The sequence below is a fragment of the Cucurbita pepo genome, chromosome 19, assembly GCF_057944985.1.
Source record: "Cucurbita pepo subsp. pepo isolate OVF chromosome 19, ASM5794498v1, whole genome shotgun sequence".
Lineage (NCBI taxonomy): Eukaryota > Viridiplantae > Streptophyta > Magnoliopsida > Cucurbitales > Cucurbitaceae > Cucurbita > Cucurbita pepo.
In genome coordinates this window covers 8,221,773-8,341,995 of record NC_141816.1, presented here as the reverse complement: position 1 = coordinate 8,341,995, position 120,223 = coordinate 8,221,773, and the positions used below count along the sequence as shown (strand labels likewise).

The 120,223-nt window shown below is 36.1% G+C and overlaps 20 protein-coding genes and 5 non-coding genes across 44 annotated transcripts; 10 read left to right on the top strand and 15 right to left on the bottom strand.

Moving 5' to 3' along the window:
• Positions 1-7,069: 7,069 nt before the first annotated feature.
• Positions 7,070-10,064, top strand: LOC111781055 (serine/threonine-protein kinase-like protein CCR1). The gene has a single exon (XM_023661458.2). It carries the CDS (start codon positions 7,537-7,539, stop codon positions 9,841-9,843), a length of 2,307 nt encoding a protein of 768 aa, XP_023517226.2. The 5' UTR covers positions 7,070-7,536; the 3' UTR covers positions 9,844-10,064.
• Positions 10,065-12,710: 2,646 nt separating this feature from the next.
• On the bottom strand, positions 12,711-14,753 carry LOC111781056 (putative serine/threonine-protein kinase). Of its 2 annotated transcripts, none has more exons than XM_023661461.2 (6): positions 14,385-14,753; positions 14,178-14,293; positions 13,866-14,062; positions 13,513-13,750; positions 13,280-13,430; positions 12,711-13,189 (listed from the first exon to the last, which is right to left on the bottom strand). In XM_023661461.2, the coding sequence occupies exons 1-6, from the start codon at positions 14,406-14,408 to the stop codon at positions 12,890-12,892; spliced, it is 1,026 nt and encodes a 341-aa protein (XP_023517229.2). In that variant the 5' UTR covers positions 14,409-14,753; the 3' UTR covers positions 12,711-12,889. The 2 variants fall into 2 exon arrangements, with proteins under 2 accessions (XP_023517229.2, XP_023517228.2); XM_023661460.2 differs by having other exon boundaries at positions 13,866-14,082; positions 14,385-14,752.
• A 3,596-nt stretch (positions 14,754-18,349) lies between these two features.
• Positions 18,350-18,817, top strand: LOC111781058 (fasciclin-like arabinogalactan protein 11). The gene has a single exon (XM_023661463.2). The coding sequence runs from the start codon at positions 18,350-18,352 to the stop codon at positions 18,815-18,817; it is 468 nt and encodes a 155-aa protein (XP_023517231.2).
• A 53-nt stretch (positions 18,818-18,870) lies between these two features.
• On the bottom strand, positions 18,871-25,808 carry LOC111781057 (dnaJ protein P58IPK homolog). Its single transcript, XM_023661462.2, has 9 exons — positions 25,620-25,808; positions 24,534-24,699; positions 21,981-22,182; positions 21,732-21,892; positions 21,558-21,651; positions 20,539-20,751; positions 20,093-20,173; positions 19,458-19,676; positions 18,871-19,296 (listed from the first exon to the last, which is right to left on the bottom strand). Exons 1-9 carry the CDS (start codon positions 25,750-25,752, stop codon positions 19,108-19,110), a joined length of 1,458 nt encoding a protein of 485 aa, XP_023517230.2. The 5' UTR covers positions 25,753-25,808; the 3' UTR covers positions 18,871-19,107.
• Positions 25,809-27,210: 1,402 nt separating this feature from the next.
• Positions 27,211-30,152, bottom strand: LOC111781889 (protein indeterminate-domain 7). Its single transcript, XM_023662618.2, has 3 exons — positions 29,887-30,152; positions 29,073-29,469; positions 27,211-27,940 (listed from the first exon to the last, which is right to left on the bottom strand). The coding sequence occupies exons 1-3, from the start codon at positions 29,984-29,986 to the stop codon at positions 27,295-27,297; spliced, it is 1,143 nt and encodes a 380-aa protein (XP_023518386.2). The 5' UTR covers positions 29,987-30,152; the 3' UTR covers positions 27,211-27,294.
• Positions 30,153-33,859: 3,707 nt separating this feature from the next.
• On the bottom strand, positions 33,860-33,931 carry TRNAP-AGG (transfer RNA proline (anticodon AGG)). The gene has a single exon. It is a non-coding gene; the product is annotated as a tRNA-Pro (tRNA).
• Positions 33,932-33,998: 67 nt separating this feature from the next.
• TRNAP-AGG (transfer RNA proline (anticodon AGG)) lies at positions 33,999-34,070 on the bottom strand. Its single transcript has one exon. It is a non-coding gene; the product is annotated as a tRNA-Pro (tRNA).
• A 1,463-nt stretch (positions 34,071-35,533) lies between these two features.
• LOC111781095 (DNA-binding protein S1FA) lies at positions 35,534-37,171 on the top strand. Of its 2 annotated transcripts, XM_087119926.1 has the most exons (3): positions 35,534-35,714; positions 36,624-36,816; positions 36,949-37,171. In XM_087119926.1, the coding sequence occupies exons 1-3, from the start codon at positions 35,661-35,663 to the stop codon at positions 37,086-37,088; spliced, it is 387 nt and encodes a 128-aa protein (XP_086976052.1). In that variant the 5' UTR covers positions 35,534-35,660; the 3' UTR covers positions 37,089-37,171. The 2 variants fall into 2 exon arrangements, with proteins under 2 accessions (XP_086976052.1, XP_023517292.1); XM_023661524.2 differs by having other exon boundaries at positions 35,555-35,714; positions 36,624-37,064.
• A 1,364-nt stretch (positions 37,172-38,535) lies between these two features.
• LOC111782263 (cell number regulator 8) lies at positions 38,536-41,395 on the bottom strand. Its single transcript, XM_023663102.2, has 3 exons — positions 40,950-41,395; positions 39,141-39,343; positions 38,536-39,042 (listed from the first exon to the last, which is right to left on the bottom strand). The coding sequence occupies exons 1-3, from the start codon at positions 41,257-41,259 to the stop codon at positions 38,803-38,805; spliced, it is 753 nt and encodes a 250-aa protein (XP_023518870.2). The 5' UTR covers positions 41,260-41,395; the 3' UTR covers positions 38,536-38,802.
• Positions 41,396-48,044: 6,649 nt separating this feature from the next.
• LOC111781646 (protein IQ-DOMAIN 2-like) lies at positions 48,045-51,769 on the top strand. The gene is made up of 6 exons (XM_087120327.1): positions 48,045-48,243; positions 48,580-48,681; positions 48,753-49,109; positions 49,190-49,411; positions 49,838-49,957; positions 50,757-51,769. The coding sequence occupies exons 2-6, from the start codon at positions 48,607-48,609 to the stop codon at positions 51,447-51,449; spliced, it is 1,467 nt and encodes a 488-aa protein (XP_086976453.1). The 5' UTR covers positions 48,045-48,243; positions 48,580-48,606; the 3' UTR covers positions 51,450-51,769.
• A 1,565-nt stretch (positions 51,770-53,334) lies between these two features.
• On the top strand, positions 53,335-57,129 carry LOC111781074 (interactor of constitutive active ROPs 2, chloroplastic). 5 transcript variants are annotated; one of them, XM_023661492.2, is made up of 4 exons: positions 53,335-53,790; positions 54,423-54,510; positions 54,612-54,777; positions 55,511-57,129. In XM_023661492.2, exons 2-4 carry the CDS (start codon positions 54,491-54,493, stop codon positions 56,954-56,956), a joined length of 1,632 nt encoding a protein of 543 aa, XP_023517260.1. In that variant the 5' UTR covers positions 53,335-53,790; positions 54,423-54,490; the 3' UTR covers positions 56,957-57,129. The 5 variants fall into 5 exon arrangements, with proteins under 5 accessions (XP_023517260.1, XP_023517254.1, XP_023517257.1 ...); XM_023661486.2 differs by having other exon boundaries at positions 53,336-53,790; positions 54,409-54,510; XM_023661489.2 differs by having other exon boundaries at positions 53,336-53,790; positions 54,406-54,510.
• Positions 57,130-59,698: 2,569 nt separating this feature from the next.
• Positions 59,699-62,412, bottom strand: LOC111782035 (APETALA2-like protein 1). Its single transcript, XM_023662801.2, has 6 exons — positions 61,948-62,412; positions 61,820-61,845; positions 61,618-61,736; positions 61,352-61,497; positions 60,323-60,367; positions 59,699-60,223 (listed from the first exon to the last, which is right to left on the bottom strand). Exons 1-6 carry the CDS (start codon positions 62,292-62,294, stop codon positions 59,857-59,859), a joined length of 1,050 nt encoding a protein of 349 aa, XP_023518569.1. The 5' UTR covers positions 62,295-62,412; the 3' UTR covers positions 59,699-59,856.
• A 4,310-nt stretch (positions 62,413-66,722) lies between these two features.
• LOC111781562 (Ribosomal protein L4/L1 family) lies at positions 66,723-68,979 on the bottom strand. Its single transcript, XM_023662229.2, has 2 exons — positions 67,813-68,979; positions 66,723-67,147 (listed from the first exon to the last, which is right to left on the bottom strand). Exons 1-2 carry the CDS (start codon positions 68,917-68,919, stop codon positions 67,034-67,036), a joined length of 1,221 nt encoding a protein of 406 aa, XP_023517997.1. The 5' UTR covers positions 68,920-68,979; the 3' UTR covers positions 66,723-67,033.
• Positions 68,980-69,390: 411 nt separating this feature from the next.
• On the bottom strand, positions 69,391-71,183 carry LOC111782004 (hydroxyproline-rich glycoprotein family protein). The gene has a single exon (XM_023662760.2). The coding sequence runs from the start codon at positions 71,014-71,016 to the stop codon at positions 69,793-69,795; it is 1,224 nt and encodes a 407-aa protein (XP_023518528.2). The 5' UTR covers positions 71,017-71,183; the 3' UTR covers positions 69,391-69,792.
• Positions 71,184-71,807: 624 nt separating this feature from the next.
• Positions 71,808-77,538, top strand: LOC111780928 (Tetratricopeptide repeat (TPR)-like superfamily protein). Of its 2 annotated transcripts, none has more exons than XM_023661288.2 (12): positions 71,808-72,419; positions 72,749-72,836; positions 73,110-73,317; positions 73,682-73,789; positions 73,986-74,150; positions 74,255-74,842; positions 75,195-75,260; positions 75,403-75,483; positions 75,645-75,742; positions 76,397-76,610; positions 76,748-76,808; positions 77,094-77,538. In XM_023661288.2, exons 1-12 carry the CDS (start codon positions 71,840-71,842, stop codon positions 77,423-77,425), a joined length of 2,589 nt encoding a protein of 862 aa, XP_023517056.1. In that variant the 5' UTR covers positions 71,808-71,839; the 3' UTR covers positions 77,426-77,538. The 2 variants fall into 2 exon arrangements, with proteins under 2 accessions (XP_023517056.1, XP_086976260.1); XM_087120134.1 differs by having other exon boundaries at positions 72,212-72,409.
• A 260-nt stretch (positions 77,539-77,798) lies between these two features.
• TRNAM-CAU (transfer RNA methionine (anticodon CAU)) lies at positions 77,799-77,882 on the bottom strand. The gene is given in 2 exon segments: positions 77,799-77,834; positions 77,845-77,882. It is a non-coding gene; the product is annotated as a tRNA-Met (tRNA).
• Positions 77,883-78,017: 135 nt separating this feature from the next.
• Positions 78,018-78,101, bottom strand: TRNAM-CAU (transfer RNA methionine (anticodon CAU)). Its single transcript is given in 2 exon segments — positions 78,018-78,053; positions 78,064-78,101. It is a non-coding gene; the product is annotated as a tRNA-Met (tRNA).
• Positions 78,102-78,235: 134 nt separating this feature from the next.
• On the bottom strand, positions 78,236-78,319 carry TRNAM-CAU (transfer RNA methionine (anticodon CAU)). Its single transcript is given in 2 exon segments — positions 78,236-78,271; positions 78,282-78,319. It is a non-coding gene; the product is annotated as a tRNA-Met (tRNA).
• A 1,180-nt stretch (positions 78,320-79,499) lies between these two features.
• Positions 79,500-81,755, top strand: LOC111782121 (adenylate kinase 1, chloroplastic). Its single transcript, XM_023662919.2, has 4 exons — positions 79,500-79,873; positions 80,139-80,279; positions 80,871-81,143; positions 81,291-81,755. The coding sequence occupies exons 1-4, from the start codon at positions 79,553-79,555 to the stop codon at positions 81,432-81,434; spliced, it is 879 nt and encodes a 292-aa protein (XP_023518687.1). The 5' UTR covers positions 79,500-79,552; the 3' UTR covers positions 81,435-81,755.
• Positions 81,756-85,611: 3,856 nt separating this feature from the next.
• PRR7 (pseudo-response regulator 7) lies at positions 85,612-93,557 on the top strand. 5 transcript variants are annotated; one of them, XM_087119892.1, is made up of 9 exons: positions 85,612-85,864; positions 86,322-86,824; positions 89,232-89,393; positions 89,504-89,637; positions 89,928-90,092; positions 90,678-90,864; positions 90,947-91,391; positions 91,489-92,284; positions 93,163-93,557. In XM_087119892.1, exons 2-9 carry the CDS (start codon positions 86,476-86,478, stop codon positions 93,268-93,270), a joined length of 2,346 nt encoding a protein of 781 aa, XP_086976018.1. In that variant the 5' UTR covers positions 85,612-85,864; positions 86,322-86,475; the 3' UTR covers positions 93,271-93,557. The 5 variants fall into 5 exon arrangements, with proteins under 5 accessions (XP_086976018.1, XP_086976017.1, XP_086976016.1 ...); XM_087119891.1 differs by having other exon boundaries at positions 85,612-85,878; XM_087119890.1 differs by having other exon boundaries at positions 85,612-85,878; positions 86,258-86,824.
• A 1,760-nt stretch (positions 93,558-95,317) lies between these two features.
• PDE149 (integral membrane TerC family protein) lies at positions 95,318-100,278 on the bottom strand. 2 transcript variants are annotated; one of them, XM_023661930.2, is made up of 15 exons: positions 100,049-100,275; positions 99,888-99,971; positions 99,681-99,742; positions 99,514-99,590; positions 98,594-98,681; positions 98,385-98,465; positions 98,257-98,313; positions 98,093-98,177; positions 97,584-97,633; positions 97,317-97,373; positions 97,128-97,206; positions 96,782-96,840; positions 96,403-96,460; positions 96,200-96,312; positions 95,318-95,640 (listed from the first exon to the last, which is right to left on the bottom strand). In XM_023661930.2, the coding sequence occupies exons 1-14, from the start codon at positions 100,185-100,187 to the stop codon at positions 96,221-96,223; spliced, it is 1,068 nt and encodes a 355-aa protein (XP_023517698.1). In that variant the 5' UTR covers positions 100,188-100,275; the 3' UTR covers positions 95,318-95,640; positions 96,200-96,220. The 2 variants fall into 2 exon arrangements, with proteins under 2 accessions (XP_023517698.1, XP_086976019.1); XM_087119893.1 differs by lacking the exons at positions 95,318-95,640; positions 96,782-96,840 and having other exon boundaries at positions 96,194-96,312; positions 100,049-100,278.
• Positions 100,279-100,956: 678 nt separating this feature from the next.
• On the top strand, positions 100,957-104,429 carry LOC111781377 (uncharacterized). Its single transcript, XM_023661931.2, has 5 exons — positions 100,957-101,380; positions 102,302-102,382; positions 102,500-102,622; positions 102,786-102,846; positions 103,141-104,429. Exons 1-5 carry the CDS (start codon positions 101,073-101,075, stop codon positions 103,144-103,146), a joined length of 579 nt encoding a protein of 192 aa, XP_023517699.1. The 5' UTR covers positions 100,957-101,072; the 3' UTR covers positions 103,147-104,429.
• A 1,057-nt stretch (positions 104,430-105,486) lies between these two features.
• Positions 105,487-106,926, bottom strand: LOC111782021 (uncharacterized). 2 transcript variants are annotated; one of them, XM_023662782.2, is made up of 5 exons: positions 106,801-106,926; positions 106,614-106,672; positions 106,374-106,494; positions 105,908-106,287; positions 105,487-105,803 (listed from the first exon to the last, which is right to left on the bottom strand). In XM_023662782.2, the coding sequence occupies exons 2-5, from the start codon at positions 106,649-106,651 to the stop codon at positions 105,578-105,580; spliced, it is 765 nt and encodes a 254-aa protein (XP_023518550.1). In that variant the 5' UTR covers positions 106,652-106,672; positions 106,801-106,926; the 3' UTR covers positions 105,487-105,577. The 2 variants fall into 2 exon arrangements, with proteins under 2 accessions (XP_023518550.1, XP_023518551.1); XM_023662783.2 differs by having other exon boundaries at positions 106,614-106,675; positions 106,801-106,917.
• Positions 106,927-107,819: 893 nt separating this feature from the next.
• LOC111782020 (dirigent protein 17) lies at positions 107,820-110,991 on the top strand. Of its 7 annotated transcripts, none has more exons than XM_087120316.1 (4): positions 107,820-107,975; positions 108,671-108,735; positions 109,680-110,110; positions 110,317-110,991. In XM_087120316.1, exon 4 carries the CDS (start codon positions 110,360-110,362, stop codon positions 110,879-110,881), a length of 522 nt encoding a protein of 173 aa, XP_086976442.1. In that variant the 5' UTR covers positions 107,820-107,975; positions 108,671-108,735; positions 109,680-110,110; positions 110,317-110,359; the 3' UTR covers positions 110,882-110,991. The 7 variants fall into 7 exon arrangements, with proteins under 7 accessions (XP_086976442.1, XP_086976444.1, XP_023518547.1 ...); XM_087120318.1 differs by having other exon boundaries at positions 109,671-110,110; XM_023662779.2 differs by lacking the exon at positions 109,680-110,110 and having other exon boundaries at positions 108,671-108,745.
• Positions 110,992-112,146: 1,155 nt separating this feature from the next.
• Positions 112,147-115,511, bottom strand: LOC111781730 (uncharacterized). The gene is made up of 6 exons (XM_087119860.1): positions 115,209-115,511; positions 114,800-114,935; positions 113,824-113,908; positions 113,676-113,723; positions 112,627-112,727; positions 112,147-112,535 (listed from the first exon to the last, which is right to left on the bottom strand). The coding sequence occupies exons 1-6, from the start codon at positions 115,387-115,389 to the stop codon at positions 112,403-112,405; spliced, it is 684 nt and encodes a 227-aa protein (XP_086975986.1). The 5' UTR covers positions 115,390-115,511; the 3' UTR covers positions 112,147-112,402.
• Positions 115,512-120,223: the final 4,712 nt, after the last annotated feature.

The window sequence follows — 120,223 nt, the reverse complement described above, 5'->3', positions numbered from 1 at the left end:
CTTCACTTACTCTGCAACTGCACTGCTACTCCTCCAACCTTCAGCTCACGTCTAAGCATGTTGAAGCCGGAGGCGGTTGCGGGTTTCCCGCCGGAGACTACCTCCGACGAGTTTTTGCGGCGGTCTTTTCATAGGGCTGACGAACAATGCGGCGTTTACGGTGTCGTTTGGATGTTCAGTAGCACCAATAGCAACAACCTAATCCTTAATTAATTGAATTACAACCATTTTTACATTAATGTAGAAATTCTAATTTTTAAAAGTATAGGTATGGTGTACACACGTTGGGTTAAGTAAATCTTTTTTACCAACATAAAAAGTTTGATTGGGTTGTCGGGTTGTCATTTTTTTTTAGAAAAACTCTACTTGTTCACGTTACATTACCGACTAAATTTCGCACAACTCATAATGCGTTATTAACATCGGTTACAAATGTCAAATATTCTTAATTTTCATAATAATCATAAAAGAAAGGTAAGGTAGAGTTGACTGTGAATTTTTTTTGGGATCAGGTTGGTGGAGTTGACTAAATAAAGTTTGACTTAATAAAATGTCAAACTTGGGGACGAAATTTTCGATTTTCTAAAAATTCAATTCAATCAAACAAAAAAAAATATCTAACCTAACTTTTATAGTCTAAAATGATTGATCTCTCCAGCCCGAAAATAAAATTTTAAAGAAAAAAAAAAAGGCAAAAACGAAAAATATTTGGAAAATGACATTAGAAAAAGCGAAATATTATTTGGACTTTGGTTCCACCGAAGAGATATATTTGGATGTGACAATTGATGAACTATATAAATATCTATTTTCAAACAAAATCATATTTTAATTTTGGACCCCCTACCGCAGCGGCGCCGTTTTGGCGGTTTCTCCATCAGCAACTTGCGCGACAGGAGCCGCTTGCTGGCGCTGCCCATATTATCATATTCCACGCATCTCTACAAGACTCCAAACCATATAATAAAAATATAACATATGGTATGGTTGGAATTTATTATTTCATTTTTTCCTTATTATATGCCCCTAACATTAAATAATTTGGATTCTATTAAGCTACTAATAGCATACTCCACAATTAATATTATATTCCCAAGTTGTTATAATTAATGCGGGTTTAGGGTGCTTTTACCCAAAAATAAATAAACTTTGCTTATAAGCTAAATAAATCTTAATAACTATTTTGCTATTTTATATTTTTATTTATGAAATAGAGTCGTTTAGATCCCGGTTCAATAACTTTCTTTCATAGATTCCCTTCTTGAAGTCATAGTCAGCAATCCGCTCTTATATGTACAATTAAGGTTGTTGTACACGAACAAAATAAAAAACCAAGTTTTCAGCTTTTGATCTTTGACATTTGAGAATTTACTCCTAGCTAGTTGAACTAGCACTCTTGCGGCAGTGGGGACAACGATTGTGCGACACTTGTTCTAGCCCAGCAAACAAGCCAATGGTGAGAAATTTAGATTTCGCAGACAACGTTGGCGTATGCTCAAGCCTCAAGTGAGCAGGCAACAAACAACGATTTTGATAGCATATAACCCAGTCAGGAAAAAGTGATAGCTAGTCATATCCCCTATAGTACATTTTTTTTTTGGCATTTTAGCCCTGACGGGTGTAGACATGATTTTGGTGAACGGTCATACACTCTTGTATTGAGATCTGTCTAAGATGGAAGCATGTAAAAGGGGTTTGGAACAGACATGCATCCATGGACAATACGTCATGAACAAGCATGACTGGGACATCCGACATACGACCATAGACAACACTCCTTGAACAAGTATGGCTGTGACACATAGCAGCTCCTCGGGCGACAAATTGTCCTAAAATTGTTGGACAATGTATGAATTTGATTATCATTTATGCCCTAAAGATTAGAGGCAGTGTTCATATATGAGATTTGATGTCAGGTGACAAATCTCCAACTTGAAAGTTTAGAGCTAATATCATGTGTTATGGGAATTAATTAGGATATTTAATGAGTTTGACTTGTATATTTAAATTAATTCTTAGGGACATGGAATATATATTTCATAAAATAACTTTATTATTAATTAAACTATATCATGTGCTTAAGAGACCAAAGTTTGAGTAATGTGTATTATTAAAATTAAGAATATATTAAAAACATGAGGGATATGCTCGGAAATAATAGGAATAAAATCAACTCTTAATTTTAAAATATATTAATATATAGATAAAAATGGTTAGTATTATATTTCAAAAATATATTTAAACTTTCAAAATTACATTATTATCCTTAACCTTTAAAAGGTAAAATAAAATAAATAAATAATATCATTAAAAAAATTCGTTTGTAACGTGTGAATCTATATTGACTGGGGAGAGAGAATAAAACATTTCTTACCGGGCGAGAGAAAAACTCTAAATATGACAATATTTACTAGCAGTGGGTTTGAGTCGTATCAGACACTGGACGGTGTGTCAGGGAGGACACTGGCTCCCAAAAAGGTGAACCCCGTGAACTTCAAATATTAGAATTTCGAATAATTCGAAGAAAAGGAAATCTTCTCCCATCAAACCAACTATTTTAAAAATGATATCAATTTGTAAATTAGGTATCTTAGATAGATACTCCATGACAGAGATCACATGGAAAAGCTTTGGATTGGCCCTTAGATATGTAGGTGTGTGGGTTAATAAGACGATATCATTTGTCTACGAAATCTTAATTATATGATCTATGTTTCCTTCGAACCCTAATTATATGAACTTCTTATTTTTCAAACCCTAATTATATAGTCCTCTTTCTTCGTATGAGATCCCACGCTCGTTGAAGAGAGAAACAAAACATTTCTTATAAGAGTGTGAAAACATTTCTGCACTAAACGCGTTTTAAAACTGTAAGATTGACGATGATACGCAACGAGCCAAAACGGACAATATCTACTAGGGGTGAGTTTGGACTGTAACACTTCCAAACCCTAATTGTACGAACCTCTTTTCTTCCAGGCTCGGATTATGCGAACCTTTTGTCTTCCAAATCCTAATCATATGAACTGCTTATTTTTCAAATCCTAATTATATAATCCTCTTTCTTCGTATGAGATCCCACATTGGTGAAAGAAAAAAAACAAAACATTTCTTATAAGGGTGTGGAAACCTCTCTCCAGTAGACGCGTTTTAAAACGACGATGATACGTAATGAACCAAAGTGGACAATATTTACTAGCGGTGAGCTTGGGTTGTAACACTTTCCAACCCTAATTGATATGAACCACGACCAAGGAATTTCCATACCTCAAGGTCCAATTACAAGGACGAGAGCCAAGAAGCTACAACAAACCTTATATAGTTATATTCAAGCTATGGTGAGCTTATCAAAAGAAATTCTAGAAGACGTTGGAGACCTCCCTTATATGTTATGCAAAGCTGAGCTTCAAGAAAGAGATGAATTAAATGCACTTTAAGTTGCATTTAATGAACTCCGCTGAATTTATGAAACTAGTCCAAGGATGACTAATATGCACATTTTATTAATTACATTATTTAATTATAGTTTAACTATTTGTTTGTCATATTTAAGCTAGTTTTAAATATAGAAGTTAAGGTTATATTGTAACCCACATAGGTTACTATATTCCACCATTAACTAGCCATTTTAATACGGAGGTTATGAGTATTTCTCATTTACTAGCCTATTTAATTTGGAAGTTATATATCACATAGGTTAAGGGCCTTCTTTTCTTTGATTAGACATCAAATTTTGGAATTAAGAATAGAATTTCTATTTTAGCTTTGTTGAGGGCTAAATTATTTTTGCAAATTTTTGTGTTTAGAACTTGCATGTTAGAGTCATTCAAGTGGTATTGATCAAACTTCTTGTGGAGTGATTCGAATCACGAGTTTCAAAACGAGTTTTCTTTACTTTTGATCTTGATCATCAAGGTAATCCGTTCTAACTTTCCCTTGGGTTGATTTCCATATCACTAATGGTACGAATTGAACGGAATTATGTGAACCTTTTTATTTTGTTTCTAATAACTCTAGTATGATCTTTAACAATGGTGGGTTAGCCATGGTGGGCTGCCTTTACAACCACAAGCCAAAATGTCATTCCATGTTTGGTTGGGTGGTGACACACCCATGATTCCTTCAACACACCCAATAGTTGGGGGTCCCATTTGTGAAAAATACATATATTTCTTCATTGGAACAAAATCCTCCTTAAAAGATATCGTTTGATTAAACAAAATCTTTCCAATTTAATATGATTTCCCCTTTTTTTTCTTCTTATTTTTAATTTGATTTGTTGATTGGTGAACTAACTACTCGATTGGATTTGTTTTTGTTTAAAAATTCATCATTTTGTTTTTTTCTCTCGTAAAATGCTAATGATCGATTTTTGACGACTGTTATTCAATAATATACACTTTCTCTGTTCATTCAATATGTCGAATCCCTTGTATTACTATCTCGAAAACGTCTCTTAATGTATTAATAACATTTTTGGAAGTTGTGACATTCAAAACATCATAAATGAAGGGACATAAGATGAATATGGATGAAGTTTAAGTATTTATACAATGAATTAAGAAGAGCAAATGTATAAATAAAGTCATTGTACTTACAAAATAAAGGAAACCCATGTGAAAATAAAGGGTTTTAGAAAGAATACGTGAAATCCCACATCGATTGTAGAAGGGAACGAGTGTCAGTGACGACGATCCCATATCGATTGGAGAGATGTGGAAATCTCTCTCTAGCAGACACATTTTAAAACCTGAAGAGATAGTTCAGAAGGAAAAACTCAAATAAGACAATATCTGTTAGTAAGGGTCTTGTTCGGTTACAGAACCCATTTCGAAAAGTTAGATTTTGGGTCGAATTCAACTCATTAGATGAAAGACGAGCATCGTTAGAGCTCGAGATTGGTGACTTCAATTTGGTATACAAAACAGGTTCATTGGATGAAGGGGTGGGTGACCCTACAATTGGACAAGATTTGACCAATAAGATATGTGTTGTATAAGAAATGGGATCTTAAAGAAGAGGCAATTGGGTTTTGGGTTTGACTGACATCCAATTTGGAGTAAAATTTGACTTAGAGTGAGTGGGCAGGCAGCCATTTGATTCCAACCAAACAAGCCATACACTTCTGACCATGCACCCATGTGATCCAATTTGGCATTTTTGCTTCAATCATACTAAATCTCTCTCTCTCGCTCTCTCTTCATATTCGGGAGAATAAAACTGTTAGATCCCGCATCAATTGGAGAAGGGAACGACATTGATTAAAGAGGAACGAGTGTCAGCAAGGACGCTGACTCCAAATGGAGGTGGATTGTGAGATCCCACATCGATTAGAGAGAAGAACGAGTGGGAACCTCTCCCTAACGGACACATTTTAAAATCTTTAAGGGGAAACCCGAGAAGGAAAGCTCAAAAGAGGACAATATCTACTAGTAGTGAGCCTGGACTGTTACAAAAACATTTCTTACCAGGGTAACGCCGATACGTAACTGACCAAAGCGGACAATATCTACTAGCGATGGGCTTGGACTGTTACATAGTTTCGGATCGAGTTAAGTTACAAGTTTAGTTTTTAGTTTTTTTTTTATGGTTATGACTAATAAGTTTTTTCCAATTTTATGTCTAATAAGTCGTTGATTTATTCAATATTTTTTAAATTTTTTAAAATGCACGATTTTATTTCTTCAAATAGGACAAAAGAAAAAATATAATATATATGGCCAACTATAATCATATATTATGCTTGTCGTGTTGTGAGCTAAATTAATTTTTTTTAATTATTCCGAACAAAATCATTAAAAAATAAAATAATTCTCTATCATTATTATTATTATTATTTTCATTTTCCTTTGACATGTTTTTTTTAATGAAAAATAAAGTTTTATTTCTTTCTTTTAAAAAAACAATGATTTTAATTTGTACATTAATTTATTAATTATGATTAGGCATCCAATTGCTATTAGTTAAACAAAAAATGGTTGAAAATAAAAAGAAATCTATTTTGCAAATATTTTTCAAATTAAAAATAAATTAAAAAAACCCAAATTTGTTTTTATCTTAATTGTGTCACTTGGATGGTGATTAAAAAAAACATGTATTAAATAATTTATATTAAAGAAAAATGTATAAATAATTAAAATAATTTATATTAGAAAAATGTATAAACATCTAATTTTATATTAAATAATTTATATATATAAATTATGATTAAAGAAAAATGTATTAAAATTCAGAAAAAAAAAAGAATTATAATTCCATCAGAAATTATTTTATTAAACATAATTGATATTACGAGCAATAAAATTCTAATTTCATGTAAATTAAACATAAACTTAAACCAAAAAAAATTATTTAAAATTAAAGTTGAAATTAAAATGTATATTTTGAAGCTTAGTAGTATTTTATAAATGAATTTAATTAAGTAATATATATGTTCTCGGGATATAAATCTATCACTTAGTAGTTGAGGGTATATACACTAACTACATTAACTACTTAAGATAGACTCGATTAGACAAAAACATGTTTTTTTTTAAGGTTAAATAGAGATGTTCATTTAACTTGAAAGGGACCTACCCTGAATAGGGGAGGAGCACTGAATCATTTCCCTCGTCCTCATCCGTCCCCACCCAACTCACCATCATATAAGTGTGGAACACTATGTTATATAAAAATTTAAGTTTTTAGAAATCATCTGGATTTTAATAAGATATTTTACATTTTTTTTAATAGAAAGTGAATTTTTCAGGGGTGGTAAATGAAATAGGAGGCGGTGACAGGTTTCTTCGTTATCGCTTGCTCGGTAAGCATCTCTATTAGGAACTACGACCCTCCACAATAATATGATATTGTCTACTTTGAATACAAACTCCAGTGACCTATAAATCCATGATCGGGACTCCCTCCCAACAATCCTTAACATCTATAACACTCGGTCAAATTAATTATATCTATTAAGATATCATACGTTGGAAGCTCGAATTCTCAAACATATAAAAAACAAGTAAAATTGAGTAGATAGATTAAAAATTTATGAGAAAAAGGAAATGAAGATTGAAGATATTAAAAAAAAAAAGGGATTAGGTTGCCATGAAACTTTTGTCTGGTTGGCTGTTGCTCTGCCTTTTTGCCTCACCAGAGCTTGTTCTTATCGATGGAAACACACACAGACACACACACTAGACACTCAAAATTTATGTAAATACCTAAGTTTCAAACGTCGACAACCACTTCATCTTCTTTTATTTTCACCCTTTTCTCCTCTGTAAATTTGGTCGGATCATCTCCCTGCCGCCACTCTTACAGTAACTATGTCCAGTAGCCCAATGGGTCTAATCTAATTCCCTGCCGTAAAAAAATGGCGAAATCCACGTTCTCTCATTTCCTTTTTACCATTTCATTGTCTTCTTATTCTTCTTACTTGAGCAGCAAACCAATATATCTTCACACAACCCACTCACATACTCTGTTTTCAGTCCATGACACCGTTGAATCCATTCCAGAGCAACCCACCAGCGTGAGTAGCTTCGCTAAATCATGGGAATCGATCATACCCTTTTCAAATCTTGTAAATATCTTCCAACCCTTTGTGTTTTTTTGCAAGTTTTCTTCGTTTTCGCATCTGGGTTTGGATCAATGGCGCCTATTTCAGCCGCATTTGGTCCAGATGGATTCTTCTGCGCCATTGATGCCAGTGGTAAACAGGAAGTTATTTGTTGGGGCAAAAATAGCTCGTCTCTTTCACCTTCTTCCTCATCTTCCACCTCCATCTTCTCCGTCGCTATCCCCCCAATGGCGGCTCTCTCCGGCGGCGAGGGGTTTCTTTGCGGCATTTTAGCAAACACTTCGCGTGCGTATTGTTGGGGTTCGATAAATCCAGGTATAGATCTCGTCCCATTGGATTTTCGAAACACGGCTTATTCGCATATTGCCGCGGGAAAAAGCCATGTTTGTGCAATTAGAGGATCCTATTATTCTGATAGCGATTCAGGTCCTATAGATTGTTGGGATGTTTCAAGAGCTTCAAATAAGAATACCCTGATCTCTAAACAGAGTTCTCTGTTTTATAATCAATCGATTGCCAGCCTTGTCTTCAAAAGGGTTGTTTCCGGTGAAGGATTTAGCTGCGCCGAGCTTCGTGATGGAGGGATTCTTTGCTGGGGACCAAATTCCAACACTCTCGATGTTTCTAATGTTTCTGAAAACTACATCGTACTAGCCGCCGGAAAAGATGCTGTTTGTGGAATCTCAGAGGTTTCCGGTCGAGTTAAATGTTGGGGCAACGCCGATTCATTCATTGGCCTTCCGACAGCCACTGGATACGTAACGTTGACCGCTGGAGAGCAACATTTCTGCGGCATCCGATGGGATACTCACGAAGTGGACTGTTGGGGTAGCTTGAATTCATCTTCGATTCCTAAAAACACAGGATTTATGGCAATTGCTTCCTCTGATCGATCAATCTGTGGCATTAGAGAAGATAATCTTGTTCTTGATTGTTGGTTTTCTCATTCTTCTGAGGCTCCTCCTGGCAATGATCCTCCATTGGAGCTTTGTAGCCCAGGGCTATGCGCTCCAGGGCCTTGCCGTGAAGGGGAATTCTCTTTCAATGCCAGTATTCTAAATGAACCAGATTTGAAAAGCTTGTGTGTAAGGAAGGATCTGAACATTTGTTCACGTTGTGGAGTGAATTGCTCAAATGGGTTCTTCTTATCTAGCCCTTGTACTCAAAATTCTGATAGGATTTGCTCTGCTTGTTCTCTATGCCAGAACAGTTCTTGTTGGGATATCTGTGGAGTTCAGTCATCTCCTGAATCCAAGCAGAAGAATTGGCATCAATGGCGTAGTATATTGCTGATAATCGGCGGTTCGGTAGCTGGATTAGTCCTTATTCTTCTCGGTTGGTGTCTTCATCCTCGCGTTATCGCTTCGAAGGACGAGAGCAAGAAACAACACAAGTCGGAGCTGGAGACTGGTACTGAAACTGATTCTTGTGCTCCATTGGCTCCGCCTTGTCCCGGGATTGCTCAGATTTTTCGACTTTCGGAGTTGAAGGATGCAACCAATGGGTTCAAGGAGTTTAATGAGCTTGGTAGGGGAAGATATGGCTTTGTTTACAAGGCTGTGTTAGCTGATGGGCAGCAGGTTGCAGTGAAGAGGGCTAATGCTGCTACCATCATTCATACCAATAGTAGGGACTTTGAAATGGAGTTGGATATCCTTTGTAAGATCAGGCATTGTAATATTGTGAATCTGTTGGGGTACTGTTCTGAGATGGGAGAAAGGCTTCTTGTTTATGAATACATGCCGCACGGGACGCTTTACGATCATCTCCATGGCGGGCTTTCTCCTTTGAATTGGACGCTTAGGTTGAAGATAGCGATGCAGGCAGCGAGGGGTTTGGAGTATCTGCATAAGGAACTCGTGCCTCCTGTCGTGCATCGAAATGTCAAAACTTCGAACATTCTTTTGGATTCCCATTGGGGTGCTAGAATTGCAGACTTTGGGCTTATTACATCGAACGACGACGACATTAGCGGAGATTTAACGAGCGATGTTTATGACTTTGGAATTGTACTGCTAGAGATCATCAGTGGAAGGAAGGCTTATGACAGAGATTATACACCTTCAAGCATAGTTGAATGGGCAGTGCTTTTGATCAAGCAGGGTAAGGCTGCAGCCATTATAGATCGATACACCGCGCTACCGAGAAACGTTGAGCCTCTACTTAAACTTGTTGATATAGCGGAATTGGCTGTAAGAGGCAAGGCCAGTGAGCGACCGACGATCTCTGATATCGCATCTTGGTTAGAGCAAATTGTTAAAGATGGGTTGATCTTGTAATCGTAGTTAGTACCCTAACACGGGTGCTCGGGTTCGAAACATACGTTTTGATCGATGGAACGGAACATATTCTTTTACAGCTTATGTGAGTGCTGCTCTCTCTTCAACTGTAAATTAGTTTTTGAGCTTCAGCTTGTACATGAACACATACTTCATTGTTACACTATTTCTTTCAATAAAGGACTTGCCATTTCTGAGCATGTCTGCTGTAAGTTTCTAATGATTTCATTTCCATTTCGAGTATTCTTTAAATCTATATGGATAAGTAAACGATCAAATACGAAATGATATGATGAAGATATGATTTTCTCTTCTTGCCTTATATGTTAGACACGAGAGACTGATGCCATATTATCGTTCAATTTTATGGTTTATTCATACTTTTCTCAAAGTTATTCAGAACAGCCACGAGGTGGTGTGCCAACACGGACGTTGGGTATCACGGTCATGCTTGTTCAAGGCATGTTGCCCATGGCCGCGTGCCCGTGACACACCGAAACTTTTGCCTTGTACTACTTTATTGCTTTCTTTTACCCCTTTCATATTGTATTATTTCTTTCTTGTTTTCTTTAAGAGTGATGTTTCGGTGATGTCATGGCTACGCCTGGTAGACATGAAATGTCTCAAGATGTGATGTCATGGCTACGCCTGGTAGACATGAAATGCCTCAAGATGTGATGTCATGGCTACGCCTGGTAGACATGAAATGCCTCAAGATGTGATGTCATGGCTACGCCTGGTAGACATGAAATGCCTCAAGATGTGATGTCATGGCTACGCCTGGTAGACATGAAATGCCTCAAGATGTGATGTCATGGCTACGCCTGGTAGACATGAAATGCCTCAAGATGTACTGTAGGGGATATGACTAGTTGTCAACTTCTCCCTATCCGATAGTTATATGCCGTGAGTAGTTGTTGTTGACTTTTGTTTACATTCACATATAACACCAATTTCAATTTCTCTCTCTTGCTTTCAAAACTTTCTTTCCAAATCCCCTTTCACCCGCTTTCTAAAATCTTCTCTTGAAATCGAGACTCGAGGTTTGTATTCATGTTGCCCGACCACAAGCAATGTAATTCGAAGCAGGCTTGACCCACTCAGTGCTGAGAGTGGGTGTCGCACAATCGCCAAATCCGATGCCTAGAAACTGCGATTGTGACACTGGGCCAGGGTGGATTGGGGGGTCCCACCTTGATTGAGAAGAGAATAAGTGTCAACGAGGATACTAGGTCCCGGAGGGGGTGGATTGTGAGATCCCACATCGATTGGGGAGGGGAATGAGCATCAGTGAGGACATTGGCCCCAAAAGGGGGTGGATTGTGAGATCTCACATTAGTTGTAGAGAGGAACGAAACATTCTTTATAAAGATGTGAAAACCTCTCCCTAACAGACAAGTTTTAAAAACTTTGAGGGGAAAACGCGAAAGGAAAAGCCCAAAAAAAGACAATATCTATTAGCGGTGGGCTTGAAATGTTACAATGTCCGCAGATACGAGTTACCATATCTAAACATCAATGGCTGCTGGTGAAGTTAACATGGAAAAGACGCATAGCCTGAGAGATTAAGATAGAGAGCAACTTCTTTTGCTTTTTGAATTAGAAAGACCAATCTCTGTCTCTTACTTTCATGGTTGACAGCTCAAAAGCTTGAATTTTTGTTTCTAAAAAGGTCAATGCACAAAGAGTACTCCATGGAGGGCTGACTCAAACCTCTATAACATACAAACTCTCTACAAATACTGCTATGCTAAATCTTTTCTTCCCATCTTCGAAATAAATACTGTTGTTGGAGAGTCACTGTTGTTGGAGAGTCAGTTGGACAGAGGAACATAGCATTCCTAAAAGAGTGTAAAAACTTCTCTCTAATAGACGTGTTTTAAAATTATGAGACTAATAACGATACGTAACGGACCAAAGCGGACAATATCTGTTAGCAGTGGGCTTGAGATGTTACAAATGGTATTAGAGACAGGTTATCGGACGGTGCGAGACACTGTTCGGAGTAGGGGTTAGACCCTCTCCTTAGTAGACGTGTTTTAAAACTTTGAAGGGAAACCCGGAAGGAAAAGTCCAAAGAGGACAATATCTGTTAGCAGTAGGCTAGGACTGTTATAAATGGTATTAGAGTCAAACACCAGGTAGTGACGTTGGGCCCCCAAGGAGGGTGGATTGTGAGATTCCAGATCAATTGGAGAGGGGAACAAAACATTCTCTATAAGAGTGTGGAAACCTCTCCCTAACAAATGCGTTTTAAAACCATGAGGCTAACGGCGATACGCAACGAGCCAAAACGGATAATATCTGTTAGCAGTGGGCTTGGACTGATACAAATGGTATCAGAGCCAGGTTACCGGATGGTGAGAGACACTGGTTGAAGTAAAGATAGACCATCTTCATAGTAGACGCGACATAAAACCTTGAGGGAAAGCCTAGAAGGAAAAGTCCAAAGAAGACAATATTAGTTAGCTGTGGGCTTGGGCTCTTACAAATGGTACCAAAGTCAAACACTAGTGAGTGTGCCAACAAATACACTAGCCCCCAAGGAGGGTGGATTGTGAGATCCCGCGTCGGTTGGAGAAGGGGAACAAAACATTCTTTATAATACCAGACGCGTTTTAAAACCATGAGGCTAACAACAATACGTAACGGACCAAAGTAGACAATATCTGTTAGCAGTGGACTTAGGGTGTTACAGAGCTTTCTACGATTCACATCTGTTACTTAGAAGTTTTTGTACTAAACAAAGATCATAATTGACTGTCAGTATGATTTTGCTCTTCAAATTGTCAATCTATGAAGCTACAGATTTTGGGTGACAGAGACCAAAAGAATGGAATTCAGCAATTCAAATGAACAAAAAGGAAGAAAGAAACAAAACTCTGCACATATCTCTGTTATTCACCCATGCTATGATACCAACCCTCAATGAACTTTTGGGTGGAAAAACAATGTAAGAGCTTCTACCAAATTTTCTATGTACACACACTAAATTCAAAAGACTCCAACTGGGATCAGAATCATTTACCCTGAGATGAGCAATGCTTTACATGCTATTTGGTGTTGAAACCTTTGAGAAAATACTGGTTGATGAAGTTCCTTTATCCATCTTAATGTCCATGAAGTCGATAATATGTCCTGGTTGCGAAATCTTATGATCTTTAACGTCGGTCTCCCTCATCAACATACTTACAGCAACAGACATTCGCGGTCGTTTCGTCGTGTTTTCTTGCACACACAGTAGGCCAATTTTCATAAACTGAACAGCCTCTTCTTCCCGGATGTTCGTGTCAAGTGTCGGGTCTATCAATTTTACTAGCTCGTTCGTGTTGTAATGATCCCATACCTGAAAATCACAAAATACCATGAAATCGGACCAAGCAACCTCCTAACACAATATTGATTCCTCAAATGCAACTTTGTTTCTTTATCTTACCTTCTGAACCAAGTGGTGTTCGCCACGTTCCATATCGAAATCGACAGTTGCTCTCCCACTGACAATCTCCAACAACAACACTCCGAAGCTATAGACATCTGATTTTCGTGTCAAATGCCCGCTAACAGCATATTCAGGAGCAAGATATCCGCTGTTTTTCGATTATCAGATCAGCAGTTGTTTCCTGAAAGTAATTAACATATTCAAACGTATTGATAGAAACATCGACTTACATTGTGCCAGCAACACGAGTACTAACATGAGAAAGGTTCTCTCCAAACAACTTCGCCAATCCAAAATCCGCAACTTTAGGCATAAAATTACGGTCGAGAAGAATATTGCTAGCTTTTATATCTCTATGAACTATATGCGGGTTGACTTCCTCATGAAGATAGGCAAGCCCACGAGCTACTCCAATCAAAATATCCTTTCTGGCTTGCCAACTAAGTCTCATTCTATTTTCCCCCACACCTATTGATCAAGATTTTAGAAGCATAATCTAAGTTCAGAACCATTGTGTTTTCTAATCACAGCTCAAATCAAGTTACAAATGCATATAAATCATTAAGAAAATGCGTTTAGTTACCCTGAAGAGCATGAGCAAGGCTGTTGTTTTCCATGTAATCATAGACCAAGTATCTTTGACATCCATCAACATGAAACCCTTTAAGCACAACAAGGTTTTCATGTCTGATATTAGAAAGTGAAGTCAATTCAGCAATGAATTCCCTTTCACCTCTCATAGATTCAACCTCAACAGAGAGCACCTTCACAGCAATCTTCCTGCCATCACGAAGGCGACCCTTTTCAAAGTCAACCCCATTCAGGCATTTTATCAGACACCTTACGGACATTCAAAACAAAAACAAAAAAGCCTAATACAGGGGCATGGCAATACCTTGTAAACGGAGCCGAATCCGCCCTCTCCCACCTTATTTGCCGAACTAAATCCATTGGTGGCCGATTTAAGCTCGTTGTAAGAGTACACACGAAACCCCTCATTATCTTGTCTATCTGCTTTGATTCGAGCAAACCAGTCAAATGGGGGGTTTGATTTGATAACAAACTCCGCAAAAACTCAACAAATAACAGAAGAAAAGCTCACCGTGCCAGCTATTTTCCATAGCATTAAGCGATCGAGAAGAACAACAAGTAGAAAGAAGAGATCGAAACTTCATTTGGCTAAACAGAATCCAAAGAGAATCACAGAATAATCCCAAGTGGGTCAAGTGGGGATTGGGGGAAGGGTGCGGGGTTAAGAAGGCCGCGGGTTTGAAACGTTCATGGGCAAATTAGGAGTATTAAATTGCAGCCTGTTGACGACCGATCGATGAGCCACCATTGAGACAAGAAATTGGTCCAGGCGTGGGAAAAGGGAAAGTCCTCCCTACTCGGTTATGATTCATTTGGAAATGATCAAAAAAGGACTCGGCGGAATTTGGTCAATGCTTAGTAGCGTTCAAAATTACACCATAAAATATATACAACGAATTGGAGACTTGGTTGAAGACTGTTGCAGGACCTTCAAATCAAGTGGAAAACTATGAACATTTTTTTTTTTTTTTTTTTTTTTAATGTAAAAATTTTCATAAAAAAATATAAGGGAATTAATGAAAAATTAAAAGTTAAAAGAATATGTTCGAAACAAAATATTAATTTTTTTTATATTTAAAATTAATGATAAATGTATCTTTTAAACTTTTTGTACAGTTTACTATTAATATTACAATTTTTAAGTTTAGAGATATTTTCTAGATAATTTATCGGTATTTTTATTAATTTAATCAAAAAAAAATTATTAAACTTGTGAATATAAAATTTAAATATCAACATGAGTATAGTTCAACTAATATAAAATATATGTTATCGACTAGAAGGTCAAATATTAGAATCTCATATCATACGTATTGAAGGTTAATATTTGATTTATTGATAGATCGTTAAAATACGACAAAGTTACAAAAATTTGACTTAGACCAAAATGATATAATGATTTCTTGACTTAAAACATTAATTACATTTTATTAAATAAAAGCAATAAATTAGTTGTTTAATTATAAAATAATGATCATCGTACAAACAACTATTAATATTTATTCATGTAACCCACAAAAAAAAAATATATATTGTTTTATTCTATAAAATCTATCATTTCATTTAATTTAAAAAACTAAAAATTAATGGTTATATATATATATATATATATATATATATATATATATATATATATATATATATATATATATATATATATAGTTTTCAGAATTTTGAATTTTTTTAAAAAAAACAAATAAACTCACTCATAAAAGGAGTATTGGTTACTTGATTTTAAAAAGTCAAATAATTATCCAATTAATTTATAAAATAATTCATTTAATGCTCTCTTGATGAAAAAAGTCAATAATTATTTTAATAACAATTCAAACTTTTGAAGATAAGGAGAGGGGTCAATAGTCAAATAAAAAATATAAAAAAATAAATAACATCGGCCAAATTAAAAATGTGTCGATCGGAGTGTAGTAACGTTCTCCGCTCTCAAGGATGAAATTTTTTACGATAAAAAAATTCTCATTTCTTACATTATTTTTCAGCTCCAAGATGAGATCGGAGTCGGTGATGAACAAATAGTCCAACAAACACGTAACTAGGGCGCAAGTAAAAAAATCCATTAGTTCTCTTTTCCTTTTACAATTGAAAATCAAGACATATCAAGCACTACAGTGAGACGTGAAAATACCCGATCCCATTTTCGACCTCGATATGTAGAGTCGTCTTGCATCATATGTACGAGATTGTTCGGGAGTCATGGTCCAAGTGCAATGAAAATTCAAAAAAGCTCGTAAATTTCTTAGTATTTTTCCTTTAATGGACCATTCTAGCATTGTTTGAGACGAGGTCGGAATGAGGTGAGATATTTCTGTTTTCGGATAGTATTTGACTATCTAAATTTTCATGCAATTTTTAGTTCCTAAAAAAAATTGCATGAAAAAAAAAAACAAAAAAACAATAATTTTGTTATTTGGAATTCAAAGTTTTTAAAAGAGCGTAAAAGTCTGCCACGTGTGAATTAGAGAATGATTTGAATGAATATGCACACGTGTGAATTAGAGAATGATTTGAATGAATATGCACGTGTGATCCTTTTTTAATTTTTCTTTAAATTTTAAATTTTATTGCCTTTGACTTTCCACAAAGAAAAATTCAAACTTTTTTTTTTTTTTTTTTTTTTTTTTACATTCTTTTATCTTTTCTTCTAGAAATATTATTTTCTTTGCGAATGGTTATTTTTTTTATAATACCTCAAAATTTAAACTTTGAATTTACAAAAATTTAGCCGATTAAAATTAAATAATTGTCGTAGATTTAACTTTTAAGATAATAATTAATATTGAAAGAATTGAAAGAATTAATAATTTAGATAATGTGTTTAGTATAGTTTATTATTAAAATATATTTCTTTAAAAAAAATGTAACAAAATTCTTAATTAAGAAGTTCGAAAATGAATATCCTTCCTATAAATACCGCTTTTACTTGATATGTTATATTTTCTTAAGAATTTTATTGCAGAGAATAATGAGAAAATAAATATAATTTAAATACTCGATTTTCTGGTGAACTTTGGGAGAAAGGAGGGGTTTTTTTGTAAATTTGGTAGGGGTTTTAGAGTAAAAAGAAGAGAATAGAAGGGTTTGTTTGAAAATTTGAAAGTTGATAAGGTGTGGGGTAGGCAAATGTATTTGATATTTTGGGTGTGACCCAATCAACTTTTGGAAAAGAGTACTTTGGGCTTTGACTTCTTACATATTTGGTCACTTTTGGATGGCTATATGCAATCTTAGCTCCATCACTACCCAAAATTTTTAAAATAATAATAATTAATACTAAATGGATTAAGTCGGGAATGAATAATATTTAGATATATCGACGTTTAATTCAACATTCTCATTCTCTGAGTTTTTATACTCAGTTTTGAAACATTTATCAAAAGTCAATGACAATATTGCAACGATGGAAAGAACAGAGGTATTTCTTGTGACTTCCCGTTTACGTGGATGAACTTCATCTAACTTTTCTTTTTTTTTTTTTTTTCATTTTGATTCCAATATTCTTGCTCGTCTTTGAACATGGCGAATAGAATAACGTATTTAACGTTCATGTGACAATAACGATAGAATAAGAAAATTTTGCACATTGTTGTGTGTTTGCTATACCAACTCCAATGCTTAATTTAGCACAATTTAGAGGACTTGCACTCTCCCAATTGAAAAGGAATATATAATATAATAAAATAACAAGGTTTTATAAACCTTTTTTTGAGGTGGAATAATCTGATTTGAAGGGTTTTATCAACAAAATATTCACTTTAATTTTAACAAATGAAAAAAAATAAAAAGTTGGCTTAATTTTGTTGTCGATTAATATTTTCAACTTCAAACATATGTTTTACCGAATTCATTGTAATGATTCAAATTAAGCTAAAATCCTTAATCATAATATAACACTCTGATCTTTAAAGTGAGTGACACAAAATGAATCTTAAGCTTCCTAAAAAAATTGTCCCTTTTAAGAAGGGAGATCGAAACTGATCCTACTCTCGTTGACTATTATCAGGTTCGCATAATGATAGATATGGTCGAAGTTCATCCACCACTTTGAGAAAAGAGATGAAACGCTCTACCCATCTTTACACATAAAGAGAAATCACTCAAGACAAGAGGTGTCGACAACGGCAACTTAATGTCTAATGTCTTGACTTTTTCTGTTTATAGAACATCTAGAATTGTCAAATCTCTCTTCTGCGCTCGAAAGAGAACCCGAAAATAGACTGGTTCGTTCACTACAAAAAAGAAAAAAAAAGGGACAATCCTCCATCCTTATACTCTGTTTTTCTGCTTCCTCAAGCAAAGCCCCATCTCTTTCCTCTCACAAAACAACCCATTACTTTCCATTTTGGAATCCCCATTTCACCAAACCAATTTCCCTTTCTTATAAATCCCATCTCCAATGCCTCAAAAAACAGAACAATCCCAAACAAAAACACCTCTGTTTTTTCCCTCCCCACATTCACTATGAACAACCTCTTTCTCATCATCTCCTTCTTCTTCCTCACCTTCCTCTTCTTCTGCAAGTCCATTTCAGCTCAATCCTCTCAGCCACCAGCCCCCTCCGGTCCGACTAACATCACCGCCGTCCTAGAAAAGGCTGGCCAATTCACAACATTGATTAAGCTCCTAAAAAGCACCCAACATAGTGATCAAATCAACAATCAGCTCAACAACTTCAACCAAGGCCTCACTGTTTTTGCTCCCCCTGACAATGCCTTCTCAAATCTCAAGCTCGCCACTCTCAATTCCCTCGCCGATCAGCAAAAAGTTCAGTTGCTTCAGTTCCATGCCCTCCCTACTTTCATTTCCATATCCCAATTTCAAACGGTCAACAACCCACTTCGTACTCAGGCCGGAAACAGCAACACTGGTCAGTTTCCGTTGAATGTTCCAAAAAAAGCTAGACCAGAAAAGAGATCTTATCTTAACTGACTTCTCAAAAGCTTTCTAGAGTAACATGAATATCAGAAAAGGCCATAATAGTGTTTCTCTGAGATAATCTCAACATTTTCTTCCTTAATTTATAAAGTTCCGCATAGCAAAATCTTGCTCAATGAGCAATTCTGTAAACTAAAAAGGCTCTATTATGTAACTCTAACCCCTAAGGTATTTCTACTTTTCAGAAAATAAATATTTCGACCCCCCCCCTCCCTTTTATAGCCAATGTTTTCTAATCATCATAAAAATATCAGAGAAAAGAGGAATCGATGTTTTTGCTGAAATCAGAAATGGAATTCAAACCCACCAGGATAGCCACCTCCTGCTCCACCACCAAATCCACCGTCAAAAGTAAAGGTAAACTGCTGTCCGCCACCACCAAAAGGGTTGAAACCACCTCCGCCACCCATGCCCATGTCTTCAATGTCTTCCCCTCTATCAAATCTTGAACGCTTTTCATCATTGCCGAGGACCTGCAAGACATAACTTAACCACTCAACCATATGTGTTATCCATACCACATCGTGTCCAACTTTTCACAGCACAAGAAATCATTATACGTTCGAGTAGTTAAAACCAGAAAGATGTAAAAGGAATGCCAACAAATAGTAAGTAGATATTTTTCAAGTCAGACCTCATAAGCAGCAGCGACATCTCGGAACATGGCTTCTGCTTCTTCTCTATTTTCAACATTTTTGTCAGGGTGCCATTGCAAAGCCAGCTTCTTATAGGCACGTTTAATCTCAGCGACAGAAGCAGTTTTTGAGACCCCCAAAACTTTATACCAGTCCTTTCGTTTGCTCATCTTTAAAGCCTTTTCAGCCCTCATCAGTGACTGTCTAATATTCATATCCTGCAATCATCATTGATCCCATTAATTGATGATGACCGATAACAGTGCAAAACCTGCGAAAAATGTCCTAATTTTATTCCATCTTACAATGATTTTTTTATATGAATCAATTGGTATAAATTAACTCTTAAAACCTTTCCTTTAAAAAATATAGTAATTAATTATCTGTACTTGTAACATAAATTAACATCGCAATTACACTAATCGATAACTAAGACGGTCACCCGAATAACCATACTTAGAGGATGTTTCTTCAATAAAATTACAACACTTAGAGGATATACAACAGGCATGAGCCAAAAAAAAAAAAAAAAAAAAAAAAAAAAAAAAAAAAAAGAGCCTAAAAACATGCAGAGCCAAACCAAAGAAGCAAAGGAAAGGGGCTCCAAGTATATAACAAAAAAACTGAAACTAACCTGTGGTGAACTTTGAGCCGCAGTCTTAAGATCTTCAACAGCACCCTCCCAGTCCTCTGTTAAAAGCTTTGCTTCACCTCTCTGGAAAAGACAATTCCCAGCATTAAGGACTTGAGACCATTAACAAAATTTCGACACTCTCATTATGTTAGGTTGATTAAGGCGATTGCCAGGACATTCACAAGAAAATGAATTGAAAGGAAGTTAGGATGAGACATAGGTTGCAGTTTGGATTTCTAAAAATGCACAAAAATTATAGATCTTGGATGCAAGGAAGAAGATGGTAATCATAGCCCAACATAACAGCTCAGCATGCCAAAGGAGAATCAGAGGAGCTATCGCATTAAGATAAAATGGCTCCAGATATGGAAAAGCAGTGATAAGCAGAAAGGATCCAATACTAAATGGAAGAGCCAGAGAGATGAGGGCCAAAAACTACAGCAAACCTGAACCAAAGCTTCAATAAGGTTTCCATCAATGTTTAGTGCTTCATTGCAACTCGTAAGAGCATCCTTTCCACGACTGAGCTTCACCAGTACCTTGCATAAGCCAAGATGAAGATGTGCATTGTGTGCGAGATGATTGGGGTCTAATGCAAGGGCAGCTTTGTATTCCTCCACTGCTAACCGCAGCTTACCCTTGCTGACATTATCTTCTGCCTGTCAACGAAGTATAAAAACTAAAATGAAGCACAAGATAAATAGCACTATCAAATTCAAGAATCTTCATTCCATAACTGTACGTGAGATTCTCATCTCATACCGCTCCTCCTTTGTGTGATGCACATAATGAGACAAGAATAGTGCATCAAATAAAAAAAGATTGAAATACTCTCGTTATGAATGGATGAGACTAGTGCTTTTACAAAAAAATCTCTAGCCAACTTTTCTGTAAAAGATCTTTTCTAAACATCAATCATGTTGTTATTGGATAAGAAATGGCAACTCTTAACAATTTTTTTTTGTTCTCAATGCCTCTAAGGTTCCTGGAATTAGTCACTTCAATAGTCTTTGATGGTTATACAAGTATCCAAATACAAACGAGATGGATATTTGTTGTCCCAACCATTTTTCTAACTTCCAATCCCGATAAAGAAAATGGATAATTTATAACAAAGTTTTTGTGTTGTTGATCCCTAGGTGTAGTGCTTCTTTTGCTACCTATTTTTTCTAGTGAAATAGGCTTGACTTAATCCATAGGTTACACCTTACGCTCAGTACTAGAATCGACAACTAAAGCATCTAAGGTTACATTAATCACAAATACACGACAAAAGGAATTATTTATTTTAAAATTGCACATCCAAGAAGAGTAGATTTATTTCAATTAATTATTTTTTTATTTCTATCCTGAATAATGTGTCTTTCTACTGTACGGTGACCAAATAAAGGGGTCTAAAGAAATTTCAAATAGAACACCCAAGAAAATAGGAATTAAAAGATTTCATCATTTTGCTTGGGCTTACACTCTTGGACTTCTTGAGCAGATTCTTCAATCCAAAATATGCTTTCTTCAGTTCACCATGTTCTGGATCTAGGCGAAGACCCTTCTGAAAATGCCTGGAAAAATTGTTCAAGTATAAAAGTTTGTTCATGTTATAAGAAGTAAAGTTTTCAACAATATGTACTGTCAAATCAACCTCAAGGCAACATCATGATCTGCCAAATAGTAGTAGGCACGGCCACGAAGTAATAATGCATCTAGATTGCTTTCATCTTCTTTAAGAATATATACAGTCTCAGAGATGGCAGCAGAATAGTCCTTGGTTGCCAACAATAATTTTATTTTCAGGATTTTGGCCTACATCAAATTAAAGTGCACGATAAGAAGAAATTCAAGAGAATATTAAAACAGGTAAGAAGTCTAATTGGATAAAAGATGATATCACCTCAGAGCATGCTGGAGAGAAAACAAGTACAACTTTATCCAAGAATTCCAATGATTTTGTGTGATCTCCTGTATCAAAAAGCTTAAGAGCCGTTTCTAAAGCACTCTGAGCCTGAAGCAATTGAGAAAGCTCCGTTTCACCAGCTGAATTTCCAGGTTTTAACTCCAAATACTTTTTGTAGTTCTTCTTGGATTCATCATATCTACATCAGCCAAAAAGTTCCTGAATCATATAATTATCCAATCAGAATGGAAGGTAGAGAGTGAGAGCAAGGTTTTCTACATGCCACAATAGTTTAAACGTCCTTTACAATATTCTCCATCTCAAATGTGATTTTTGTTTTTAGTACGTTTAACCTTCTCTAGGAAGATGTACTCTATGTTTTCTTAGGATATCATGAGCCAAGGTTAAGAAAAGAAAATGATGTTTTGGAGTCGTGAAGCTTCAACTCTGTAGCTGGATGTTGGTTGGAAAGAGGTCAACTAATTTTCAGAACCAAAAGTGAGATTGCTGAAGATACTTAGGATTGATTTGTTTTTTTAGCGAGTAGTCTGAAAAGTAAACTCTAAATTTTGATATTTCCTTTCCTTTCGGTCCATTGTATTTAAGTGTTAAAAAAATCCTTTGGTGTAATTTATTTTTATTTTCCCTCAAGAAGATGCGCCTCCTTATTCTCTGTATTATTTGTTAGTATTATTTGTAACAGTTTTTTACCTTAGCACATGTAAATATTAATTTATGTTCGCTAAATTAAAAGTTTAGCTAAACTTTTAATTTTGCATTTATTTGGTCCCTGAACTTAATAAGTGTTGAATAAGTCCTTAAACTTTTAATTGTGTCTAACAAAAAGGTTCTTAAACTTTAAAATGTCTAATAAGTATCTATACTTTCAATTGTGTCTAATAGATCCTAAAATATTCAACTTTTTAAAAAATTAATAAGGCTATTAGATTTAAATGAATTTTGTCTAATAAAACCCTAAACTTTTAATTTTGTGTCTAATAAGCTCATTAGTTTTATAAAAAAAAAATCAAATAAGTCAATGACCTACTAGACACAAAATTGAAAATTGAAAAAAATTGAAAACTTATTGGACACAAATTTGAAAACCTATTAGAGACCAGATTGAAAGTTTAAGGACCCCTATTCGACATTTTTAAGAGTTTAGGAATCAAATACACACAACCCTAAAAGTTTAGTTACTAAACTTATAATTTAACCATTTATTTTCTAAAAAGTATAAAAAATAGTGTAACTAAAAACACATACACAAACTATATCTCATTGCTCTCTGTGAGATCTCACATCAATGGGTGGGGGAAATAAAGCATTCCTTAGAAGAGTGTAAAAATCTCTCTCTAATAGACTTATTTTTAAACCGTGAGGGTGACAGCAATACGTAACGGGCTAAAGTAGACAATATTTGCTAGTGGTGTCCTTGGGATATTACAGTTGGTATCAAAGCGAGACATCGAGCAATGTGTCAACAAGGATGCTAGGCCCCAAGGGGAGTAGACTGTGAGATCTCATATCAGTTGGAGAGGGGAACGAAACATTTTTTATAAGAGTGTGGAAACCTCTCCCTAACAGATGCGTTTTTAAACAATGAGGCTGACAACGATACATAACAGGCTAAAGCGAATAATATCTGCTAGCACTGGCCTTGGGCTATTACACTTTCACTACTAGTCCTTCCAATTCTCAGTCATAATATTTTCCATTCTAGTATATGTTTATGTGTATATATATTGTTAGGAATCACGGATCTTCACAACGGTATGATATTGTCCACTTTGAGCAAAAGCTCTCATGGCATTGCTTTGGGCTTCCCCAAAAAGCCTCATACCAATGGAGATTTATTCCTTACTTATAAACCCATGATCATTCCCTAAGTTAGCCAATGTGGGACTCCCTCCCAACAATCCTCCCCTCGAACAAAGTACACCATAGAGCCTCCCCTTAATCGAGGCTCGACTCCTTTCTCTGGAGCTCTCGAACAAAGTACACCCTTTGTTTGACACATAAGTCACTTTTGACTACACCTTTGCTAGCAATTTCTTTCTTCGATACTTGAGGATTTTATTGACATGGCTAAATTAAGGGCATGGCTCTAATACCATATTAGGAATCACGGATCTCCACAATGGTATGATATTGTCCACTTCGAGCATAAGCTCTCATGGCTTTGCTTTGGGCTTCCCCAAAAGGCCTCAAACCAACTCCAAAAGGCCTCATGCCAATGGAGATGTATTCCTTACTTGATAGATATATATATATATATATATATGAGGAAGTTTTTACCACAACCAAGGTTTATAACCAAATAGGAAGAAGAGATGGAAGAAAATAAGGGAGGCAGTCATCTCCCTCAGCATAAACAGGCAACATGAAGATGTCAAATCAAAGCCTATTTCCAGATCAGAGGCAATTCCAAATTTCTAATCCTAAAAATTCTGACAGATAATAATTTGCAATGCCAAAATTTTACTGTTTCTCTCAATTTGATGCTATAATTTGCAATGAATTTCAATAAATTAGCAAGAGGGGGAAAACCTGCATAATTGACGAAGAATTGAACCACGATGGAAGTACGCTTCTGAAAGTTTGGGGTCTGCCTCGATAGCAGCATTAAGATCATCAAGTGCCTCACTGTAACGCTTCACCTTTACATTTCGGGAAACTTTCTCAAACAACTCAGCGGAGTCACCCAACTTTCCATCTGGAGATATAAGCCAATCAACTACATGATGCAACTGATAATAAAAACAAGAAATGCAAACCCCAGATGGAAGAAAAAAAGAGGAGAGGGGAAAACAGAAGAATAAGAAAACAGAGAAGAGGGCAGGTTCAAATTTCTTGGGGAAAGCCTTGCATCTGCAGGCTTATGCAGGTGCCAAATTCTGCACCCTTAGGGAGCACTCTTATGCTTTCTTAGAAAAGTTTCACATGCACAGGTTAAAGATGAGTTCTGGCGATCTGTATACTTATTAACCAAGAGAGAATTTTTTTTTTTTTTTTTTTTTTTTTTTTTTTTTTTTTTTTTTAATTTGACAAGAGACAATTCCATTGATGATTGATGATTGAAATTTACAAAAAGGATGTAATATCCATGGTGTTTACCTTCACATGGCTAACCATCGGTTCTCCTCAGGTTCCAAATCCATAATTTACACCATGAAAAGACGGTGTGTATTTAAATTTCGTTCCAAATATTTTAAAATTTATGAAAGTGCTGGAATAAACAACCAAATTGAAAAAAGCAGTAGAACAATTAAATAGCGGCATAAAGAGACCTACAACAATAAATACCAAAAATCAATACTGATCCTGGTCGGACCAACAAATGTGGGAACAGAAAATACGTAAGCCAACGGAAACTATAAGCCAAATCACATTTTCAATAAATAAAACTTGCTTCAATAATCGTAAGAGCTCCAAAATTTGGCATCAGACTCATCAACATAGTAAATTCTTAACACGTGAACAAATAGAAAATCAAATGAAATATCGCACATTACAAAACTAGATCTAGGTATCTAATCGTAGATAAACAAACCGAACTGCAAAATTAGAAACTCATTCTAGTTAAATTTTTCCAGCGAAGATAGGACGAATAGATCAGAGAGTAAACTAACGGACCTGAAGCCGAAACCAAAGGCTGAAGGAGAAGAAGCTGACAGACAAGAACAAAGTTGAGAAGAAACGCTGCAAACGCTAATCCTCTCCAAGCTGAAGCATCCATGGCGGACAGCGGAATCGAAAATCTTAGCATTGTTTCTTCACGTTCAAAGTTTCACGAACAGAATAAATGTGTAAAATAAAAAGTTCGAAATTAGATTTAGATGAATTAAATTTTAAATAAAATTGTTATTAAACGAGTCGTTCCACGTAGTATATCCAATAGATGGATTACACGTGGATAATAATTTTAACAACCAGTCGAGTAGGACATTCCATCATTTTATGCTTCGTGGAAAGCCCAACAGAAAAGCGAGCCTATTGGAATCCGCCACGTCATGATGAGTTTCTAGCCACGTGTGATTGCTGCCCGTTTTTTTCTATTGGCCCAATACATGGGCTTGAACCAATCTTGGTTGGGCTCTTTATAACCAATCTTGGGTCGGATTTGTCTCTAGGTCGAGTTATTCAGCTTGACCTTGCTTCTACTCTAGGCCGAAGTCTCTCATGTGTAACGTTGCATCTCAATCATCATCTTGGTTTCTAAGAATACAACTCATGCATCATGATGTCATTCCATATCTCAAGACAGTTCGACCATTTTAGCCTGCTCGAACATGTCTAGTGGAACTGACCCATGTGTCTTTCATTTCATTAGGACATTCTAAACATTCATCCATCTAGATTCTCATCCGGACAAGAACCCTTTCGTATCCATGCTATGTCATTTATGGACTTCGTACCGGATAGCAAATGCGTATACCAACCTTTGACACATGAGTTGAAGCAAAATATTGGCACACACGTGTCGTCCGATATTGTCTTTCGAGACGCTCATTCCATAATGCTCACCCATACCATGACATACGTATGTACCATGAGGTAGCTCACTTCAGCTACAGGATCCATGGATGGTGGAGAGTTGACACCATAGCTCATCCTATCGTACATTTTGAGACATTTCAAATCTTTTTAGACTAGATGTCATTTTGTCGAGTGGTCATATGGCCTCGTGGAGCATCCATCGAATATTTGGTTAACACCAAATTTGATGATCTTTCATCTTTCATATAGACAGACTTAACTTAAAGCATCAGAGTTTATGGCCACGGCCTACCTAGCCCTCTCCAAGCTTGTCTTCGACACTCATGTTGTCTCTTTCTCTCCAACCTTGTTTATGCCTCAACTTAGCTTTAACGCACACTCTTTTTAGTGTGTTGGACAATGTACTGTCTCCTGAGTCGCATCATGACACTTATCTGTCTTGGATCTCACATAGCCAGATGGACGCCACTTGAAGGTCGTCGCCTTGTTTGTCAACATGTGAAGGTCACAACCTATTGTCTTCTTACTGAAATGATGACATGTACTACCTTGTTTTCTATAAGTACATCATTTTCATTTCTATATGGAGGCAAACCGTTCCGAGACATTAACTTAGCACTTGCTTTCGAGAACTAGAGGAGACCATTGGAGCAAAGGAAATGAATGGTTCAATTTTGGATCGTGACATCACGTTGAAGACGAACAATTGACGTAAGCATTCCCAATGAACTTTATTATATATTATTATATATTAACATTTGACCGTTCTTCTCGACCACATCATGACAAATGAACATCTCACACTTTTTCCTCATCCCCGAGCATTCCCAATGAACTCGCTCAACCCCATCTCCGAGCTCATAGAGCTCCCAAATTTCGACATCTCCATTAACGAAACCAACTCCACATTCCCATTCCCTTCTCTCTCCCTCGTACCCAAAAAATCCCTCAACCCGCTCCCACTTCCACCATGGGAGCCTATTCTCTGCAACTCCCCTTTGCTCTGATCAAACGAACTCGAAGACGAACTCATAACTCCCACATTATTCCCGGAGAACGACGGATTACTTTTCGTAGACCCGAAATGTGCTGCCTTCAGCAGCAATGCCGTAGCCGACATCGGCATAATTGACTTCCCTCCACCGCCGCTACCGCCCGAGCAAAACGACGAGAGGTTCACAGCTGTTTTTGAAGAGTTTTTATTCAAACCCAGAATTGGGTTGGAGATTTGGAAGAGATTAGAGGGTGGAATTTGGGGGAAAGGGAAGGTGTTGTTGATGGGGAAGTTATTATGGTGTGATTGGACAAAGATTCCGCCTTGGGAATTGAAGAGAGATTCGTTGAGTGAATTGGCAATGAAATTTGGGGTTGAATTTGCTGCTACCGATGAGATTAGCCTGCCGCTTTCGTCTGCTAGAGCATCGCAGAATGCTCTGTGGGTTATGAAGCTGTCTTTCCTATCAAAAGAGAGAGAGAGTAAGACAATGTTCATTGCTTATTTCTAGTAAATTAGTAGGACATCATAAATTTTGAACTAAAAGATCAATAAATGCCTTTAAAAATGGCATTAAATTAACAAAAATTTGGGTTGCATGTGTTAAAAGAAAATGCATGCCAAAGGGTTTCACGAAAGACGATGTGAGATCCCACATTTCGAGAGGAGAACAAAGTATTTCTTACAAGTGTTTGGAAATCTCTCCCTAACAGATGTGTTTTAAAATCGTGAGGCTGATGACAATAGGTAACGAGCAAAACGGACAATATTTGTTAGCGGTGGGCTTGAGCTGTTACAAATGGTATCAGAGATAGACACCGAGCAGTGTGACAACAAAGACACTGGGCTCCAAAGGGGTGGATTGTGAGATCTGACACCGGTTGGATAGTGGAATAAAACATTCTTTATAAGGGTGTGGAAACTTCTCCCTAACAAACGCGTTTTAAACCCGTGAGATTGACGGCAATAGGCAATGGGCTAAAGCCGACAATATTTGCTAGAGGTGGGCTTGGGCTGTAACAAATGGTATCAGAGTTAGATACTGGGTGGTGTGCCAGTAAGGACTCTGGGCCTCCAAGTGGGTGGATGGTGAGATTCCACATTGATTGGAGAGAGGAACAAAACATTCCTTAAAAGGATGTGAAAACCTGACGCGTTTTAAAGTCATGAGGCTGATGGTGAACAAATCATTCCTTATAAGGGTATGGAAACCTCTCCCCAACAAATGCGTTTTAAAATTGTGAGACTGACGACGATAGATAATGGGCTAAAGCAGACAATATCTACTAATAGTGGATCTGGGATGTTACATAGAAATGTTAATGTAGATATAGGTATAAGTATTTGAACATCCAACTAATTATGGAGCCGAGAAAGATTTCTCGGAACAAAGAATCCAACCTGTGACACTTAAGTAAAAGAGTGACACATGATTGAATCGATACCACATCCGAATGAGAGCGATTCAAATTATAGTATAACTAAGAAAAGCTTAAAGAAAACGAAACATACTACTTATACTAACAAAGTACGTCCCGATTAGTTCTAAAAACGAAGAGTAAGTAACATGATCATGCTAAGAACGAACGCCAAACCTGGAAAAGAGTGTTCCACAGTCACATTTGTACTCTCGAGTTCCACAAGTTTTAGAATGAGCCTTCCAATCAGATTGAACAGCATATTTCTTAGAACATTTCTCACATTTCCATTTCTTCTCACCATGTTTTCTACTAAAATGCTTCTTGATTCCAGTCAGGTCTCCAAGTGCTCTAGCTGGATCATGATGAACACAAGACCTCTCTGGGCAAATATAAACCTTCTTCTTCACCTCTTTGTTGCTTCTCTGCCTAAGCTTCCATGGCAGATTGTGCCCTCTTCTATGAAGCTGCAAGTTCTGATCCCTTTGAAACCCTTTGTTGCATATCTCACATATGAATCGGTTCGTCGCCATTAGAGCGTTCGGCGATAAAGCAATCACCTCGGCATCTGGATCTGTATAATCAAACACACCCATTTGTCAAAATCCCATCTTTTTTTAAAAGAAAAACAAACTTTTTGAAATGGGTATTGAGAATCAAACACACCCATTTGTCAAAATCTCATCTTTTTTTCAAAAAAACAAATTTTTGAAATGGGTTTTGAGAATCAAACACACCCATTTGTTAAAATCTCATCTTTTTTTCAAAAAAACAATTTTTTGAAGTGGGTATTGAGAATCAAGCACACCCATTTGTCAAAATCTCATATTTTTTTCAAAAAAAAACAAATTTTTTGAAGTGGGTATTGAGAATCAAACACACCCATTTGTCCAAATCCCATCTTTTTTAAAAAAAAAAAAACATTTTTTTTGAAATGGGTATTGAAAATTTTGAAGTAAATCAGCTGAAAATGTTAAGATCAAGAACAAACCTGGTTTTCCTGGCAAATTTCTCTTCTTTTTAGGGTTAGGGTTAGGGTTAGGGTTAGGGTTATGAGGAAGATGATAAAGTTGAGAGCTTTGTTCAGACATGATCAGCAAAGCTCACAAACAAAAAGAGGAAAACCAAAGGGGGTTTGGTTTTGTTTGGTTTTGATGAAGCTGAAAATGAAGAGAAAAAGATGAAAAAGTTTGAACAATTATGGGTATGGACCAGGACAAGAACAAGAACAAGAACAAGAACAATGGATTTAGCTGCGGTCTGTTTGTTTGGCTTAAAAAGAAATCTCCAAGAACCATGATGAGTAAAGGGAATATTTTTCATGTTTAATTAATTCATTATTATTATTACTATTTTGATTCTGAAAAAGTTGGTTCCCTTTCTGATACTGTTGCGGCCATAGTCTTACGTGCAGTCCCTTCAAGATGCCTCAGCTTTATCCATAGATTTAGCTGCCCCATCTCTGATTTTCTTGAGATGGGTCAATATTTTAAGGCAAAAGGAGTAAAAACAAGAATTTTGGTTAAAATACATGTATCGAATCAAAAGTTTGAGAGTAGAGATGTGTATGTTTAAGTTCGGCAAGGATGAGGAATCTCTGTTTAAACGGAGAATGAAATAGAAGTGGAAAAACGTATATCCCTAGTAGCTAAATGGTGCCATGAATCTTGATTATTTTCCCCATCAACCTTTTCCAAATCCCGGCTCATCACACCCAATAATTGAAATTGTGAGATCCCACCTCGGTGGAAAGGAGAACGAAGCATTACTTATAAGGGTGTGGATACCTCTCCATAGTAGACGCGTTTTAAAAACCGTGAGGCTGACGACAATAAGTAATGGGTGGGATTAGAGCTAGACACTGAGCAATGTGTCAGTGAGAACGTTGGACCTCAAGGGGTGGATTGTGAGATCTTACATTGGTTGGGACAGGGAAACAAAACACTCCTTACAAGAGTGTGAAATATCTCCCTAATAGACGCGTTAGGCCCTCAAGGGGGTGGATTGTGAGATCCTATATCGGTTGAAGAGTGAAACAAAGCATCCCTTATAAGGGTATGAAATCTCTCCCTGATAGATCTGTTGGGCCCTTAAGGGGGTGGATTGTGAGATCCCACGTCAATTGGATAGGGAAACAAACCACTCCGTATAAGGGTGCGAAATATCTCCCTAATAGACGCGTTGGGCCTTGAAGGGGTGAATTGTGAGATCGTACATCAGTTCAGTTGGAGAGTGAAACAAAGCACCCCTTATAAGGGTGTGAAATCTCTCTCTAATAGACCCGTTAGGCCCTCAAGGGGGTGGATTGTGAGATCCCACCTTGGTTGGAGAGGGAAACAGAGCACTCGGGTGTAAAATCTCTCCCAACCAAACTCATTAGGCCCTTAAAGGGTGGATTGTGAGATCCTACATTGGTTGTAGAGGGAAGCATAGCACTCCTTAGACGAGTGTGAAATCTCTCCCTAACAAACGCATTGGGCCTTCAAGGGGGTGGATTGTGAGATCCCACATCGATTGGATAAAGAAACAAAACACTTCTTATAAGGGTGTGAAATCTCTTCCTAATAAATACGTTTTAGCCAAATCTGACGGGTAGTATAAGAATAAGAGTCGGAAAGGAAGATGATTGGGTGAAGAGAGTGTGTTGACTAATAGAGAGAGAGAGAGAGAGAGAGAGAGAGAGAATCTTTGGAAAGTTAGATGCCTTTATGGAATGATTAACCCATAATCAAAAGCTATGCTAAAACTATTCAAATATAGACATAAACAGAGGGCGTTGGGGTTAGGGTTTCCCAATGCAAAAGTGATAGGACAGTCCGTGATACCTCTGTGACTGTCACTGTGACACTCACCCAACGCCTCTGCTTCCTCATTTCTACTGTTCTTTCTCTCCAAACTTCCATCATTTCATTTTCCCTTAACCCTAAAATTCCATAACTATCTTAATCACGGTAAAATCCCACAATTTCACGTTGGTTCTCGAAACATTCTTAGTTGTGAAAACATTTTCCTGACAAATGCGTTTTAAAGCTTTTAGGGAAAAGTCAAAGAAGACAATATCCGCTAGTGTGGCCCCGAGTCATTACAATTACGTTTAGTAAGTCACGAGCTTGTTTATTTTGATATTGTATTTAGATTAACATGTTAGAGTCGTTTAAGTAGTCTTAGTTAAGCTATCAAAGTTTAAAAACGAGTTTTCTTTATGATTGATCTTGATCATCAAAGTAATCTATTCCAAAATTTTCATTTGGGTTGATTGTTTTTTTTTGTTGATCAGATCAAATTTTTATCATTTTTTTTCTTTCAATTTTATGTTTAGGAAACTTTTTCGAGTTGACTTTTTTAATTAAGGATTAAATTTTGAGGTTTATTAGAAATTTTTAAAGTTTAGAGATCTATTAGACACAAATATAGAAATCTCATACATTAGTATAAACTTTTCGAAGTTCAAACACAAACCTAAATTTGGTTTTGATTTCGGAATTAATTCAAGAATATGGGTTGACCGATACATCAATTGTGACGAAGGAGTAAATGAAGCATAAATGAATGAACCGATGCCACATTCGAATTAGAACGATCCTAAAGATATGATGACTAATTTTTTTTTTAAAAGAATTGAAAATTACTTCCTATACCGATAAGATGTGTCTTCCTTTTTCAGCGACTCAATCATAAGACTATAACATTAAACATGGTGGAGACTCGTGTTGGTTTGAATAAGAAAATTAAGTAGAATTTGGATTAGGGTTTAATCCATAATTTTGAAATTAAGGTCACTAATTATTAAAGGGAAATAATTAGGGATAAAAGAGAGAAATTAATTAAAAAATAAAGTAAAATAATAATGAAAAGAATAATAAGTTTTTTTTTGGCAACATGCAATTGGATTTTCATCAAACATTAACATATGCCATTACAAATATATAAAAACAAGACATCCTTAAATTCATGCATTTGGTCCCATTATATCATATCTTATTCTCTTTTATTTTTCTTTTTTAATAATTTTATATAGGGAAGAGTTTTTTTTTTTTTTTTTTTTACTAGCTCGGTGTCGAGCTGGGACCGAGAAACCTTTTCCATTCACGCTTCTTATTTATTCTCTCTGAAATTCTTCATTTATTTTCACTTAGATTGGGACGGTGTTTCTATGCAGCAAATTGTGGGAACTGGGTTTGTGCAAAGACTTTTTTTTTTAATTTTTTAATAAAAGTATTCATTAAGCATAATTTTTAAGATTTAAGGTATAATTTCCAATTTTTTTTTTTAATATATATTGCGTAAGAAAAATATAATATAACGTTGAAACTAATTTCTAAAATATCAAATTTCAATATTACAGCATAGTTTTTAACACTTATGGTGATTGGGACAGGAATATAATTCGACTCCGTTTAGTTAATAAGGAGAAATTTCTTCCCTCTCCTTCCTCTCATTTCTTAACGGATCATTATAAGGTCCCGACCCTAGGTTAAATAGACATTTCTACCTGCAAAATATAAAACAATTTAAAATGGGTCGATTTCTTTTTTTTATTTCAAGTTATTAAAGTATTTGAAAAATTGAGACATTCTTTTATTTAAAAAAAAAAATTAACGGGAAATTGAGAGGTAGTAGAGAGATTTTTTTCTTATTACCTAAATAAAGTCGTGGACGGAGATTATACTTCTCGCCCTACCCATTCTTAGAATTAAAGTGAGTATAGATCGATAGTATTCTCGATCAAGTTTAACCAAACGAAATGTTCGAATACTCCTAAAAAAATTTGTTGAGCTAAAATTTAAAAAAAAAAAAAAAAAAAAAAAGGACTTTTATTTTGGTAGTTTCTGTTTCAATAATGGGCCTTTAGGTGGCTCGTGCAAGAAAGATCTCAAATGCAGATCGAGGATAGAGCCCATTTTTTACTATCATTATTTAAAATATGAAACTGTAAAGAAATTGAATTAAAAAAGTAACTTTTTGGGGCATTCCGAGAATTGAACTCGGGACCTCTCGCACCCTAAGCGAGAATCATACCACTAGACCAAATGCCCAATTTTAATAAAGTTCTTTTTTTAACTAACAAGAAATATAAATAAAATTGCATAAAAGATAATTCTTGGGGCATTCCGAGAATTGAACTCGGGACCTCTCGCACCCTAAGCGAGAATCATACCACTAGACCAAATGCCCTTTTGTCTTAAATTTAGCTTATTAAAATTTATAAAAAAATATATAAATTTATTCTCCGAACTTACTTTTTTTTAAAAAAATTAATTTTTTATTTTTTAATTTTGACTATTTTAAAGAATAAACAATGACATTAGAAATAATTTTGCATTTTAAAAATTTTTAAAATTTTTAAAATTCTAAAATTAAAAAAAAAAAAAAAAAAGAAACACTTCACTTGCTTTTAAGAAGAAAAATAAAAAATAATTGAATATTTGACAAATTAGGGAAGAGTTTTACTTTTTAAATAAATAAAAAATACACGTAAATAATTTATCATATATATTTATTATCTTTTTAAAATAAAACAAAATTGATATTTAAAAACAACACATAAAAATCAATTTGGAGTCCTTTAGAGCCACTTTTTCACATGTTTTAAAAATACTTTTAATTAAAAAAAAAAACTATTTAAAAAATGAACTTGAGAATTCAATGACCATAAAACTATAAAATTAAATTATTTGCAATTTTCACAAAACTCCACCCATCTAGTTTTATGTCTTCCTCGGACAGTTGGCAAAGTTTGTTTTCGTCAACCGAACATCAGTGGTATGGAATCCAAATTTATTCGGGCACACACGCTCTTCGTGCATGCACGTTCAATCATTGTGACACAACAACGTCGCATCTTATTGTCATCTCAGTTCGCAATAACACGACCCATGCATTGTGTTGTCGTCCCGTGTCTCGGGACACATCGCCATCTAGGTTTGCTCGAACACATTCGTTAGGAACTGACCCATGTGTCGATCATCTCATCAATACATCCCGAACATCCATCGATTTGGGTTCTTATGAGCATTGAACTCTCACGTGTCTATGCTAAATCATTTACGATATACATTCTAAATAATGGGTGCATAATCCAACATCCAACACATAGGTTGGGACGCAATACTAGCACACTCGTACTGTCCGATATTGTTCTTAAAAAAACTCATTCAAAAGAAGTTGTCCGACACACTTCTCTTTGCCCACATTGTGATAGGTTAACTCATTTAGGTCACAAACCCATTTAAAGAGCCAAATAAACATAAACAATTTAACCTTTGGGTTAATATATATACATAAATAAACATATGTATATGTATATCAAAAAAAAAAAAAAATATATATATATATATATACATACAATACATATATACACATACATATATACACACACATATATACATATACATATATATATCTATACACACACATATATACATATACATATATATATCTATACATATACATATACATATATATATATACATATATATATACTATATACATATCTATAATATATATATGTATGTATATATATATATATTTATTTATTGCAGATTTGAGAAAGTTAAAAACATTTGGGGTAAAGAAAATGCAAAATTTGAGTACGGCGTCGTTTCGAAGTCCGTGGGCGGAATAGCCTAAATCCACTGTTCGTCATTTTCATGTAATCCGCTCCTTTTTTTGTATTTTTCTGGACTTCTGCGGTTCATCTTTGTAGCACAGAACCATTACAGGAGCTCCTACTCAAGCCCATCTCTAAGCTTCTGAATTTCAGCCATGGAAGACGACTTTGATTTCGGTGACAAGGTTCCGCCGGCAGTCAATCGCATGGTACTACTATCCCGATGTCATTTCTTTTCTTCTCTCTACTTTGCCGCCTAATCTAAGATCTCTGTTAATGCAGCAGCTCCTCCTTTCGAGATTTTGATTTGCAGATGCTTCTTTGTGTTTACTTTGATACTTTACCTATATTCACCGAGGTTTTTTGTTCGGATTTGATCTCATTCTTTGAAATTCGTTCCTGAGGTCTGATCGTCTTTGTAAATAATGTCGTTGATTTTTTTGAGGGATCTTCTCCGAGTATCCTTATAGATTTGTTCGCAAACGTGGAATTTCTTTTGCAGTTTTGTTCATGCAACTGAATCGTGGAAGATGAGAATGCATGATTTCAAAAACTACACTTCTTTTTGCAATTTCTTTGAAATTTCAGGATGCTACATGAATTTGTTAATTTGGTCCTACTTCTATGACCGAACTTAAAATTGGAGGATTGTGGAATTGTTCCTTTTCGGTTGACAAGAATAATTGTCGTGACCTGTTTGATATTGTTAAATTAGAGAATGTTCCATGCATCTCTGATTCTGATGTGGTATCCTCAGCATCTTTCATTGCAAATAATCAGATTAAAGAGTACTATACTACAATAGATCTCCTCTTCGTGCTTTTGATCTATCTAACTCGAGTTTTGAAGCCAATTTACCTGTAACCTATGAGTATATAGTGGACATTCTTCGTATTTAAGTGGAACAATCATGGAAAAGATTCTCTTAATCTGATACATTCAGAAGTCAGAAATGGGACATTATCCATCATAACTGGGCTGGAACACTTTTTGTTAATGGCCTTTTTGATGAACATTTTGTTTTTGCTTTCCTGATTTTGAAAATTATGCTTGGTGTTACTGTTCACCCATTTCAGAACACAGATGAATTCTAAGCTAAAATTGGCCATGGTGCACAGGGGAACGTGATTAGAGAGGCAGATGCAAGAGGATTCAATCCAGGGCTGATTGTGCTGCTTGTAGTGGGGGGACTGTTATTGGCTTTCCTTGCTGGGAATTACGCTCTGTACGTGTATGCACAGAAAACCCTCCCTCCAAAAAGGAAGAAACCAGTTTCAAAGAAGAAGATGAAGAGGGAGAGATTGAAGCAAGGTATTTCGGCTCCTGGAGAGTAATAGCCTAGTAGTAGTTGTTGTTGTTGTTGTAGTAGTAGACGTTGTGTTCCTGTTTTTTATTTTGTTTCTTTTCTTGTTTGAACTAACAAGTTCTTCCCGTGAATTTCAGTGTTTGAAGAGTTGTTTTGTTTATGCTGTTCAAATCTAAACATCCCAACTAGAAGTTTATCGTCCCTTGCATCCGTAGAAATGAGAAATATGAATAAGAACATAGTTTATATGATATGTTATGCTGTTCTATCTTTCTAAATTAGGAGGATTGAGAGAGATCCATTGGATAATAAAATAATTAGGAGGATTGAGAGCGATCCATTAGATATTTGGCTCTTGTCTATTCTATTCTAGGGTTGATTTTATATTCTTTTGTATTCCGTGTTCATTTTTCTTCGTTCGTAAATAACTTCGAATGTCTTTCTTTTCGTTTGTAAATAACTTGAAATGTCTTTCTTTTCGTTTGTAAATAACTTGAAATGTCTTTCTTTTCGTTTGTAAATAATTTGGAATGTCTTTCTTTTCGTTTGTAAATAATTTGGAATGTCTTTCTTTTCGTTTGTAAATAACTTGGAATGTCTTTTGTCCCGTTTGTAAATAACTTGGAATGTCTTTTGTCCCGTTTGTAAATAACTTGGAATGTCTTTTGTCCCGTTTGTAAATAACTTGGAATGTCTTTTGTCCCGTTTGTAAATAACTTGGAATATCTTTTGTCCCGTTTGTAAATAACTTGGAATATCTTTTTTCCGGTTTGTAAATAACTTGGAATATCTTTTTTCCGGTTTGTAAATAACTTGGAATGTCTTTTTTCCCGTTTGTAATAACTTAGAATGTCTCTTTCCGTTTGCAATAACTTGGAATGTCTCTTTTCCGTTTGTAAATAATTTGGAATGTCTTTTTTCCGTTTGTAAATAACATGGAATGTCTGATACATGTGTCCGTTTGTAAATAACATGGAATGTCTGATACATGTGTTGCATGTCGCATCGCATATCTTTTTTTCTCTGTTGCATGTCTAATATCTTTTTTTCTCTGTTGCATGTCGCATATCTTTTTTTCTCTGTTGCAGGTCGCATATCTTTTTTTATCTTTTTTTCTCTGTTGCATGTCGCATATTTTTTTTTCTGTGTTGTTTTCTGTGTTATCTTTTTTTCTCTGTTGCATGTCGCATATTTTTTTTTCTGTGTTGTTTTCTGTGTTGCATGGCGCATTTTTTTTCTGTGGCGCATTTTTTTTTCTGTGTTGCATGTTGCATGTCGCACATCTTTTTTTCGTTTGTAAATAACTTGGAATGTCTGATACTGGTGTTGCATGTCGCATGTCTTTTAAACCGAGCGAAAATTTACCAATATTTTTGTCATTTTATCGTGGTCTGAAATTAAATACTCTCTTCTATATGCTCTCAACGAATAATAAGAGGCTCAAAACCCTGAAAATCATAAAACAAGGTAATTGATACCGATCTTTTCATTATGTATCTTCTAGAATTTTCTTTTTAATTCTAAGACTAACTTTTCATTATGTATCTTCTAGAATTTTCTTTTTAATTCTAAGACAGTTATTAATAAACCAGTTCGGTTTAAGAAAAAAAACAATATTTCGAACCTCAATAGTTAATATTTTCTTCTATCTTCACCAAAGTAATCTCCCTTCATCTTCATCTTCACCTCTGATAAAGCCTCCATTACTAAAAAAGAATGAAACATTTGGCCATAAAGTATAGTTTTAAATTTATGAGTTCAAATGATAAAAGAAACATACAAATCGAAACATTCATCCTCACCAATCTTTTCAACATACATATTCTATGCATAAAAGAACAGTATATTATCCACAAATATGACATGCCGTCTCATTCATACAAAACCTCGTCACTGTATATTTTCTTTTCACTTATATAGTTTCATGCAGATTCAGCCGAAAGGCACCAACCACTGTAACAGAACATGAGAGACGAAGCACGATGAGGATCTCAGACTCCACGCCCCATGTTCTGTTCGGTAGGTGGGATCATGACTAACACGGGACGAGCATTGAACCCGGGGTGAGGTATCCTTCGACGGAGTTCACGACCTTCCTGGCAAAGTGCACACGTGTGGAACAAGACGTGAGTTGCAAAGTCGCAGACAGATTCACAGTGCTCACGCTGAACTTCATCTTCGACACAGAGTCCGCAACAGCCACATGACCTATGAAACGCCTCGCAGTTACCCTGTTCATCAACAGATCGAATCAAAGTGGTTTCAAATCAGAAGCCAAGATTTAATGTTAAGAATGGATACAGATATCAAAGAAGTAGGTTTAACTTGCCTCTAGATTGAACGTTCGGCGGATACGGATACGGCTGGGAAACGTAAACCATGGAGCAAGGCAGTTCCAGCCAAAGAAAGAGGTTCCAATTAAGTAGAGACCAGAATATGACATGCAATGATTTGCAAATGTCCCAGGAGTAGTCCCAAGTCTCTCTGCATTGCTTCCATACAGCAGACAAGGAGCCACACTTCCAAGAAGACCTACAAATAGTCATTGTTAGTTGCTTTCCCTTATTCTCTCTAATTTCATTTCAGTTTCTTCCCATTTTCATCACTTCCTATACAAAAAAATGAGCTACTAATTTTATTGTCGTGGGTTTCTTTTGTAACAGCGCAAGTCCACCGCTAGCAGGTATTGTCCTCTTTGCATTTTTCCCGTCCGGGCTTCCCTCCAATGTTTTAAAACACGTCTGCTAGGGAGAGGTTTGTACACCTTTATAAAGAATGTTTCATTTCCATCTCCTAGGGAGAGGTTTCCACCCCATTATAAAGAATGTTTCGTTTCCATCTCCAACTGACGTGGAATCTCACATCTTTTTTCTTATTGATTGCAAGGATGGTTTTGCTTTGGCCTCTTCCTTCTCCCACCCCCTCCACTCACCCACCCCTTTCTTTTTGGTGGGATGCAGCAATTTCTTGCAAGAACATTGTATGCCTTCAAGGAATGTTTCTCTCTTTTTCCTTCCCTCTTCTCACAATGTTCTCAAACTTACCTTAGATGTCAAATGTGATTCTAACAACGGGGACCCTTGGACTCATTATGCTATTCGACTAAACTCGTTGTTGAAAGCAAATGTGATTCTAACAACGGGGACCCTTGGACTCATTATGCTATTCGACTAAACTCGTTGTTGAAAGGTTCATAGCCCTTTCATTTTATAGGGCCGAATAAGCCAAAGTTCTATTCCCAACTCGAATGAGAGGGGTGGGTGCTAGTTCACCAATAGGATGACTATCAATTACCTCGCGTAAATGTCTTTTTTTATTTGAAGTCCACATCCACCCCACATTGGAGACATGAAGGATTTCCTTATTACCTCACTTGAAGATAGGTGTTATATAGAGACCACAAGTCTTAGCCATAGGGTCAGCCCCTTCTTCTCCCCCATGAAGAAAGAGATCAGTCAAACATTCCAACCAAGAAAATGCTGGCATTTATTTAAATGCAATTCGAGTCATTGATGGCACCAAGAATTAGACTTGGGTATTTAATGGAAACTTAAGAACTAGGTGGAAGACTTTTGAACTTTATGAACAACATTAAAGACTTGTTTATTTCAACTGGTATGAAACAGCTGGTTATGGACAGAAAATTCAGCTAAACATCCTTTACTGCCTATAGCTGCCCATAGAAATGGTAGCATGGTATTAGAGAACCAAGCAATTATGCATAGCCCAGATCTTTTCTGAAACTCTATTTCAAGAAATACACAATACTACCTAGGATGAGCTAAGAGTTCAATGATCAAGGTAAATCCCCTAAGAGTTCAATGATCATCATGAGGATGAGCTACGGTTCATATGATTTCATAATCAGGCATCCTTATCATCTGATTAATCTCTATAAGATCATTAATCAAGAAATAAAACTACAAAAATAGGGGAACCGATTGAAAATTGTTGGAATTAGAGGACGATCGGATTCAAATTGGTGAGAATCGTCATATTAAATCGTCGAGGATAAAGAAATTTCCTCTCGGATGCAATCAGAAACCCCAAAAATCAAAGAAAAAGAATCACCGAATCAAAAAACCTAAACTCACAGAAAAAACTCAATTCCAATAACAATCAGAAGAAGGAAGCTTACAAACTTCAAGATCGCTGCTGCAGAACTCATCGTGGCGACCGAGACAAGCGCAGAGACCAGTTTCCCATTGAGGCCGACCAACCGGCTCGCCGACAACACTGCCATCAACGGGCAGCCCATCGGCGGTCCATCCATAATCGCCACCGGTGCCCTTATTCTCCTCCGCGGCATCTTTCCGAACAGGAGAGGGCGGAGGCACCGCATCGGGCTTAGCCGCGGTGGAGGTGCGATGGGTATCCTTCTCATCCGCATTTTCAACGACCTTGCCGAGAAGGGGGCTGGATTCCTCAAGGTTTTCGGCGCTGGCCATGATGAATTAGGAGAAGAACGATACAAAATTCAGAACCCAATGCGAAGAAATGGGGGAGACGAGGTCAGAAACTTAATGGAAGGGTGATTCTTTCCAAATTTTGCTCTCCTACCAGACGAACGGACGGAGGGAAGCGGAAGAACTAAGATTTCGCGGCTCCGCACCGTTTTATTTGGGTTCGGATTACGCCCATACCTGTAATTAGCAAAAATTTAAAAATCATTTTCTTATTATTTAAAATAAAAAAAAAAATATGATTATCTAAAAAAAAAAAAAAAAAAAAACTCTTAAACTCTCCTACTATTCTCAAAAATATTTTTAAACTTTAAAAAAATTAAAAAATACTCTTATATTAGTTCTTTTTAAAAAATATTATCAATATATTTTAAAACTTGTAAAATTAAAATATTTATAGATAATCTATGATCTATTGATAGATGATTTTCGTGATATATTAAAATACCTAAAATTAGCAAAAACAAAAAATCATTTTCAAATTATTTAAAATAAAAAAGATTTGATTATCTAAAAAAAATACTATTCTCAAAAATAACTTTAAATTTTAAAATATTAAAAAAAAATTTTAAAAAAAATACTCTTTATATTAATTCACATAAAAATAGTTAATATTTTGTTTAAAAAATATTCGCTTTTCAAAATTTTATTATACATTTGTCTGGGAAGTGTTAAAAGAGGCATTCCCCTTCTCAAATAATTAAAAAATAATCGAAGCGCTCAACATATCTCTCGCTGACACAGCTAACTCCTAGTAAGGTTCCGACACGTGTTAGAGAGGACTATTAGAAGTACGAGAGCTCACTTCCCATTTTAAATATGTAAACTAACTTACATTCAACTCGACTAAGTTGCCCCAATACAAATAATGTTTTTAAAGTGTAATTACAACCCATTTCATTATAAACTTTCTTATTACCGGGAGTCATCGACCAATCACATTTTTAAGATATTTATTTTTATTTACTTCCAGAAAATGCATCATTCTCCTTAACCCCTTGTTCCGTGATTGTGAGTTATTCAAACACTCTTTTACTCGACTGTCAGTCGAGCTGCTTCTTCGCCCCTCTCCTTTCCTTTCCAGTCGAGCTTCTTCGCCCCTTCCCCTAAAGCTGTGAGACCGAGTTTACGAGGCGAACGAGCGAAAGCTGCTCGAACCATAGCGAGAGGAGCGAAAGCAACTCGACCAAGAGGGAGAAAGTGTAGGAGAAAGAATCTTGTCTCCCAGATTCTTGGTCTCCCAGGCCCTACCAGAATAGAGTAAGTCAGGGCTTTTTGCAAAGAATTAGTAAAGCTCCTGGTGAGAACTGAAATCCTGGTCAAACTGAGATCTTGTTCTGTCTCATTCATCATTCTTCGAATAACTCACTATTATTGATTATGAATACAATTATATATTATAAATAAAATACAAAACAAATTGAATCACATTGGGCCTGGAATAATTACAGTGCCCGGCCCAACCCAATTCGATACATCTGGGCCCAATTCGTTTTATAAATTTTCAATTAAAATATAAAAATCTCTTCAAACTCATTAATTAAAATAAAATCTTAAATTTATAAATTTTAATAATTTTTTTTTTTTAAATCTTATCAATTTTCATCCATATATATATTTTATAATTAATTGAAGGCATATAAAAGTATTTTCTAAATTTTATGCATATTAATATATATATATATATTATAATCCATTGAAGGTATATAAAAATATTTTCTAAATTTTATGCTTATTAAAATATTACGTGAAAAAAATTGAATTAGGGTCAATATTTTTTTATGATACTATGAGAAAGTTTCTCTCTTCATTTTTATAAAGGTACGATTGACGTTTTTTTTTTAAATTTCTTATTATATTTATTAGAGGTTGTACTATGACTAAAAATATTGACCGTAACTCAGATTTTTCATGTAATGCTTTAAATGACTCGATTAAAATCTTCTCGAGAGAATTTGATTTGTCAGGTCTTATACTGGTTGCACGTTTTTTCTTCTTCTCCATTTTAATCTTTGTACCATGTCTAGTTAATATAGTAAGAGACTACAACGAAAAAAAAAATTATGAACGTCCCGTCAGTAGCTTAATAAAAAAATGATTCAAAATAACCTGAAAACGAAACTATTTTAGAGTGGTTTAAGACTTATAAATCACGATTAGAATATTAATTGTAGAACCCGAAATGGGCCATTTTAATAAATGAAAAGACGAGAATTTCTTCGACCTATGTTGAATAATAACGCTCTTTTTATAGATATATAAAATAATTGGAATTATGCATAAATTTATGAAACTACAAAATTAATTATAGAGTAATTGGTATGGTTTTATTTCTTAAAATAATTATTTGTTAATTATTGTCACATATGACACAACAACAACTCTTCAATTATTATATGGCAACTTCATTGGTGGTTAGAAATCAAGAAAAACATTACATAATATGCTCATATAATATGATGTTACATACCAATTATTCTAATTATATATATATGCATTCAATCAACCATCCTCCACCTACCAACCACGTACTATTGATGACGAGATTGTGTTCGGCGAAGAAGGATGAAATTAATTTAAATAATTATATAAATAAAGTCAACTTGAGTATAGTTCAATTGATCAGAGTATATATCTTTGTTCAAGAGGGGTGAGATTCCATATTGGTTGGAGAGGGGAACGAAACATTTCTTATACATGTGTGAAAACCTCTCCCTAATAGACGCATTTTAAAACTATAACTGGTAAAAGTGGATAATATCTACTAGTTGTTGACTGGGTGTTACAAATGGTATCAAAGCCAGATATGGGGCGATGTGACATTTTGAAACCGTGAGGTTGAGGGCCAAAGCGGACAATATCTGCTAGCGTTGGCCTTTCGGCTATTACAAATAATATCGGAGCCAGATGTCGAGCGGTGTGTCAGTGAATACGTTGGGCTCCCAAGAGGGTGGATTGTGAGATCCTACATCGTTTGGAAAGGGGGAAACGAATAAAGGTGTGGAAACCTCTCTCTAATAAATGCGTTTTAATATTATGAGGTTGACGGTAGACACCGAATGGTGTGTCAGCAAGGACGCTGAGTTTCGAGGTAGATTGTAAGATATGGAAATCTCTCCCCTAATAGACGCGTTTTAAGACCGTAACAGGTCAAAGCGGACAATATCTACTAGTAGTGAATTTGGGTGTTACAAATGGTATCAAAGCCAGACACTAGGCGATATGACATTTTGAAACCGTGAGGTTGAGGGCCAAAACGGACAATATTTGCTAGCAGTGGCCTTTGGACTGTTACAAATGGTATTAGAGCCAAACACCGAGTAGTGCATTAGCAAGGACGCTTTTTAATACTATGAGGCTGACGGCAAACATCGAATAGTGTATCAATTAGGATGCTGGCCCCAAAGGGGTGGATTGTGAGATCCGAAAATCTCTCCCTAATAGATGGTTTTTAAAATTGTGAGGCTGACAGCGATACATAACCGGTCAAATGCTAACGCCGAGCTTAAACTCTTATACGATGTTAAAAATTCGAATTTTTTCACTTTTATTGACTCAAAAAATGTAAGAGATTATTGTTCCGTGCCTATTTGAATTAAATATATTTAAAAATATATTAATTTTTAAAAAAAAAATTAATGCATCATTTTAATTTTCAATATAATATTTTTAAAAGTACTAAAATGAACCCAATTTTTAAATACTTAAATTTCAATATTACGACCGACCTAGTATTTCCTCCCCTACAATATATGATGAAAGAGGTAAGGTGAGATGGAGATTTGACGGGGTTGGGAACAACCTCGTTTAGCTAACGAAAAAAATCTATTCTTATCTCCTCCCTCATTTTTCATTTAAACGAGAATTTTTCATTCCATTCATGGTGGTTCTTCTCTAAACTCTGACCTCACAAATTAAACGAGAATTTACTCTTTTTATTTATTTTTTAATTGTTATAAATTAGGGTAAAATATTTAATTCAAGTATATACATCTTATCTTGGTTAAATGACACGTAGATTGCAGGCAAAGGAATCCGACGTGGATTGAAAGTAGTGGATTAATGGGGGACATGTTTGGTGGGTGACAAAATTAATACCCCTAAGGCATCCAATGCCTAAGTTTTAATATCTCAATTTTCCCTTAAATTATGCCACTATTCTATTCTCAATTATTCAACCTATAATAATACTTTCTTATTCTTATATATATATATATTTTTTAACTAAAAAAAAAAAAAAAAAAAACTACCTTAATTCAATATTTGTTATACGGAGTAATTTAAAATTATTATTAAACCTATGCATTTAATTATTTAAAATCAATTTTTATTGGTAGAAAATCATGTTTAAAGACGTTTTTTAATACGACAAGAATGATTTTTGCCTATTTTCGTACCTACTCGAGGTAGACATCTAATTATTTATTTGAAAGTATAACGTCATTTAGTCAATAAATAAAATTGCAACTATTCAATTATATAATTTTTCTCAAATTTTTTAATTTTCATATAGTTATTAATCTCACCGACCATGTTTCGTAATGTTTAAAGAATTATTTCCATCACATAAATTTCTCTCAACGAGCTTCCCGACTTAAAGAATTGTGTCTCGTGAACAAATGGTGAAGGGCAAAATAGGAATTTAATAAAATTATACTGATAAAATAGGTTTGTAAAGATTCGCCCTCGTGCCTCCTTTTATAATAGTAAATTAAACTATGTATTATGAATATGGGGCTTCAGAATTTCATAAAGCTTCAACTTCGGACCTACCCACCTTCGATATCTAATAGCAGTATAACGATCCATACCCATGATTTAAATCTGAATTCGCGAAAAGAAATGTGTAATGGAGAGTTAAGAGTTTTTCTACGCGAAAAGAAATGTGTTAGGAATCACGACTCTCCACAATGATATGATATTGTCCACTTTGAGCATAAGCTCTCATAGCTTTGTTTTAGGCTTTCCAAGATGACTCGTACCAATGAATATGTATTCCTTACCTATAAATTCATGATCGTTCCCTAAGTTAGCCAATGTGGGACTTCCTCTCACCATAATGCACTTTATTGGTGTATATAATAACTTTAATTTCTTTTAAATATCTAATAAATTAGAAAAATAAGAATAAATAATAATAATAATAAGAGAATGAATTAAGTTGGCGGCATGTTGGGAAAAGCGCGTGGAACGGCGGTGCAATAATTAACGGTCACGAGGCCGCCAGTTTGGTTTTGCCAGTTGCCAGCTCCTCACTCCTTAATCTTTATCCGCTTCCCAGTTTTCAAACTAATCCCCATTATTAACTCTTAATCTCTTTCTTAATCACTTATTTTTATTTTTATTTTATTTTTTTGCTTTTCCATGCCCTTTTTCGTCTTTTCACTTTTCCTTTTTTTCTCTTTTTTCACTTACTTTGACTGTCTTTGTTCATTTTTATTTTTTACTTTTAATTTTTATTAATTTAGACTTTATACTTTTTTAATATTTATTTTGGTTCCATTTTTAAAAAAATATTGAGTGCATCGAAAAAATAAAATTAAAAAAAATGATCATATTGTTGTTAATTATATATGCTATAATTAAATAATAAGTGGGTTAATTAATTAATTATATAGTTATTCATATGATATAATTGCAATAAGGTCTTTATACAAAAATAATTAATCTTACTTTCTACTTAAATTTATTTTCCATAAGAAACATTAGAATAATGTAAAAAGAAAAATAATTAATTTATATATAAAAAAATGTAAAACAACATTATTATTAAATGGGTCTACCTTAATGTTTTAAACTGTATTATTATTATTATCAATGATTAGGACCCCGAAAATTATTTAAAGGGATAAGCTCTAACTAAAATAGACCATAGTGCTAAATGACTTTAATATCCTTCATTTATGTATTTATTTATTTATTTATTTTTCTATATTATAATTATTTTCTATTCCGAATTTATAAAGCCTTAGTTATTCAATTTCATAAACGTGCTTTTTGACTAATCGACAATATTTTAATTTTTTTTAATGAGAATTAGTTACATATTAAAATGAAAATTAAACTAACATTTTATTTACTAAAAAAAACATTATTTAAAAAGTTCAATTATTATTATTTTTTAAATGCACCTTATATTATAAAATAATAAATTGGTAAGACTTAAATATTTAATTTTTTATTTAGATAAAAAAAAATTAATTCCCATTTTAATATGGAAATTTCATCCATAAATATTTTAAAAATACTTTTTTTTTGGTCAATAAAATTTTGAAAAGGCAGCCACCTTGAAAGAATGCATAGTAGCAGCTCACTATGGAACGTTCTTGAGCTAAGCAATTGAAAATACCTTTCAAATTTCTTCTCTTGGAGTTCAGTGGTATAATGTTAAGAGGTCGGGGGACGTGAAGACATGACCCATTTCTCGTTTATGCATTTGGGTTTCTTTGTGTCTAAGAACTCAGTAAGTTGCACGGGTTGAATCTATATTGTAGCTTGAAGGTGTAATTAGGATAGTAAAAAGTAAGAAAAATTCAAAACCTCCATTAAAGTAAAATTTAAACCAATAAAAATGTACCTTTGTTTTAAATGGATTGGAGGGAGCTGTGAAGAAGAGGAAGAGATTCTTTTAAGATAGCGTGGTAGCTGTGAAGGTAATAGGACGTTTTTCATGGCTTTATTACCCAAACCCAAACCAAAACCAGGAAGTGGGGTCGTCTGATTAGCACAGCCCAGCTACCTTTCCTTCATATTCTCCTCCATATCATTCACCCAAGATCTGATTTCCCCCTTCCCCTTCCCCTTCCCCTTCCCCTTCTTTTCCATTTACAAAAAGCCATATGGAGAGAGACAAACTCTAAATCACACCCTTCCCTCATTCTTCGCCTCCAAATGGGTCCTTGATTTCAAGTAAACACTGAACAAACCAACCTCTCTTCAGATCTGAATCTTCTCTTTCACTCTTTTCAGGTTCTTTCCCCATTTTTTTTGATTTTGTTACTGTTTCTTGTAGCTCTTTGCTGGTTGTTTTTGGGGTTATTCATGCTGTTCTGTAATGGGGTTATGATTTTGTTTGAAATTTCAATTGGGTTTTCTTTGTTTTGAGCTTTTGAGTTCAGTAATCGAATGTTTTGTTCTGGGATTATGATTTCTTGTCTGAACTACCAATTTCTCCACCTGGGTTTTGCAATGTTTGCTGATTCAACTCGATAAATCATATGTTTCTTCATTGTTGTGGAGTTTTCTGCTCAAATAGGAAAGAAAATAAGAGATCTAACACTGATATACTTCACTTATGGCCTTAAGGGGTTTTGGCTAAGGAATGTAAAGAAGATGGGAAAGAAAGAAACATGGTTTTCTTCTGTAAAGAAGGCTCTAAGTCCAGATCCCAAAGAGAAGAGAGATCAGGTATGGGACTTTTCTGAGTATGTTTATGAGTTCTTGTGAGAAGGAATGTTGATAAGTTTGTGATATTATAGCAAAACTCGAAGAAATCGAAGAAGAAATGGTTTGGAAAGCAAAAGCATTGCTATCCAGATTCTACACAGGCTGTGGCTGAGCCATCACCACCGCCCCAGCCAGAAGAGGCACATATAGTTCATTCAGTGAGTGAAGAACACAATGAGCCTTGCTCTGTTGAAGTTGTTACTGCAACAGAAGTGACTTCTGCAGCCGCTCAGGCTAATGAGGCAAGTGTTTCTACTTTTGAGCCTAATGTTGCTACTCCGTTTGTTGCTGCCAAAGTCGTGCACGTTGCGACGGAGACACGATTTGTTGGACTATCTAAGGAGGAAGTTGCAGCAATCAAGATCCAAACTGTGTTTCGTGGATACCTTGTAAGAGTTCCTTATGAAAGTCTTGTCATCTTTCAATTGTAAATGTATAAATGTCTGATAGTTTTGGTGTTTTGCTTCAGGCAAGAAGGGCGTTACGGGCGTTACGAGGATTGGTGAGGCTGAAATCATTGATGGAGAGTTCTACTGTAAAACGCCAAGCCTCGAACACGCTTCGGTGTATGCAGACGTTGGCTCGTGTTCAATCTCAGATTCATTTTAGGAGGGTTAGGATGTTGGAGGAGAATCAAGCTCTACAGAAACAACTCCTTCAAAAGCATGCCAAAGAGCTCGAGAGCTTGCGGGTATCGTTAGTTACCGTGCTTTTATCTGTGTTTGTTCTCACAAAACTGAATCCAAAAGTGAGATCTCACATTGGTTGGAGAGGGGAACGAAGCATTCCTTATATAAGGGTGTAGAAACTTCTCCCTAGCAAGCGTGTTTTAAAACCTTGAGGGGAAACCTGAAAGGGGAATCTCAAAGAGAACAACATCTGCTAGCCGTATGCTAACGAGGACGTTGGGCCCTGAATGGGGGTGGATTGTGAAATCCCACATGGGTTGGAGAGAGAAACGAAACATTATTTATAAGGGTGTGGGAACCTCTGCCTAGCAGACGCGTTTTAAAACCTTGAGGGGAAGTCCGAAAGAAGGGGGATTGTGACTCATGAGTTGCACTTTGGTTTGTATTGTGATACTAAGTTAAGCCCGTTGTTAATGATTATATTGCAGATTGGGGAGGAATGGGATGACAGTTTACAATCAAAGGAGCAGATTGAAGCTGGTCTACTGAGCAAATATGAGGCTGCAATGAGAAGGGAGAGAGCCCTGGCATATGCCTTCACTCATCAGGTGACATATTCTAACATTCTTATCCACAGCTTGTATGTGGGTTGTGATTTGAATTGTTCTACCTCATTCCTGAACTGTTCTGTTTTTGTTTTCCTTATCAACTTAAATGGTACCTGAAGTTGCACCGTGAGATCCCACATCGATTAGAGAGTGGAACGAGGATGCTGGCCTCGAAAGGGGTGGATTGTGAGATCCCACATCGATTGGAGAGAGGAACAAGTGCCAGTGAGGAAGCTGGGCCCCGAAGGGGGGTGGATTGTGAAATCCCACATTGATTGGAGAGGGGAATGAGTGCCAACAAGGACGCTGGGTCCTGAGAGGGGGGGGGGGGGATGGATTGTGAGAATCGATGTGGGGAACGCGTGTCAGCAAGGACGCATGGTCCCGAAGGGGGGTGGATTGTGATATCCCACATCGATTGGAGAGGTAAACGAGTGTCAGCGAGGACGTTGGGCCCTGAAGGGGGGTGGATTGTGAGATCCCACATTGATTGGAGAGGGGGAACGAGTGCTAGCGAGGACGTTGAGCCCTGAAGGGGGGTGGATTGTGAGATCCCACATCAGGTGGTTGGGGAGGGGAACGAAACATTCTTTATAAAGGTGTGAAAACCTCTCAAGTGGTGGACTTAGGCCGTTACGTGCACATTCTCCAACTGTCCGAGATCCGAATCTTCCCATTTCATGTTTTTTTTCTAAACCATTTTACATTCTTCTTCTTGAGCTGTATTTATTTGCTAGAGTATCGAGTTTTCGATGAATGAAATCCCGAGTTTGATTCGAGTATCGTTATCTGTCTACAGCAAACCTGGAAGAATTCTGCAAAGTCTGTAAACCCAGCATTCATGGATCCAAGCAATCCCACCTGGGGTTGGAGCTGGTCGGAGCGATGGAGCGGAGCTCGAGTTCACGATGCACCTGACCTGACAGGAAAAGAGTCAAACACCAGTCATTCCGGTAAGAAGACGACGAGTCGAGGCATTGTTGGCGGAGAAATCAGCAAATCATTCGCTCGATTTCAGCTGAACTCAGAGATGGATTCCCCAACAGGCAGCCAGAAAACAACTCACTCTGCTTTCCAACCCTCCTCAACTCCTTCCAAGCTAGCTTCATCTCCTAAAGTGAAAAAAATGAAGCCTCCAAGCCCAAGAATCCTCATGCTTCACGACGACGACTCGAAAAGTATGGTCAGCAGTATGCAGTCCGAAAGATCACGAAGGCACAGCACAGGAGGAGGAGGACCTTCGGCAAGGGACGACGATAACATGTCAACCACGAGCGCCGTTCGGAGTTACATGACACCAACTGAATCAGCAAGAGCAAAATCCAGATTGCAGAGTTCATTAGGAACTCCAGAGAAAGGATCTTCAGCAACAGCAAAGAAACGTCTCTCGTACCCTCCTTCACCTGGCTTGGCAAGACGACATTCAGGTCCGCCCAAGCTCGAAGGCGAAGTCGATATCGGAAACAGCATCATCAATGGAGTTGGTGGCTAAATTATGCTGAACAAGATTGGATGAACTGAAGAAGATTGTTAAAATGGTTAACCTTACAATTTATTTGTTTTTTTTTTTTTTTTTTTATTCCACACACACCATCTATCACTTGAAATGATCCATGAAAAGGGAATTTGTTCATTCTAAATGTGTTTGAATGTGTTCTGGGAATCTGCTAAATTCTTGAGTTTGATACTCACAGGGCAAGGCAGAACATGTCGTGTGGGTCACTGCTATTTTTACATCTTCCATTGTGATTATTTTTTCCACGAACTTCTGTATTATTTTTTATTTATCCACTTAATTTCTTGATTACTCAAGTTAATCTGTGATGGCTCTTCTTTTCTCCATTTTATTGTTGTTGCTCTAATCCCATTTATAACAACCTCGCTGGCAGATATGCTCGTTATGTATTGTCGTCAGCTTCATGGTTTTAAAACATGTCTACTATAGAGTGAATCTAGTCCTACTCCGGCCAGTACCTCGTATCGTTTGGTAACCGGCTTTGATACCATTTGTAACAGCCCGCTAGCAAATATGTCCGTTATGTATTACCGTCAATCTCACGCTTTTAAAACGCGTCTACTATGAAAAGGGTCTAACTCTACTCCGATCAATACCTCGTATTATCCGATTACTGGATTTGATACTATTTGTAACAGGTCAATTTCATTGCTAGCTATTTCAAATTTGAAGGAGAAGATATGGATGCTTTTAAATTTTTTTGCATTCCATCTTACAAATACATTTTATAATTATATTTATAGTTTATAATATTTTCTTTAATTGAGTCTGCCCAATTCTTTTCTCACAAATTTTAGTTGTTCATGTATGTCAAGGGTCTCGGGAACGTTGGAAAATGTTTAAATTCGATGATTTCGAATCAAATTTCGTAGAAAAGATCCCATAAAACACTTTGTATATGGGTTAAAGTTGAAACTCTAATTTGAAAACCGTACATAAATTGTTTGAAGCACGCTTGTGAAAAAACTGAATCACGATCGATATTTTTTGGCATTGTTGTGGGAATTGTTTAAATTCGTTGATTCCGACTCGAATTTCGAAGAAAAAAAATAGCCTATAACATTATACATACAAACATGAAAAAAAAAAAAATTAAAGATAGAGCCATCCATGCAAGCTTACCTCTTGAGAGAAAAAAAAAAAAAAAAAAAAAAAAAACTAGTTTATAAAATGCTTTAAATTTTAAATTCTGGTTATATGCCATGAAAGCTGTGGTTATTGTTTACTTGGTTTTAGCCTACAACGTTATTTTCTTATAAATTATATTTAATGCATTTTATCAGTCACGTTTTCTAAAACGTGTTCTCTTAAACATGATTAAGGTTCGATCATACGTTTAAATTGTCCTCGACTTACAATTTTCATACTCAACTAGGTTAGAACAAGCGTCGCATAATCCCTGTCTTACTGAGAGTGTGATTGTGACAAGTGATCTGCGACTTAATTTATAATTGAACTCTCTTAAAACTATTTATTCAAGAATAGAAGTTTGTACTTTGATTCATATTATTAATTAATTGTCAATTTTTCTATAAAAAATATAGTTTCTATTAGTCTTTATTTTATAAATTTTAGAAATATATTCGTTTTGTATATTTTATTATTGGAAAATTATTGTTATTATTTAATGAATTTGATAAAATTTTAGAATTCACTTGCAACCAAAGTCTTTATCATAAAAAATGTCTTTTAATATTTAATTATTATTATTATTATTATTTTTTTTTTTTTTTTTTGACGAAGATCAATAAATTAATTAGAAACTAAATATCTTCATAAAATTATAAGAGATTAAATTAAAATAGAATAAATAAAAAAAGAAAAAAAGGTCTTGATTTTACACAAATGCTATGATCCGTCAAAGACGGGACAAGCAAAATCATCAAGCATCCAAAACCCAACTGGTTCAACGATGAACACTCAAACAGAGATTTGCAGCTTTCACATGGCTTGAGGTGTTCGATAAGAATCGTGAAAGAAAATCTCTCTTTAGCGTTCATATGAGCAGCTTGAACGGAAATCCGGCATTTCCTTCTGCACAGAATGGCTATGGCTATGGCTATGGCTATGGCTATGGCTATGGCTATGGCTATGGCTATGGCAGTGGTCCTCCTGCTCTGTTCATGGAGAAGGTTAACAATCACGGGTCCTTTTCATCACATGGATGCCCACACGTTAGTCAAGAGCAAAGCAATTGAGCGGCGACCCATAATTCAAAGCTCCCACGCAGTTTCTACATATCAATCGGTTAAGTAAAAGCCGAAGTTGTTGAAATCTGATGGCTGAGTTCTATCTTCCAACTCAAAACGAGTTCAGAGTAAGTGATCCTCCCGATTCACGTTACTGTTTCAGATTCGTCTGTTGAAAACAAAACTTTTCTCTGAGGACAAATATCAAACACCTTGTGGGCATTGCTCATTTCCGCAAATTTTGCTCCCCACTTGGTTTTAGTGCTAGTTTTCATCTCTTGAAACGTCCTGATTTGCTTGTGATTCCTTATTCTGGGTTGAGTTCTTAATTTAGGTAATCATCTGGGGTTTTTGGTGTTCTTTTTCTTCGGTTCTTTTGTTCTTGATATGATTGTTAGCTGCAGTACCACGACAACAATATCTGATCTATTGAGTTTTAGTACAAATTCTCCATGATATTCTTTTCTGTTTCTCAAATAAACAAACAAACAGGTTGGCCCAGGGAGGGTTGAAGATTATGAAACTTTACATATTGCCATGATTTGTTGGGGCCATCAGAGCACTGTGAGAAAGTAATGAACTAAAGAAAGTTGAGAAAAAGAGATTCTATAGACCTTTTCTTTTGGTTTACTTATTTCTTTTCTAAGTGGCTTTGGTTGGTAGAAGTGGGAGTTTCTTTGAAGGGAGTGCTTGTTTTCTTTGTTGTGTTTGAATTTTAATGAAATAATTCTCTGAAACTGAAGCAGTTCTTGTGGGTCAGAGAGCTTTGGAGGAGAATATCAACTATTGATTCATCCTGCTTTTGTTCTTCAGCAGGAACTGCTAAATATGCAGACTTCAAAGCCCAAGTAAGATTGTGATTCTTCCTTCTTCCTTTTCAGATGATCTTCAAACTGATATTAATTCATCTATGGCTGTGGTGTTGATTCTCTTTCTGTTGTGTGTGCAGAAGTTTGGAAGTACCACTGAGGAAACCTCGACCCGCTCGACAAGTTAAAGCTCTTGGTTCGGATTCTGTTTCGGATGCCTCGGCTCCATTTTCTTTGAGTAAGATGACAAAGGAAAGAAATCCTAGGACTGGTGTAATGAAATCAGTTCAAAGTTCAGTAGTTGAGGTATTTCTCCCTAATAATGATCCTGCTTGTTTGAGAAGCTGTTCTGAGTTCAATTTTATGTTATTTAGAATAAAATGTGAGATCCCGGTTTGAGAGAGAAACAAAGCATTCTTTGTAAAGGTGTGGAAACCTCTCCCTAGCAGACGCCAATATCTGCTAGCGGTAGGCTTAGATTGTTATAAATGGTATCAGAGCCAGACAGCGGGCAGTATGCCAGCGAGGACGCTGAGCCTTGAAGGATGCTGAGCATCGAAGGGGGGTGGACACCAGGCGGTGTGCTTGAGCCTCAAAGGGGGTGGATTGTGAGATCCTACCTCGGTTGGGGAAGGGATGAAACATTCTTTATAAGAGTGTGGAAACCTCTCCCTAACAGACGCGTTTTAAAAACCTTGAAAGGAAGCCCGAAAGGGAAAACCCAAAGAGGACAGTATCTGCTAGCGGTGAGCTTGGGCTATTCCGAAAGCACGAGCAAATTTCTTTTCTTTTGATAGCTTTTATCTCTCATTTTCTTCTAGTTAGCTCTCATTTCAAATTAAAGTTCTTGGTTTCTTTAATTCTGCTCAAAATGCCCATTTTTTCTCGGAGAAACTGTTCATAAACTTATTCATAGGGTATGCATCCTCAAGTCTTTTGCAGATGAGAATTTCTCATTTGCACTATGTTATCCATCTGCAGCTTTGATAACCAATTCACTGTAAATGATTTACATTGTTAGTATATCTTTGAAATCCAGAAAAAACGTCCAAATCGAGTTTCTACGATGGAATCACGGATTGCTCAACTTCAAGATGAACTGAAAAAGGCAAGGGATCAACTAAACACCTCTGAATCATGGAAAAGGAGAGCAAAAGAAGAAGCTGAAGAGGCTAAGCAGCAGCTTGAATCCATGTCCTTAGAGCTCAAGGATTCTAGACAGCAATTGGTAGAGCTTTCTGCTTCTGAAGACGAACGAATCCAAGAGCTACGGAAAATTTCACAGGATCGAGATAGAGCATGGCAGTCTGAGCTTGAGGCCCTCCAAAAACAGCATTTAATGGATTCTGCTGCTTTGGCTGCTGCCATGAATGAAAATCAGAAGCTCAAGCTTCACCTCGAAAGGATAGCCGGTTCGGAGGCGAACCAGAATAGACATGCTGAGATTCAGGGCCTCAGAGTAGAACTCAAAGAAACACTTTCACTGGTGGAGGAACTTAAATCCAAGCTCTCTGATTATGAAGATTCTGAAGCTCAAGCTCTTGAAGATCTGACAAAAACACAAATGGAGCTAGAAACTGCATATGCAACCATTGACACGCTTCGATCAGAGGGAGCGAAGGCGATGACCGCGTTCAACTCTGTGTCCTTGGGGTTGGAGCAATCCAAAGAAAAAGTTACATCACTGGAGGCTCTTGTTAGCAAATATAAGGATGATTTGGCTGAGCTTAATTGTATTAGATCTGAAATGGGTCAATTGAGACTAGCATTAGATGTTGCTGATAGAAGGTATCAGGAAGAGCAGCTTCGGAGCGCGTTACAGATCAGAAGTTCTTATGAAGAAGCGGAATCTGTAAAATCGGAATCACGTTTGAAAGAGGCTGCATTTGAAGCTGAACTCACTCGAGCCAAGGCACAAATCGAGCAACTGAGGACACGTCTCGATGATGAGGCTCGACTTCTAAGTATTGCCAAAGACGACGAAACTTCGAACTCGAATCAGAAAACTAAAGAAAGTGAAAACGAACAGCTGAAGAAGTTAGAGGCTGATATTGAGGAGTTAAAGGCAAGCTTGCTAGATAAAGAAACAGAGTTGCAAGGAATCATTGAAGAAAACGATATGCTCCGAATCGACATTCGGAAAATGGAAACGAATGGCGAAAGGACTGATCTGGAAGAACCAGCAAAATCTGCAAATGAAGAGGCTTTAGCCAAGCTCGGCAGTGTAAGCGAAAGCTCGGAAATGGAGGCGGAATTGAGGAGATTAAGGGTGCAGTTAGATCAATGGAGGAAGGCAGCTGAGGCAGCTGCAGCAATGCTCTCACCAGGGAAAGATGGAAAAGTTGTAGAGATTTCAGGTCCTGCTGACAGCAACTATTCTCTCGGCACGTTATATTCCGATGACCTCGACGACGACTCGACGAAGAAGAAGAATATCAACATGCTGAAAAGGATAGGTGTTCTATGGAAAAAGAATCAAAAGTAGATGGAATTCCAGCAGCATTTTCCCTGTAAGTGTTATGCAAATTGGGTTGGCTTCTTCTTTTTTATAATTCTGGCTTGAATTCAAAAGGCAAACAAATATTTTATTTGGATCTGTATAGTATAGTTGAAAAACTGGTATACTAATGGATTCATGATACACCCGTTACACCGTTACGTATCGTCGTCAGTCTCACGGTTCTAAAACATTTAGGGGAGAGGTTTCTACACTTTTATAAGGAATGTTTTTGTTCCACTCTCCAATCGAGGTGGAATCTCACAATCCACCCTCTTGGGGGACCTAGCATCCTCACTGGCACACCGCTCGGTGTCCAGCTCTAATATCATTTGTAACAGCCCAAGCTCACCGCTAGCAGATATTATCCGCTTTGGCTCGTTACGTATGGCTGTCAATCTCACGATTGTAAGAAATGCTTCATTCCCCTCTCCAACCGATGTGGAATCTCACGTTTTTTTCATTTTTCTCATAGTCGTAAAAATTTAATTATTAAAAGCATAACAGGATCGTAATTGATAGAAGAAAGAAATGACGATGATCATAACGAATATTTGAAGATCGCCACTCCGTTCAACCTTGTTAATCAATAGAGTAATAATCGTGCAAACTATTGAAAACTGGTAAAAATTAATACACATGATCCAAATTTAAAGGTAAATTTGATATTTTCTTTCATCCCACCAAAGAAAAGCTAGTTTAAACATATAGCCGTTAAAACATGTAACATCGACCTCGTCAGAATATCTAATAGCCCCGAACACGTGAGGGAGTGACGTGGAGAGATTTAACTTTGGAAGGAACTCCTTCTCAGGAATGTACATTGGCTAAGTTGAGGGAATTTTTTTGGATCAATCCGAAAATTCAAGTTGTTTGAATTAACCTAACCCAACCCTCTATTTTCAGATTGGGTTGTCGGGTTATTTTATAAAGAATTAGAACGAAGCAAATCAACCAGTGACTAGCAAGAGTGGTGACACGAGGCGGTTGGTGAATGACAGTGATGAGTACTCGAGAAGGAAGTAGGAACTGTTGTGCCAATGCTGACTAAGTAGGTACTATGCAGTGTACTTTGCTAGATTGGAGAAGTAATCGAATTGGGCCCATAAATACTATATAGGTTGCGTCGGGTTGATCTAGTACTTTTCACACTAAATCCGTACCCAACACAAACCAAATCAAGTCCTACAAACCAACCCGTACCCAACACGAACCGAATCAAGTCCTAACAAACCAACCCGTACCCAACACGAACCGAATCAAGTCCTAACAAACCAACCCGTACCCAACTCGATTCGAATCAAGTCCTAACAAACCAACCCGTAAAATTATAGAAAATGAATCCAAAACTTGGAAGACAAAGTGAAGTTGGGGTTCTCATAAAGGGCAAAACAGGTGAGAATATTGGAAAGGACTTCCATGGCAGCTTTCTGCAGTGACTTCACCTGACAATGACCCTTCATGCTTTAAGCCTTTAACCAAACCACGCCCTTACAACCAGACAAAGGCTTGACTGCTACCGGCTTGTCCTATTGGGTTTCTCCCAAAATTGATACCCTTTTTGGTTATCCATTTAGTTTGATTCAAACTACTTGGTTGGTTTTGAGGATTCCCTCCTCTCTTCTTTCTCGGACCCACTTTACCCTAATTCGATTGATCTTATGAGATGACTGGCTGATCGAGAATGTTTGGGTATCAAATGTCTTATGGGACGATCCGTTGATCGATAACGTTTGGCCTCCTTCCTTCTCTCTCAGACCCACTTTCCCCATTCGATTGATCTTATGAGATGACTGGCTGATCGAGAATGTTTGGGTGTCAAATGTCTTATGAGACGATCCGTTGATCGATAACGTCTGGCCCCCTCCCTTCTCTTTCGAACCCATTTTACCCTAATTCGATCAATCTTACGAAAGGACTGGTTGATCGAGAATGTTTGGGTATCACTATCTTATGGGACAATCGGTTGATCAAAAACGTTTGGTCTCCTCCCTTCTCTCTCAAACCTACTTTACCCTAATTTGATCAATCTTATGAAACCATTGAGTCGTCAAAAATTGGTGGGCAATATAGTTGTATATGTGTTAGCCTTCAATGGTTTGACAACCTAAACATAATTCAAATGGTACGTTTTTTTCACTTTGAAGAATGGGAAATTAGAGTTTTGGAGTTGAACAGTGATCTTCAATCATCCTTCCCGATTCATCTTGTGAGAACCCACATCAATTGGAGATGGGAACAAAGCATTGCTTACAAGGGTGTAGAAACCTCTCTCTAACAGACAGCGTTTTAAAATCGTGAGGCTGACAACGATACGTAACGGGTCAAAACAGACAATATCTACTAGCGATGGACTTATAATTCTAGTGAACGTTCTAGCTCCAATAATTTAAGTGAAGTACACACATATTCACATGAAGTACAAGATCTTAAACAGTGGAAGAGGGCAATCAATAAGGTACAAAAGATAGAGAAATTCCCATAATTCAGGAGAAAGAGTTAAAGGACATGGCACAAAAAATGAAGCTTTTTGTTGGTGGAAATAAGGAACACTCCAAATGGTCAAAAACACAAACAGTAATCTCTGTCTTCAACAAAAAAACATCAGCTGGCTTGGCAGAACATAAATTATGGTAAAATTTCCCATTTTTACCTTCTCGAGCAAATTATATAGACCCGAATTGAACCAAACCAAATCGAATCAATCAAATTGGACGATACGAGTCGATCTATTTGCTTTCATCCCTCTCAAAGAAATCAACCGTAGTAAGCACATATGATCAGGTCCAACAGTAAATGAGATAGGCGTACAGAATGGGAAACAGAAGTGGAAGAAGGAATATACTGTCAACCAACACTCCACAACACTGTATATCTTAAATCAAATTTCATAATAATAGACTGTTACTGGCAGCGGGAATAGAGGGGGGAATGTGGTAGCGGAGGAAAGGTGAGGGTGGAAGAAGGCGGTGAGGCGAGGGCGGAGGAAGGGCGGGAGAAGAAGGGAATCCTGATGATGCTGCTGGGGCGGAGAAGAACGGGAGTGAGGACGCTCCGCCGTAGGGGGTTGGGATCGGCCAACTCCGGTTATCGGTTTGGTGTTCGGGTGGACATGGAGGAGCAATGCCCAAGCTCAGGTCAATATCGCCATGGCTTTCAGATTCAAAGGCAATCTCCATGCCATAATAACAGCTCTGATCAAAATTGGTTACAGCTTCCCTTCCGTTGTGTTTTATGGCTGCCTTATCATATGCTCTGAATTACACCATTAAAAAAAAAAAAAAAAAAAAAAACTTAATAATTATAATAATTATAATAATTTATTGAGCTTGAATATGAAATGTCTTTTCTGACCTTGCTGCTTCTACCTCACTATCAAACAGCCCAAGATACACATACCTGCAATTACCCCCATGTCACATACCTTCTCAAGGATTTTTTTGGAATTTTATTCCAAAAATAAGTGTATTTATTGTAATTATTATTTTTAAATATTATATATATATATATATATAAAAGGCTAAATTAATAAAAATACTTAAAGATACTCTTAAATTAATAAAAAATTAAAAAAACAAAAAATACTCTTTGAAATCGTTTTTTAAAAATAGCCTTTAAATTTTAGAAATCTTTAAACCATACCTTTAAATTTTTAAAAATTATAGTAATATTCGGAGACTTTTTTTAAAAAAAATAACCTTAAATTTTATATAAAAATTAAAAAACGCCCTTACCATTAACATCCCGTTTCAAAAAATACATATAAAATTTAAAAAGTTTCATCTCCTCCCCAAATAATGTGGGACATCACAATCCACCCCCCTTCAAAGCCAGCGTCTTCGCTGACACACCGCCTTGTGTCTACCCCTTCAGGGAAGGGCGAGAAGGATGACACATCGTCTGGTGTTTGGCTCTGATACCATTTGTAACGGCCCAGATCCACCGCTAGCAGATATTGTTCTCTTTGGGCGGTCCAGATCCATTGCTAGCAGATATTGTCCTCTTTGAGCTTTTCCTTTCGAGCTTCCCTCAAAGTTTTAAAATGTATTGTCCTCTTTGAGCTTTCCCTTTCGAGCTTCCCTCAAAGTTTTAAAATGCGTCTACTAGGAGAAGGTTTTCACACCCTTGTAAATGGTGGTTTGTTCTCCTCCCCAACCAATGTGAGATATCACACTTAAAACTTTATATAAAAATTTAAAAATGTTCCATTTCATTTTAAAAAATACATATAAATTTTCAAAAATGACATTAATATCCTTAACACGGTTATTTATTTTTTTTTAAAAAAAGAAAGGGTATTAGTGGAAATTTGATTTTTTTTTTATACTATTTTAAAATTAAAAATATATATATTTGAAAAAAAAAAAAAAAGTATTAACTCACTTCTTCCCTAAAAACTGGCCCATACGAGCCTCCCATCGGCCACACTTATGCAGAGTAACCCCTCTGTATTTGGAACTCCCTCTCGAAAATCCATTGCTCTGCCGTCGAAGAATGTGCACAAACTCCTCTTTACTCAGATTCCTCATCTGCAAATCCGCCATTGAAGCCCCCAAAACAGAGCTTCACATTCAAACATCACACGACAACAAACAAACAAACAAACAAACAAACAAACAAACAAACAAACCCTTCAATCTTCCTCACACCTCTTTAATCTCCTCTCTGTAGTCGCCGATATCGAAGTTAATATCCGCATGAACTCCTCGAAACTTGATTGCCGCTCGATCGTAAGCCCTCGCTGCAGAATGGGCCGTGTCAAAACCGCCTACAACAATCACAAACCCACAGATTTGGATCAAAACGGGTTTTTATATGAAATTTTAAAGAAATTCATGTTTTTAATCATACCCAAATAGACTTGCTTCCCGTTATCCCTGTGAACAGAAAGAATTGATTGATCATGAGCCTCATACCCAGAAAACAGAGGATTTGAAAATGGATAGCTAAAACAGAGTAATTGTTGATTGATTACTAACCAGATATGCGACTCCCATCTCCCTGTTCTTCGATAACAAGTAACCCCACGATACTGCGAGCTTCTTGATTTGGGGCCTCGCCGGCCTTTCTTCACCGGATTAACAGACTGATCCAGCCATTTCCTCTGCGAACAGACGCCGGCGACGGGGTGAAACAGGGCCGTCCGGTCAAGTTGATTTTCGGTGCCGTTGTTGTTGAGGATACTGAAAGAGAAAGTGAAACCAGAGTTAACGTTGGAAGAGAAATCCTCGTCGGCGGTGGTGTTGGAATGATCGGCGGAACCGGAACCAGAACCGGAACCGGAGGCGGAATCTCCGGAGAGAATACAGAGATTGAGATCCAACATTGAATTAGGTCAGTGTTTGTCACCGGAGGGCGAAACCGGAGCGGTTGTCACCGGAGAACGGCTGTTTTACAGTAACAGAGAAGGATTATCTTGCTCGCCTTTCATGGCTGCTCTGCTCGGCTCTGTAAATCGTTTTAATTCCTCGCGTATTTAAATAACCAAAAAAAAAAAGGAAAATTAAAAAATGTTTGGTTTATTTAGGTTCAGAATTTTTATCAAATAAAAAAAAAAAAAGTTTAATTATGTTTTAAAAAACTTTTAAAATTTTAGAAACTCGTGAAAAATTGCATTTATTAAAACATATATTTTTAATTAATCTACTTTTTAATTATTAAACCAACACTTCATATTCTAAAATTATTTTAGAATTATTTTAAACCTATTTTAAATTATTAATTTTTTTTTCCAAATGTTTTTTAAAAATCAAATCATAATAAAATTTTAAATTTCTAATTTTATTCCGCATTTTTTTAATGTAAAATATAAAATTTAATACTTATTAAATACAAAATTTAGTTTAAGTTTAATATATTTATTAAATTTAAATAAAAAATTTTAATATATGGTTGAGTTTACGAATGGAATAAATTAAAACGTATTTTTTAATTTAATTTTTTTTTTACTTCTTATATAAATATATTTATATATATATATATATTAGTTTTCTTGTCAGGCATGTCATCGATCATTTAACTCAATAAACTGAAAACTTTGCAGCAAAAATTGACTTTTCTATCGATAAATCAAATTATAATTCATAAATGAAATTAATAATCATCAAAATTATTAAACTTTTTTTTAATAATGTTGGTTTGAAAGTTATGTGAAATGAAATCAAATGCAATTAATTTGGATAAACTTACCATTTATCCTGAGGTTGAATTTTTTAGCTTTTGACTTTCACCGTAACATTTATGTCTTAATTAATATTGGATCTATCTTAATTAATATTGGATTTATCTTAATTAATATTGGGTTTATGAATTTGCTTCGGAGGGTCGATAATAATTTTATTAATATTCACTAATTTTAATAATTTAAATTTACGTATTACAAATTCAAGGGGTTTTTTAGTTCAATACAAAAATTAATAAATAATACTTTTATTTTATGTAATTAATGGCCATAAAAAAACAAATTCAGATTAAATGGCTGTAAAAAAAAAAAAAGAATAATAATTCCAGAGTTGAATCATGGCTAAAATTTATTATTACTTTACAATAATTTAATTATTTTTTATTTCCTAAACTTTTAAATATTATATTATATAACCCATTTCAAAAAAAAAATCCATTTTTTTAGAATTTTGCATTAAAAAATATTATAATTATTGCCATTTTGGACCACTTAAAATTCAAAATATACTGAATGATTTGTAAAATAATAATAATAATAAGAATTAAAATTATTTTTATAATTATAAGAACCAAATTAAAAATAAAAAAGATCTCTTTATGAAAATGGTTGTCCCACTAGAGCTTTTAAATTTTCTCCATAATATATAACAAAAATATTAATTATTATTAGTTGGATCCCATATTCATTCAGTGCATTATGATTCAATTAACCTTAGGACATAGTTTTTATTGGTTTTGTTGCTTTTTGCCCTTCTTTTTTTTTTTTTTTTTATTTAAAATATATTTATTATATAAAGACAAAAGTTTTTATTTTTTTTATTATTTTTTTAATTTTTAGAATTATTGTCTTAAGCAACTTTATTATTTTTATATGTCAAATCCCATTAATTTAATGTTGAATTTCCTTAAAATAAGGTTAAAAAATTTGTTTACACCTAATGATGAGATTTATAAAGGAAATTAAGTCATTTAAAACGTTTTTAAGGCAATAATTAAGGAGTTGTCGTGAAATTAGAAGTGATAATTAACTTAATTTAGTCATATTATGTTGTTATCTTATGAATGTGTTTATTTTAATTATTAGATTCAATGAACTTACCCCCTAGGGTTTAAACTATTTTGATTTTGTTCCATTCAAAAAGGAATAAAATACTTTATAATTAATTAAATTAAATTAAAATAAACTTAAAAAAACACATCATTCCTAGACAAAATATGTTGTCATGGTTAAAATCGAAATATGAACAGAAATTTTTTGATCGAGCCGTCATTTAACATCAACGGTAACTGTAATTTTAAAGAATAAGTGACTTGTAAGAACGACAAAGTTAGGCACTAGTACGACACTTGCAACACCAGTTAAATTAAAGAATAATGTGACAAATTTTAGAGACGTACTTTTAGAATCTTTTTACCTAAACTTTTCATATTTTTTTAAGGTAAGAATTGAAAAAGGGGTTTTTTTTTTCTCGATATATGAATTGAATTTGAAAATATGAATCTAGATCGGTAGAATATATTCACTGGGTCTATTTCTTCTCGGGTTCTTGTTAGATTTCGATCCAATTTTGAAATATTTTTGGGTTTGTTCCTTATGTCGTTACCATGATACAATTTTTTTTAGTTTTATTTTTAGACATTATAATTGACATGTATTTTTTTCTTGAAATTGAATTCAAAATTTTTATAATCGACATTTATTATATTTAAAAAGAAATAATTGTGAGTTCCTATGGATCGTTAACTCGTCAATTTATATATATTTTATTTTTTTAATTTGTCATTTTTTTTATAACATTTAAGAAATGACCTTAGGAGAGATTCATAGTCTCATCATCAACACCAAAAGACAATTTATTTTCTTATTATTATTAAAAATTCCATGAAAAATTGAAAAAAAATTAAAAAAAAAATCATAATATTAAACCTGCCCAAGGCAACTACGAAGAGTCATCTCTTTAGAGGCATTATTAACTTAACCAATGATCTTTTTTCATTTTTATTTTTTATTTTTATTTTTTTGTAAAATTCTTAATCTCTTTTATTTTTAGTATCATAAACCCTTTTCCCACTCATAAAGGGTTAACCAATTGCTTTCTATTCCTTTTTAATGACGAATAAAAAATAGGAAAAATATCTTTTTATTTTTTAAATTTTGAATTTTTTTTTTTAGTATAGTAGAGCTTTGTTTCACAATTTTACATTTTTACCCTTGAGTTTACATTTGTTTTGAGATTATATATATTTAGCTTCCTAGTTTTGAATGATGTTCGCTTTGGCCATTTATGTTATTGAGAATAATGTGACAAATTTTAGAGACGTATTTTTATCGGAACTTTCAATTTTTTATTTAATAGGCCCCCGAACTTTAAAAGATGTTTTAATTTGTATTTGTGTCTAATGTAAATCCCTAATCTATTAAACACAAAGGTATTTTTTAAATAGGGTGATTTATTAAATACTAAATTGAAAGTTTAGAAACATATTAAAAGTTAAAAAATAATAATAATAATAAAGAATAAACTTAAGATGGAACCAAAAAAAAATTACTTTTTGTTTCAATCAACTTTGAATGTTGGTGGTACACACAAACTTCCTTATTTATTAAATGGCAAAAGAGCAACTTGCTTATTTACTCCCTTTATAGGTTTAATACTTTTTAGTCTAATGGCCATTCTAAATAGGAACCATTAAATAAATAAATAAATAAATAAATATTAAAATCAATTATCAAGTAACAAAAGTTTTACGAAATAAATGAATTTTTGTTCTTCGAGATGAATACTATATGGTAGCAATAAGAAAAATTCTGGAAAGAACCATTTCGATTTACATTGAGTTATCTATTTTTTAATATAGATTTTAGACTAAATTGAAATTAAACCCTAAACCCTAATTCAAATGATTATCAAATGATTAGAATAGGTTCACAACCATAATTGAGTTTAGTCATTGATTTCTTTACTTTCGCATCAAACTTGAATATTAAACATTCACGCGTCACAATACAACACTAAATACAACACTAACATTTATAAAGAAACGTCAAATGTTCTTAATTTTCATAATAATTTTAAGAGTAGAGTTGGGTTGTGGATCTTATTCTCAAATTATTCGGGTTGACAGAACAAAAAAGACATTCAACCTACAAACCGAACTAAAATTTTCATTTCGTCAAAAAAAATCTATTCCAACCCAATCAAATTAGTACCTTTTGTTTGTGCATTTAATTTGTTGAAGATAAGGTTGGCAAATCTAAGGGAAAAAAAATACAATATAAACAAAATAATTCAAAACATAATCAAATGATATTAAAAATATATGGGGGAAGAAAATATATTATATTAGTATATATTGAAGATTTATAAACACACAATATACAATTGTAAACAATATTTTTTATAATTACCCTTCTAAATATGGTCCTCTAAACAATATATTTTGCATAATTTTTCATAAAATTTGAAATCAAGGATGGAGAACAAATCCCCAACAATTTCAATTTTAGAAATTGCATAATTCTAATCACTCCAAGGCTGAGGCTAAGCCAATGGGGAAAAATGATATGGCATTGAATAAAAGGGCATCAAGAACAATGACCATTAAAAGCAGAAGAATTGCATATCACAGTGCATGTAATCTCACCATGGTGACATGATAAAAGGCAACTACTACACACTCCTTGTAGATGAACAAAGAGGAGGAATGTAGATAAAAATGGGAGAGCAAAAGGCCAAAGGTAAATTATCATGTTTACTTCACTCATTGTTCTCCTAAACTCTAAACGCAACAACAATCCAAGCAAGAAAAATCAACTCCTTGACAAAACTAGATTTACCGAAGTAATGAGGTCTATGAGATTTTGAATAAAGAAAAGCAAAATTACTGAGAGACGCCAAGCCATTTCGAGAAGTTGTCGAACTCGGTGTAATCACTGTCGGAGATCATCGTCTGATACCATGCCTTGCCTGCAGCTTTGATTGAAGTAGCCTCCTCCTGTGAGGGTCATGTACAAAAAATGAGAAAAGAAAGTCGACACCATGAATAGGATATGTACTGAGACAACAAAGTCTGGTTCCACAAAATGCAGATGATATGATCATATGATCGTGCCACCGTATAAAACAACTTGTGGTCACGGAGTATTGATGATTGAAGGATTGAATGAACATCTCCTCATCATGATGAAACAAAGAAATCTAAAAAATAAATTATTTCTCTACCAAATCAACAACAGATAAATTGAACTTACAAGGATGGAAAAGGCGAGCACATAGAACAAAGTGTACTTAAGAATTCGACCAATCTAATCAATTATGAAGTATAAGTGATGAGAGTAAACAGTAGTCCTCAAGAACGATGCATATCGAAGTTAAATGATAACAGGACATGATTGAACATAGAGCAATAATTTTCATAAAAGCATATCATTAAGCAGACCCAATAACTATAAGCCAGATACAAAGATTCCACTGTATGTAACATGAAATTAAATTAATTATGCCATCAATCTTAAGAGTGAAACGAAACCCACATCAAAAATAGTATCAACTTAATAAATATTTGAAGGAAATCGCCAGCCCAATCAATCTGCTATGGAGATATGCGCAACTTAATTTCTAAAAGAATGAAGATAATCACTAAGAATATGAATGATGTACCTTTGTAGTCAAATTCCTCTTCTTGTCGAGTTTCTCCTTTTTAGCCTTAACACGTTGCTCCTCCGCCAAAAGAGCCATTCTTCTAGCAGTCTTGGCATACGGGTTAAGCTTGAGCATGGCGTTCAAGTTCTTCAATGGGTTCTTCTTCAATGGAGCTCTCTTAACAGCCTTCTTAATCGGCTTCACCACAGATTGGACTTCATCAGAGTTAATAATCCTCGACAAATCAGCATTCACCATCTTAGACCTTGGGAGAACGTAACCCTTTTTCTTCTCTGAAGGCTTCTCGAAAGATCCATAGATAGAATCAAGCTTCTCAAAAGCAGACTTGGTCCAGATCACAAACCTTCCAAGGTGACCACCAGGAGCGAGCTTCAACAAATTAAGCCTCTCAACATTGGCAATCTCAACTCCCGGAATGTTACGGAAGGCCTTAACAAGTTTAGCGCCCTCAGTTCCGTAAACAATCAACGGACCCTTGCGAGAAATGTAGCGACGGTTCCTCATTTTACCCTTACCAGGACGGATCGCATGGCTATCCTTGGCCTTCTCAGCATCGGGAAAAGCACCAACCTGTTTGAGAACCTTGATTGCAGCAGAGGTCTTCTCAACGCCTTCGGCCGAGTCGCTCACAACAAGAGGCAATTCAGGGACAGACTCGATACGATGGCCGCGAGCAAGAACCAACGATGGAACAGCCGAGGCCGCAATAGCCGAAACAACAGCATACCTCTTCTGATTCACATTGATCTTTCGGTGCCAACGTCGCCAGATCTTAGTTGGAGCGAACATTCGACCACCACGACACATGTTTCCAAAAGCACCCTGACCAGCACGGTGAGTACCACCGCCAGGGACACGGGGAATACGGGACACAGCACGTCCGGTACCCCAGGACTCAGCGGAGGTTTGGTGGCCGGCGCGCTTGCTGACGGCGTAGGGCTGGCGGCTGTTCTTTGAGATATTGGAATGAACAAAGCTAACAATATCCGGCCGAATTGAAGCCTTCATCACGTCGGGCAGCGGGACGCCGGGTGCCGCATCAGTGGCCATGTCCCCTTCAAGGGACTGAACCGAAACAAGTGGGCGAGCGGCGGCAACAGCCATTGAAGAGTGTTCGTGTGTGAAGTGAAGAAGAGGAGAGAAAGGAAGAGAAGAACTAGGGTTTGCCCGCTGAGCGTTTATATATGTGTTTCGTGTCACAAAGATAGATCATTAATTATTTTTTTCTTAATTATTAATTATGAAAAATAATAAAATGAAGGTGTGAAATTACATTATTGACCCCAACTTTTCAATTCAATATTTTCATTTTGTTAATATGAAGTTATTTGCGTCTTCCTCGAATTCCATGCCAGGCCCAACCCAATTCGTTTGGGCCAACCGAACAAATGGGCCTGATTCAAAGCCCAGTTCTTGAAACCCAAAAAGTATAGTTTTCTTTTAGAAGAACGGCATTCATTGTTCATTAACGCAAGCCAATAGGCTAAAAACTGTGAAATCCTAAATGACAAGAGAAACAAGCCAATGAGAAATTTTTCGAGTTCAATGATCACCACACGAGAAAACGCTACAACATCAGCAATCTTCATTTCGTTTCATTACAAGTCACCTCGACGACCAAATATAGTAAGGTAAAATGATTGTATCACGAGAATTAGCGAGGCTATAGCTTTCATGAATTACTAAAAGCTTATTAAGCACGCACTCGACTCACCAACGACATGGTACTAAAGTTAGGACACTCTTTACTCAGGTTCAAAGTGCATCCAGTATCCTAAGAGGGTTTGATTAGCTTACATTCAAAACAAAGGAAACATGCTTAAATCTCCATTCATATTCAGGGATCAGTGAACTATTACACACTCTTTAAAGGTAAAGGTTAAGCAGCAACCTTGTGATTATCTCTACACCCATGCCCGTTTCGTCGCTATACGGTCATTTAGGCACCTTAGTCAGTGATCCAGCAGGCAGGTTTCCTCAATCATCATCTTCAGAGCTTCCTTCTTCACTAGCATAATCGCTGCTATCATCGTCTTGATCGAGAATATCCAACTGAACATGCCTAACTTGAATTGGCTCTTGAGGTCTGTGTAATCCTGGAAGAGCATTATGCCTCAATTGTGGCTCGTCAACTCTAGCAACAGGAAGAGAGTCCAATGGGGGTAATGGCACAGGGTCCCCAGGCTTCCATCCAGGAGGGGGCATTGGTAAATCTCTAGGTAATTCCACAGGCATTCCAGGCTTCCAACCAGATGGCACAGTGATATTTGGAGGAAGCAGCCCTTGAATACCAGCCAGAGATAAAGGATTGGCATCTGTTGGCACCGGAGCTGGTGGCTCAATCATTGGCTCGATGGTTTTCTCAGTGCTTTCAACTGATTTAGGCAAGCCAACATCAAGATCAGCAAAACTATACAACTGGGAAGCACGCATTTGCTCTTCTTGCGGGGCGGGGGGAAGTGCCCCGCGCAACGGAGCTTGTCCGGCTCCAAATTCAGGTGGTGCAAAAGTAGTATAGCTTATTTTATGAGCATATGACAATATATCAGATAATTTCAACTGGGATGCAACAGTAGTAGACGAACACAATGACTCGTTTTCGACATCATCGGTCGTTTTAACACGTTTATGACCCTGATAATCAGCATAATCATCAAACAAAACATCAAGAACCTGTTCAGCATCCTTTAGTTTATTAGCAAAAGCACGAAGAGCAGCATCTTTAGCCCGCATTTCATAAGCAATCTTTTGCTTAGAGTCTTGAAGATCAAGAATCTCCTGAAGCTCAGCAACAGCTTCAAACAATTGAGTCTGCAGACCATTAAACAGTGACAGAATCTCTTTTGAAGTAGACGGAGTAGAATCAAGCGGCGTAGAGGGAGCCGACTGGGTTTGAGAATTAAGAAAAGTGGGAAGAGAGCCCCGAAATGCAGTGAGCCAAAGGGCTCGATTGGGGTAAACTTCGAAGAGCTTGGAAGCTAAAGAAGCCATTTGCAGGAGAAGAGCTTGAGCTCTAGGAAGAGGAGGAAGGAGAGGAAGAAGCGTGGAGGAGGGAGTCGGAGATGAAAGATTGGATTGATTTTGGTGGTGGGATTGTTGAGAAGGGGGCAATTTCGGTGGGGTAGGGTTTTGAATTGAAGGAGAATTAGGGTTCGTCAAGCCCAATCTTGCTGGGGACTGTACAATTTGATGCTGAAGCATTCTTGAGTGCTTCAATGGCGATCGAATTAGGGTTTAATCACCGCAGAACAACAGAAGAAAAACAAACTGAAAATTGAAACAAAGAATGGGAATGGAGAGAACCTGAGATCGAGAAGACGGAGAAGATCGGCGATTCGTCGCTGATTATCGCTCCTTTTTTTTCCTTTTAATTATTTTATTAACAATCTCTAATATTTTTTTAATAAATGGGCTGGGCCGAAAGTATGGGTCAAAATTGGGCTGGACAAGATTGGGCTCATTATTACAGTTTTACCCTTTCACTGTCAAAATTATCCCATATATATTAAAAAATTTAAATATTAAATTAATTTTTTTAAATTTTGGGTAAATATATTTCATATTATTAACTAAACCATTTATAATTTGAAACTTGGAGGCTTCCATATATTATTAAAATATTAAAAAAAAAAAAATAGGTTACATTGAAAAAAAATCAAATTTTGAATTAAAAAATTAAAGATTAATTATCGACTGTGTAGTAATATTTTTATTATGTGAAAAATTATTTAAATATGAATATAAAATAAGAAAAAAAAAACGAATATATAACACAATATAGAAAAATAATATTATATTGAGTCTAAAAATATCTGAACAAGAAAAGGAATGAAACGGCGGCGTTTTCGTACACCAAACAGAGAACAAACCGCTGCCTTTCAAATCAAATCCATTCCCGAAAATAATAATTAATTCATACAAAAAAAAAAAAAAAAAAAAAAAAAAAAAAAAAAAGGAAAATTCCGATGAGGAGAAATATAAAATCAACTGAAGAAGTTCAGAACTCGTTAACCGTTGGCCAAGAATGCGTGGCCTCCTCATCCTCGGCTCCGCCTCCTCCTCCTCCTCTTCCTCCAGCTCCATTGCCGGACGTTGCTCCCGCCGCCCTAGCCACTCCAAGGCCCTAAAATCCTCGCTTTCCAACGTATTTCCCACTGGAACGCACTCACCGTTTTCTTCTCGTCCTTCCACTATCCATTCCCGTTCTCCTCTTCTGTCCTCTGTCCAATGGGACATTGCCGGCGCCTCATCCGGCGGGAAAACTTCTCTCCGTCATTACGCTGACGTCGCATCGAAACTTGCCGAGCGCGGGAAGCTTGACGATTTTGCGATGGTGGTGGAAAGTGTGGTCGTCGCTGGTGTTGAGCCCTCGCAATTCGCTGCGGTGTTGGCTGTTGAGCTTGTGGCCAAGGGGATTTCGCGGTGTCTTAGAGAAGGGAATCTTTGGAATGTCGTGCAGGTTTTGAGGAAGGTCGAGGAGCTTGGGATTTCGGCTGTGGGACTATGCGATGAGTCGGCTGTAGAGTCGCTGAGGAGAGAATGCCGTCGAATTTCCAAGTCCGGAGACTTAGAGGAGCTCGTCGAATTCATGGAGGTTCTTTCCGGTAACTTAGGAATTTTTCATGCGCTTGCTTTTAAATTTTGCGGCAGGAATATATTGAAATGTAGCAGAGTAGACATTGTCACATCAGACTTAAAGAACCATTCTTATGATTAGGGCTGGTAATTCTAAGAGGAAACTTCTTTTTCCATGCTTGATCCTTGTTTGTGCTGTAAATTTAACGTTAAAGCTTAGCACATTTGTGAAATCTGAACTCAATTACTTGAATATGGAAATTGATTATTACTAAACAACCTGCTTCTATTAATGCTCATGATTGGATTTCCAACAGGTATTTATTTGAATTGTTTAACAATTAGCTACCGTTTTCAGGTTTTGGTTTCTCAATCAAAGAAATGATGAAGCCGTCCGAAGTAATAAAACTGTGTGTTGATGCCCGTAATCCAAAAATGGCAATTAGGTAAACCTTCATTTTTGCTATCAAATGCATTTTCAAGAGGTTAAAATTCAATGAAGTTTGTAACATACACTTGGGGCTGTTTCGAGTGAAAGGACTTTACGTATATTGGAGCATGGAGGGTGAGGAACCATTACAAGAATTAATGTTTATAGTCGTTCGGTCTTTAGTTGACTTGGTAGTTTTATTCACTGTATTTGGAATCATCAGCAGTAATCGGTGTCGATACAATATACTGTTTCTGAACCACTAATTTGTTGTTGATGAATTATACAGGTATGCTAGCATCTTACCACAAGCAGATATATTGTTCTGTACAGTTATAAATGAATTTGGCAAGAAAAGGGACTTGAAATCTGCTTTCATGGCATATACAGAATCCAAGGCTCATATGAATGGTCCTAATATGTATATCTACCGCTCAATAATTGATGTCTGTGGTCTCTGTGGTGACTACAAGAAATCGAGGAACATCTATCATCAGGTACTGTGCTAACTGCAATGCAAAATTATGTTCAATGCTTGTTGTTTATACATTAAAGATGATTTTGCTCGAATAGCTATGCTAAGGTAATTCTTACCCCCATCGTCATATGATAAGGTAATTCTTGCTCGAACATCTATCCAGAAATGGCAGTTGTAGTTTATAAGCATCTGAGCAGTTGTAGATTAGAAAATAAAGCACTGTTCTTGACTATCAGTTTCAACATCCTTAGTGTGCAACAGATACTCTGTCATAAATTAGAGATTTCAGGAAAATGTGGTATTGAAAGTTCTTATATTCTTTAGGTCTCTACAAGAGTTATATTCACAGAGATTCAGGTTTTCTATTTTTCAATTTTCTGCAGGATTTGCTCAGTCAGAATGTCACCCCGAATGTATACGTTTTCAACAGTCTCATGAATGTAAACGCCCATGATTTGAACTACATCTTTCAATTGTACAAAAATATGCAGGTAATCCTTCCCTCTCTCTCTCAACACACACCAACATTGGAAGAAATGAAAGATTGGAGACATAGAGTTCCTTCATTGTTTCTCAACATGTTCAATGCATATCCCTATCCCCTGTATTTAATCATGCTTTTAGAAGATCGAAGATACAGAGTTCATTGGTGATGCGACATCTCTGATATGAGTACTCTAAATTCAGAATCTTGGTGTACCAGCTGATATGGCCTCATATAATATCCTTCTCAAGGCCTGTTGCCTAGCAGGAAGAGTTGATCTGGCACAGGACATTTACAGGGAAGTAAAGCATTTGGAAACAACAGGTGTGTTGAAGTTGGATGTCTTCACCTACAGCACAATTGTAAAGGTGCAAGATATACTCGGCATATAAATTTCATTTGTAAAAATTCTAGCCGTGAAATACTACGGTACAGTATCCTCATATTTTGAGGATTTATTATTATTTTTCAGGTTTTTGCAGATGCGAAATTATGGAAAATGGCGCTCAGAGTCAAAGAAGACATGCAATCAGCTGGAGTATCACCAAATATGGTGACCTGGTCTTCATTGATCAGTTCATGTGCTAATTCGGGTCTTGTTGAGTTGGCAATCGAATTGTTCGAAGAGATGGTTTCAGCAGGATGTGAACCTAATACACAGTGTTGTAATATTCTTTTACATGCTTGTGTCGAAGCTCGCCAGTTTGATAGAGCTTTTCGTCTATTTCGCTCCTGGAAGGAAAAGGAACTCTGGGATAATATAGAGAGAAAAAACAGCACCGATGACAATTTGAATGCTGATCCAACATCTCAACTGTGTATTACTAATATGCCTAACGCTCAATCTCATGTACATCAAATCAAGTTTGCTGGGAATTTTGCTTTCAAACCTACAATTACAACCTATAATATTCTAATGAAAGCTTGTGGTACTGATTATTACCATGCTAAAGCTTTGATGGAGGAGATGAAAAGTGTTGGCCTTACACCCAATCACATTAGCTGGTCAATTTTGATTGACATATGTGGAGGATCTCGTGACGTGAAAAGTGCTGTGCAGGTAAAAAATGTAGTTTTTTTCTCGATTAAGTTATTTTTCCTCTTAGCATTGGCAACGTTGTTGATCGAGTTTACTTTCCATTGTCGTCAAAATTTCATTGCTCATTACACATTTCTATCCATCACCTGTTCTCCCGGAGGCTAAAAACTTCCTTTCCTAAGACAGCTGAGGAGGATAGAAAAGGGGGGGTGGGGGGATAAGGAGAGCTTTAGCCTTGAGAATATAATTCTAGTTGGTGTGGTATTGCTGAATGCTTCTATGATTTCTTCCTTCATTCTTACATGCCTCTGTATTTGATCATTTAGCTTCGTTTTAATGCACTGTTCGCTTGCAATGTTTATTTTCAGTGCAGATCTTGACAACCATGCGTATGGCTGGAGTTGATCCTGATGTTGTTGCATACACGACGGCTATCAAGGTTTCAATCTCTTTTGTCATACTTTTTAAGTCTAACCATGATCATTAGACGACATCTGAAGTTCATTATAGTGATGCCCCCATACCAGCATAAATTAGTTGGCTATTTTCTTAAAACGTCCTTGTCATTGGCAATGGTATAGGTTTGCGTTGGATGTAAAAACTGGAGGCTGGCATTTTCATTATTTGAAGAAATGAAAAGATTTGAGATACAGCCAAATTTAGTAAGTATTGATCTTCTTTTTCCGTTCAACATTGCAAGAGTCACAAACCATCTGCTAGCTTGATTGTCTTTCATTAGCAGCTAAGAATTTAAGCGCTATGGACCACCAACCATGGAAGGAAAAGAGAGGCATCCATAATCATGGTAGCTTTCATTTTGCAGGTGACCTACAGTACACTTCTGAGAGCCCGCAGTACTTATGGCTCATTACACGAAGTACAGCAATGCCTTGCTATTTACCAGGACATGAGGAAATCAGGGTAACGTATATAAAATTGATGTTAGGTTAAATTACTAGTTTAGTTCATGAATTTTCAAGTTTGTCTATTTGGTCCCTAAACTTTAAATAGTACTGAATACCTCATCAACTTTCAAATTTGTGTCAATGGCCCCTAAACTTTCTTGTTTTGAGTCTAACATGTCCCCAACATATTTAGTCTTTTTACAAGTAAATAATCTATTAGATATAAAACTGAATTTTTATTAACTGAATTTTTTTTATGCTTAGACCCTAAACTTTCAATAGGTCATTAATGTATTAACTTTTTTATAATTAATTGTTCTATTAGATATAAAGTTGAAAGTTCGTGATCTTAGACAAATTTGAAGTTTAAAGTTTTAGGGACATTTAGACCGACTAAATAGACATAATGTTGAAAATTCATGAACTAAGCTTATAATTTAATCTAGATTTGATCGTCCTTTTTCACAATAGAATCATGTCGAGATCCAATTACCGCTACTGACATTTAGTCTCCTATTCATGATAGGTATAGTGTTTGCCAACAATGAAGTAAAATAAATCAGTCTTTTTCCATTCTTCCAGCTTAGCGAGCATTTTTGCAATGCCCAGAAGATGCCTTTGATTTCTTTGCATATGAACGGACATTTATTTCAGACCAAAACATTTTCAGGTTCAAATCCGACGACCATTATCTCAAGGAGTTGATTGCAGAATGGTGTGAAGGAGTTCTACAGAATAACAATCAGCAGCAAGAGGAGGCGACAGCACCCTGTAATAGAACCGACATCGGGAAACCACGATGTTTAATTCTTGAAAAAGTTGCTGAGCATCTGCAGAAGAGTTTTACCGAAAGCCTAGCGATTGACCTGCAAGAGCTCACAAAGGTTCGCATAATAGCATGAACTGAATTTTCTATTTGGAAAACCAGCACCAGTTTGCCCTTAAAATATGCCTTGTATAAATTATCTCAAATTTCAAAAGTATGCCTGCATGAAACTAAGCATCTGGTGAATGTGATCAGGTCGAAGCCCGTATCGTCGTTCTCGCAGTTTTGCGAATGATCAAGGAGAATTATGCATTAGGTAATGCCATACTCCAAAACATATCTACTTGCGAGAATAGTACATCTGTCTAAGCACACCTCTAAGAATAGTACTGAATGTTAGGAATCACAAATCTCCACAATAGTATGATATTGTCCACTTTTAACATAAGCTCACTTTGCTCTGAACTTACTTATAAACTCATGATCATTAAATTAGTCAATGTGGGACTCCCTCCCACCCATCCTCAACACTGAACCCTTGTGGACTTTAGCAGCGTCCTTTGATCCTTTAGGGGTGCTAACATTGTTCTCTTGGCTGCAGGAGAATCAGTAAAAGATGATATATTCATCATTTTAGGAGTGAGTAAAGTTGAACCAGAGTTAGTTGCACAAAACTTTGAAGTGCGAGATGCAATAACCAAACTCTTGCAATACGAGTTGGGGCTTGAAGTTCTTCCGGCAGGACCTACAACTGCTCTTGATGAAGTGGCTGGTTCAGAAAGCTCTAACATGTCGCTTACAAAACTGAATGGAATTATGGGAAGGAATAAGTACACCACTAGGAAACCAGCAGCTGTACAGAGGCTTAAGGTTACAAAGAAATCACTGAAAGACTGGCTGCAAAGAAATAGGGATATAATAGAATATCGGTGATCAATACCTAAGAATGATTCTTTTTGTTAATGATATAATGATAATGTGCTGTATCTTGTAATTACCTTTTATGAAGTAAAGTCTATATATGATAAAAGGAAGTTGGGAAGAAATGAAGCCTTCTTCAGCTTTATTCCAAAAGCTGAAAAGAAGAACTCGCATTTTAAATTTAATGAAAAAACATCGAAAAAAAGAAAATTGGGGTGAGAGAGGCTTGAACTATCGACCTCAGGATAACTTGAAGCTATGAGACCTACGTGCTAGCCAACTGCGCCACCACCCCGAAATAAATAAAAATTAATAGAAAAAATGAGGAAAGCTCATTAAAGGCCCAAAAGGAGACCTCACATTTTAACATCGAAAAGAAGTAAATCGGGGTGAGAGAGGCTCGAACTCTCGACCTCAGGCTAACTTGAAGCTATGAGACCTACGCGCTAGCCAACTACGCCACCACCCCGGAATGTCCAAAGACCTAATGTTATGTTTTCGGAATAAATAAAAATTAATAGAAAAAATGAGGAAAGCCCATTAAAGGCCCAAAAGAGACCTCACAATTTAAATTTAATGAAAAAAACATCGAAAAGAAGAAAATTGGGGTGAGAGAGGCTCGAACTCTCGACCTCAGGATAACTCGAAGCTATGAGACCTATGCGCTAGCCAACTGCGCCACCACCCCGGGATGTCCAAAGACCTAATGTTATGTTTTCGGAATAAATAAAAATTAATAGAAAAAATGAGGAAAGCCCATTAAAGGCCCAAAGAGACCTCACATTTTAAATTTAATGAAAAAAACATCGAAAAGAAGAAAATTAGGGTGAGAGAGGCTCGAACTCTCGACCTCAGGATAACTCGAAGCTATGAGACCTACGCGCTAGCCAACTGCGCCACCACCCCAGGATGTCCAAAGACCTAATGTTATGTTTTGGGAATAAATAAAAATTAATAGAAAAAATGAGGAAAGCCCATTAAAGGCCCAAAAGGAGACCTCACATTTTAAATTTAATGAAAAAAACATCGAAAAGAAATAAATTGGGGTGAGAGAGGCTCAAACTCTCGACCTCAGGATAACTCGAAGCTATGAGACCTACGCGCTAGCCAACTGCACCACCACCCCGGGATGTCCAAAGACCTAATGTTATGTTTCTGGAATAAATAAAAATTAATAGAAAAAATTATGAAAGCCCATTAAAGGCCCAAAAGGAGACCTCACATTTTAAATTTAATGAAAAAACATCGAAAAGAAATAAATTGGGGTGAGAGAGGCCCGAACTCTCGACCTCAGGATAACTCGAAGCTATGAGACCTACGCGCTAGCCAACTGTGCCACCACCCCTGGATGTCCAACAACCTAATGTTATGTTTTTGGAATAAATAAAAATTAATAGAAAAAATGAGAATAGGCTTTCGAGGGGTCTTTTCCTCATTTTTAGCAAAGCCCGTTAAAGGCCCAAAAGAAGACCTCACGTCTTAAATTTAATAAAAGAAACATTGAAAAAATAAAATAGGGGTGAGAGAGGCTTGAACTCTCAAGCTCAAGATAACTCAAAGCTATGAGACATAACGCAAACTGCACCACCATCCCTAGTTGTCCAACAAGCTAATGTTATGTTTTTGAAATAAATAAAAATTAATAGAAAAAAATGAGAAAAGGCTTTCGATGGGCCTTATTCCTCATTTCGAGCAAAGTCCATTAAAGACCTAAAAGGAGACCTCACATTTTAAATTTAATGAAAAAAGAACATTGAAAAAAGGAATATTGGGGTGAGAGAGAGGCTCGAACTCTCGAGCTCAGGATAACTCAAAGCTATGAATCCTAACACGCTAGCCAATAGTGACACCACCCGGGTTGTCTAATGACCTAATGTTATATTTTTGGAAGAAATGGAAAAGATGAAAAATAATATAAAAAGTGATTTTAAATATTGAAAAATAATGTTATATTTATGGGATTTGTGAATATTAAACCTTTATTTAAAAAAAAAAAAAATTATAATTTATTCTGACGGGAGTTATTGCATTCATCGAACACGCGCGCGCGTAACGAACGAAACCCTAGTTTTAAAAGCACATATTTCCATCATTTCCAACTCCCTTGGACCATCGGATACTTCCAGTAGAGCAGTATCCATGGCGGCCTTGTTCCGCTATTCGAAATCCTCTACGATTTCGTCTCTTTCATCCATTTCTCTCTTCAGGAGATGCTTTTCTTCAGCTGTTGCTGCTGAACTCAGCTCTCCTACTACTACGACTTTGCCTTTTAATTTAAACCACAATCTTCCCCGCAAAGATCCCAAGGATCGGAACGTTCAATGGGTGTTTCTTGGATGCCCTGGCGTCGGCAAGGGGACCTATGCTAGTCGTCTTTGTAACCTTCTCGGTATCCCTCACATCGCCACCGGAGATCTCGTCCGCGAAGAACTCGCTTCCTCCAGCCCGCTTTCTCGCCAGGTATTTTCCCCTTTCATTTGTTTATGTAACTTCAAATGTAATCTTTTTGGATCGTATTGCAGCTGATAATTTAAATCTGCTTTGATATTGAGCGTTAGTATCTCGAAGGGTTGATAGTAGATTCGATTTGGCGATTTAGTCAATCATTGTGTTCATTTTTTCAAATTATGATGATAACTTGTAACAGTTGCACGATGAAGGTTTTTAAGCTTTTTTTTTCCCCTTTCTGTCTTTGTTTGTCTCATTTTAATCTCGATCGATGCAGCTATCAGAGATTGTTAACCAGGGAAAATTGGTATCGGATGAGATCATAATCAACTTGTTGTCCAAGAGACTTGAAGCCGGTGAGGCGAAAGGTGAATCTGGATTTATCCTTGATGGTTTCCCTCGGACAATTAGACAAGCAGTGAGTATTCTGTGGTAAAGATGAAATGTGTCATTAAGCTTTCACTTTTTCTTTCCTTTTTTTCTCTTTCATCGTTTTTGGTCTAATAATATTAGTAATTTGGCTATAGTTTTTTCATACAGAAGTTTTTCCGACTAATTCTAAAGCGGGTCCATCTTTTAAACCAATTGTCAAAAAGTCATTTCCTGATCACCTCCACTGTTCATTGTCTTGCATGTGGAGTTGTACCATATATTAGCTCCATAGTAATTACCCATTTTCAATTTTTGCGAAAATGAAAATGAATCCTGGGATTCGAACTCCTTAGATTACTTCAAGTTTCATGATCTTGAACCTCTTTCTGAAAAGATTAATAAATGATTTTACTACGGAAAAGTGTTAATTTCCTTCTAATTCTGCTTTTTTAGACTAAAATCCTGAGTGGAGTAAGCAACAATAAACACTTGGAAGCCTTCTGATGCTGATTTTGTAGATAATTATGAGATGGGATTCTATTTTCTCATCTTTCTGTTTTCTTTTTGCGTATTTCTTTTTGTTCTGAAATCTTTACAGGCGACAGCTTAGATTCTGGTTTCTTTGCTTTCATTTTAGGAAATTTTGGAAGAGGTGATTGATATAGACTTGGTGGTTAATCTAAAGCTCCGAGAGGATGTGTTACTTGAGAAATGCCTTGGGAGAAGAATCTGTGGTCAGTGTGGAAAAAACTTTAATCTTGCCTCCATTAATGTAAAGGGTGTAAATGGCAATCCTGGAATGAGTATGCCTCCACTGCTTCCCCCTACACATTGTATGTCTAAACTAATTACTCGGGCAGATGATACCGAAACAGTTGTAAAAGAGCGTCTTCAAGTGTATAATGAAAAGGTAGCTTCCAGTTCTGTTGCATTCTGAATATCAGTGATCAATTAAGGGGGAAAATAGCGTTACTTTTCGCTTGTCACGATGTTCGTTCTGATGTTCTAAGCTAATGACGATTTCTTGTTTCCTATTTGTTTTTGTGTGTGTCATCAGAGTCAACCTGTTGAGGAGTATTACCGTAGTAGAGGGAAATTGTTGGAATTCGACTTACCAGGTGGCATCCCAGAGTCTTGGCCCAAGCTGCTGAAAGTTCTTAATCTTGATGATTTTGAGGAGAAACTTTCTGCAGCAGCCTAAATTGCAGTGCGGCAAATGATTGGTTAGTTAATTATTTTCCACATATACAACAGGCACAAACAATTTTGCAGGACAATAAAAAACTGAAAACTAAACAAACTTGAGATTTATTTATTAATTTCTAAATTGTTATGTTGTTCTTTCTTTTCCCCAATTGGGAAGGAGGGAGGAGAATTATTTCACACGTTCTAATTTGGTTGAGTAGATTCGCTGCAAACAGGGATTTGTAACAGCATTGAGTATCTATCTCGACTAGAAGAAAAATGATTTTGAATTCTTGTACCACAATGTTCATTAGTATAACATTGTTCCATTTGATGATTTTTATGATGTTCTCTGTTCGTTGGTTCAACTAATTTCTCTTTTGACAGATACATGGAATATATTTAGGTCATTCCTTTTTTCTTTTTTTTGGTATATGTCATATCCATCAATGAAACATTTGTTTCTCATTAGAAAGAGAAATTACATTAAAGCTAGACTAGACTTGCGTCAGTTTTAGTAGATTTGTTCATTGATCGATCTGGTGCAAGTGCATTATTGTACTTATAGTAGCCCTTCTGGGTTTTCCCTGTGGAATTATGTCTATATCTGTTTGAGATTCAGGTCTTAAATGTTCGTAATGGCGAAATTTTCTTGTATGCTTCTGCAAGGGATAGGCTGGAGGAACTATTTACAATGCAGTTCACCCATGTCCATATCCGTCTCTCTCTCGAAAGGGGTTGGAGAGGGGAACGAAACATTTTTTATAAGGGTGTGGAAACCTCTCCTTAGTAGACATGTTTTAAAAACTTTAGACGGGATGTTCGAAAGGGAAAGTCCACGGAAGACAATATTTGCTAGTGGTGAACTTGAACTATTTGAGAAGGGAGTAGATTTCTTTCCCGTCCATAGCATATGGTCTGGAAGACTGTTCTAAATGCCCCACCCGAGTACACATTCTATTGCAGCTGGCCGAGCTGGCTGGCTCTAGCATTTGCCAGGCAGTAAGTTCACACAGCTGCAGACATTGAAACCAGAGAGCACAATACCAGCTAGCTCTTGACTACAATAGTTTGGTGGTTCAAGATGGCTTATGCTCCACACTTTTTAATTCATTCTATTGCAGCTGGCCGAGCTGGTTTGGCTCTAGTTTTTGCCAGGCAGTAAGTTTACACAGCTGCACATATTGAATCTAGGGCTCAATACCAGCTCTTGACTACAATAGTTTGATGGTTCAAGATGGTCTGTGCTCCATACTTTCCCGATCATTTGGTCAACACAATGTTCGTCAAAATTCTGTTTTTAAGCATTTGAAAAATCATTCCAAATAAGTCTCGGGTTATGAAAATTTACAAAAATGGTACAATTGAAAGTTGTTAAATTCTGTGGGACTTTATTTTAATTTTGTGAACAACAGGAAATAAATTGAGAAACAACAAATACTATAAGGCCATCCTAATTTATGACAATTTTCTGATTATTAAACGTCATAAATTGATAATATGAAATAAAATTATTTTATACCATTGTTATTTTTAGGTGGAACGGTAATAATTTAATTTTTTTTAAGGGGAATTGTATTTTAAATACTAATAAAAATTTAATTATATTTTTGAAGTAAAGTATAAAATTTATGGATATTTTAATTAATTTAGCCTGAGATCGATGAACTATCGACACGTGTAAAAGATCTTATGATGAGAGATCGACACGTGTAATTCTACCAAATCGAAGAGGTGCAACGTGGCGTGTTCGTATTGGATGCGCAAACTATATTTTTATATTATTGCAGGTTCAATAATATCATATCCAAACTTTGAATTACTATCCCCGAAAATAATATAATAATAAATTGTTAAATTACACTAGAAAACGACGTCTCACGTTCCGTCATGATTGCCGATATCCTACTACCGGTCACAGCGTACCAATTTAAATCTATAATATATATCTAATTTAAATCTTTAATATATATATATATATATATATATATATAAAAATTAAATTAGACAAACAATTTTAATCAATTTTCATATTTTAGTTCTAGTTTTCAAATTAATAAAAATACCACCTTGTGTAAAAATTCATAAATTTTTTCAAAAATCTAAAAAATACTTTTAAACTTAAAAAAAAAAATATATATATATATATATATATATATATATATATATATATCTAACAAAATTTAAAACTTTTTCAAAAATTAAAAAAAAAAAACTTTGAACTTAATAATAAAAAATAAAAAATCCTAAAAGTCGTTTGAGAGAAAATTATAATTATATCCATTCACTTTTAAAAGTTAGAATTTCGTCTTCATAATTTGATAAAATCTCACAAGTGTTTTTTACAGTTGGGTAGAACTCTGAACTTTCCTCTACCCGATAGTTATGTGTAGCAAGCCGTTGTTATTGCCTTTTGCTTACATTCTCGTATAACACCAATTTTAATTTTTCAAATCTTGATTTAAAAACTCTCTTTTGAAATCTCTCTGTCCCCGTTTTCTAAAACTTTCTTCTTGAATCGGAGCTTGAGGCTCGAGTATACTTCACTTGGCTGTAGGCGACGCAAAAACGAATAGGCTTAACTTACTTATTACTGGGAAGTGAGTGTCACACAATCGCAAATTCGCTACCATCAAACTGCGATTGTGATAAGTGATAAATAATCTATTAAGCACAAGCTACATATCTATCATATAATTAATTTAAACATCTAAACTCATAAATTAAATTTCAATTTTTTAAAAACTATAACAATCAAATTTGATTTTTTTAAATAATATATTTGTAACACAATTTTATCTAAAATTAGTTTAAAATCACTCAAATAAATTATTTATCTTAAATTCCTAGCAAAAAGATTTATACAATTTTGGATAATAATTAGAGAAAAAAATCAATTTTAAGAGATATATCTTGAAATTTCACGTATCAATTAAAATTATAAACTTTCAAACATGTTAATAAAATTTGACCATAATATGTTAAAATATAATAAATTTCATGGGCACGGTTTAACATAATATTCGAGAGAAATATTAAAATATAATAAATAATAGCAATTTTTTTTAATGTTTTAATTTTTTAATATAAATTATATTAGGAAATAGAAATTGTCCATTAAAATGAATATATATTATTAAATAAAAAATAGACAAAAATTCTCTGTAGTATCTCCTTTTGATCTCTTCATTATCAATTATTGTTGAAAATATTATTACAAATTTCATGCACGTATAAATTATAATAATATAGATTAAACTGTTATAAAAAAATCAATTTAGATATTCAGTTGTTTAAATAATAATAAAAAAAAAATTGATGTTTAATTAATATAATTTAAAATTTGTTAATTAATTTATTTTATCCTTTTATCTTGGGGTGTATATTCAACCAGACAATCAGGACCAACCCGAGGGTTGGATTGAATTAGCATTTTGGACAGTAATGAGTTCATTTTTCTAAACCCGAACTAAATCGGTTTGATTTTGGGTCCGTGGACAAAACGTTTGAGTTAACCGAGCCAAATAAAATATATAAAATATATTAAAAACAGTTTCTTGTTAATGGGTTTGCTAGTACTGAATCTTTTATTTTTTATTTTGATTAATTAATTTCATAAAAATGATTATAATTTGTTAATAAATGTATCTTTAAATTATTTATATAACAAAGGTTTTTTTTTTATTTGTTATTAAATTTTGGTAGATTTTGTTTTTATAAGATACCTAATTATTAATAAATAAGAATAATTATAAAAAGTATAAAATAAAAAATAAAAAACCAGTCAAAATTTTAATTTAGGTGTATTTACATTAGTGAAAGAAATTATAATATGTGTGCGTGTGTATTTTAAAAAAAGTTATTGGCCAACGGGAATGGACGAAAAATTAGCCAAATCTATTGATATCCGCGAATCTTTTCGTAATACGGCTCTGAAATAGCGACACGTGTCCCGACTAAATCTTTTGGATCCATACAATCTCTTTAGCTCGCGGCTTTAGATTTAGTTCCGCTTCTGAAATCCGTGGCCCGAGTTTTCGGCCACGTTGGAAATATCTTCGTCATACGTGGCACATTTAAACCATCCCAGAGCTTCAATTTGTCCACGTCATTCTCCGTGAGCTCTCTACAATATCTTCTTCCATTTTTTTTTGTTATTATTTTGTTATATCTCAAATTAGTTCTGAAGAGAGAAGAGAGAAGAGAGAGAAAAAAAAAAAAAAAAAAAAACAGAAAATTCGGCCATTACCTCATTTCTTCAACCTTTGGCTTCCGGGTTCCGAGGCTGGTCAAGAACTTCGTCACTGCTACAGTACTCGAAAATTACATAGAGGTGAAATTCAACAAGTTCTGGATTGAAGAGGAAGCTAAGCTCTAGATTCTCCATTTGTTGAGACCTTTCTTTTGTCTTCTCCAGCCTCCAGATCGATCTATTTCATGAGATTGGTGAAGTTCTGATGGTGATGTTCTTCATGCATGTTTTCGTTTCTAACGCTGCTGTTGTTTGATTCGTAGCTAGTCGATTTTGGTGATCCATACTTGTTGTTTTATTTGCTTTTTTTTTTCTTTCATCTTTTTTTTTTTTTTCAGTTAAAGTCAATGATGAATCTACATCAAGTTTGTATAGATTAGTTCGTTGATCTTCTAGGTAATTTGTAGATCGGTTTTTGTGGAACGTAGGTTTCTTGCTGTTAATGTCCGGAGATTCTCGGTTTGATTCACTTAGGGTTTGATAATTGTTTTTTTAAAATTGATTTATTAATCTGTCGGGTTCAGTTACGTTGTTTCTTCACTTTCTTGGATTAATTACTTAACGTCTGTAAACATTTGTTTTTGCAGTGTGTGTTGTTCTTGTTTGTTCATATGTAATGGTTAGGGTTTTAAGGTGCGGTGGTTTTTCCAGGGAGCAAGCGACCATTGGATTTTGAGGCTCCTTGTTGGATTTAGAATATGCACTGAATCTGTCTCCAATCCTCCACCATAGTCTGCCTTGGGGTTCTTGAACACTGCATAGAGCTATTTTTTCTGAATCTGATTGACGTCAAGTGCCAACCCTGATGAGTGCTAATGCCGACAGGCACAAAGTGAAAGAGTTAAGAGGACCAAATTGTAACGCACAGGATGGGAATGGAAGTGTGAACGATGGTGTGTCTGGAAGGGAACAGAGACCGGTGGAGGAAAATGAGTTGAAGGTCAATGGATTGACTAGAAATGCAGAAGATGGGCGAAATCCTACTCTTCAAGCCCAGGACATTGTACAAATACAACAGCAACAGCAGCCTCAAGGATCTATGGTCTGCTGGGAGAGATTTCTACATCTTAGGTCCCTCAAGGTTTTGCTTGTAGAAAACGATGACTCCACTCGCCATCTAGTCACTGCACTGCTTCGTAATTGCAGTTATGAAGGTCAGGAAATTGGTCTTTCTTGCAACATTTTCTCCCTGCAAATGACCGGTTATTGATGCATCTACATTTCAGATATTATTATTATGATTATTATTTGTTTTTCGATTTCAACAGTTTATGGTCTGAAGTTTCTGTTAACATGTGAACTTTGTTAGTTGGGAAATACAAAGTTCATTGCATGAGCAAATGTCTAAATCACCGTACATACTTTAGTTAACAGTACAAACATAAATGGAAGGGATAAAACTTGAAAGGTAACGCCTAAAGAACTACCACGACTGGTTGAAAATATATTAGCCTATAAATTTTAAGTACTTCCAAGTATGGAGAATAGAAGAGATAACAGTGTGAAAGAATCCCAGATGATACTAATCATCACAGTGGCAGGTTCCATTTTTAAACAAAGATCTTTATAATATCTGCTTCCATCCTTACCTTCAAGCCAGAGTATTCTTGATTAGCTTTTTCTAGAGCTTAGAGTTCTTCTATGAGCTCCTTTTGAAGCATGGAGTTCCTCAGTTCTCTTTTTGTGCCTGTCCTTCCCAGCTTCGGTCAAACGCAGCTTGAACGTCATTTTTTTTTTTTTTGTCTTTCTGCAATAGCAATGCTCTTTAAATCTTCCACTTCTCTACTAGCATCATCAACTCGTGCTTGAAACAGTTTGGCCTCTTCAAGTTTTATCCTAAAAAATAAAAATAGTTTCCAATTTATCAAAAGGAGGATCCCTATAAGAAACTATCTACAATACTGGCTCCATTACATGCTTTTCATTTTAATCCTATTTGAAACTAGGAAGATCACTAGTTTATATGATTCATATACCTGCATGTCAATGGATACAAATCCTTTTAGGAAGTATTAATTTCAGTTGCTTACTAATGATTTTAAAAATAATTGTTTATCACTGGAAGTAATTCCTTTCCCTGATGAATCTGCATTTTTTTTTTTTTTTTTTTGATATAGCTCCTTGTTTAATAGTGCACAATTTGACTCCCTGGCCCCTGCTTCTCAGTTTTTGTACTAGGAAGTTGATGTGACTAATGTCTTATTTGACGCATATGATTACTGGTTCTTCAGGTTGCCTTTGTTTTCAATATGTGCGTTGGGGTTAATATGTTGGCCCATGCCTTACATAATGTGTGTGTGTGAGTGCTGCATTTCTTGATTCACCTTATTTCAGACTTATTTTTTCTTCTAGTTGAAGAAAAGTATAACTTTCCATTGTTCATTTTTCTGGTTAGCAAATATGGAAAACATGCAGGAATGAATTTATAGGCATCCTTCAGTTATGAGCTCTTCTGTTACTCTATTGTACCTTGGGAGTAGACAAATAGTTATCTGGAAAACTTAGCAGTTTCCCATTCGTCAGGATTTTTTCAATCTCCTGTATCTTTACAATCGGTTGAGCTTCAAATATCCTTTCACAAATTTGCTGCCTATGATCTGACTTTCAATTGGGTTTTATGTTTGTTTTTGTTCTCTTCTGGTTTACCGTTCTTTCTTCTATGTCGGCATTCCTAGTTATTGCAGCTGCAAATGGACTATACGCATGGAATATGCTAGAAGATCTGACATAATATGTGTGTGTGTAGTACTTCATTTCTCGATTCACCACATTTCAGACTTATTTTTTCTTCTAGATGAAGAAAATTTTAAGACATCTTTCAGTTATGGGCTCCTGTTACTCTATTGTATCCTGTATGTTGGGAGTAGACAAATAGTTATCTGGCAAACTTAGCAGTTCCCCGTTGGTCAGGATTTGTTGAATCTCCTATATCTTTACGATCGGTTGAGCTTTAAATCTCCTTTCACAAATTTGCTGCCTATGGTCGGACTTTCAACTGGGTTTTATGTTCTCTTTTGTTCTCTTCTGGTTTACCATCCTTTCTTCTATGCCAGCATCCTTTGTTATTGCAGCTGCAAATGGACTACACGCATGGAAGATGCTAGGAGATCTGACATAATATGTGTGTAGTGCTGCATTTCTTGATTCACCACATTTCAGACTTATTTTTCTTCTCGATGAAGAAAACTATAACTTTCCATTGTTCATTTTTCTGGGTAGCAAATATGGAAAACATACTGGAATGAATTTAAGGCATCCTTCAGCTGTGAGCTCTTCTGTTACTCTATTGTATCTTGGAAGTAAACAAATAGTTATCTGGCCAAGTTAGCAGTTCCCCGTTGGTCAGGATTTGTTGAATCTCCTATATCTTTACATTCGGTTGAGCTTTGAATATCCTTTATTTTGCTGCCTATGGTCTGAATTTCATTTGGGTTTTATGTTCTCTTCTGGTTTACCATCCTTGAATATCCGTTCACAAATTTGCTGCCTGTGATCTGAATTTCAATTGGTTTGATGTTCTTTTCTTGTTTACCATCCTTTCTTCTTTGTCGGCATTCTTAGTTATTGCAGCTGCAAATGGACTACACGCATGGAAGGTGCTAGAAGATCTGACAAATCATATAGATCTTGTCTTAACAGAGGTGGTCATGCCTTGCTTATCGGGCATCGGTCTTTTATGCAAGATTATGAGCCATAAAACAAGGAAGAATATACCTGTGATTAGTAAGTTTCTTGAAGTGTCTAGTTTATCAATAGTATAGCTTTTAAGCAGGTTTATCTTTCTATGCAAGCTAATCAATTGAATTCTTGATTCTGATGTGATACGTATGCAGTGATGTCTTCTCATGACTCAATGGGTTTAGTCTTTAAATGTTTGTCAAAGGGTGCTGTCGATTTTTTAGTGAAGCCAATTCGGAAGAATGAGCTTAAAAACCTTTGGCAACATGTTTGGAGAAGATGTCATAGTGTGAGTACTTTCACTTTCGTGTGTCCCTTCTCAATTGCATTGCATTGATAAACTGACTTTATGGCTTATTACAGATGGATAAATATTAAGAGTGAAGTACTCTTGATGTTCTCTAAACTACTTATCTATACTGGATGTCACTTTCCTTTATGAGATCTGCCTAAACTTATGCCGGATGCAATATCATAGAATTTTGCTTCGCGTGTATTTTTCATGTGATATGGATTTTTTGTTGGGAACTTGATATTTCGTATTAATTATGTCATGCTGATATCTAGTTTTTCTCTTAGTCTAGCGGTAGTGGAAGTGAAAGTGGCACGCAGACCCAAAAATCTGTGAAGTCAAAAAGTGTTCAAAAATCAGACAACAACACCGGGAGCAATGAAGAAGAAGAAGACAATGAGAGCATTGGCTTCAATATTGGAGATGGAAGTGACGACGGCAGTGGCACACAGGTATTATAAGTTCTTGTTAAGAGATTAACAGGATCTAAGATTGTTTTATATGGACATTAGAGAGTCTGAAAGAACGTAAAAGGAAAAGCCAAAAAAGGCATATAGAAAACAGCCGAAATTAAAGAAGCCAAACAACTGGCTATAGAAAAAGGAGTTCCAATCCACAATAAGAAAACATAATGGGTAACTGCAGGAGTCTTGGTTCTCAAATATAAGCATTAGGCCTTGCCAATGATCAAATCCTTTCCCAAGATTTCTCCAAATCCCCAAAAGTGCCAACAGTAACTAGTTTCACTTTCTCTTTCCAGTTTGTTGAAGTGTCACCTTCACTAAGCAAATTGCATATTGTGGTATAAGCTTACTCAACGACTTTCAACTTTAGTGCCCCTTCTCACTTTGATCAGATCAAATGCACTTTATCCTTTTAGCAGCAATCTTGTGACCGGAGTTTTTTGTCACCATATGAAAGGGCATATAAGTGGGTTACATTTTTTTTTTCCCATTGATAGGACCTTCAAGTTCATCCAGTTGAAGGCTTTTTGTGGGGTGTTGCTAAATTGGTAATGGCCTGTTATTTTTCTGCAGAGTTCTTGGACCAAGCAAGCTATAGAGGTTGAAAGCCCTCGACCAGTATCTGCATCAGCATGGGATCAAAAGCGTGAACGTCCTGATAGTACTTGTGCTCAAGTTGTCCACTCAAATGCTGATGCATTTGGTAATAACGTGCCACCTGTTTTGACAGCCGAGTGCCAGGTGCAGAAAAAGCAACTTGGTAGCGTTCGAATATTGGGCTGTGTCTGAGAACTTTATGAACTGTTAACCATACGTGTAATATCTTGTATTTATTTCTTCAGAAACTGTTTCCGTGGGTAGAGTTGAATTAGGCGTGCACATAAATCTAGATTTACAACTTGAACTGTCTGCGGAACATCCAACCAAGCTAGCTAACAGACAACAGAATATTATGCTTGAGATAGGATCCAATGGATTTAATGAGCAGTTCAACAAAGGACAGCTTGACCTCAACTCTGAGAATCCATCCAGCAAACTCAAGTACGAACAAACAAATGTTACTGGTCTTGCTACAAATCTTAAAGATTCTAAGTTGGATGTCACAGTGTTTGAGGCACCAACCAGCAATCCCAAGATAGACATTAAGAATAAAGATGTTACAGATTCAGGAGAATTTCCATCCCTTGAGCTTGGATTAAAAAGGCTTAGAGGAGTTCAAACGACAGGGAAAGCAGACCAAGATGAGCGGAATGTTTTGAGACGCTCAGATTCTTCAGCTTTTTCTAGGTTTGTGAGAAATGGTCCATCCTTCTAAATATTGTTTCAAAATGTTGAGGCAATTGCCTCTTTGACCAATGAAAGTTCATTGTCCATACATTCACAGGTACAATGCTGGCTCAAATTCTAACAAGACTCGAACTGGGAATGCTGGAAGTAACTCTTCTCCTGTTCTTGGCTTAGAAGTTACAAACCAAGAGAACATGCAAGATATTCGATCTCTTTCGAGTGGTAATCCTCCCAATCAATGCTCAAATGGAGATAGCAATAACATTGACATGGGGTCCACTACGAATAATGCATTTTCCAAGTCCATAGTCACTAATAACAAGTCAGCAATGGCATCAACAGTCAACTGTTTGAACCCATTGGCCCAACCTATTAAGAATGACAGTCTATCTGTTCCTCAGCAAGCTGATACTACCAATAACGGTACAATTACAACAATGCAAACTCAGTCTAATTGTGTGCACGGGGAATCTCAAATTCAGCAACTTTGTCACCCGTATGATCACACTCATCTGCTTGCCCAAAATAATCAACGAATGTCATCGGAGCGTAATGACTTTTCATTAAAGAAAATATCAGCTGCGACACATTGTGGGTCATCCAATGTGTTAAATGGCCCTGTAGAAGGTAATGCAGCAAATTATAGTGTGAACGGTAGCGCCTCGGGCAGTAACCATGGAAGCAATGGCCAAAATGGGAGCAGCACTGCAGTAAATGCTGGAGGGCTGAATATGGAAAGTGATAATGGAATAGGCCGGAAAAGTCGAAGTGGGGATGCCAGTGGAAGTGGTAGTGGAAGTGGAAACAAAGTGGACCAAGACAGAGTCTCACAAAGGGAAGCAGCCTTGACAAAGTTTCGCCAGAAACGGAAGGAAAGATGCTTCCATAAAAAGGTAATGCTGCTTACTCCCTCTTTAGTCCAATGGCTGTTATGTCTATTTTATGATCCTTCGTGTTGTACTTTGCTCGGAAAGATCGTGATTCATATTTCTAGGGGCATTTTCTACGTCCAGTGTGAACCCTCCACTTTCATTTTCGATCCCCATGTTAAATTTCAGTCAATATCATATTTCTCCGCCCCACGTTAGATTTCAGCTAGTATCATATTTCACTGAGAGAGTAGCTATCAGCATAACAAGTACTTTGAGGAGAGTAATTCTATCCTCCCTTACTGTTATTTCGACTTGTTGTGCTGTCTTTACCAATAGTCTGAAAGTCACTGAGAAGCACAGGCGCAGACACTGAAATTGCGCCTTGAATGAACACTGCACGGATACAAACACGTGTCTATATGACATGCATTTCTGTACATTTCATCTTAAAGGAAATTACTTTTTTTGGGTAAGGTTGCATAAAAATTTGAATTCCTTTTTATTTTCTCAGATGAAATAGGAACTATACTTGATGGTTATAACATGATAGTCTGATAAAACATCCTACTCGAGGTTGCTAAACCTCCACCACTTCTTTGAAGCACAATGCATCAGGTGTGGGGCCGCAATATATTCATATTTGCGGCATAGTAAAACAGGGATTTCACTTGGAAAAGAAATTATTTGATGTTAATGGATTTCCCAAGGTTCCAACTTACCAATGGAATTTTATCAATAATAATATGCAGAAGTAGAAGTCTCGCATTGGTCTTTCATTTCATTGTGAAGTAAATGCATCTATTGTCATGCTTTCCTTCTTCTGTGTCTTGCTGCTGAGATTCTGACTTATTCTTTAGGGATATTAAGATACTTATTTACGAATACTTATTCCTCCGCAGGTCCGATACCAAGGCAGAAAGAAATTGGCAGAACAGAGGCCCCGTGTGAGGGGACAGTTCGTGAGACAAAACACAAGCGAAAACACGAGCAATGTCGGAGATGGCTAAAGCCATTGGCATTGTTTTGGTAAACAAACAAAGATTTGGTTTTCCCTTTAACAAGAAATGTCCATGTGCATTTGGGAAAATAGAAAAATTAGAGTGTACCATTTTAGACAGAAAAATGATGTTTTTACTTAATAATTCTAAATTAGACAGACAAAAGCTGAACTGGACTCTGTTGCCAGTGGCTACTGGACTTCTATTCAAGAAGGCCTTCTGCCTTTCTGCATCAGAAAACTCTACTTTAGTTTGTGTTTGGACACAATGTGAGTGTATTATTATTCATTGTTACACCTCCTCTCTCCTTTCCTTTCTCTTCTGTACAACTGGAAAACTCTCACATTACTACCATTTGATACATAGCTTTCTTGTTGTGGTTTCATTTTTAATCATAGAGAAACTTCCTTCTTTTAGCGCTGGCACGTAGTCATAGCATCAGAAAGTTCATTCGATGACACGTATTTTTATCCAGGGGACCGATAAGATTGCAGACGTTGATGTCGAGCGAGCCAACATGCAACCAACACCACTAATGGCTGGATGCTTTGTAGCTTCTGCTCATTACAAGGTATCAATTTCTCCCATCATCTTGCTGCTAATTCTATTCGAGTTACGTTATTTTCATTTCTGTTCTTTTAGCGCGTTTCTAATTTTTCGTGTAATTGTTCTTCGGTTCCAACTCTGTTATAACTCGATCTCTTACAATGTTGCAACCCAACATAAAGTGGATTTGGAGATGGAATTATTAAACTTATGGATTAGTTTGGTATAGTTTGGATTAGAATATTTGATAAACCAAATCAAACCAAACTATTAATAAATGGTTGGGTCCCATTTAGATATGAAGAAAGAACTCAAATCAAAATCAATTTTTATTTGATTCCTCTTTAAATGAGTTCGGTGTAGCTTTCCACATCCTAAGCTCTACGACGCATGTGCACCTCTCATTTTGTTTAATTTATGAACAACTCCCACGGACTTTTTCCCCCTTATTCTTGTCGGCCGCCGTATATCATTCATTGTACATTAATTGCTAAACTTGAACTTGATTTAATCAACCATCTCCTAAATGAATGAAATTGTTACCTTCAACATTATAATTAAATTCAATGTATGAAATTGTTGATATTATAAGATGTGTATATAAAATTGTTGACATAAAAATTTCTAAAATGACTAATATATTACTTTAAATTGAATAAAATCTGAAAACCATGATATATTATTGACCAAGCCACTATCGAAAACAATTTATGTAACGTACAAGATTAAATCATCCAGTTGTGTACAGACGATAGGTTGTGTGTGTAGTTGAACAAGCTTGAATTTCGTTCGAGTGATGTTTGGTTGCCAAAGATAAATTTCGTCTTAAGTCTAATGAAACCATAAAGTCGGAGCGAAAAGTGGGTGAATGAGTTTTTCTTTTTCGATTAGACGCAAATCAAGGACTAAGAGCTCCTTTTTTCAATTATATTCAATATTATGTTTATTAGAAACATTTCATAAATTTAGTTCCGTAAAATAAATTATACTGCGTTGAGAGTTCAAATTCTTTTAATGGATCATCCGAAAAATCTTTTTTTTTGTTAAGACAGAGGAGAAAACAACTTTCAAATTCAGTTCAGAGAGCACTCTCATATGAGAGGAAATTATTGTTCTTATACTTGATTCGGAATAGACAATTTTGATTTAAACCCTTTTTCATTCTCGTGGGAAAAAATGATTATTTAAAAGAAATTATTCAGATTTTGTAGCATGAAAATTTACAACTCAAGATGAATGTGATTAAAAAGATTATAACGTTTGTAATCTTGAATTCTCTTCTCACTATTTTAAATGTGTGCTAAACAAAATCAATCATCGATGGTATAGTTCTTCGTAAAATTAATTTAAATCATATTGTCATTCTAAAATTAATATAAGTTCAAACCGAATAAAACTACAAAAAAAAAAAAACATTCTTAAATAGTTAAGGATGCTTGGATCAGTTAGTAATTGGAAAATCAGTAGAGATGAAGGAAGTAATTTCATGTGGAGGAAGGGTTCAACTTGATAGCAGAAAGATACCATCACATTTTTTGCATAAAAATCTGTACTTTGTCCAAAAGCTCAGATCTACTGCTACACAAAGGTTCTGAACTTTGTTCGAGAGAGAGAGAGAGAGAGAGAGAGAGAGAGATTTGGAATTATTTATGCAAATAACAGAGGAAATTCATCCTCTCAGCACAACAATCAAGACTGGTAAAAGAAAAAAAAAAAGGTTCTTCTAACCTCCAGTTTTTGTAGACAGCATAAGCAGAATGCGCATCTTTTTTCTTTTACTGCATGAATCCAAGGCTCCAGCACGTTCTTGTTTGACAATTTTGTCACAAAATTCTAGCAACCATGGAAATAAGAATTAGAATGTAGGAAAATTCTAACGTAATACTATAAAATAGTGTTTGATTTTTTGTATTTATTTTAGAAGAAACAAGGATCTATTAACCACACATGAGAAGCCCCCCTTTCAAACCAGAGCTACATCAACAGAGCTTCCCATGGAGGGTTTGAAGCAAACTATAAGTACCAAAAAAAAAAAAAAAACTTGTGCCTAAGGGTCTATAGAGATGAAGTAACTTGTACAAAGTTACAAAAATCACTAAAAGTAAAGTACAAACGGATGCACACGGGACATATGCTCTAAATTTTAGTTTTTTTTTTTTCTTCCCACTTTTTGATAATTGGAGGAGCATCGTTCACTCTCTACATTTCTACATCTTGTATTATGCTCATGGTCTACTCACTAGCTATATTGAATAAGAGTTTTGAGTCTTACAAGCTTGAAACTAGGGATTTAAGTTAATTAGTTTTCAGCTTAGGAGCTTGAATTTAGGGTTGTTTTTTTTTTAAAACAAAAATGAAGAAGCAAAAACTAGATTCAATTGAAGTAAAATACCTGTATTTTTTGTTATCATGATCAATCAGACTTCTTCAGTACACTCAACAGGACCCCAGTGCTCAGACTTAATGCAACAAAACCAAGAGATGCCTCAGTTGAGACGTGGAATCCTGCAGGAAAATAGATCAATGAGTCCTAGAATTTTGAAATGCATATCCAAGTCATCAGATTTGAAATATCGAGCTGATGGAAGTGCTCACCAAAGAAATCCAGGATCATCTTACTCCCAACAAATGCCAAAACAACGCCAATAGATGGCTGGAAGGAGATAGAAAATAATGAGAGAATTTCCTTCAGTGGGACGTTCGTAATAGTACAACCGAGTGATTAATAAGACATCGGTTACATGGAAACGCCAAAACTGCTTTCAAAATCACAGGAAAGGCCGATGTATTTGTCCACAAATATATGACCATCAGATTGTTTCAAACGATTTTAAAATTTTTTGCATTTTAATCAAATCATCTGAAATGGTACGCTCGTTACGACTTTCACAAAAGACATTTAAACTTGAGGTGTGCCAACTCCACCATTTTAAACTTGACTCTCTCCTGATTTTGTACAAGACTAAGATTTTACCTGTAGGTACTCCAATTCCGACATACCATCAGATACAAGCACAAATAGGGATCTCAAACCTACAGTATATCAAAATTGTGGTCACTATGCATCTTAAGAAACTTAAATTCCAGAAGACAGACAAACCAAAGTTACTTTAAACTTGATAAAGGAAATAAATGAACAAAAATGTGTTCTTTGATTTAATAATAGCAATGAAAACTCTTTATCCCATTACCATCTACTGCTCATATCTCGAGATGTAAAGAGTAAGAAAACATCAACGTCAATTACATCATCTCCACCCCCCCGCCAAAAAAACAATACACACAGAGAGGTTAGTACAAAGGAAGGACAACAGAATTACCTAGAATGGCAAAAAGATTAGACGTAAACACTATGAAAGGGTCCCTTGTAACACCAAAAACTGCTGGTATTGAGTCCACCTAGCACCAAGTTCAAGAAAAAGGAACGTTAACTGAGCATTTCCATAAACTAAAAATGTAAAGTCAAAAGATATCCTAATACATATATAGCATGAATATGAAGAACATACTGCAAATGCTATATCACTGAGCTCAATTACTGCTACGGTGAGAAGTAAAGGTGTTGCCTGTCCAAAATGTTCGAGACCTGTTAGAAATCATGTGAAAAATAAGTTTATATAATAGATTCATAAGCTTTTAATAGAATGATGTGACATGCTTTTCAATGAGAAAAAATTTAAGCACTCTTATCTTACACTACAAGAAAGCATAATCAATAATATTCTGAAAAGCAACAATATATTTTCACATGCTTGACCTAGTCCATCATGACTTACTTTCTTAACACCCTCCTGAAGTGTAAAAAAGCGATTCCCATCATAGTTAGCTGCAACAATTAAACAGGGGAAATAAGATCTAACCATTAGCATAAAAAGAGGCAAAACCCATTTGACTGTAAGCAAACCAAACAGACCTGAAAAAGTAACACTTTTATACATCGTTCTCTTGTATAATTAACAATAAGTGAAAAAAAGTTTGCCTGGAAAAATATCCATTCTACTGCCAGAAATTTTTATTTTCCCCCTTTATTTCTAGATAACTCCTCTTAATAGCTTCTTCATATGTTGCCAAGCAAAATATAAACAGTATTTTAAGGAAAATCAATCATCATATTCATGAGGTTCGCAATTTTTCTTGCACCATATATACACAAAAGGTGCAAAGAAGTCTAGTCTCTACTTCCTCTTAATAAATAAGTGAGCTACAAAAATAGGACAAATGACCAAGCACTACACGAGTCCACATTCCAGCAGAAGAAAGAAACACGAATATAATTGCAGAATACCTGCCACAGGGATTAATTTTTGGCACGTCTTTACTACAAAGTTGTCTGATAGATCACTGTCATCCTCGTCATCACTGGCAAATAACTGCAGAAAGTCATGCATTTACGGTAAGAGATCCTAATAACTAAACGTGGGGGACAAGATGAAAAACTTAAAAATCAACCTGAAAAGATGAGAATAGAAGTATGGCAGCCAGAAGCAGGTTTACTCCTTCAAATCTCTGAAATAGTAGATATAGTCTCAGGTAGACCATATAAGCAAAGTGGAATATAACATTGAAAAGAAAGTTACCTGCAAAGTGGCTGTTCCGAGAAGTATGATTGTTAGACGAAAGACAATTGCACCAGCAATACCATATGTTAGCACCCGATTCTATATTTCCAAACCAACAAATCATCAAGATGCATAGTCATCAAATTATACCGAAAAGCAAAATCATATTAATAGTTTGCAAGCGAAGGAGAAACTTAATTATCGACAGCTTTGCAGAAAGTTAGCACCTGATACTCGATTGGCACTTTGAAGTACTTGAAAATCAAAACAAAAACAAAAAGATTGTCAACTGACAAACTTTGCTCCAGAAGATACCTGAAAATTGTCATAAAATAAGACATTAATAGAGCAAAAAGAAGGATAATAAAATGAAGCATTCTAGTTCACGCAATCATGAGTTAAGGCATCATCCAAATCTCCACATCTAAGAATAAACACTGAAACTAAAATATGGTTCTCGAGGAAGAGTACACGCGCTACAGCTTACGCAACATACGTGATTCTTTGTGTTCGTTTGAGAAAAAGTAGGAAAGAACATAGTGGAGTTCATTCCTCAAGGTGCATAAAAGTAAATTCTTCAAACGAGGCAGCTAAAGTCACATCTATGATCTGACGATAAACAAAGTTAAGATCAAAGCTCGTATCATAGTATCAAGTGTATAAACATATACGTGCCCTCTTGTCCTAATTAAGCTGCACAGTCCTTCTACACTTCCATGTAACGAACAGTTCAAACTTTTTATCTTTCATGAATCCAAGTATCAATGTAACCAGAACTTACGGGACCTAGCAGTGCAAATTGCATTCTGTATAATGTTCTCCCGTATACAGCCATTTTTTTTTATTTCCCATTACCAATGAAGTTATAATTCGCATTCAATTCAATCCAAAGTCCATTTGTCGTCGTATCAACAATTCGCTAAAAGAGGACAGACAACTTGAGGAATTGTGTCTTTGTCTTTAATGGTGAGACAACTTAAGTATGCAGTACGCAACATACCCAGCAAAAAATTATAATTCGCATTTGACTCAATCCAATTCCATTTGTCGTCGTATCGACAATTCGCTAAAAGAGGACAGACAACTTAAGGAATTGTGTCTTTGTCTTTAATGGAGAGACAACTTTAGTATGCAGTACGCAACATACCCAGCGAAAAATTCAGATGCCTTGCCCGGTCCATCTTTCAAGCCCACCCCGACGCCAAATGCCAGTGCACTAGCAACCTATAACAGAAAATGAAAAATAGCTTACAAATCAAATGACAGCCAAACTATTCGATTTCATCCACAAATTGAAGATCAACGAATGCTTACACATAAAGCAACATTCCTAATTGAAGAAACTTTACTTTCGGTCCCCTCGGCCTTATCGGCTTCTGCAAATTTGTCTCACTGTTATCGTATGATGAACGAGCAACCACAAATGAAAAACGTCTCTCTATTATCCACGTCTAATTAAAACAATCATGCACAAATTTCTCCATTAACCTAATAAAAAAACTAGACGAAACTCTCACTGACCTGCAGTAGATGGATCACCTTCCCTCTCGATTCGACTGCCGCGTCGAATCAGAGAGCGCGAACCACGACGGCAATTAATGATAACTACAAATACGAATTCACACACGCTCGATGAGATTAACGCCGATCTTCAGTATAGAGAGAGTAGGGAAGAGTGCAACCTGGGGAGAATTGAGGAACGCGATTATGGACAATCTCAACCGATGTCCGAGGATGAAAATGAAGCTGCGATGAAAGCCTGAGCCATGGAGAATCGATCTTGGAAGAAATTTGAAGACCATGGTGGACGATTGAAGCCATTTCCACCGCTTCGAACACCAGAGACTGAGGCTTAACGAATCTTATCCATTGTTTTTCGGAGCTTCATTCCATGACGCTGAGTTAGAGAAACAGGTCTACCAAATCGACATATCGAATGCCTTTCGTCTATCTTGTCGACACGTCGTTCAAAGTCTTCGGATTTTCTCTCTTAAAAACATTTTTAAATAAATATTTCGGATAAAATTTAATTTATACCCACAAAATTTTAAAATGGTATAATTAAAATTTAAATAACCAAATTTAAATTAAATATATTCTTTTATTAAATTATTAATCTAAAAAATTTCCAATTTTATCTATTTCATCCCTAAAATTTCAATTTTGTTAATTTTTAATTTTATGTTTAATAAATTTTTAAATATTTAAATTTAGATTAGATTTATTTGATTTTTTTCACAAATTTATTAATATAAATTAAAAAATTAATATCTAACAAATTAGTTAATTAAAAGAAATTTCTCATTTTTTTATTTTCAATATACCTTTAAAGATGAATTATTTTTATTATTGCCAACAAATTTTAATTTTTAATTACTAAAATTTAATTTTTAATTACTAAATTTTAATTTAATTAAAAGAAAAAACAATTTACAACATTTTTATTCACGGAGAAAAGTCGGTAGATCGCATGACGGGCTAAAATTGGAAAATCACTTCCGATGGACCAATGAAAACCCACCACGTGGCATTAAGAAAAGGAAAATTTCCCCTGTTTTCATTCTGATGCGAATTTATATCTGACCAGACTGAAACAGAGATAGAAATCTGCTCGGCGCTCTCTTTTACGCGGCAAATCGCCTCTGTAGCGTTCGTGGTTTGCAAGCAATCTCCGATTAGGTTTCCGGCCTCGAATCTGCGCCTCCAATGACGACGGTAGCATCTGCAGGATTCGGTGACATCAGTAATAGCAAGAATCCGGTTGGAGAAAACCCTAATCAAGCCCTAGACCCTGCGATTTCTTCCTCCGCCCAGCCTCCTGCCTCTATTCCTCCGTCGTCAACTGATGGCGGACTTTCCAAGGAAAGAGATGAACCCAAGGGCTCCGATAAGGTTTTGGTTGAAGGGGATGGTGCATCGGTTTCTGATATCCAGAGGAAGATGCGCCGCGCTGAGCGTTTTGGGATTTCAGTGCAATTGTCTGAAGAAGAAAAGCGTAACACTCGAGCGGAACGGTAACGGTTTTTCCTTTTTAGTTTCTGCTCTACGATGCATGCATGTCTTGCATCCTTGTGCTGATGCGAATTTAAATCCACTTGGAGATTATGCCTTTCTTTATACTTCTTTTCCTGTGATTGTTTTGAATCTATTTGTTTTCTCTCTTTTTACGGACAAGTGTAATGATAAGTCACTGGTATTAATATTACGTTACTATGTCATGAACTTCCTGAGTAGGGATTTTGACAAACTCAAAATTTTATATATCTCCCGTGAAAAGTTTGACCTATGGTTTGCGTATGCAGTTACGAGGTCATTGGGTACTTGTAGATTAAGATTTTCCGGAGCATATCAACACTGTATCATTATCTAGTCAGATGCATAGGTTTTTTTGCACAATCTTACTGTTCATATTCTGGTAATGGGTTGAAATTTTACTCGGAATGGTGTAATTTGAAATCCAAAATGATTGGACTGGCTTATTGATATATGTCAAATATCATTCACTGTTATATCTACATGAGAGAAAAAAAAAGGAAAGTGGTAGCCCTTTCCTTCTCTCCTATCCATTCTCAAGGGAAGCTTGGAATGGTTTGCTATGCCCTTTCCATCTATCTCGGTACTTCCCTACTTGTGCCTCTCAGTGCACGAAGCAGCAACGCTCTGGCACTTCTTTAAATGTGAGAGCCTTTTGGTCTTGTCTTTTCCTGGGTGTTCTGTAGTAAGTTTGGTTGTGCTAAAATCTTCTTAGATACGTTGAAATATTGGGATGTTATGTGGGACTTAATTCATTATTGGTGCTTATATTGGTGTTTTCTTTCTTCTTGTTTCTAATATTAAAGTATTCACCTTTATCTTTAATTTTCCAAGTTCTGTTAAGAGCCATGTATATTTTTCTATAAAACATCTATCATATTGATTGTTGTGGACAATTACAGGTTTGGTATGGGTACCACAAAAAATGGTTTGGGAGCATCAAATAAATCAGAGGAGGTGAAGAGAAAAGCTAGAGCTCAGAGGTCTGTACTATGTCTTATGGATTGAAGTTCCCCCTGTCGAATAAAGAAATTGTGTTTATTGACTTTTGCTCATTCATCTTACCTTTCAATCTTTTTCTAATCTTTTTGGTTTTTTAGGTTTGGGCTTTCTGCATCAGTGACTACTGAGGATGAGGCAAAGAAGAAAGCACGCCTTGCAAGGTTTTCATCGTCAAAGCCAGACACCCAGGAGGAGGAAAAGAGGAAAGCAAGGGCACTTAGGTACTGGGCTTGAAATTTTGCTTCCCTGGTTTGGTTGTAGTTAAATGAAATGCTTCCAGTTCTGTCATCTATGGTTTGTGAAGATTGTGCTTGGAGTATATAAACATTAGAAACAATGCATCTAACATATCGTTTGTTTTTCTCTTTATTTTATGGGGTGCAGGTTTTCTAATCCAACATCGAACTCTCTCACACAAGTGGATGGGAAAGGAAACATTGAGACGGTATTGTTACCCTTTTTAAGTTTATTTTTCTATCTAGTAGGAATTAGGGAACTATAGTATATACTTGTCTCCAATGCTCTTACTCCCATTAGGCAAGGTTGGAGGTGGTGCCTGAAAAGAACATTCCCTTTTGATGGCAAGATATCTTTTGTTTGTAAAATTTTTTTGGTGGTTCGTGTTTTTTAAGAATCTGATTGGCATTCAGGCTGTAGAAACTGCATCTTAACCCAATGTATAATGCTTCTTGTTTAACCTGTGTTATCTAATCTGATGGTTGATTTCTTTCTAATGCAGGTCTAGTATCCTGGTTAGGGTTCCTTCCCTGTAATGGCTTCCATACCCATGTGCATTCCTTTATATGATTATGTAGTGCGAAAGTCTTCCATTCTACGGGCAGATTCAATACTGCAAGGTGCTGTACTAGGTATTGCTGGGAGAAGAGGTTCCCTTGGTTCAGTTGTGTCAGGATGTTAATTATCTGGTTAGGTGTTATAGTAATAGCAAATACCTCCATAGTTCAAGCCCATCTTACAGTTTACCAAGAATATCAGAAATTTCTGAAGTTTTTAACCCCCAACGTTTTGATATCATCTTCAGTTTATCTTCTCTGTGACATGACAAGTTGGATGTTCATGATATCGTTTGAACGGCAGTGCTAAGTTTCTGTGTGAATTGGTAACATCATACACTGACTGGTTAAAATTTACTAATTTTGTCAAATTGGCCTTTAGTATTAGAGAAGTTAACGCATCTTGAATTTCTTTGAGTCAATATCATCAGGTTTTTAGTTTTCTAACTAGAATTTAGTTTTTATTTTTTAGCTTCTTGTTCCTTTTTATGGTAGGATTTTCTTTTTACTGATTGTAGTAATGTAGGATTAATGGATTACTCTCAATCTATGGAAAAGCTTGCATGTATACCTTCTACCTTTTCGTTCCATAGAGAGATCAAGAGTCTGAGCACAGCTAGCTATTATCCAATCATTTACAATTGAGGTTTAACCACTTTGTAAGATAGCAGCACATCTCATCTCATCTCATCTCATCTCATGGCATCACTTATAATTTGCACATCATGGAAATGACTACTCATTTTTTAAACACCTACTTTTTCTATAACCTGCCGGAATACTTTGATTAGGATGATCATGTGTTGAATGTTATTTAGAACTGCCGTTCAAAATGTGATCATGAGCTATAATTGCTCCAACTTTTGTGAGAATAAACTGAAGATGAGATAAATCTTTGGAGGGGAAGAAAGTATCAAATCTGTTGGTAAGTGGATTGAATTCTGTCTTCTTACTTGGGGAGTTTCTGATATTCTTGTTTGGTAAAATAGGATAGGTGAAGTCTTGGAGGTATTTGTTGGCTCTCTTAGTATCTGCATTTATTGAGGTCTGTAGCTGAGAATGGATTGTACTCCACAAATAGGTTTCCCGTTAAAAGTGTTTGTTGTTTCTTTCTTCTTTTACTTTCTCTTAGCAAGTATGTGTATTTAGTTTGTTTTATATTTTTGGTTGGATGTAATGGGTATGGTATGGAAGGACCGCAACATTTATACGAGGGAAACGATATTTCGATCAACATTTCTTGTGTTGTATATGTTTTTTCCTCCATGCTTGTCGTACGATACCGATACCGGTGTATTATTAAACGTCTTGTACGATTCTGTGATTACTAGATGGAAGCAAGAACCTTAAAGATATTCTTATTTACTGCATATTTAGTAATCTTTTGTTGTGCTTATGTTCTTGGGAAGGCTGCTCCAGCTTTGCTGAAGAGAACATCAATCTGGTACGTTATTTTCTTGCTTGATTCTTACTAAGATAGGTTAAAAATGTGGTTTTTCTCATTTTACTTTTTACTTTTTAACTGCGATCCCAGCTTTTTAGGCCTGGTTGTTACCCATTAATTCTTTTGTTTTTAGTTTTTGAAAATTTATTGTATTTGTTACTTTTTACATGTATTTTCCAAAACCATACAAATTAGTTTTTTTAGGAACTTCTTTGTTTTTTTTGGGAATAACACCAAATTTTTTTAAAAAACTTTGTTTTGATCTTACTAGATATTAAAGTATTGTTAGAAGTTAGAAATCAAAACAAATAAATTTATTAGTAATTAGTAAAACTATTACTTTTGTGGATTTACTACCGTCTTTTCAATGATTTTTGATGTATGATTTTTGATGTATGATATATGATGTATGATGGCACGTCGGGTTATTTATATTCTACTAAAAAGCATGTGATATGATATTATGCTGTTTTACAATTCTCGAATCAACTAGGCCAACTTATCTTCATCTAAACCTAATTTAGATTCCATTTCATAAGCTCCAAAGTTCACTATACAAATTAATTTAATGTCAGACTTAACCCTTACAGTATCTACATATATGTATATATGTGTATATACTTATTGTGTTAACTTATAAAAAATATTTCCCTCATAAAATTACTTTTATACTTCCAAAAATATTAATTTACTGTAAACCTTTCATTTAAAAAAAACTATTTTATCTTTAACCTGCCCTCTATACATTTTGTCCCAGCCTTTGAGGTTTCTTTTATTAAAAGAATAATTTTTAAAAAAAATAAATAAATAATTTCTCTCTCCCAGAAAAAGAATTACAAATGCTAAATATTAAAAATTATTATTATTATTATAATTATATAATAATATAACATAGAGATTGAGATTCTTACAAAAATATTCCAACAAATAGAATTAATTTACATACTCATTATGGCTTTCATTTGATTTCTTCTCTCAAATGGCCTCTGGACGTTTCCTCTGATGACGTGCTGCTTTACAGCATCAGGAACTTCTGTTCCCCTCTCATGGATTCCCTTCATCTTCATCTTCATCTTCGTCGCCGCCGGTGCCGCTCCGGGGACCGACGCGGCCACCTTATCTATGTAATGTTCGTTCTCTCTCTCCTTTCCTTCTGCTGAAAAGCTTCAAACAATTACGAAGCATTGGTAGTCTCGATTAGTCTCGAGCCTAGGTTAATTTGTGTATAAATGGTGAAGTTTTGATACATTGTGATAGAATTTTTGTACCTTTGATATTTTACTTGAGAGATTTGAGAGGATCGGGGGGAATCGGTGCTGGAATTGTTTCGAGATTTGGAGTTAGGGCTTGAATTGGTTCGATCTGGAGAGATCTGATTAGGTTTGTTATCTATGATGATTTCTTGAACTTTCTCGCCTTTATTGTCCGAGATTGTTGAAACGAGACTCTCTGATCTTGATTCTTGGACTTGTGTTTCTTTTGTGGCTGAGGAATTTGTGGAAATTTCTGTTGAATTTGAATTTTGTGAGGTTACTGATGTGGAGGCTATGTTGAGGGATTCAAGCTTCTTCATCAGGAGTTTAAGCCTCCTCTCAGCTTTGTTCCTTGCCTCTGTCTCCTTTCTAATCTGATTCTCCAACTCTATCAACTTCACAATAACAGAAGAACAATGTTAGAGAATGGAAGCAAAGAGAAATGCAGAATGTGAACTGTGATCAAGAAAATCTCCATTACCTTTTTCCCCATAAGCTCTGCTTCTTCTTTGGCCGATCTCGAAGCTTGTCTCTCTGCAAGCAATCTTCCTCTTAAGCACTCTAAAGTCTTCAAACCTTCTCCAGCTTCTATTTTCTTTCCACTGCAACCAAATCAATCCATTTCACTCTCAATACTCATATCCATCTCAAGATTCTGAACCACAAGGAGAAAAAAAAAAAAAAACAGAGAAGTGGAAGAGAAAAGAGAGAGAGAATCCACCTCCATTGTCCATCTTCTTTGCAAGTAGTAGCCACCATTTTATTGAAAGCTTCAACAATCTGCTACATTCACCATGAAAGCAATCTGTGAGCTCAAAATGAGAGAAAACTAGCAGTGCAATGAAGGAGAAATGAAATAGTTAGTAATCTGGGGAGAGAAGAGAAGGGATTTTGGAAATTTGAATTACTTGATTCGGAGTTGTTTGTTTCAAAAAACAAAGATGATGTTGTAATCAATGTGAGAACACTTCTTGGCCTTTGGCCTCATTCTTATATAAGAAACCAAACCCACAGCCTTTGTGACAGGTGTTCATCCTTTACCCCTTTTCTTTACTATTCTGCTGTTCAAAGCCCATGCAATTCCTGTCCAAACCCATAAATTTACTGAACAGGATAGAACAATTTGGTTACCTTTTTCAAAAGCCAAGCTTTGGTGGTTGAACTTCTAAACTATAATGATCACTTCATTGTTTGCACACACATAATGGATTTCTTGTGAAGCAATAATCTGCCATAGTCTATGATTATTTCATCATATTAACTTCATTTTATTTTTTTAGTTTCATTTTAGAATATTATAAATTATTTGGATCCCATTATGTTTTTTTTTTTTTTGCTCAAAATTTCTTTTTATTTTTAATTATTTTCTTTATAAGTTTAATGAGAATATAATTTTGTAGACCATTTTATTTTAATAAATTATGCCCATCTGGACCATTTTCAATTATATTTTACCCAATGAGAAAATAAAAAATTAAAAACTAAATTAAATATTAAAATTAAGGTTTTACTTGGCGGCTGATTGTCACGTGAGGTCCCTGACTTTTGTGTCCTTCCCTTGCCGCCTCACATTTATTCCTGTCTATGAAGTATCTTACAAATTCAAATTTCAAATTTAGGGCATGTTTTTGGACTCTTTCGTCATTTTTAATTCTTTTTTTTTTTCTTTTTTCTTTGTCTCTTCTCTTTATTCCTACTTTGCTATCATCAATTTCTAGTAATTAAAAAAAAAAAAAAAAAAAAACTCAAATTTTCTTTTATTTTTGAAGCTACATGGTAAATTTACCATTTTCACCTCATTCATCTTATTTTATTTTATTTTTTTAATTAAAAACTAGTGAGCTTTCAAATAGCTGGTTTAAGATATTTAATAGTTTTCTGAAATTTTAGATATACTTCTCAGGTTTGTCTAATAAATTTTTAATATGTCTATCTGAACTGGACAAAGAGTTTAGCTGGTTGTCGACAAGTCTGTCCCATTCGAATACAGATGAAAGATTGCATGGGATTTTACTCTCGCCCTAAACGAATGAATTGACGAAGAGAAATAAAGCAGCAAGAGGATAACTCGTCTCGAGAGGGAGTAAGTAGTCTTCTTACACGGTAAACAAGGAAATAAATCATTATTCAAATCATAATTTTTTATCATCAATTTCTTCTTCTTTTTCAGAAGGCCTAAAGGAAGGAAAGACTCCAGCGAAAATATTAAAAACTTTAAAAATTAATTATTTTACTTACATAAAATTTTATATTTAATAAGATTTTAAACCGATTGAATATGAAATTAAAATTTGAAGGCAGACGTAGAAATTATCATTCTCAATGATGTGAATTTATTTTATTTTATTTTAATTTTTTTTATTGTAAAAAATTATTGTGATTATATATACTTTTTACTTTCCCAAAATTTCTTGCATTGCACTCGACGACTCCACTTTTAAAGCCCTTTCTTTAAGAAATGGATTCATATGCATGATTGTATTAAATTAAAATAGTGCTAAATTCTATTTTATTTTAATTGTTTATTTCTTTTTCGTATATGTTTTATTTAACTTAGAAATGTATTTATTTCATGAGTCTTCAAGTTTAAGCTCCATCAATAATAGTTAATATTAGTTTAATTAATAATTTAGAATTAATTTATAAAAAAAAGTTAGCTAAAATACAATTTATAGCTTTTAATTGTGAATTTTGTCGATTTATAAATTTTAAATATAAAAATAAAAATGGTGTGTAAGAAATGCGGGAATTTAGGTAAAAATCATTCTTTATTTGCAGAAGACGGTGACGAGGAGAGGAGTTCGAGCAACTGATAATCGTCATTGAACCAATAGTTTTCACAGGTGTGTTTCTGTGAGTTCATCTTTCGAATTGAACTAATGATTTCTACTCCATGTCGTTTGAATTTATCAGAGGAATAGTAATTTCTCCTGGGAATCGAAATGATCGGTTTTTGTATGATTAATCGAGGGTTTTGACCTAGCAAAGTATTGATTTGGAATTAGAGAAACCTCTGATTTAATCGAAAGGGTTTTCGTTGCCTCGAATTGCTTGCGAAAGGTGTTTTAGAGGTATTTAATACTGATTCATTGGAGAAGAAATAGGAAATTTGAGGCTTAGATATCTATATATAAGCATCTTCTTCCAGGTTTCTCAATTATTGGTGAGAGAGCCGCCAAATCATTCTCTGTTTTTGTTTCTTGTTTCAAATGTTTCAAGCTTTTGAAGTTTTGAAATCTGATTCTGCCTCTGAAACTTGATGGGATGGAACACGGGCATGCTTTTTTTGGCAGAGGAAGTCAAATTTGAACCAAATAGATTTCGGGCTAATTATCTTTACCTTTTTATTTGAATTTATTCTGGATGAAAGGAATACTCATGAACATATAATTCTTCATCTGTCTTATTTGATTGGAAAGATACGTTAGCTTTGTTTTCTTTTGCCCAGAGAATCTAATTTGTTTAAGTTCAATGAAATTTCCCTCTTTGAGCCACTACAAAAAGTATTGTATACAATAAAGAAGAAGAAATTTCTCATGTATCTGACATGTGTGTGTAGGGTTATATATATATATATAGATATGTATATATAGGGTTTACCTCAGAAGTTGAAAATGAAGGTTGGACCTGAAGTTGAAAGAACTTCAAGTAAAATTTGATTTTCTGATGTTTTATTTTGCCTGTAACCTCTGGTTTTTGTTCATTATTTCTTGTATGGTAATAATTTTTTGTTCATTATTTCTTGTATGGTAATAATTTTTTGTACTTCTCTTACAAGAAAACATAGGCAGGAGCCCAGACTGATCTAGTGATGTAATAGTCCAAGCCCACCGCTAGCAGATATTATCTTCTTTGGGCGTTTCCTTCCGGGCTTCTCCCAAAGTTTTAAAACGTGTCCACCAGAGAGAGGTTTCCACACCTTTATAAGAAATGATTTGTTTCCCTCTCCAACTGATGTGCGATCTCACAAGCCACCCTCCTTGAGGGTGCAACGTCTTCGCTGGCACACCACTCGATGTCCGGCTCTAATACCATTTGTTTGCTCAAGTCAGACAATATCTACTAGTGGTAGATTTGGACTATTACAAGTGATGTGTAATGTTATCATTGGATTAGAGCTCCAGTCGGACAATATCTACTAGTGGTAGGCTTAGGCTGTTACAAGTGATGTGTAGTATTATCATTTGATTGGAAGTACTAACCATCGACAGAGCTAAAGTGAGATTCACATAACGTACTAAAACATTTCTCACGAGTTACGTTTTTTTCATTATCTTCCTTTTCTTCTGCCTCATGTATGTTGCTTAATTCACTTTCATTTTAGCTTGAGCTCTGATGACCTTCTGACCCAATCAACAAAACACCAATTTTGGCTACATACCCTTTTTAGTAACCTGAAGCTGTTATGTTTCTTTTTTTCATAGGACGGTGCGTTTGCTACGAGAGCTCAAAGTAAAGGTTGTTTAAATGGAGATCCCGAAAAATGAACAGGATACTGAACCATCATTTTCGAATGTTTATGAACTACCAGGAGAGCCTGCTATTGTAATTAATGGGGTGCCTGATATACCTGCTTGTGACACTGCCCTTTCTTATTGTAATTCTCTGAAAGATGAAAATTTACTTGGAGGAAGTACAGGTTTTGGTGAGTGGCTAGAAGGAAGGGTTGTAAACAAGATGTTCGGTGATAGGTATTACTACGGTGTCATAATCGAGTTCGACAACGATACAGGATGGTACCGAGTGGAGTACGAAGATGGAGATTTCGAAGATCTCGATTGGCATGGTGTAGAGCGGGTGCTTTTGCCCATGGACATAACAGTTCCATTGAGAACATTAGCTCGGAAGACTCTGAAGAGAAGCAGGAAGGCTGAGAAGAACAGGAAGAACAAGAGTGGAAACAGTAGGGGCGATCCCAAAGAAATGGAGAGGAGTAGGAAGAAGAGTGAGGACAGTAAATTTGTGTTGCCAACAGAGCCTGCAGCCTGAGGGAAATTCTAGGTTCTTTGTTTTTTCCTTCCTTTTCGAATGGGAGTATGAAGGAATTTGGTCCTATATTGGTTAGTAAAAGGGTTGAAGAACCAGGAGTTTTGGCACTCTTTCTTGTTCATTCTTTGCTTTAACCACGTCTAAGCATATAATTATAATGGTTAATTTTGTTTGTAGTTTTCATAAGCATGATTTAAAAACGAAATCGGATTCTCAAGATTTTAAATCGGGTTCTCAAGAATTCATAGAAATCGGATTCTTAGTAAGGAATTATTTTTTCGTTTAAATTTTTTTATTTAAATAGTTAATCTCAACTTAAAATTTCTATTTAAAAAATCTATTGATAGAAACAAAATAATATTATCTATCAAATTATATAGTTAGATATATGTAATAATAATAACAACAACGTGAGATCTCACTTAGTGTCAATTTGAATGAGATAGATTATTTCAAATTCAAATTAGTAATTGAATTTACTAATTGAGGTTACACAAAATCGGAAATTAGATCATAGTTTACTTTGTACAATTTTTTTTTTTTTTTTGTATCGTCCAAATTCCCTTTGTGTTTCTTAGAAACGTATAGTACTCTATTCCATTACAAAAATCGGGCATAATCAACTAGACCCAGTACGGTATTCTTTTGAATCCGGAATATGATGCTACCAATAATTGTGGTAATTCACATATAGCACATATGGCTGAGAATAGAACAAAACATTTCTTACAAAAGTGCTATATGGCTGAGAATAGAACGAAACATTTCTTACAAAAGTTGTGAACGGGGTAGAGCAGACAATATTATTTGCTAGTGATGGACTAAAGTTGTTACAGATGGTATCAGAACTAGACACCGAATGGTGTGCCAACAAGGACACTAGCCACCAAGGGGTGAATTGTGAGATCTCACATCGATTGGAGAGAGGGACGAAACATTCCTTTATAAGTGTGTGGAAATCATTCCTTGGTAGCGTTTTAAAAATATGATGATGACGTAAGTAAGGTTGTTACAATCAATAACGACAATAAAAAACTAATTAAAAGGTTGCAAATGGGATGGGGGCGGGGGCGGGGATAGCTCGCCTCTCTTCCATTCTCCATGTAGTTAGACCCCGTCCCGTCGTCGGAAATGAACAGTCCCAGTAAACTGACATCCAGTTCTATTTCTTAAACAAAAGTGCACAAAAGTTCTCCCATTGATTCAAGAGGACATACTTACTTGTTTGTGATTAGGGACATTTTTATACAGAACATTACATCATATAACTTCAACAATCTTATTGTTCATAAATAACTTCAAAATCCAAATATCCTTCCTTACAGATGCAGTTCTTTAGCCCAAACAAACAGAAAACTTGGTGAAAAAAGAAAGATTTTAAGGTCACTTTGAATGAATGTGATTAGTACCTGGAGGCTTGAGATAACGAAGATTCAAGTCATAATTCATAACACTAACAAAACGCCCAGCCATCGAGCCAACACAAAATATGCGTCGAATATAGATGATAACAGTTACTAATTATTGGAGAACCCGCATCAAAATTTGGTTGTTCAGGCAAAACCCTCTGTTCTTTGTAAGAAATGCGTGCATTGCTTGTGTTGGTGAAGGGAACAGAACTGTAGCCAGTCTCATGGGTTCTGGAAAGGACGCCCTACAATGATGTACAAATGATGCATCACACAAAAGTTCCTACAAGTAATGCATACTAATTATGAACTTCGTCACGAATTATCGATCTTTACCTGAAAAACATATTGATCGAGGTTGCATCATAGTCACAGCCCAATAAGAAGCGTTCGACATCTTCTACCAATGCGTTTCGAGGTATTCCTTGCAGAAGGACCTATAAATGCTCAAATCCTCAGTGGTATCAGTTTTCTCCCCATCTAGAGAACAATATATTGCAAAGAAAATTGAACCTCACAGAAGAAAATTCAGAACAAACCCGAGTGTTGAGAGTACAACCCTATGGCCAGGAAGGTAGCCAATCCTCAGTCTTGAAGTTTCAAGTCAATTGAAATTTTAACCACTACGGTGCATGTTTTTATCTTTTACAAATGATCTTAAGATAAAAACCTTTAACCTTTCTGGTTTGAAGCAGTCATTACAATTTCAATCTTGAGAAGGTACTAAGAGGAGACTCTAACCACATGGACCTTAGCTAACATTTTTACTTCTTTCTAAATAATTTAACACGAAAAAGAACGCAAGGAACAATCCATTGAATATGCATGCTTGATCCTTGAAACCATATCATTCAACCACATGATACCTTTCTATAGTTATTAGATAAACAAAGCCAAAGTAGGATGGGTTGGTGTAACAGCCCAAGCCCACCGCTAACAGAAATTCTCTTCTTTGGGCTTTACCTCAAGGTTTCTAAAACGCGTCTACTAAGGAGGGGTTTCACACCCTTATAAAAGAATAACCGACGTGGGATCTTACATTTGTAAGAGCCCAAGCCCAGCGCCAGTAGATATTGCTCTCTTTGGGCTTTCCCTTTCGGGTTTCCCCTCAAGGTTTTTAAAACGCATCTGCTAGGGAGAGGTTTCCACGCCCTTATAAAGAATGTTTCGTTCCCCTCTCCAACCGATGCGGGATCTCACAATCCACCCCCTTTCGAAGCCCAGCATCCTCACTGGCACTCGTTCCTCTCTTCAATCGATGTGGGGTCTCATAATTGGTTTCTAATCAAAATCAAAGATGCCAAGGGCAAAAACAAGAATATAATTGAAAATAGAGATTTCTCTATTGATAATGAGTTCATAGTTCTAAGAAAAAATGACATTACAGTTTTTCCGTTGTAAGGTGAAAGAATGTCCCACTGCGAACGATCAGCCTGAAATTCAGAAATAAAAGTTATAGCATTCTCAAATTTTTGAAAAAAAAAAAAACAAAAAACAAATCCATTATTAGATATGTATTCATCAAAACATCACCCGCTCCAATCTGTACAAGCGACCTTTTCTTCCAATCACTCGAAACGCATTATCATAAGCCTGACGGGAAGGGAACTGCATCATCCTGATTACAACATCCATAAATATTTAATGAAAACCAACCTCAAGCACAGTGTTACTTATAAATACATATTCATAGTTTTTAAATAATCGATTGAGTTGCTCCTTCGAAATGCAATCCGTTTCAAGATTACAAGTTACAACACACTTAAAGAACACATAATCAATAGATTAACAAGTAAGCTAATTAACCCAGGGTTAAGGATGCACTTGTATTAAAGTGATCAAAGGATCAAAAGGGCAATTAGATATTCTTTGATCATTGCAGTTCAAACTGTTAGATGAACACGAGTCTCCACAATGGTATGATATAAACCCATGAACATTCCCTAAATTACCCGCGATGTGGGACTTTCATCCAACACCTCCCCTCGAACAAAGTATGTCTCCCCTTATTCGAGGCTCGTCTCCTCTTTCTTTTTGGAGTCTTAGTCATTTTTTACTATGCCTTCAAGAAGCCTTGACTCCTTTTTCTTTTGGAGTCCTTTGTTCGACATCTGAGGATTCTATTGACATGACTAAGTTTAGGGCATGACTCTGATACCAGGTTAGATGAACACGACTCTCCACAATGGTATGATATTGTTCACTTTGAGCATAAGCTCTCATGGCTTTGCTATGGGCTTCCTCAAAAGGCTTCGTACCAATGGAGAGAGTATTCTTTGATTATAAACCCATGAACATCCCCTAAATTAGCCGATGTGGGACTTTCTTCCAACACAAACAATGATCAAAGGATCAAAAGGGCAGTTAGATATTCTTTGATCATTGCAGTTCAAACAATGATCGAAGGATCAAAAGGGCAATTAGATATTCTTTGATCATTGTAGTTCAATCAATGCAGTAGGAATGGGAAGCATCTATATACAATATAAGCTAAAAAGAAGAATATTACATAGAGGTTGGTGTGAAACTCCGATTGTATTCAACTTTGACATCATCCAAATTCAAATTACACCCTTCCAGTAAATTGACAATGTCCGTCTTTAGTGTATTCCTTGTGATACCATACAATTTTCCGTACACCAAACCTGAAAAGAAAAACTCATTACGCATCGCACCACGCAAAATCAGACGAGAAATGACACCAGAATAGCAGTAAGTACTCCAAAATGATTTTGTTGCGACTAATGCATTCCAAATATCCCAAAAATCAAAGATATAAGAACTAAATCGAGTAAAGGAGAAAGAAAATTGTTCCCAAAATTTTCACCCGCCACCATCTATAAACCCTAAACCTCTCCCGATATATCACATAAAAGCATTGCCCGAACTCGACGAAGACATTGAAACGAGATTCATACCTGCTGTTTTTGATGTATCAAGAAAAGGATCGGCGGGCGGTTCCGAAGGGGGTTGTTCCCCTTCCGTCGAGAAGAATCTTGGAGATTGGCGGAAAAACACAGGGAGGCCATGATTTGCCCTTGCAGAAGGAGTAACGAAGTGCGATCGAAGTGCCTTACGGAGCAGACCGAGGGCCGACATTTTTGGGAAAGGAGGCGATGTTGGTGAAGTATTGAAGAAGATATGAGAGTTTAAGACTCGTTCACTGAGCTGAGGGGCGGTGGCAGTGGCTGCTTCACCCTCTAAAGTTCCAACTAAGGTTTTGAGGTTATTGATTATATTTTTTTTCCAACTTAAACTTCACCTCGCCAATCCAGCCAACCCAAAATTTTGAATTCGGGTTGGTTTAAAAGTTCTCCAAACCAACTCAATTTAACTCGTGTACACTTCTGCAAAGTTATGTTGGTCTAAAAACATCTTTCACAAACCCATCATATAAACGTTTTATTCTAACTCACACGAACGTCAATGAAGCAGCTCACACTTTGGTTGCCCATACAGTGTCACGGTCATGCTCGTTCAATGAAGTTACGTTGGTCTAAAAACATCTTTCACAAACCCATCATATAAACGTTTTATTCTAACTCACACGAACGTCAATGAAGCAGCTCACACTTTGGTTGCCCATACAGTGTCACGGTCATGCTCGTTCAAAGCGTGTTGCTCATGGCCGCATACCCATGACAAGTCAAACCCTTTATGTCTTTCCATGTTCTAGTGTTTTACTTTTGTATTTCTATGAACAATGACGTTTTCGAAAAATCATGTCTAGGCCTGCTAGATATGAAATGCCTCAGAAGGGATATGACTAGTTGTTACTCTCTTGCTTGCACATATAACGTCTCTTTCAAAATCTCTCTTTCGAAAATCTTTCTCTGCCCTCGTTTTCTAAAACCTTCTTCTTAAACCGAGCCTAGAGGCTCGAGCATATGTCGCTTGGTCGTAGGTGACGTAAGAACGAATTGGCTTAGCTCACTTGTCGTTAGAAAGTGAATGTCGCACAATCGCAAGTCCGCTGCCATCAAGAGTGCGATTATGACAAGTGGTATCAGAGCTTTGTTAGCTCCGTGACATAGCAAAGACCGAAACTATGTCGACGACAAAGTCGACACCCAAATCACAAGCCGACCGGCTTACTTTAATAGAGGAGAAAATGTTGGTCCTCAAAGAAGTCCTTGACACCATCCGCTTCCTGGAAGAACGGTGACGGAATTGAATGGAAAAGTCGTACAAATCGACGCAATGGGCAACCGCCTGGATGGGTTGTCAATTGCAGAACTAATGTTTCGAGTGGCCTCGCTCGAAGAAAGAGTTGCTCCTACGATCAACTCGAGACCTTTTGGTAGCCTCGATAGCTCTGTCGCGCACAAGGAGGGACGTGGCGAAGAGATCGACGTGCTACAAAACACCATGATGAGTTTGTTTAATAGATTAGCTGACGAATTCAGAACAACGATCAATGCCATCCAAGAAAAGATGGCCGACATGAACACCCGATTGGGGTGACCATGAAAGCCGTGGAGAACATCACGGCTAGGCAAACTCATATAGGATCCAACAAACTGAAGTTCCCAGACCCCAGACCCTTCAAAGGGAATCGGGACGCCAAAGAGTTGGAGAACTTCATCTTTGATGTCGAACAGTACTTCAAAGCCACAACGACTTGTACCTACAACATAAAAGTGACAATAGCCTCAAGGCATCTCATAGATGATGCAAAACTTTGGTGGCGTACAAAGGTGCAAGACATCGAGAATGGATTGTGCACCATCGACTCGTGGGAAGACCTCAAGAGAGAGTTGAGGGACCAATTCTTCCCCGAAAACGTAGAACATATGGCAATGGAAAAACTAATAACCCTGAAACAAACTGGAAGCATAAGGGACTATCTCAGACAGTTCTCGACCTTGATGCTAGATATCAGGGGCACATCAGAGAAATACAAGGTATTTTTCTTTATAAATGGGTTACAACCGTGGGCCAAAACATGGGTCAAAACAAAAATACATGAGAAAAAGGTTCAAGATCTAGCTACCGCAATTGCCAGCGTCGAGAGACTCCTAGACTTTGGAAATGAAGCGAGTTTCCAAAGAAGAACAACACAGGCCCCAAACACTGGGCGCAAAACATATAGAACGCCAGGTCATCGAAATGAAGGCCCCAATAGACTAAACGGAAGTAATGTCAGATCAAGTGGGTGGACAGATAGATCTCCTCAGAATAACCAAGGGGGGACATCTCGAGGACCTTACCCTCAAAAGAACTACCCAACGGCACCTTACAATGCCTGTTGTATAAAGGCCCCCACAGACTTTTCTATTGTCCTCATCGGGCCTCTCTCAGTGCACTACAAGTGTCCATTCAAGAAAGCAATGACACAGGAGTCGAGATTACGCTAGACAGGAGGGAAGATCAGGACAACCCCCGAATGGGTGCGCTTAAATTCTTGTTAGCCCTCCAATGGAAGGTCGACCCAAAGGAGATAATAGAGAAAGGGCTCATGTTCGTAGATGCAACAACAAACTCCCGACCAAGCAAGAGCACCTTGATAGACTCAGGTGCGACCCACAACTTCATCGCCGACCAAGAAGCACGAAGATTGAGACTCACCATAGAAAAGGAGCCCAGAAAAATGAAAGCTGTCAACTCTGAGGCCTTGCCTATTGTGGGAGTTTCTAAAAGAGTCCCCTTCAAATTAGGGACCTGGACAAGAGAAATGGACATTATCGTGGTTCACATGGACGACTTCAACGTGGTATTTGGGATGGACTTCCTCTTAGGACACAAAGTTATCTCAATGCCACTGGCGAAATGCTTGGTGATCACCGACCACAACCCCACAGTGATACCTGCAAGCATCAAGCAACTAGGTAATCTTAGAATGATCTCGGCCATACAATTGAAAGGAGGACTCACACGAGAGGAACCTACATTTATGGCTATACCCCTGATGGAAGAAATGACCACTAAGGAAATTGTTCCAAACGAAATCAAGGATGTACTAGACAGTTATGCCAACATAATGCCAGAGAGCTTACCACAAACACTACCACCCCGTCGAGGCATTGATCACGAAATTGAACTCCTCCCCGGGGTTAAACCCCCAGCAAAGAACGCATACCGGATGACTCTCCCTGAGCTAGCCGAATTGAGGAAACAACTAGATGAGTTGTTGACGGCAGGATTCATCCGCCCGGCAAAGGCACCTTACGGAGCCCCCGTATTATTTTAGAAAAAGAAGGATGAGACGTTGCATCTGTGCATAGATAATAGAGCCTTAAACAAGGTGACGGTACGCAACAAATACTCACTGCCGATAATATCCGACTTGTTTGACCAACTTCACGGGGCCAAATACTTCACGAAGTTGGACTTACGATCAGGGTACTACCAAGTACGTATCGCCGAAGGGGACGAGCCCAAGACGACGTGTGTAATAAGATATGGGGCGTTTGAATTCCTGGTAATGCCCTTTGGTTTGACAAACGCCCCAGCTACGTTTTGCATGTTAATGAACCAGGTTTTCCACGAATACTTGGATCAGTTCGTCGTAGTATACCTTGACGACATAGTTATATACAACACAACCTTGGAGGAACACAAGGTGCACCTGAAGCTAGTGTTTGACAAGCTGCGGCAGAATCAGTTGTATGTCAAGAAAGAAAAATGTGTCTTCGCACAAACATGTATCAACTTCCTTGGACATGTCATCAGTTGTGGACAGATCGGTATGGATAGCGATAAGATAAAAACTATCAAAGAGTGGAAAATCCCTACTTCAATATCTGATGTGCGATCCTTCCTAGGATTGGCAAACTACTATAGGCGGTTCGTCGAAGGATTTTCACGACGAGCCGCCCCATTAACAGAACTCCTGAAGAAAAACCACCCTTGGTCATGGTCAAATGAATGTCAAATGGCCTTTGAAGATCTGAAGGCAACCATGATGAAGGGTCCTGTCCTCGGATTAATAGATGTTACTAAACCATTTGAAATAGAGACGGATGCTTCCGACTTTGCCCTAGGCGGTGTCCTTATTCAAGAAGATCACCCCTATCGCTTATGAAAGTCGAAAGCTCAATGATGTTGAAAGGAGGTACACTGTCTCCGAAAAAGAAATGCAGGTTGTGGTCCATTGCCTACGAGTCTAGAGACAGTACCTCTTGGGATCACAGTTCGTAGTGAAGACGGATAACAGCGTCATTTGCCACGTCTTCGATCAACCAAAATTGACGAAAAAACAAGCTCGGTGGCAAGAGTCATTAGCTGAATTCAACTTCAAATTTGAACACAAGGCAGGAAAGAGTAACCAAGCAGCCGACACGCTGAGTCGGAAGGGCGAACATGCGGCCCTGTGCATGTTAGCCCATATTCACTCAAGTAAGATCGATGGGTCAATGCGCGACATCATTAAAGAACATTTACATAAAGACCCATCGGCCAAAGCAGTCGTTGAACTAGCTAAAGCTGGGAAGACACAACAGTTTTGGGTCGAGGGAGACCTTCTAATGACAAAGGGAAACAGATTATACGTTCCAAGAACAGGAGAACTGAGGAAGAAGCTCATTTAGGAATGTCATGATACCTTATGGGCCGGACACCCTGGGTGGCAACGAACATATGCCTTAATAAAAAAGGGGTACTTCTGGTCAAATATGTGAGTCGACATCATGCAGTACATGAAGACGTACCTCATCTGCCAACAGGACAAAGTCGAGAAAATCAAAGTCTCGGGACTCTTGGAACCTCTACCTGTGCCAACAAGGCCTTGAAAAAGTGTCTCTAGACTTCATAACACATCTCCCAAAAGTGAGGGAATATGACGCCATCTTGGTTATCGTAGACCGATTCTCGAAATACGCGATGTTCGTTCCTACCCCCAAATTATTCTCAACTGAACTAACAGCCCAACTGTTTTCAAACACATTGTAAAGTTATGGGGCATTCCATCAAGTATCATCAGCGATAGGGATGG

What these genes read in the sequence shown, in the direction of transcription:
- LOC111781055 (XM_023661458.2), top strand. Translation starts at nt 7,537, where the DNA reads ATGGGAATCGATCATACCCTTTTCAAATCTTGTAAATATCTTCCAACC.
- LOC111781056 (XM_023661460.2), bottom strand. Translation starts at nt 14,457, where the DNA reads ATGAAGTTTCGATCTCTTCTTTCTACTTGTTGTTCTTCTCGATCGCTT. An exon ending in TATGGAAAATAGCTGGCACG is followed by an intron (nt 14,294 to 14,384) that starts GTGAGCTTTTCT and finishes GAATCAAAGCAG; the next exon opens with ATAGACAAGATAATGAGGGG. An exon ending in ACTCGTGTTGCTGGCACAAT is followed by an intron (nt 13,431 to 13,512) that starts GTAAGTCGATGT and finishes ATCGAAAAACAG; the next exon opens with CGGATATCTTGCTCCTGAAT.
- LOC111781058 (XM_023661463.2), top strand. Translation starts at nt 18,350, where the DNA reads ATGAACAACCTCTTTCTCATCATCTCCTTCTTCTTCCTCACCTTCCTC.
- LOC111781057 (XM_023661462.2), bottom strand. Translation starts at nt 25,752, where the DNA reads ATGCTAAGATTTTCGATTCCGCTGTCCGCCATGGATGCTTCAGCTTGG. An exon ending in TTATTGAAGCTTTGGTTCAG is followed by an intron (nt 20,174 to 20,538) that starts GTTTGCTGTAGT and finishes TGTCTTTTCCAG; the next exon opens with AGAGGTGAAGCAAAGCTTTT. An exon ending in CGGCTCAAAGTTCACCACAG is followed by an intron (nt 19,677 to 20,092) that starts GTTAGTTTCAGT and finishes TGATGATTGCAG; the next exon opens with GATATGAATATTAGACAGTC.
- LOC111781889 (XM_023662618.2), bottom strand. Translation starts at nt 29,986, where the DNA reads ATGTCTGAACAAAGCTCTCAACTTTATCATCTTCCTCATAACCCTAAC. An exon ending in AAATTTGCCAGGAAAACCAG is followed by an intron (nt 29,470 to 29,886) that starts GTTTGTTCTTGA and finishes TTGATTATACAG; the next exon opens with ATCCAGATGCCGAGGTGATT. An exon ending in TGTGGAACACTCTTTTCCAG is followed by an intron (nt 27,941 to 29,072) that starts GTTTGGCGTTCG and finishes CTCTTTTGATAG; the next exon opens with GAAAGACAGCTTCATAACCC.
- LOC111781095 (XM_087119926.1), top strand. Translation starts at nt 35,661, where the DNA reads ATGGAAGACGACTTTGATTTCGGTGACAAGGTTCCGCCGGCAGTCAAT. An exon ending in CGCCGGCAGTCAATCGCATG is followed by an intron (nt 35,715 to 36,623) that starts GTACTACTATCC and finishes CATGGTGCACAG; the next exon opens with GGGAACGTGATTAGAGAGGC. An exon ending in GAGGGAGAGATTGAAGCAAG is followed by an intron (nt 36,817 to 36,948) that starts GTATTTCGGCTC and finishes CGTGAATTTCAG; the next exon opens with TGTTTGAAGAGTTGTTTTGT.
- LOC111782263 (XM_023663102.2), bottom strand. Translation starts at nt 41,259, where the DNA reads ATGGCCAGCGCCGAAAACCTTGAGGAATCCAGCCCCCTTCTCGGCAAG. An exon ending in CAGCAGCGATCTTGAAGTTT is followed by an intron (nt 39,344 to 40,949) that starts GTAAGCTTCCTT and finishes GACTATTTGTAG; the next exon opens with GTCTTCTTGGAAGTGTGGCT. An exon ending in GCCGAACGTTCAATCTAGAG is followed by an intron (nt 39,043 to 39,140) that starts GCAAGTTAAACC and finishes GTTGATGAACAG; the next exon opens with GGTAACTGCGAGGCGTTTCA.
- LOC111781646 (XM_087120327.1), top strand. Translation starts at nt 48,607, where the DNA reads ATGGGAAAGAAAGAAACATGGTTTTCTTCTGTAAAGAAGGCTCTAAGT. An exon ending in CCAAAGAGAAGAGAGATCAG is followed by an intron (nt 48,682 to 48,752) that starts GTATGGGACTTT and finishes GTGATATTATAG; the next exon opens with CAAAACTCGAAGAAATCGAA. An exon ending in CATATGCCTTCACTCATCAG is followed by an intron (nt 49,958 to 50,756) that starts GTGACATATTCT and finishes ATCTGTCTACAG; the next exon opens with CAAACCTGGAAGAATTCTGC.
- LOC111781074 (XM_023661492.2), top strand. Translation starts at nt 54,491, where the DNA reads ATGCAGACTTCAAAGCCCAA. An exon ending in ATGCAGACTTCAAAGCCCAA is followed by an intron (nt 54,511 to 54,611) that starts GTAAGATTGTGA and finishes TTGTGTGTGCAG; the next exon opens with AAGTTTGGAAGTACCACTGA. An exon ending in TTCAAAGTTCAGTAGTTGAG is followed by an intron (nt 54,778 to 55,510) that starts GTATTTCTCCCT and finishes TTTGAAATCCAG; the next exon opens with AAAAAACGTCCAAATCGAGT.
- LOC111782035 (XM_023662801.2), bottom strand. Translation starts at nt 62,294, where the DNA reads ATGTTGGATCTCAATCTCTGTATTCTCTCCGGAGATTCCGCCTCCGGT. An exon ending in ACAGAGAGGAGATTAAAGAG is followed by an intron (nt 61,498 to 61,617) that starts GTGTGAGGAAGA and finishes GCGGATTTGCAG; the next exon opens with ATGAGGAATCTGAGTAAAGA. An exon ending in GGCCAGTTTTTAGGGAAGAA is followed by an intron (nt 60,368 to 61,351) that starts GTGAGTTAATAC and finishes GGGTAATTGCAG; the next exon opens with GTATGTGTATCTTGGGCTGT.
- LOC111781562 (XM_023662229.2), bottom strand. Translation starts at nt 68,919, where the DNA reads ATGGCTGTTGCCGCCGCTCGCCCACTTGTTTCGGTTCAGTCCCTTGAA. An exon ending in AGAGGAATTTGACTACAAAG is followed by an intron (nt 67,148 to 67,812) that starts GTACATCATTCA and finishes TGACCCTCACAG; the next exon opens with GAGGAGGCTACTTCAATCAA.
- LOC111782004 (XM_023662760.2), bottom strand. Translation starts at nt 71,016, where the DNA reads ATGCTTCAGCATCAAATTGTACAGTCCCCAGCAAGATTGGGCTTGACG.
- LOC111780928 (XM_023661288.2), top strand. Translation starts at nt 71,840, where the DNA reads ATGCGTGGCCTCCTCATCCTCGGCTCCGCCTCCTCCTCCTCCTCTTCC. An exon ending in ATTCATGGAGGTTCTTTCCG is followed by an intron (nt 72,420 to 72,748) that starts GTAACTTAGGAA and finishes TACCGTTTTCAG; the next exon opens with GTTTTGGTTTCTCAATCAAA. An exon ending in ACCTGCAAGAGCTCACAAAG is followed by an intron (nt 76,611 to 76,747) that starts GTTCGCATAATA and finishes GAATGTGATCAG; the next exon opens with GTCGAAGCCCGTATCGTCGT.
- LOC111782121 (XM_023662919.2), top strand. Translation starts at nt 79,553, where the DNA reads ATGGCGGCCTTGTTCCGCTATTCGAAATCCTCTACGATTTCGTCTCTT. An exon ending in CCAGCCCGCTTTCTCGCCAG is followed by an intron (nt 79,874 to 80,138) that starts GTATTTTCCCCT and finishes CGATCGATGCAG; the next exon opens with CTATCAGAGATTGTTAACCA. An exon ending in TTCAAGTGTATAATGAAAAG is followed by an intron (nt 81,144 to 81,290) that starts GTAGCTTCCAGT and finishes GTGTGTCATCAG; the next exon opens with AGTCAACCTGTTGAGGAGTA.
- PRR7 (XM_087119892.1), top strand. Translation starts at nt 86,476, where the DNA reads ATGAGTGCTAATGCCGACAGGCACAAAGTGAAAGAGTTAAGAGGACCA. An exon ending in GGTGCAGAAAAAGCAACTTG is followed by an intron (nt 90,865 to 90,946) that starts GTAGCGTTCGAA and finishes TTATTTCTTCAG; the next exon opens with AAACTGTTTCCGTGGGTAGA. An exon ending in GATTCTTCAGCTTTTTCTAG is followed by an intron (nt 91,392 to 91,488) that starts GTTTGTGAGAAA and finishes ATACATTCACAG; the next exon opens with GTACAATGCTGGCTCAAATT.
- PDE149 (XM_023661930.2), bottom strand. Translation starts at nt 100,187, where the DNA reads ATGGCTTCAATCGTCCACCATGGTCTTCAAATTTCTTCCAAGATCGAT. An exon ending in TTAGGAATGTTGCTTTATGT is followed by an intron (nt 99,591 to 99,680) that starts GTAAGCATTCGT and finishes TTTCTGTTATAG; the next exon opens with GTTGCTAGTGCACTGGCATT. An exon ending in GATGATCCTGGATTTCTTTG is followed by an intron (nt 96,313 to 96,402) that starts GTGAGCACTTCC and finishes ATTTTCCTGCAG; the next exon opens with GATTCCACGTCTCAACTGAG.
- LOC111781377 (XM_023661931.2), top strand. Translation starts at nt 101,073, where the DNA reads ATGACGACGGTAGCATCTGCAGGATTCGGTGACATCAGTAATAGCAAG. An exon ending in AGAAAAGCTAGAGCTCAGAG is followed by an intron (nt 102,383 to 102,499) that starts GTCTGTACTATG and finishes TTGGTTTTTTAG; the next exon opens with GTTTGGGCTTTCTGCATCAG. An exon ending in AGGAAAGCAAGGGCACTTAG is followed by an intron (nt 102,623 to 102,785) that starts GTACTGGGCTTG and finishes TATGGGGTGCAG; the next exon opens with GTTTTCTAATCCAACATCGA.
- LOC111782021 (XM_023662782.2), bottom strand. Translation starts at nt 106,651, where the DNA reads ATGGTGGCTACTACTTGCAAAGAAGATGGACAATGGAG. An exon ending in AAAGAAGATGGACAATGGAG is followed by an intron (nt 106,495 to 106,613) that starts GTGGATTCTCTC and finishes ATTTGGTTGCAG; the next exon opens with TGGAAAGAAAATAGAAGCTG. An exon ending in TCTCAAGTAAAATATCAAAG is followed by an intron (nt 105,804 to 105,907) that starts GTACAAAAATTC and finishes AATTGTTTGAAG; the next exon opens with CTTTTCAGCAGAAGGAAAGG.
- LOC111782020 (XM_087120316.1), top strand. Translation starts at nt 110,360, where the DNA reads ATGGAGATCCCGAAAAATGAACAGGATACTGAACCATCATTTTCGAAT.
- LOC111781730 (XM_087119860.1), bottom strand. Translation starts at nt 115,389, where the DNA reads ATGTCGGCCCTCGGTCTGCTCCGTAAGGCACTTCGATCGCACTTCGTT. An exon ending in AGTTTCACACCAACCTCTAT is followed by an intron (nt 113,909 to 114,799) that starts GTAATATTCTTC and finishes TGTTGTAATCAG; the next exon opens with GATGATGCAGTTCCCTTCCC. An exon ending in TCGATCAATATGTTTTTCAG is followed by an intron (nt 112,536 to 112,626) that starts GTAAAGATCGAT and finishes ACATCATTGTAG; the next exon opens with GGCGTCCTTTCCAGAACCCA.